General features: G+C 40.0%; 2 protein-coding genes and 1 non-coding gene across 3 annotated transcripts; 2 read left to right on the top strand and 1 right to left on the bottom strand.

Moving 5' to 3' along the window:
* The first annotated feature begins 25,702 nt into the window (after positions 1-25,702).
* TDP1 (tyrosyl-DNA phosphodiesterase 1) lies at positions 25,703-68,058 on the top strand. The gene is made up of 16 exons (XM_009904830.2): positions 25,703-25,752; positions 26,494-27,044; positions 28,518-28,561; positions 29,218-29,273; positions 30,370-30,466; positions 32,227-32,261; positions 34,356-34,448; positions 36,225-36,395; positions 37,984-38,062; positions 39,794-39,979; positions 40,694-40,742; positions 42,218-42,284; positions 46,926-47,033; positions 48,475-48,577; positions 57,242-57,356; positions 67,915-68,058. The coding sequence occupies exons 2-16, from the start codon at positions 26,498-26,500 to the stop codon at positions 67,986-67,988; spliced, it is 1,824 nt and encodes a 607-aa protein (XP_009903132.2). The 5' UTR covers positions 25,703-25,752; positions 26,494-26,497; the 3' UTR covers positions 67,989-68,058.
* Positions 52,962-53,043, bottom strand: TRNAL-AAG (transfer RNA leucine (anticodon AAG)). The gene has a single exon. It is a non-coding gene; the product is annotated as a tRNA-Leu (tRNA).
* Positions 68,059-72,066: 4,008 nt separating the features above from the next.
* On the top strand, positions 72,067-127,494 carry KCNK13 (potassium two pore domain channel subfamily K member 13). Its single transcript, XM_054162219.1, has 2 exons — positions 72,067-72,403; positions 126,127-127,494. The coding sequence occupies exons 1-2, from the start codon at positions 72,067-72,069 to the stop codon at positions 127,017-127,019; spliced, it is 1,230 nt and encodes a 409-aa protein (XP_054018194.1). The 3' UTR covers positions 127,020-127,494.
* Positions 127,495-144,179: the final 16,685 nt, after the last annotated feature.

Genomic DNA, 144,179 nt, shown 5'->3' with positions numbered 1-144,179 from the left:
TAGTTGGCCAGAATCCCAGAAGCAGATCCAGCCGAGAGGGACAGCGAAGGAAGGAAGACTGAGAGAAAGTTCCCAACTCCCCTGGGTCCAATCTCTCCTCCCACAATCCTACCAATGAAATTCGTTTAGAAAACCAAAATATTTTACAAACATTTAGCCAGTGTGCCCCTTCCTTAAAGGCACAGCGTCAAACGGCCACATACTGCTATCAACCTTGGCCAGTAATGATGTTTATTATTTAACTAGAAGTCAAGATTTCGTATTAATATATTAGGTTACGTTACAAAAGCATTAATCTTAACACTACTAAAATGCAATAGGAATTTCACATATTAAAATCTTCATTCACATCCAGCACACATAAAAGAAACTGCTTCAGGGTCTACATTTTTCTTAGGTATTGTGCACAACTGCTGCTACTGCAGTAGTAGTATTGGCTGGCAACCATAAAAAAAGAAACCAGATATAGAGCAGGTAGGTGCTTCTATTTAAAGAAAGTCTCTTCACTGACAGAATTTTCAAACCTCTTACATCGTTGCACATATCTATCATGTTCATTTTAATGAGCTCTACAAAAAGGTTACATTTTTGACCTTTGGAGCTCAAAGATCAAGTTATCACAGTTTTACTTCTCATTAAAAACCTCTGGAATCTATTCATATCATGGGCACTATATGACCAATTGTTTTAATGAAAATTGGGCAAATACTGAAGTATGAGTCAAACTGATGTGATGCCTACAGCCTCAGTGCCCATAATTGATTCGTTTTTAAGTAATTACCTTATCACCTATAACCCTGACAATGCATGTTTTAAGACTTAGGACTCCCTGGAGAGCATCGTGTTTTATTACTAATTGGTGCTGAGAAGAGAAGACGGAAGGAGAAGGAGGTGAGCTTGAACTCTACTTCTTCTTCAATGTAAGCATAACAAGCAGGTAATTACTGCTTTTTATTCTCGTCTTTGGTGTTTGTGTGTTTGTTTGGTGCTCACCTATATGTAACTAGGTAGCAAATCTAACAGCAAGATTGTACCAGGTCTCCAATGACAAAACTACAAACTCTGCCTAATTCTAGCAGCTATGATGCATGAATTTCAGTTTGTGCTTTGCTTTGCTTTCTTAGCAGAGCTAATGGTGAGGAACACACAGAAGCTAAGGTAAAAATAAGAAACATGAATTATTTCAGAAAGATGGCAATAGACATCTCTGAATTTGTTTTCTTTTACAAAGGTACATAGACCCAGGAACTTCAGTAATAGAACTATGACACTGAATGTCTTCTTCACAATATTAGAAAATGGAAGATAAAATGGCTGCAATAGGAATGGCTGGGGGCAAAAAAGACCTGTCCAAGGAAAGGAAAACAACTTTGGGATCACGATATGTGCCTACACTCCTAAAATCTATATGTGTTTTGTTTCTGTTTCACCTACAGACTTTTTGTGTTACCTTCTGTATGTCTCGTATCTCTGACTTCGGCTTTCCATCTGTCAAATGAGAACTGAATCCCATATTTATTTTACTTCCCCTTTCCCTAAGCTCTGATGTAATTCCATTTGAGAATATAGCAATGTGAAGGTCCTGGATATATTGTCTCATAGAATTATACAACATTTTGGGTTGGAAAGGACCTTTAAAGGTCATCTAGTCCAAGCCCCCTGCAGGAAGCAGGGATATGTATCATCAAGCAGGTCAGGTTGCTCAGAGCCCTGTCCAACCTGACATCAAATGTTTTCAGGGATGGAGCATCTACTACCTCTCTGGGCAAGTAAGTTCTGCCCTTCTCTTCTGGTCCAGCAGTCACTCTCTTACTGCCTTTTCACCATCATTCTTTCTTAAGTGGCCCATCTTGGTGTCATCAACCTATGCTACCAGCACTGACAAATCTCAAAAGTATTAAACAAAATTAAGTCATCTGTGCATGTATGTCACAAAATGAACTGCAAAACCCAGAAGTAAACACCTCAATTCAATGATAACTTTCAAGCAACTTTCTGAAATCTGTTCAGTCAGCTCTTGGTCCATATTAGCACATGCATAATCACAGAATCATTTAGGTTAGAAAAGACCTTTAAGAGCATGAAGTCCAACAGTTGACCTAACACTGCCAAGTATACTGCTAAACCAGGTCCCTAAATGACTCATCTACACATCTTTTAAGTACCCTCAAGGGATGGTGACTCAACCATTTCCCTGGGCAGCCTGTTCAAGTGCCTCACAACTCCTTCAGTGAACAAACTTTTCCTAATATCCAATCAAAGCCTCCTCTGGTGCAACTTGAGGCCATTTTCTCTCATCCTATTAGGTTTCCCTTGGGAGAAGAGGCCAACATGTACTTTGCTACAGCCTCCTTTCAGGTAGTTGTAGAGAGCATTTCCCCAATTCTGTCTTGCTGGGGGCAGTAATAGAAAACGAATGAAGAGTGTGTCACACCTATTCAGTTGTCCTGTTAAATGGGGCTCTACAAGGCACAGCAAACTCATATAGCTTAGAAAATCAATGCTAACAAAAGTTCTTTAGCTTGTGTACATGAGCTGTATGCACATTATAGTGAAAAGCACATTTAACTCACCCTTAAAAGCAGTATTTCTCTGAGACACTACAATAAAAGACTACTGATATAAAATATTCAAAAATAGTAGATTCAAATATGACAGCATGAGTTTCTACATAGTAGCATTTTCATAAAGATAATTACAGTAGATCTCTCCAGTTCTGGGCCCCTCACTTTAGGAAGGACATTGAGACACTTGAATGTGTCCAGAGAAGGGCAACAAGGCTGGTGAGAGGCCTTGAGCACAAGCCCTATGAGGAGAGGCTGAGGGAGCTGGGATTGTTTAGCCTGGAGAAGGATCAGGAGTGACCTCATTGCTCTCTACAACTACCTGAAAGGTGGTTGTAGACAGGAAGGGGTTGGTCTCTTCTCTCTAGCAACCAGCACCAGAACAAGGGGACACAGTCTCAAGCTGTGCCAGGGGAGGTGGGCTTGAGGTGGGGAGAAAGTTCTTCACGGAGAGAGTCATTCGTCATTGGAATGGGCTGCCCAGGGAGGTGATGGAGTCACCGCCCCTGGAGGTGTTCAAGAGGGGATTGGACATGGCACTTGGTGCCATGGTCTGGTCATGAGGTCTGTGGTGACAGGTTGGACTCGATGATCTTTGAGGTCTCTTCCAGCCTTGGTGATACTGTGATACTGTGATCTAGTAGCTCTCTGGAACCTTACATAATTTTAAATTCTTTTTTTTTAATTACCTGTTTTATTAGGAATGAAAACTATCAGACCATTTTTGTTATTATATTTATGGGATATCATTGAACATTATGCTTCTAAACTCATTTTACCATTTCTTCTGTACATGTCCAGCTGCAAGCCTTTCACTTCTAAACAATACATTCACAGCATAATTTTTCAGACTGCAAAAGGAAAATACTATGTAAAAAAAGCAAAAATCCATTATTCCTTTCCAGAATCCATTCTGTGTCTAGTGGAGGCAGAAAAATAGGCCTTTTAACACTAATGAGAAAAATGTGGTTGTGAGAGGAGCAACACTGCTAAGTAAGTGAAGTACATAAACAGTAAAAAGAGCAAAAATAGTACTCTAAGTGTAAAGCATACTATTGATTTTGGGGTAACAAAGGGGATCAGTTAAAATTGGAAATAGTTTGTAAAATTATAAATAAATGAAGTGGGTATTTTGCAAGGGAAAGCCACTCTGCATGAAGACCTGGACGGGCTGGCAAGGTGGACTAACAAGAAGTTGAAGTTCCAAAAAGACAAGTGTAAGGTCTTGCACTTGAGAAAGCAAAATCCAGGAGTGTAGCAGAGACTGGGAAGCAGCTCTGTGGAAAGGAACATGAGAGTCCTGGTGGACAACAAGTGCAATATTAGTGAACAGCGTGCTGCAGCAGCAAAGAAAGCCAACAGGATGCTGGCCTTCATCAACAAGGGCATCACCAGGAGAGATAAAGAAGTCATTACTCTTCTCTGCTCAGTACTTGTCAGGCCACACCTGGAATATTGCATTCGGTTTTGATCCCCACTACACAAAGATGTGAACGGATGTGAAACCTGCTGAGGGTGCACTCTATCCCATCATCAATAAAGATATCAAATAGAGCTGGCCCAAATACCAAGCCCTGTGGGACACAGTTTGTGACCTAACCCAAATCCTGGATCACAGCTTGTGATCTTATCCTAACACCAAACCATATTTATTTAGATAGCTTAAAAAAATATTTTCATAGATTCCAAATAATATTTGAAGACAATTCGGTAAAAACATGTACTAAAAGGAGTTTGGTCTAAGTATTAGAAAATTAAGCTTTAAAAGCAGCCACATGAACACATTCTTTTGAGAAGTGATTCTGAGGCATGAACTGTGGGCAAATTGGTTCTAAAAGAGAATGGTAGTATTTCAAACATTTGTTTTCTAAGTAATGGGAAGAATTAAAATCTGTGTTAATTCTATGTCACAAAATAAACTTTCATTATACATTCAATTTATTATTTTGTGGGGGTTTGAAAACGTTTTTCTTTATGGTGAATTCACATTTTACAACTTATGTTTCTTTAGGAAAAGCTACATTATTATTAGGGTATTATTACAGAGGAAGCTGCTTATTTTTTTTCTAGCTAATGTTATTCTACAAAGAATAAAAAAGTTTCAATATTTCTCTTCACATTTTTTAATATTTTTTCCCTACATCTTCACTTTTTGCATCCTTTTGGTATCCTGGTTATTATGCCATACCATGCCATACACATGCCTCTTTCCTTTAATTACTTTTTGTACTTGTTCATCCACACTTTTACTGCCTGTTGCTAAGCAACATGCATAACATTAGGACATACATACATTTATCTTTGAACATGTTCTACTTTCTATTTGTGTCATTCTTTTCCAATACTTTATGCCATTCAGTGGTTCTGTTGATTTCCACATTTCTTCCCACCTTATTCAGAGCAACTTGCCTAAAACCATCAAATGCTAAAAACAATTCCTAAAGTCAACATAGTTTTAATACTCAATGTGGGTGCTCTTCCCCCCACACACCATTTTTATCTATATTTAAAAAAAAATAATAATAAAGATGATACAGAAAATATTCTGCATGAAGAAACTTACCTTTTAACTTGGGCAGAGGTATGAAGTCAATAATGGAAGAGAGGGAGAGAGAAAGGCTACTGAAAAATAGACTTTCAGTAAGGGCAAAAGATAACATCTTAGATGCACCTTGTTTCAGAAATGCAGTCAGGCCTTGGAGGTAAAGTGTTAATTTGATGTAGTTAAAAATGCAAGAGCAAATGTACGAGTTGGATAAACCAGTTACTTCAGCAATTTGGAAATGGAAGGCTTTGGGTCTGTGTGCTTCTCGAAGACTACATGCAAACAGGGTAATTTTAGTAACCTTTCTTTGGAAGACTTCTAAGACTTAGTGTATAGACATCTGGATGGATTCCTGTGCAGCCTGATCTAGGCAAAACTTCTTTAGCAGGGAGGCTGGACTAGATGATCTCCAGAGGCTCCTCCCAACCCATACATTTCTGTGATTCTGTGACATCACAGGTACCTACTTTTAAGGGTTCATGTTAACATTAAAAATTGAAAAAGCTTGGTTATAAACTACTACAGACTTTCAAAAAAACCCATCCACCTGCCATCCTTCACCCTCCTCTAACTATTATCTTTTGTTCTCTTACAATCTTTCAGAGTCATGGAATATTTTAATAACTTCTCTTGGATAAGCCAGACAGGGTTATGACATGGTAGAAAGGGGTTAATAATATCCTTGTCAAATTACAGATGCTGTCAGCATCAATCCAATTTTCTCTTTCAGAAAAAAATTACTTAGAGGAGCAGAAACAAGATGTTTAATGATTAGAAAAATAATGAATCTAGTCTTCTTTAGATTTGCTTCATCTACCTACCACAATACTCTTAATCCTCAGTGACTTCTCACTTTACCAGACTTCAAATTCTCTTTATGGTTCACACGCTTTTCCTTGTTGTTTGGCTGAGTAACAGGCAGTGTATGTCACAACTGACCAAAAATGTATGTATGTTTATGTATGTTTAAAATCTACATTATATGTTAAGAAATGAGTAAATACAAGCTTAACAGATAACCTGCTTCTATTTCTCAGAATTAATAAATAGTGTGTTTTCTGCCACAGCTGGAAAACAACACATACTGCTGAAATGTTAAGTTCCAGATTTCTGTCTCCAGTTTGGGTGAAAATGGTCAATGTATTAAAAATAATTAAGGCAAGATAGAAAGTATGAATGCATAAGATTTACTTTCCCAGAAATCCAGAATAGCATATGATGAAAAAAAAAAACATTAATAGAGGTAGTATTGATCAAAAGTCACCATCTAGAATGAAAAGTCAAGATTTCTTCCTACTCCAGTGTAGGCAGCATGTTGTAACACACATCAGCTACCCATTCTTAAGTCTTTCTTCTATGTATCAGCACGTACATGATCCCCTGAGAAGACCTCTAACTTTGCACTGAACTATACAGTAAAGACTGACCTCATAAATCAAAACCACATTCAATCATTGACACAAGTATTCTGTATCCATCTGTGAAGTATGGCAAATGGCCCCATTAGCAAGCAATGCACATTTCCTACATGGCAGTTATAGGGTATGTCAGTCTTGAACCATACTTTCGACGCCAAGGAGGAAGTTTTATTTGTTGGAACTTTATCCTCATCTAGTTTTCCCATTTACTACAAAAATCATATTCCATTTTATATATATCTTCACAGGACTAAGAAACATTAAAAGGGGAGAGGAGGAAGGGGTTAGAAAGCAACAGTTACATCAATATAACAATTTCACCTAAGGTTTTCATTAATATATGATATTGTTCATACACACATATGATTCAGTCCACGTCCTACTGATTGCCCTTCTCTCCCTAAGTTTTCAGTGAATCTATAATGTCAACAAACTATAAATAAAAGGATTCTGCTTTTCCTGTCTTACAAGTTAGGCTTCTTACTAAAAAAACATAGATGCAAGAGGCATTTTTTACTTATTTCACTGCAATCTGTTGGAATAGAAATCTCTTAGTTTGCACTATTATTCATTGTGTCACTTTGGCTTTTGCCAACTTCTCCCTTCTGCTGTGTTTGAGGCTGGTATCTCAAACAAAACAAATGTGCACTTTTCTTTATTGTTACTCCCTGAAAAGCAAGCCCTGTGTATAATGGCAAACAAACTCTTCTTAGATCATCAGGAACCATTGGCAGCATCAGCCTTAGCAAACAAGCCAACCAAATTGAGATCCCCTATCTCTCTGCTCATCAAAGGTAAATCACAGCTCTTCCTGGTTGTGACTGGGTATCTGCCATCATGCTGGATTTTCATGAAGTTTCAAAGTGTCAAGCCAATTTAACTTGAATGACCCTAAAGACTATCAAGAATGCTTCACAATCCCCCATTAAAGCTGTGCTTCCTTTAACATTTAAGAACAAGAGGACACAGTCTCAAGCTGCACCGGGGTGGTTTAGGGGGGAGGTTAGGAAGAAGTTCTACACAGAGAGAGTGATTGGCCATTGGAATGGGCTGCCCAGGGAGGTGGTGGAGTCACCATCATTGGAGGTGTTCAGGAGGAGACTTGACAGGATGCTTGGTTGCATGGTTTAGTTGATTAGGTGGTGTTGGGTGATAGGTTGGACGCGATGATCTTGAAGGTCTTTTCCAACCTGGTTTATTCTATTTTCTATTCTATTCTATTCTATTCTATTCTATATAATTTTTAATTTTTTTTTTCACTATAGAATATAAGGAAACTTGTATTTGCTACCAAGGTTGTGGTTTAGATGTGAAAGACAAACATATTAGTATTTTTTAGCTGAAGCAAGAGACACTGTCAGCTACAGTATGCAAGACAAATCAAAACTATCTGTCAAAAAACATGAGTTTCTCATTCACTCATTTCCTAAAGTTATTTTCTTCCAAATGAGATTAACAGTATGGGAAGTTTATGATCAGGGGACAAAGATGCACACACAGAACACAGCAGTAGTGTTAAAAAGTTAATAGAAATCCTTGCAAAGCTGAAACACAAACATTTGTATAAAATCTGTGCAATTCAGGAATATAAGGATTGCTAAGAGCATATGCATCATTTCAACACTACTAATAATACTCTATTCTTAAACAAAATACCAAAGGCAAAGTAAAAGGACACTGTGCAGCTATATCATAAACAGTGCAGGCTGCCAATGAACTTGAGAGCATTTTTAAAATCAAGTAATAACTTCATCTGGCACGTTAAAAGCAAGCACTTTCATCAGGTGTTTCTTTAAACTAGCTAATAATTTAAGTTTTGTTAAGATGTAATATTAGATCCTAATTACAATATGTTACATTATCTCTTGTTACATCCTACATTACAATATCTTTTCCATTGTGTTGCAGTTCTGATGCTGATTAGAATCTCAAAATGATTTCTCAAAATGCAGCAGAGATTGTAAGAAAAAAGAACTAAATCCAAACCCAAAGAGAACTGGCTAACAATTTGACAGCAGGCTGCTCTTTTATTATGCTGCAGACAGGCTCATTTTTATTTTTGTCACAGTTTTCCTCTACTAGACTTTGCAAATACTTTTTTTTTGCTACTGTGAAGTTACTGCTATTCATATTATCTACTATTCATACTGTATTATTCTACTATATTCAATATGTTTTTTTCGACTTAGCTTTATTAATTCTCATGAACTTTGGGCTGCCTGGTCCCCTGAGCTGGAGGACCACAAGTGTGGGCACAGTGACTTTCCTTTTGTGGATGTTGAAATTGTAAGACACCAGCTCTGTGAGCTAAATGTTTGCAAGTCTGTGGGGCCTAATGGGGTTAATCCCAGAGTTCTGAAGGAGCTAATGGATATTATGGCAATACTCTTCTTCATTATTTACCACAGGTCTTCAGAGTCTGTGGAGGTTCCGGATGACTGGAAGCTGGCCAATGTTATTCCAATGTACAAAAGAGGCGTGAAGGAAGACCCAGGTCAAAATGGGTTCACAGAGGGAAAGTCCTATTTAACTAATTTGATATCATTCTTTGTTAAGGTCACCCACCTGGTGGATGAAAGAAAGGCAATGGATGTCTGCATTTTAGTAAGGCTTTTGATACTGTCCCTCACAGCGTCCTTCTGGACAAGTTGTCCAACTGTGTGATGAGCAGTTTTGTGGTGTGCTGGGTGAAGAACTGGCTGTATGGCAGAGCTTAAAGGGTTGTAGTGAATTAGGTTACACCTGGCTGGCAACTGGTCACAAGTGGTGTTCTTCAAGGCTCAATTCTAAGGCCAGTTCTGTTCAAATTATTTACAAATTATGTGGATGCAGGAGTTGAATGGACCATTAGCAGGTTTGCTGATGAGCAGCATCTAAGGACTTTGAACTTGTCTAGTTTGGAGGAAACGAGGCTGAGAGTGTAACCTCATTGTTTTCTACAGCTTCCTGAGCAGTGGAGAGGGAGATGTGGATCTATTTTTCCTGGGATCCTGTGACAGGATGCATGGGAATGGGTCAAAGCTGCACCTGGTTTAAACTGAATATTAGGAAGCATTTCTTTACCAAGAGGGTGATCCAACACTAGGCAAGCTCTCTAGAGAGGTGGTCAACGGCCCAACCCTGCCAGTGTTTCAGATGCATTTGGACAATCTTCAAAGGCCTGTTGTATGCTTTAACTTTTGGTCAGCTCTGGTCAGGCAGTAGGACTAGATGACCACTGTGGGTCCCTTCTAATGGAAATATTTTAGTCTAGTCTATTAATTAAAGTAAAAAACCCCAAAATGTATCTGGTTTTCAGTCTATCAGATAACACCATGCATTACACTTTAAATAAAATAAGTTTATATTGCAAAAAGTCTTTTATTAACACAGGAGAAAATTCAGCTGCTAGTAAAAAGTGTGCTCTCAAAGAGTGTAAGAAACATTTTCTCCTCCAGGTTCTTCTTTGGATGACTATGAGCAAGAGCTGATGTCATCTACTGGCTGCTTAATAGTTTATTTGAAAAGATTTTGGTGGGGTCAGTCTTTTTCCAGTTTCTATCATCCAATGCAATTAAAAAAGAATCAATGTCTGTGTGGGCAGTTTTTGTAAAGCGACCACCAAACTGAATAAGATACTACTAAAATAACTGACTCACATTTGAGACATGTTGACAGGTGGGAAAAAACATTATCTGTGCTGCTATTATCCCAGATGTTATTCATAACAAAAAAGTATTCACATTTGATGTTGTGAATTTGCCCTATTTTACAGCTGCCACAATCTAATACTTTTAATTACACAGATCTATCCTATCTAAAAGAAACTGTCTTTAAGAGGGAGCCCTGGAGATACGATCAGTGTTATGCTTATTGTGACATGAAGACATTTTAGGAAGTTGTATCACAATGGATGCATTATGGTAACTGACCACATGCATATCTGGGCTCCACAGCAATGCAAAATAAAGCAGATTCATGTGAACTAAGAACGATTTAAGTAAAAACAATCTACTGTGCACTTCAAGGGCCAATAAAAGAAGGCCAGTTTGAATGATATGAGTGATACCCAAGAGGCACAAATAAGCATCTCTTCAAAAACAGAAAAAGTAGACATTTTTAATTTAAAAATCAAGTTAATTAAAATTAACTTCAAAAAATGTTGAGATTTAGTTCATGCAGCATTTTTTCCCCAAACAGGAGAAAAGTATTTTGAACTTTTTAGAAGGAATGAACATGTACATGTGCAGCATATTGTGTAACATTCACAGACTAGGTTTTTCTCACAAATCCTCAAAAATTGGTATGTGTGCTAGTGTCAAATTGTTTTAGCAGTTCCTTTCTCTTCAGGTAAAGTAATACTCAAAAGAGTTCAACACTTTAATTTTCTGTAGGATTGGGAAAATAGATAGATCTGGGTAGTATCTGCTAGAATTCCTATTCTAAAGTTTTCTTAGGATGACTTGATGTCAGACTTGTTTAGATGTGAAATAGACACATAATGGTTTACTGCTCCATGGGAACAGTATGTCCAGCTCCTGCAGGATTTAGTTAGTGATGTTTTTTATTAGATAAGTGTTAGTACAATTAATAATTTGAATTGACAGTACCATAAATGTCTGGCTGGGGTGGAATTAATTTCCTTCACAGCAGTGGGAATGGTGCTGTGTTTCAGATCTGTGACTAGAACAGTGTTGATAACACACCAGTGTTTTGGCTACTGCTGAGCAGTGCTTGCACAGCCTCCAGACTCTCTTTTTCCCACTCTATACAGCTAATAAGTAGGTTGGAAGTGAACCAGAAGTTAGAAGGAGACACAGCTGGGACAGATTATACAGAATGACCAAAGAGATGTTCCATACCATATGAAATTTGTTGCTCATGCTGTAAAGAGACTTTATGGTATCACCTACTGTTGTGGTAAAAGAAAGTTTGAGAAAGTTGAGGCCATTCAGCCTGGACAAGGGATGGCTGCAGGGAGAACTTTTTGTGGCCTTGCAATAGTTAAGGGGGTTTATAAGAGAAATAGACATTTCACCAAGGTCAGCAGAGACACAGAAGGGCAACAGTCTTAAAATGAAAGAGGGTAGAGTTAGATTGGCTGTAAGGAAGAAATATTTTACAGCGTGGCTGGTGAGACACTGGAATAGGTTGTCCAAAGTTGTGGATGTCCCATCACTGGAAGTGCTCAAGGTCAGGTTGGATATGGCTTTGAAGAACCTGATCCATTTAGCGATGTCCCCGGTCATGATGGTGGGGGGGTGGACTAGAAGACCTTTAAAACATCCTTTCCAACCCAAGCCATTCTATGATTCTATGGCATCATGCTCAGCAATAAAAGCTTACAGAAAGCACAAAAAAGGAGAGGGGGTTTGTGATTATGGTGTTTATCTTCCCAAGTGACCATTATGTGCGCTGCTTTCCATGAAGCAGCTGAACATCTGCCTGCTGAAGAGAAGCAGTGAATAAATTCCATATTCCTCATTGCTTGCATGCACAGCTTTGCTTCACTCATTGAAGTGTCCTTAGCCCGTGAATTTTCTTACTCTTGCTCTTCTGATGCTCTCCCCTATCCCACCATGGGTGCAGTTAGTAAGTGACTGAGTGCGTGTTAAATTGCTGGCTGGGGTCAACCCACCAAAAGAAGCAAAGTATGCTCTTAAGTAATTGGATTACAAAATTGGTAATGGGGATACAGATAGGAAACCCAATCTAAAACTCATTAATAGTACCCAAAACATACATCTATAGTTAGGTGTTAACTCAGGGTTCCCCACAAAATGTTGTCAACCATACATGTTTTCTCACAAAGTATCAGCCCACTTAGTCAGAACCTGGGACACATTCAGCCTTAATTGTGTATCAGTTCCCTGTGCAATGAATCACAAAATAGGTGCTGCTCTGAAAAAGAACTTGCATTAGGGTACAGCTTCTCAGTGTAAAAAAAACCAGTTTGACTCTTGTCCTCCTGAACACCATTAATACTTTTTTAGATTAATTACAATCCCTGCCCCAGTTCCTCTCATTTCTTATCTTACAAGGATGAAACATAGTGGCTATTAGAAGGCAGCTGTTGGATTTTTGTCCACCTTAAAATTCCACCTAAGGACAGGTAGGATAATCTGCTGGATTATTTTTACTTTCTTTTGGAGTGACATACTGGTTACCTTCTTAAATCCATTTCCTGACAGAAGATAGTAAATAAAGATGATGGGCCAGGTTGTTTATGCTTTGATGTTCAGTCTGTGTTACCGTTTTCTTTTACCAGTTTTAGGGCAATAGTATATATTTGTGGGCATGGGATAAGCTTTTAACCCACAATTTGAAAAGAAAAGCACATATACTATTATGCACAGGTAGACAAAAAAAGGAGGATGTTTTCTATTAGAGATGGTTCTCAAGAGATAAGGAAAAAGACTTGTATAGGTGATGAAATGTGATAACATCAAAAGCTGCAAGACAGTTGCTTAAGAAACAAGAACAACAAAGGAATAAACTACTGCAGGCATCAACCAGAGCTGTAGTGTGTACTACGTTTCCATGGCAACTAGCTATAAGAAGATGAATGTCTCATATTCACTGTGCTCTGCAGTACATGTCTATAAATCAAACTTGCATAAAAGAGCTAAGATTTCTTCCATGGGGTGGCTCTGAAAACCAGGTTATTTTCTCATTACTAGATAATTACATGAAAGAAATACAAGACAATTAGGTCATTGTTTTGTATTCAAAGTACCAATACATACAAAAGTACAATTATACCTTTAGTGTGTGATCCTATCAATCTGAAGGCACAGCAGCATAAAATGCAGACTATGAATACCTTCTTTTCTTCCTTAAGATCCAATTTATGCTTGCTAGCTCTAAAAACTGTATGAGACTTTTCTGTCCACCTTTGGTTTGTAAGACATTTTTCATCATTTATAGGTTCACTCACATTCACATGTGATTGGTTTTCAGCTTAGTTCTGTCACTATTTTCATTATCATGGTCTAAGGATTTAGCATACAAATAACCTACTTTTCTAACCAAATGGTACAGCTCAGACAAATATTTTCTCAGCAGCAGTAATTAATAATATTGTAGAATGTGAATTTATTTGTGGTCACAACAACAGAGGAAAACAGTACTTGAAATATATTTTAAAGAATTTGAATTCCACTTTAAAAATCACCATGTTCACTTCCAGATAGCCATTTTTCACAAATTATTATTGTGAAAGACTTGTCATGTTTCATATCCACGTACCTACATGCAGAACAGCAGCACTATTATACAGAAATTCTTGTGTGTACTACCCATTACAACAAGCCTCATCATGAAAGAACACATCATCACACCATTTGCCTTAGCAGGTATTTCTGTAACTCCTCTGTCAAGAATTTTTATGGTAGAGTGGTATTTTAATCAGGTGCACACCAGGTGCATGATAAGCGCTTGAGCATTTTGTTCAATGCAATTGCACTATTAGCTCAGAAACAATACCTGTTATGCTACTGTTCAGGCAAGGTTATGGTCAGTTAATACAATCAAATATAAACTCAAAATTCACCCACATGTTGCAAACTTATCAAAAGCCAAGTGCAGTAACTACTGACATTTTAAAGAAAACAGCCTTTCAGGAGGAAGAATGTCTACATTAAATATTATGTTATCAGTATGAGATGAAAATATATTTCTGTTTGGTTCTTTTTCAATAGAATTAATAAAAACAACCCCCAAACCAACGAACCACCCACTTCCTATACTCAGAAATACTACTGGATGAGGTGTCCTTGTTCTTTCATAAAATAGTCATTAACACTAACACTCCATCCTGAAGCTCTGTTACCAATTCAAATTAATTCAGTACATCTTTACACATTTATAAAAGAATATACAACGTTTACTTAAGTAGAGATATTAATTGTATGTTTCACAGCCCTGTACTCCAGTAAATACAGTACTGCCATTGCTAATAACAGGCCGCAAACTCTGTGCTGAGTTTGAGGGCTGAGGCTTGAGGCTTGAGGCTGTCAGCCTTTACCTGAACTCACCTCATCTTCCTGGAGATTTCACTTACTTATCTGTTAACATTACTTCTTTTAAGAACCAGGTGACTGTGTCTAATGTGGTTTTCTTACCTTTACACATCTTTTTACAAATAGGAGTAACAAGGGCTGATTTACAGAACACCTGGTCTGCTGGCAATAGGCAGGATCTGCCACTTTGAACTTCTGGTGGGCAGACACTGGCCTGTTTCAGAGAGTGGTGGACTCTACATTTTTATTATTATGGTATACCAGTGGCTTGAAAGATGTACAGACCAACTCCTGCTCTGCTGTAATGCTTTATACTGTGACTCCAGATAACTGCAAAAAGAGTTACAACCCACGATCCAACCCCACCTTTTAAAAATGGTGCTCAGCAAACTATCTGATGCCATGTCTTCAAAAGTGAAGGACTTCTGTCAATGACTGAGTTACTTACAAACAAATCAATCACATCACAAAAAGAAAGTTTTACACTTTGCAATGCAATTTTTTTCCAAAGCATTTTTTAAATGATGTTTCCTGTCAGAAGCAAAGGTAAGATCAATTTTTTATCATCTGCAAATTACTCTCAAAATTTTATCCTTTCACTTCTGAGGCAATCTCAGCTTGCAAGAAATCTCTACCCACTACTGCCTTGCAATATGCACTACAGTTTAACTGAATTTTTCAAGGGACAGCTCTTGAATGCAGATTTCCTGATTACAGGAGGAAAATGTAGAAGTAAATAATTTTAGGCTTCTTAAGAAACAGTACAGGCAACAAATTACTTTCTGTATCTGGTAATAGTTCTTATTTTAATTATAGTTATAATTTTGTTATTTCTGTTTATGCAATTTATATTATTTTTGTTTATACAATGTATGTATTCTATCATTTAACATATTGTTTACCTTTATGATATTTATTATTAAGGGCACTGGAACAGTAACGTGCTGAAGCTTTTATCTTTGGCTGCATGACAGAATCTAGTAATTCCAATTAACTGAAATATATACAGCAAAAAGCCTGCTATCTACGAATAAGGATCTCTTTAATCTTACCTGGGGCTTCAACTGTTATTTTTTCAGATTAACTTAGAAGAAATAAAATTGAAGGTTCTCCTCAAGTCTTCAAAGGTCAAAATCTTCTGTCTTCTAAATCAAGATTAGGCAAGAGAAAAACAATATAAATGACAGGCTTTTTAAAACTACTTCATACAATTATGTTTGTATGTAAGCTGCTCAGTTCGCTCATACACTCTTTGAGTTACTGTATTTGCAATATACTTTAGGATAGCTACATTATATAGACAAGCAGTCAAAGAAAGACATTATACTGACATTTTCTCTTTGCCACTGTGAATCCTGTTCAAAAGTACTGTGCTTACAACATCTACAACTCCCTTAAATATTTAAGTTCTAATTTTAAAAGTATTGAATGGGAAATTTCAGATTTGTAAAACCTTGACAATATGGACTCCAAAATGTGTGAAATTAGATTTCAAATCTATAATTTTCTTTAACATGTTGGGTACACTGTCCCATTCAGTTTAATCCTGATGCAGACTACAGGTCCTGATTACACTATATCAGAGAAAAATCAACTGACCGATTACTTAGGTTATGAGCTCATTTCCTGATCCAACTGGAAAATAAAGCATCTCGAAAAGGGCTATTGCAGATTGTGTGCAGCAGATCATAAGACAACAGCACAGTGGTTGAAACAGTTAAGTCGTAGAATCATAGAATCAATAAGGTTGGAAAAGACGTGAGAGATCATCAAGTCCAACCTGTCACCCAACATCTTATGACTAACTAAGCCATGGCTTAAGTCCTTTGAAGTAATTCACTAACACTCCAAAAGATACTTTTCTTTCATGGCAAAAAGCTGAGTGCATGCTTTTCTTATCATTCCAACATCTCATTTGCCATATATTTTACTTTCCCTCTTTTCAAAGACCATAGTCCTATCTTAGACCATCCAAATGTCCATCAGCTCAAAGGCTCCTGATGAAGTATTCTTTTCCTCAGACTGGTGATGGGACATGCTCTGATGTATAGCAGCAATGAAAAAGATTCACCTCATCTACTTCCCAAGAAGAACAAGAAAAGATTCCTTGCTGCTTTCATTTCCTTTCCTTGGTCTAACATGGCAAGTAGAAAAGACCTATAGCCATGACACGACAAAAATCTGTAAAATATGTGTCATAAATGAGTGGAGATATATGAGTAACAGAAATAGTGAGGGGCACGAACAGCTGGAGGAGCTCATAGTACAACAGACAACCCAGAACTACCACCTAGAACACCACAGCCTACCAACCCTAACTTTATTTATGGTACTATCATCTTGATCTTTATTAGTCTGGTATTCTTTTATTTAAATTTGCTGCATCCAGGACATCTCCACTTCGTTGTATCTCCTTCAGGTGCTCTGTTTTGATTAACTGGTATAGAATTAAATTAATACTCAAAATATTTAGGAGAAAAAAAAAATTAAATTGCACTCCAAAAGCTGTAACTATTTGCCATGTTTTATTCCTGTCGAACTGTGCAACCCTCTTTGCACTTGCAAGATTTAAAACTTTTCAAAGAATAGACTTAGAAAAATGAAAACTGTAAATAAATCTCCCTGCAAAACAGTCAGGTTTATTTTTCTCCTTAAAAATACGTATGACTATGGTCTGCAAATTATGAATAATTTCAATTGTATAAAATCCCCACAAAAATGAAACTGAAACAATAGCCTTCAAAGTTAGTTCACAATCATGCAAATATTTCAGTATTGTTGAAATATTCTCACTTATTGTCTATACTTAAGTATCGTGCTGCGGTTTACTTCTACTTATTGTTTTCATGTTTCTTTGCACTGGAGAGAAACATGGACTTTTCTAACTCAGTAGCACTTGCATACCATGGATAAAGGTCCATACTGCATAAACATTCTGGCATCATTCCCAGAAGTGAGAGAACTCTGAAGTAATCCATAACCTCAGATAGAGAGTTCTTTGAAAGTCATAACAAAACTGAATGTAAAATGGGATTGGTGATTCCTCCTGTATACTACAACAAAGTCTTCACTTGTACATTTGTGTTATCTTTTTAACGAAGTGAAAATGAAAGACATTTAAATGAAAACCTGATTTTTAAGTTCTTAATTGACTGTTTCTTTTAAAAGCAAAGTAAAATATAAAAAACAAGTAACAAATACCTACTTCAGGCCTCCCCATGAAACATGGAAAAATCTTGATGTAAAAATTCTGCAGATAGAAATTTTTTTTGGCAAAACTAATCCCACTTCAGCTCCATATGTAAAGACAAGTATTATGTTTTCATAACTCTCTAATATATGGCTTTATCCTAATTTTAAGCAATTTAGTTTTCTTTAGAAGGCAACATGATTGTATACTGCAGGAATTGTTCTTTATCAAGCAACACACAAAAGCATTTGTCTTTTTGATTCATTCATATCCTACTCTTTTTGCAGTGGTTCAAAACCACAACTCATTCAGCTCCACCTGCTGTCTCAATTCCAATCTTAAACTACAAGCTTAAAGATTTCCAGTGTTTCTTTCCTTATTTGTCCTTGAAAAAAATCATACCTTAAGAAGTGTTACAGTCTCAGTTTCCAGAATTACAAAGTCTTGCTGCTTTCAACTGCTAGGTTCTGTACATGCACGATTTCTTTAATAACAGAGGTTGCCTAAACATACTGAACTTGCCTGCATGAACAGCTTTCCATTCAATTGGATAACTATAGAAGTGAAACCATAAAAAGCAATATGAGCCTTCCATCCATTTATTTTTTCTCTTCAGAGTAACATGAGCCCAGAAAATTATAGTATACAATTTTCCTTTTATAGAATGACTCCTATAATAGAGTGCTGCCTATTCATTGATCTTGAGAGCTGGCAATTTATGTGCTGCTAGAAGAGGCTGTAAAGCTATCTCAACATACAAAAAGGTCATCTTAAAAAAAAAATAAATTCAAGTCAATTAGGTATTAACAAATCCATAACCAATCTTTGTATCCTAGTTCACTATTTTTGGTTCAGGCATTGATTAAGTGTTTTTTCTCCTACACATAAAAAAATCTGAAAAAAAAATATTTATTTTGTATTTATTGCCCACATTAAAGATTTATAAGTAAGGGTGTGGTTTAATGATCATGGCTTTTGGCACCAATGCTAGAAACAACAGAACCAGCCTTCACAGTGCCCTCCGTTGAATGTATACAAATACTCGTGGGGCCATGTGGTGAAAGAGATGAAAGAATTTATTGATAAAAGCAAGCACATTTTTTTGGCCACTTCATTCTCTGTATGCACCATTTCTCCAGTAAGGCTTGCCACATTACTCCACAAGAAAAAAAACATTTAAAAAATGTGTAGGTATAATTGATAGGGTCAAGGTCAAGAAAAAACAAACAAGCAGAACTATAAAAATGGGAGTGTTGTTAAAGTGGTGTAAGGCTCTGGGATGTGCCTAAGTAAACAGTGGAACAATATCAAAAATATGGTTTAACCTTTTTTGTCACTTATCACCCTGAACACTAAAAATTACTAATTTGTTTTCCTCATCACTAATCTACATAATGTTGCTATTAAGAAATGCCACTTTGAGAAGTAAGAACAAGCTAAATGTAATGTACAAGCACTAAGAATATTACAAAGCTAAATTAAACCATATGATCATCTTTAATAGCCATGGTCAACTCATCTATAAAATCACAGAGTTATTAAGGTTGAAAAAGACCTTTAAGATCCTTGAGTCCAACCATCATCCTAACACTGCCAAGTCCATTGTTAAACTATGTATCTAAGCACCACATCTATACATCTTTGCAATAGGCACAGGAATGGTGACTCCACCACTTCCCTGATCAGTTTGCTCCAGTGCTTCACAACCTTGCAATGAATTTTTTTTTCCTACTATCCAGTCTAAACCTCCCCTGGTACGGCCTCAAACCATTTCCTCTTCTCCTATTGCTTGTTACTTAGGAGAAAAGATAGATACTTGCCTTGCTACAATCTCCTTTCAGGTAGTTCTAGAGAGCAATAAGGAATCCTGTCAGCCTCCTTTTGGATAGGCTAAACAACCCCAGTTTTCTCAGTGGCCCCTAATAAGAACTGATCTCCAGACTGTTCACCAGCTTTGGTGCTCTTCTTTGGACATGCTTGTGGTGTTTTGGCCCTGGCTGGAGGCCAGATGCCCCCCAAACTGCTCTGTCACTCCCATTCTTAGATGGACAAGGGAGAGGGAAAATATAACCAAAGGTCTATGAATCACAATAGAAGCAATTTAGTAGGATGAAAATCAAAAGCAAAGGCCACACATGGAAGCAAGAGCAAAGCTATTATCTACTTCCCATTAGCAGATGATGTCAGGTTGTTCCCTGACTCCAACGTGCATAGGGGTTGCTCTGGAGGACAGACACCATCAATGAACATCCCACACACTTCACTTTTTCACTTAGCTTTTTTATCTGAGCTGATGTCATATGGTATGGAATACACCTTTGATCAGTTTGGGTCAGCTACCCTGGCTGTGTCCCCTACCAAGACCTTGCTCATCCCTCAACCTACTGTTGGGCGAAAATGTTGGAAAAGTACAGCACTGGTCCTTGGCTCAGCAGTAACAATACACTTGTGTGTCATCAACACCCAGCTACATCACTGCAAAACAGCACTATGACAGATGCTCTGGGGGGAATTAACTCCATCTCCACCAAACACAATACAATGCTCCAGCACCTGAGTGTATTTCCTGTAGTGAGAAGCCCAACCCTGAACACAGTACACATATCATCACCAGGTTCAAGTACAGGGGGACAATCACCTCTCTAGTCCTGCTGGTCACACTATTCCTAATGCAAGCCACAACATTGTTGGCCTTCTTGGCCACCTGAGCATACTGCTGGCTCATATTCAGCAAGCCATTGACCAACACTTCCAGGTCCTTTCTGCCAGGCAGCTTTACAGCCACTCATCCCCAAGCCTGTAGTACTGTATGGTGCTGTAACCAAAGCGCAGGAATCGACATTTCACCTTGTTGCATCTCACATATCTCAAAATTATCATTAAGCTACATCAGGTTCTTCAAAACTCTTGAGGGTCTAAACTTCAGATTTCTTACATTTATAAATGAAAAAGGAGTAGAAATCTTTGGTGGCTATGTGTTTGCATATTGCCTGAACTTTGTGGTTTCACAGAAGACATTACTGAATTCACCTCCACCTGGATCACAGAACATATGCCAAGGTGGTTTTCTACAGAAGTGCTAAATATAAACTCCTTTATGATTTCCATTTGATATCAACAGTACATGATTTTACTAAATATTTACCACTTAACAGTATATATTATACAATAGTAATATCTATGGCATGTAAGAAAATATTTTCCTCTAATTCAAATAAATCCACCTGCTTTTCATTCATCGAAGTATGTATGCAGCCTTAACAAAAAAAAGATCCTAATCAGTACCTGAATCTTAAACTAAGTATGCTTAAACAAACATGCTTAACTTTATGCAGATTGGAGATCAAATACACACAAAGAACTGCAATATTCAAAACTGACATTTGGTGAGTCAACCTGCCAATCTGTTATCTCCTTTAAGTAATGAAATAACTTTCTGTTTCAATATTCAGATTCAAGACAAAATATTTCCTGAAACCTTGTTTGGTCAAAAATTATTTGTTAGATCTGTGTAAAATACAAACTTTCATAGAAACATAGAGCATAAAAGTTTAGAAAGAAATTAAAAAATCTGTTTGCATCCTCCAGCTTCTACAACTACCCTGAAAGCAATCCACTACTGCCTCTTTCTATGTACAATGCATCGCCTTTCATTCTTTCAACAGGATCTTATCTTGGAATTTTATCTGATAGGAACACAGGAGAGACATATGTTGTTGATTACCGTGCTATCAAGATTCACTTAATAATATTAGTGTATTACCAAGATTCATTATTGGTACCAAACCAAAAATCTAAACAGCATGACGAAAACAAAACACCAGAAAAGCCACGGAGTTTTCAGAACAGAAGTCGGAGATGACAAGAGATCACTGTGAAAGATCTGTGAAGAATGCACGTAACAGAAAGGGACTGTAGAATAGAATAGAATAGAATAAACCAGGTTGGAAGAGACCTTCAAGATCATCGTGTCCAACCTATCATGATGTATGATGAATGATGTATACCCAAGGAAGCACAGAAGTCCATTTTGGACTGTGTTTCTACCGGGTTTTAGCATGACTGAGTGCTTATGAGTCCAAACTCTTGCATCTCTCTTACTAGAATGCAAGACTGTACATAGCTGCAGCACTGAGACAACTCTTAACAGAGGAGTTGATGTGCTAGCAGCTTCTAATGCAACCCAAGTGTACTTCATTCTGGCTGACAGGCCAAACATGTCATGAGCAGGTAGCCTAAGACAATATGCTCCTTTTGGCCTGCAACACTTTCCACATAGATGGCTGGGCAATACAAATAGACTAGGGAGTCCTTTTCAGAAAGCTTTGATAACATGCACCAGAAAAGCAGATGGAAGTTGTAAGCAGCCCTGAGTTCAGACTGCTTTTCTATACTCTGGATGTCAGGGTGTCTTGCTGTTGGCATCCTGTTCAGCAGCAGACCAACCCATTGATCTCCTGATGTGAAAGTACAGAGTTGGGCCAGGGAAAACATTGGACATTTTTGGGTCCTGGCCTCTTAGGCACAGTGTAGAGCATGCATGCTTTTAGTTAGATCCAAATGAAACTTCATCTGGGGAAACAACACATTTCCATAGCTACTATTCCTGCAGTACCCTTTTCACCAGAATGTGCAATAAGCTATCTGAATAGTTGTTGAAATATTTAGATCACCTTGGATAATTTTGGGGAAAAGAAGATCACTGAAACAAGCCTTCAGAGAAATAAAGTACAAGACCCACAAACTGAATTCTCATGATGCTGCTAGTTCCCAGAAATTATAATTTTTATATGTGAATAAATGTACCAACTATACATAATTAGTCTGACAATTAGAATTGTTACAGCAAATCCTTTTGAAAAAGTAAAGGCAGACGTGTGATTCAAATTCTTAGGTCACATCGCCTCCAATCACAAATTTCTCAATGACATCTAGTGGGTAAAGTTAGTATTACTTTGAATTTTACAGAATAAAGAAAACCTGACCAAAAAATACAGATGCAAAACCAATTTACTAAAAAATGCAGTTGCTTGACTGCAGTTGATGATGCTAAGTAATTGCTGTTTCAACGGGGAAAAAAAATGTTAGTATATAGTATAGTTGAGAAATCAGTTTCACTCTAACTTAAGAAATAACATGTACACCATTTCTCATTTCTTGGAAGTACTCTCCTTGCCAGGGCTGTTCTTAGTGACTTCAAAGAAATACTTCAGTTGTTTCAACAACAAAGTAAAACATGCAATAATGCTCAGGAACTGGACCCTAACAATCAACTTTCAGGATCTTAACTTCTACATTTGGTTCCTATCTGGTGCACAGAGAAAGCTGTGTTTCTTGTAACTACATTAAAAACTACCCAAATGTTGAAAGGAACACTCAGAAAGCCTAGCCATCAGCAAAGGCAAAGGGTGTGCCTGTGCCATAAACCACAGTTAATGCACGCTGGCAAACGACACACAAAAAAGTGTCTACTCAGGGACCTTTTAGTACTGCATAGTGAGCAGTCATTGGGTAAAGAGTAAGAGTCACTGGCATTTGGGCCACTGAAGGAGCTGGCAAAACCACGAGATGACAGAATCAGCCTCACAACAAACATTTTTAATTAATTTTTGTGCATCTGCAGAGACAAAATGGTCTACAACCAGGTGGTCATGGCACTGCCAAGAGACACAGCAGGTGTGAGTTGGCAACTTTTCAGAAAGAATAACTGAACTTTCACCTCCTACCTTCCCTGGCCTCCACGTTTATTCTCTTTCCAAGAAGGGGACATCAGTGACTTGTGCACAGAACCTGCTCTTGTTTGAATGCCTGAAGCATATTTCAAGTATTCCTTCCTTCCGGAAGAAACATTCAAGGAATTTAACATAACAGCTAATTTTTACCTGAAGGTAGAAACACATAAAAGATAGATAAGGAGAAGATAAACATTCATAATTCATCCATTCAGACTCCAGAAATCTAACCTATTATTAGACCTGGGCCTAGCTCACAGCAGAAATGTATCAGGGATGACTACTTTCAGAGTGTAATGAAACATTTATGTGGTTTATATTTAAATGGTAATCAACCTTCTTTTTTCTTTCTTTATCTCATTAAGACTAGTTTCCTAAAATACAGATTTAAGTAAAAAAACCCAAACAAACAAAAAACTAGCCACAAGTGGTCGTTGGGGAAGCCAATTGCACAAACTGGAGAACAAAAAATGAATCATAATTTCTGTGCTAAATATATTTTACAGTATATTGGTCAAACTTGTATCAACATGTGATAAGAAAGACACTCACAAACACTTGTATTCTAAGATCTCACAGGTGTTCTTTCATATTCTTTTTTGAGATTACTTGTAGTACTAGAGCAGAAACATAACTTCCAGAACTGCATCAAGCCGTACAATTTATCCTCTACTGTCCTGTGAATATGCAACATGGGATTTCCCTCAATATTCTCTTGTTAAGATTTTTGTACAGATTTGTAGTAGAGGCATCCAGACTAAAACTGCCCAGCTGTTACTTGAAACCAAAAATAGCTGTATTTCTTAGAATATAGTATTACAATGTGGTAGTTTCAGATCTACTGAAACCAGTGACTAAAGAAATAGAGCATACTACCAAAACCAGTGTCAGTTATTTCACACATCTTGTGCACATGTGAAATACAATGCATCCTTCTGCTCATCATAGTCTGTGGCAGAAAAGGCAGGGGGTTGATTATTTTCTTTTGTAATAAGTAACCCTGGATAAGAACACAACTTTGAGAATCTGTAGAATTTCTGTTCACCAAGCCTACATATTTTCTTTTGTAATAAATATCTCTGAATAAGAAAATTACTTCTAGAATCTGGAGGCACTTCTGTTCACCAAGCCTACAGAAATCCACTCCAATCAGTGTGGACCAGCCAGTTGTCCTGATTTGAGTTAGAACAGAACTAATTCTGTTCAGTGATGTTACTCCATCTGCTGCTGAGACCTTGATTTTTTTTAGCTTGAGAAATTCCAGACATCTAATTTTCAGTTAAGTCACTACACAGACTGGAACTAGGAGGAGAAACTTGAATGCAGGCATAGACAGAAGTCACTGAATTTTCTGAAGTAATTTTAGAAACCAAATACAGTTGCCAGAGTCTTTACTTGGACAAGAGATTATGCACATAATAAACAAACTCACGGAACTTTCCCAAGAGTGTTTCCCACAGAAGACCTTCAGTAAGGGCTGATAATACAACATTCAATCTCATAGTACTGAGACTATATCCAGAGATTGCTTCATGAAGCAGCACTATACACAACCCTGCAGAAAAGTATTTAAAAACTAGAGGTTGAAATCTCTTTTTTTTTGGTGGTGGTGTTGGGTTTTTTTATTGTTTGGTGGGTTTTTTTGTTTGTTTGTTCTAGCTTGCTGATTTAATTGCATGCCAATATAAAGAGACATTACTTGTTAACTACAGTCTCAGGCTTGTAATTGAATAACAAGAACCAAACCCTAGTACAATACAGGCAGACAGAGAAAGCTTTGAAGTAGTCCATGCTCTTCCTTTGATGAATTTTACACCTGTTTTATCCTCCCACTCCCACCTTGAAGCCGTCACACAGTTAGTTTATTAACGGAGCACTTCAGACACAGTAATTGTCAGCGAGCTGAACAAACGTTATGCCAATATCGCACCTGCCCTAAACCTCCATTAATGTCAGATAAAGGCTTACTTGAGTAATTCTGGTCACTAAGACGTGACTGTCTTTACGGTTTAGCTGCTTCGAGAAACATGCCTGAGCTGCTTGCGCGCCTGTCACAAGCAACCAGAGCAGCCCTTCAGACGACACGGACACCCAACCGCCTGGCCCAACTCTCCACCCGCGCTCTCCTCACAGCACAGCCACAGAGGCTTCCCACACCGCGGGGAGCGACAGCCGCCCGGAAAGCCCGCGGCGGGATTGGCTAAGCTCAGACGCGCGCCATTGGCTCGGAGGGCAGGGGCGGGGCAAAGGCGGGCCTTAGCTATCTCCACTTCGGGCGTGCTGCCGCGGTGCTAGGCCTGGGGGTAAGCAGCTGCACTGCTCGGGCGGGAAAAGACGGCCGCTGTTGGCGGGGCCGAGCGGCGCTGCTCGCCACGCTTTGGCGTAAGCGGCCGCAGCCGCCCAGCGACGGTTGGGGTTGTTAGCACCGTGGCCCGTGCGCCGCTTCGTGCCCACTGCGGCGCCGCTGTGTATTGGCGGGTCGGTGGCGACTGCCGGTAGCCCCGCCCCGGTGCCTCCCTCCCCGGTGCCTCCCTCCCGCCGCAGGTTCCGCTGTCCTGGCGGGACCGCCGCACCTGGGCCTCCTGCCGCCCTCGGTTTAGCGGCGTGGCTGAGGGGCCTTGGCCGAGGCGTCGCGAGATGTGGTAGCTTCAGACTGTGGCAGGAAGAACCGTCCTCACTGTGCCCCTGCTGGAGCACGGCCGGTAGGAGAAATGTCTATATGATGCAAATGACTCTTGACTTTTGAAACGCTTTCTTGTACGTAACCTTACCCGAGCCCGTTTTCCCTGTGCAGATTTCCACGTTAGCTGCTTCCCACTTGATGGTTGCCCCCGTTGCACGTGTTTCTTTGTTTCCCGGACACAGAAATAATCCTTGTACACTACGAGATTTTTTTCCCGAGTCAGAAGCTGTATGGTTATTCTGACAAATAACCAAAAGCAAAGTTCTTTAGTAATAAGCAGACTGAAACTAGGAAGTGAAATAGACTGAAGTGTAGCCGAAAAGCATAATTTTTGTTTGGTGTTGTGTTTCTTAATCTCTAGGACCATGCTTCAGGAAGCTGCACACGGAAAATGGACAGTATCTAGCAGTGATGAAAGCGCTGAGGAAAATTCTGACAGTGAAAAACCATCTACATCTTCACTATTGGATGCTGCACATGACAGAGCGAGTGGTCCACAATATCCATGCTCTGAAGCTAGGAAAGCTGCTCACAAGAGAAAAGCTTCTCCCATGAAGTTCAATGATAAAAGTTTTTCTGCAGACGTACCTCCCACAGGAAAACAAAGAACTAGCCAGGAAGGCTTAGGCTGGTGTCTTTCTAGTAGTGACGAAGAGCCTGAAGATCAGGAAAAGCATCCTCACAAGGAAACACTGAAAGAGGAAAAATGTAATGTAGCCAAGGAAGATCATCTGAATCTTTGCAAAGATGAGAAACTGTCAGAGAATCAGAAAGCAGAGAAGTATAATGAAACACCTAGTGAAGCCAAAGATACCTGGGATTTGTTGAGTGGGGAGAACCCTTTCAGGTTCTTTCTCACCAAAGTCAGAGGCATTGAACAACAGTATAATTCTGGAGCCCTGCATATAAAAGGTGAACAAGTGGCTTCTATAGAAGTGGGCTTTTGAGAGACTTGTTTGCAAGATAATGCTTATGTTTAGTTCATGGGTATTGTTAATACATATATATTCATTGGTGTAGCTGATGCTTCATATTCTAAATGTGCAAGTTGTAGGAATTGGTTCTGTTATCTTTGCTTTTCTCTTTTAGATGTACAGTGTATAAAGCCTTAATTTGCCGATACTGTTTCTATTGTAACTTCTGAATTATGCTGCGCAAATCTAGTGTGCATTTAGCCAAGGCAATCATATGGTGCTTATTGCTGCTTTTCCTGTGATTTAATCTGGGAAAACTGATTGCAGTTGTGACTCTTAAGGAGATGCATTCCTTGTGTGCCTAACCACCCTTCCTGAGTAGTTACTTGCACTTATCTTTATGCTGCCAAGTGGTTTGGAGCTGGTGATCCACTATAAATTGATGCAGTGCAAGGTAGCTGTTAGGAAGTTTTGTGGCTGGGATTCATGAGCCCACTCCAGTCCCATTAGAAGCGAGTGCAAGTCGAGATGGAGTTAATTCTTCTTTGCATCATACTGATGCTGTGCAATTGTAGTTTGACATGAGGGGGAACACTTCTGTGCAGCTGAAAACATGATCTTATTCAGAAATTAAATCTCATGACAAGACAGAAAGAAACATTAGTAAGAGATTTATGCAGAGAAATACAGAAAAATTAGGCAGGAACGATTTGTAGTATGTTGAAGGTGAGCAAATGACTGTAGATCTACACAGGCTGTAACTTTTCCTTACGTTTTATGCTGTGCTCCTTATGAGCACTCGTGATTGATCTCAGCCTGGTGTCAGAGACCTCAATTGCTTCACTGCTGTATGTCCTTATCTGCTTTGTGAATTCATTGAGGCTTTCAGCCACTCTCTTAGGAGTAGCTGTCCTGCTGAGTGATTAGTTGAGCTGGTGCAGGGTCTGAGTTTTTTGTTTGTTTAGCCTGCAAACCCAGATTTCTGTAGATAGTGCATGAATACTGTAGAATGTGTTTTCAAGTTTCTGCTCTGCTTCAGTTCCTGAGGGTATGAATCAGTCGAGTTAGCTTTTTAGCTTGCCATGAATGAACTCAAGATATATGTATTTTAACAGTTAGTGTGCAACAGATTAAGTCTTTAAGCATTGACTATATACCCTGTTACCGTCCCTCTCTGTAAGGGAGAGAGCAGTGTGATGCTCCTACGTCTGTGTGATATTGCTGTTTCTCTTACTGAATTTCTAAGATTTGTTTTCTACTTTGGGAGAACTAATTGTTTTCATAAAAATAAGACCGTAAGGGTTTCACAAGAGAGCTGGTGACTTTGAAAAGTAGTAAAACTAGTAAACTTAGTAGTAAATCTCTTTGTTATGCTGTCTGGCACTCGTGTTGTGGTAGCTATCGAACTGTTCAAGATGTGAAATGTATACTTGAACTTTTTTACTCATGTATGCTTTAATGTTTTAAATAGATATTTTGTCTCCTCTTTTTGGGACTCTTGTGTCCTCTGCTCAGGTGAGTTTCCTGTGCCATGTTGACTTCACTTGTTTATTTCACTTTATTAACTTTAAACTTCATCATCCATGCTTGTGCAATGCAGCTGATATTAGTAGAGAACTTTGTTAAGATACAGAGAGCACTCCAAATATTTCTAGCTATACAACGGTTTATTGAAATAATCATCCCATGTTCTGTTTAGAATTCAGGCAGATATTCCTGTTTGGGGGGAATGTTTAACTGAAAAATGCATGTTTATGTTAATTATTTTCTTATACATATATATATTTATATTTAAGGGAAAAAAACCCTGCAATCTAGTAATGATATTTTTATTACTGGCTTTTGCTGCCATTTGTGGTATAGGCACATGGCAAAGAGATTGTTCGTGAACCAAAGCTTTTTTATTATGTGTATGGTGCTTTTCTCTGCATGTTTGATTTTCGTGAGCACTAACACATGTTTTTGAATAATTTAAATTAATCCCTGACTTGTTAAGAGGCGTGTAAGAAAGCTTATGAAATTGAAAAACACGCCTGGTTTTGAACCATTGTGTGTATGATGTAAGTGATACTAAACGATGACTTTCTGTAGGAAGCTTTTTTGTTGTGTGTCATTCATTGTTCTGACAAACTCCTTTTTCTTTTTAATGAGTCTGTTTTCTTATGTACCAGTTTAACTACTGTATAGATGTGGGATGGCTTGTAAAGCAGTATCCGCCGGAATTCAGGTATGCTTGCCTTACAAAGATGAAATGATAAATTGTTCAAACTTACTGTGTTCATGCAAATTTCTGGTAGAAGTGAATCACAAACACTTGTTTGCAGTTGCACATTATTGCAACCAATTGTGTATGTGTAGACTATTGCTTTTTCTTGTATGCTTATTCCACAGTTGAAAAGAGACGAGAAATCAATAATACAAAACAGTTAAACGGTCAGAGTTCAGTATGATTGATTTCAGATTTTCATTAATGCTTAATATTGTTATTTCATGCTTTATATATATAAACTGACATATTTGGAGGTCCCACTGTGGGCCATGATGTAATGCAGCTGGTAACTTGTAGAGATGGAAGAAGCTTTTTGTTGTACAGTTTACTGAGCCAAGAGCAACGTAATGCAAGAGAATGGAAGGACTGGAGGAAGGGCAGAGAAAAGCTAAGCAAAAATGATCAGCAAGATATGTCATGAGCATGATATTGCTGGAGTTGCTGGATATTCTCATTAAATCAATTTTTACTTTTTTTCTTAAATCCTTTCCTGACAGTTGCAACCTCCTGCATGTGAAGTGAGCAAATGGAATAGTTTTCTTTTTTCCTTTTTTTTTTTTTTTGTATCTCCATTTTACTGGAAAATCAGTAGAACAGAGTATTAGGAAGTGAACATAAAACTGCTGTTAGAATAGACCTAGTCCTCTCCTCTTCCTTCACATTACTTCCATCTTCTCTGCAAGGTAGCAATGTTTAAATTGCCTTAGATCCACACTATGTATTTTAGTACTTTTGAGAGCTTTTATTTGTGTGTTGTCAGCTATACAGATGAGTTCCTTACAAGATCATGTGTTATTAGCTTCTCTTTTGCTGTCCAATTTACTCCTCTTTTTTTTGGTTGTTTTCCTTTTTTAAATACAATTTTCTCGTGTCTTTCTCTTAGAGGTTCTATCATTACTGCTTTTTTGAGCTAGTTATGGCATATAGATTTTATTGCTGCCTTCCTGTCACTATTAAATTTAAATCCCAGAAGTCCTAGCTATATGAAGGAGTGGTTCAGACTGATTACTAATTCACTTGCTATTTTAATGCTAGTCTCCTTTTTTGTTTTAAGGAAGAAGCCATTGTTAATAGTTCATGGCGAAAAGAGGGAATCCAAAGCTGAACTGCTTGCGCAAGCACGGCCTTATGAGAACATTAGCTTTTGTCAGGTAAAGAACATGACATCATCCTTTTGTTGAAATTAAGTGATCTGTTGTCCTCAAAATCTTGTTATGGATGGAAAGAGACATACATTTTATGGCAAATTAAAAACATTGTTAAGTTTTGAAGAGCATGCTTACCAGGAATGTGGTAACTGTGTTCCTGGTCTTCTGTGATTTTGGTAGATTTTCACCCACGATAGATATACACAGAGCTGCTGTTCAATATGGGACTTGTGGAAGAGCTGTGCACCTCCAGTCATATGTTACACCCGCAGTCTTGGCTGAAAAGGAAGCTTTGTGTAAAGTCCAGAACTTTGTCCTAGTGTTACTGTAATCTCAAGTCTCATCAAATTCTTATTAATCCAAATATGTTTTACACAAGACTGTGCTGTTGCAGGTAGTCTCCATAATTTTGTTAAAACTGCTAGCAGTGCCTGGCACATGCCACTTTATAACTTTGTTATGCCCACTCTTTTGCTGCCCATGAGTTGTGAAGTCATTGGCTTTAACCTCAGGGAGAGATGTCAGTGTCATTAATAGCACGTAGCAGGGGAAAATGGCAGTTGTGATAGTTTTCCTATTTGAGTGTACTGCTTCAGATTTTTCTAGTAGTCTGCATGCATTCTGTTATGTTTTTATTCTGAAATGAAGTGCAAACATTTTTATCTTATGCTCCATGCCCATAATAACTAGGCACGACGTTGGAGCCATCACTGGCTTAATGTATTTTCTTAACACCTACAACTCATGTTTTGTTTTCTCCCTAGAAACAGTGCTGCAAATGTGCTTTTTATCAGTGCTTTCCTATTATTAAAAACATTTCTCTCTGGCTTCTGTCATTTTCTTTGCAACATTAGCCATTAAGCTAGTTGTAACAGTTACTGTCTGCTTCAGAATCACAGAGGAATTAAGTTTAGGACCTCTGGAGGTTACCTAGTCCAGCTCTCCTGCTCAAGCAGGGTCACTTGTAACCAGTTGTCCAGGATAATATCCAAACAGGTTTTGAATATTTCCAAGGAGGGAGATTTCCACAACTTCTTTGGACAACCCATGCCTGTGTTCATTTACCCACACAGGAAAAATGTGTTTCATGATGTTTGTACCTCTGATCTTGTCACTGGACACCACTGAAAAAGTGCCTGGCTCCCCTTTCCTTATATCCTTCCTTCAGGTATTTATACACCCTGATCAGATCTCCTCCGAGACTTTTCCTTCTCCAGGCTGAATAGTCCCAGCTCCCTCAGCCTTTCCTCAAAGGAGAGCCAATCCAAATCATCCTAGTTTTCTTTTATTAGTCTCTGCACTATGTCCATGTCTCCTACAAAAATGGACTCTGTACTGCACATCTGGCCCCACCAGTATAGAACAGAGAGGAAGGATCACCTCCCTTGACCTGCTGGCAACACTTTGCAGCCCAGGACAGTGAATCTTTGTTGCAAGGGCACATTGCTGGCTTCTCTTCAACTTCGTGTCCAACAGGAACCTCAGGTCCTATTCTGAAAAGCTGACTGTTTCTGAAAATACTGCTTTTAGGAGACCAGAAACCCTGCTGGAGCAGATCCAGCAAGAAGTTGCTGTGACATTTAAAGTTCAACTTTTAGGAATTAGTATGTTTAAAATTGTTGAGGGGGATAAAGAATGTATTTTGTAATCTGCCCACTAGAGTGCAGTGATATGAAGCAAAATAAAGAAGCACCTCTCTTAACTTTCTTACATATAGGAATGCACAGTAGGAATTTTTAATGATCAACTTTTCAATTTTATAGGCTAAATTGGATATTGCATTTGGAACTCACCACACGTAAGTAATGGCTATTAAGCAGAAAACTCCCATTCTAAAGATGTCCATACTGTTGATACGTGCAGTTACCATGCTTGAACTACCAGGTAGTGCTTGGTATTTTAAAGTATTTATAGGATAGGAGGATAGATTATTACTGTTTATGAAAACACAATTCTGAAGCCTAATGTTCACTAATGAAAATAAATTTGTCTTTCAGGTGCTATGTGTATCTATTTTGTTTATCTGCAAGCTATTTTAAAGCTGTAAAAATGGGTTTCATGGAAATTGCTGAGTCTTAAAATAAAAATCCTAATTATTTTGCATTTACAGATAATAGGATTGGTTTAGTTTAAGGCAACAAGTCAGCTATTAGGTAGATGTGAGATGTTCAAGCTAGACAAGTCGGTAAATTGCAGGCCCTGGCTCTTAACTCGTGTTTTAATACTAAAACTATAATGCAGGCTTGATGAGTCATTGGCACTTAAGGCACAACCCTGATTTACTGCTCAGTTGTTGTAGTTAATGTGGAGGGTCTGGAAATAATTACTTAATTTTGGGGTCTTTTGAAAGAAACAAAATTATTTGATAGTACAGAAGCATTACAAAAGGAACTTTGTGGATTGCAAGCTACAGATAAGAACAGATTTATGTCTTATAGCAAAAATCTGTGGGTTTAGGGCACTGCTGGTTTTTGGTGTTTGTTTTTTTTACTCAAGTCTTTCACGACGCTACATTAAAACATCGATCTGAAATGCCCACTTAAGGTACATCTCTGTTTCTGGTAGAAAGTATACAGTCCACAGCCTTTTTGGAGAACAAAATGTAAATAAAGGAAAGAAATCAGCGTCTTAAAAATTATCCTTTCTTCTCTCTGTGAGAGGTATGACAGAAATTAAGGTTTTGTTTCAAACTAATTTTTAAAGCTTTAGCTTATTTTCAATTCAGTTTAACTGGCAGCTCTCATTCTCTGTATGTAGCAGTGTATTTCTGAATGTTCTGCTGCAAATGGAACACAAGTGTGTAGCAGACCAGTAAATTAGATCTCCATGGGTAATGAAGCAATTTCGTCCCAAGAGAAGCTTAACAGATTTCACCCCGTCAAATATAAAGACTTCAATTCATGTAATTCCTGTTGCATGATGTAAAAATTCAGTTACAGGTCAGTGAGTTGTTTGAGGCAGTGGTGTTTTGGTCAGTTATCACTTTTATATAGCACTTTATTTTACTGTGAAATACTTACTCTAAGCACAGGTCATGTTGACAGTAGATAATGGCATAATGCAGATATGGGGAACTATTTTAAAGCTCGAGGGTCTTGCATATTGCATAAACTATACAGTGAGCACAGGAAAACTTGTGAAAGTATTTGAATGCTAGTTGCTGCGCTCTGAAAGCAGAAATTGCTGAATAAATCACTGTCTAAATTTGAGTCTGATATGATTTTTGCATAGCAGTATCTCCTTGGGACAGCACTGAAAATAATCATGTTTTTCCTTGCTTTTCATTCTTGAGCATTGGTTTCTATGGAAACCATCTCATCCTTCAGGGTCACATGGATATACTGTCTTTGTGCATCTATTGAGAACTTGGATATGAAAATATAAACACCTGTGCTATGAAAAATATAGACATGTTTTTAATTTAGTTACTAGTTCTAAAACTTGAGTTTGGATTAATGGTAGAAAAATAGCCAAAAAAAATTTTTTTTTGCCATCCTAATGGTTAGTTACCTGCATACCTTATCTTATCTTAGAAGTTGTCAGTTTAAGAGAAAAGAACTATCTTTTAATATATTCAGCACTAAGTAAACTCCCTTAGGTGTTTATTATTTTTACTAAAGAACATAGCAAGTATAGAAAGTGTTCTCCAAGTGTTCCTTTTTGCTTTGGGAAATTGTTTGCATGAGATGTTAAGCTGTACTTAAATATACTGTACAGTGGCTGCTGACAAAATATATGGGGCTAGTCTAGTAACTGCCATGTGAGTTTGTGGTGCGTATGGATTGAAGTCTAACACAGAACAAGTCTTTTGAAACTAACTATCTTGGAACATTTCAATGAATTATTTCCTATTCTGTACTTGAAAAAGATTAATTATTATATCTTTTTCAAGGAAAATGATGTTGTTGCAATATGAAGAAGGTCTTCGAGTTGTGATACATACATCCAATCTTATTGCTGAAGACTGGCACCAGAAAACTCAGGGGTAGGTAACAACCTCTAGCAGGAGTATATCTGCTTTAATATTTTACACAAATATCTGCTACTGCTGGAGACAATTTACTAGGTGGGATGATCCAGTGCTACAAGCCTTACAGTCCTAAGACAGTGCTATCCTGCAACAAATAGTAATAAATTCAAACCCGGAACAGTGGTAGCTGTTGAAGTCTTTTCTTGCTTTCTGCTCTAAATTATGTGCTGAGTTGAATTAGCATCTTTTATTATGCCATACTGTCTGGAAAAACTGCATAGCTATTAAGTATTCTATGCAAATCTGTAGCAGCTATTTTAAACTTACTTTAATACTTCAAGCATAGTGTGAGTGTAAAAATGTTCTGCTTCTGCTGTGACTGTATCGAGAATGTAACCCGATAAATGCTGGGCACCATTGGTTCCTTAATACAGTAGATGAGCATTATTCACCCAGTGTCCTTTCTCTGTACAAAATTTTCTTCCTGTCTTTAAGGTTGACACCCAGCTTGGGACATGGTTTTGCTGAGAGCACAGAAAACAGGACTAAGTGACATGTTAATATAAGGCCCATCAATTTCTTATTTTCTATGCTAACTTTGAGAGCATTTTTAGCTAGATCCCCACAGTAACTCAAAGTATAAGATTTCTTTGAAACTTATTTGAATATTTACTTGCCATTTTCAATCAGTTAATTTCTTTTCAGAAATTGCCATCAGTTTTGCTACCAGTAAATGTAACCAGGTTTTGAGGCTTTTCACTTGTCTGAGGCAACCTGTTGTAAGGGGTTTTGAGTGGCAAAAGCATAACTAGTGTTTGAATCTTTTACTGCTCAAAATCTGTGAACAATTTTAAAGGCATAGGCAAAAACTACCACAGGTAGTTAGCTTCTCAGAAGGCCATTAAAGGAATATTTGCCCTACTTGTCAAACATAGAAAATATTTTTCTTTCTAGCTTTAGCACACTGCAGTAATACACAGTATCACCAATATGATGATTCACTGAGTCCTCTTTTTTATAAACTTCTGAATTCCAAAAGATAGTGGCAACATGTTGTAAAGTTGATAAGGTAGAGCCTTTTGTTTCAATGGCCACAATAATGCCTGACCAGAAAGAAATGCTAGATGTTTTCCATGTGCAGCACCCACCCTATTTTATTTTGATGTAAGTTCTAGAGAAGTAAGTTATTTTGGGCTACTCACAGAATCACAGAATTATTGAGGCTGGAATAGACCTCTGAGATCATCAAGTCCAGCCTATGACCTAACACCACCACATCTACCAAACCATGTCACTGAGTGTCACATTTAATCTTTCCTTAAACACCTTCAGGGATAGCAACTCCACCACCTCCCTGGGCAGTCCATTCCAGTGTCTAATTACCCTTTCCATTAGGAAGTGATTCCTAACATCCAGAATATTCACACATTCCTAATTGCTTACCTATATAATTTTTTCTGTATCAGTAGCTTAGCAAAATGTGTTGCAGTGTTCTAGTCATATATAAAATCATGATAGGACTACTGGATGGTGAAGCCTGAGCCTGTTTAGTAGTGATGAAAGCTGTATACACCTGCTTGGATGCGTGTTGAGACTTTTCATTTGCAAGTATTAGTTTTATGGTAGTGAGTATAAATGTGATGATTCTGTAAGGGAAAGGCAGGTTGCTTTATACCTAATATCACTGTAAGTCTTTCTAGTATTCTTTTAGGATCCTCAGATGAGCTTTAATCGCTTACTGAAACCATGTTTTAATGTGTGGTGTCCTTGCTTTTGTGGGTTTGTTTTTAGAATATGGCTAAGCCCTTTATATCCAAGGCTACCTCAAGGATCAACTGCTTCTGCTGGTGAATCTGAAACCAATTTTAAGTCTGACTTAATAAATTATTTGATGGCTTACAATTCTCCTACACTCAAGGAATGGATAGATCTGCTTCAAGAACATGATTTGTCAGAGACAAGGTATATGTTGCTTGCATGGGGGTTTGTGGTGGGCTTTTTTTCATGTTTGCTTGTATTTTGTTTAAAAAAAAAAATGAACACTTCTGTTAGGATGTATTGGACCATGGGCTTGTTTTGTAGGCTTGCTTTGTAAGCTTGCTTTGTTTCAGATGCAAGTCTTCAAACAGGAGTCCAACTCCAGGCAGCTTCTTAAATCTATCTCTTGCAGACTATGTTGAATTGACTAACTTCTAGTTTTATGAACATTTTAAAGGAATGACAAAAGGTGCATCAAGTAATTTGACAGAAGGTAGCTGTAAATAATAGGGACTTAGGAGTTTCATTTAAGTCAGTCTTGCTTAAATGTTTGTTTCAATACAATTACCTATGGGAAAAACTGCATTGGATTGGGATTGTCATGTAAGAGGGCTCATATAAGCAAAGGTTATTGCAACCAAGATTGTCAAGAACAGGATTTTGTACATAAAAGGCAAAGTTCAATCCATGTACATATGTAGAACATTTTGCCCATTACAGGCATGACTTTTGTCTGGTAGGTGATGTTATGCTTAGTAATAATAGGCTTTGTCTTGAAACAGTTTTCTCTGATACCACATCACTGCTGTTACTTAAAATCAAGATGCTTAATTTATTTCTAATAGATACCACATTTCAGTGGAAATGCAGAATGTATTTACTTCACAAAGTGTAAATCTCTTAATTGCTTAATAGCAATTTTATAAGCTGACAAAAATTTGAAAAGAAAAACTGGAAATGTCATAAACTATGGTAGAAATAAAACTGAAACCTTGTCTAGTTTAGTACATAGAAACCATGCTTTTTTCCTTTACATGGAGTCTTACAAGATTGGAGGAGGCTTAAAAAAGAAGTACCTTACAGTCAGGTGAGCTAACAGCCTGAGCTGCTGTTCTTGTTCAGTAGATCAACTGCTAGATCTTGAAGAGGTTGGTTGACCCCTAGTTGATGTGACTTTATGAATGGGTTAGGGAAGACTCACTTGGTTCCTTGCCAGGGGACATTTAATTCATAGATCAAGTTAGGCATGAGATGCTTTAAGAAGCAGTTCCTTACTGCATCCTTCTGTTGTGACTCTGGACAGGTCTCTTCTCTGTTTAAAGGCAAAGTCAAACAGGTTACTAAACCATTATTAGGAGGACAGTTGAGAAAGTTATACTTTGCATTTGAGTGAGTGATGAGGTGCCCAAGTGAAATCTCATACCTGACTCTGATCATTTGGATGTAGCAATAGATTTGCTTTACTCAAAACTGAATGCCCAGTTCTGTGCTAAACAAAGGCCATTTGCATTTAGTGCTAATATTATGTATCTTCTGCATTTTTGTACAAAGCTGCAGTTTTTGCCTATGCTCTTGTCTATGCCTAGTGGTGCATGACAGCCATATAGGATGCTAATAATAAATCATTGGGATGAAAGTCTACTTTTCTTTATATCGTAAATCTGAAGTGTGAAAGGTTAAGTATTGCTGGTTGAATATAGAAGTGCAACCTTGCTGTTAGGTTTTGTTTGAATACTTCACAAAACAGACACTCCAGAGCTGTAAATAACTTGGTGTTATTTTCTTTTTGTAGAGTGTATCTCCTTGGTTCTACCCCTGGACGCTATCAAGGTAGTGATAAAGAAAAGTGGGGTCATCTTAGGCTCAGAAAGGTATGACAACTGTAACCTTTTCTTGATAACATCCTTTTAACTGAAAATACAATTTTGGAGACCATTCTTTATTTCCTTTCATTTATTCCAGGTTTGGACAGCAATCTTTTAACACATTGTTACATCTTAACTTAGCAATAGCATAAGCTTGCAACTTATGACGTACACTTTGCACAGAATATGCCTGGGCATTATTACCATGGTCAGCTTGTATCACAGTATAACTAAGGTTGGAAGAGACCTCAAGAATCAGAGTCCAATCATCTTGGTAGCTCTCCATTGGACTCTCTTGAGTAGATCACTGTCCCTTTTGAACTGGGGAGCCTGAAACTGGATGCAGTATTCCAGGTGGGGCCTCACCAGGGCAGAGTAGAAGGGAAGGAGACCCTCCTTAGATCTGCTGGACACACTCCTCACACTCCAGCATCCCAGTGGCCCTCTTGGCCACAAGGGAACATTGCTAGCCCATAGATAACTTGTTACCCACCTTATTCCATTTACTTAAATGTTACGGGCTGTTCCATTTTTTTCCCTAATGACTTGGCAAAACCCTATCCAATTAAACCAGTTTGCACATAGCTGATGTAATCAATTCAGTCAGGTTTTTAGCTTTGATCTTGATTTTTTTGTTTGTTTTAAATTTTTTTAGTCAACTGAATAATTAGGAACATGGATTTATTATGTTTTCTTATTACCTCTACTCCACACACATTATTTTGATAAGCCATAATGATAAATCTTCATATAAGATTGCATACCTTAGGTTTGTAGTGCCTCTTTTTTTTCAGTATATGTTTGGAATCAGGCAAGGTATTCTATGTCATCTGTTAAATACTCCCATAACTGGGGAATTTTCAACCTTCATCTCAGTCTGAAGTGGCATTATTTTGAATTCCATTGTGAGTTCTAGTGTGGTCTATGGCAAAATTCAGCGACACGCAAAATGTTTATTTATCACACGGCTTTTCAAGACGGGGTTACTCTTTTAGACCTCCCCTTCCCCTTCGTGTTGTCTGCTTGTTTTTTTGCCTAGTAAGACACTGCACGAGGTCAAAGTAAACCAGAAGAATACCATTAAGAATAAAGATGGTCTTGTGGCAATTTTTTCTGTGGTTAAAAAGATTGTTCTTTAGTAACAGGGCAGATAGACCTAGAGACATTGCATTGATGGCTGAAGACATTTAGCTCCCTCTCTAGAGGGAGGAAAAAAGGTAGCAGCTGCGTACAACTTGTGTGCCCATATCCATCTGTTTTTAATGTGACTTTAAATTCCATTCACAGCTAAAGAACTCCTAAAAGGATGATTTCCATTTTCTCTTCAATTGTTCTTTTTGCAGGCTTCTATTGTAGATGGGGCTTTAAGATATTAGAGGAATTTTATGTCCAATAACCACAAAATACAAAAAGATTTAGTTAATTTGTTGTGACTTCTGAAGCAAATGTTTCATCTTTTTTTTAGGAAGTGCTGCTAGCATTCTTTTTACCCATTATTTAATGTTGGCTTCAGTGCTTTTGAATAAAACTTCTGAAGTTCTCTTGAAGGAACAGTGGGTTTATTTGGAGAGTCTGATGACTACTTTTTATTGCAAAGTTAAATAGATGAAAGTTAATCTCATGCATTGTCAGAAGTGAATTCTACAGGATTTATTGTATCAGAAGTGATATCAAACCACTAATCCAAGATCATCTTTGTTTGTTGAAGTCTAACAATGTTTTGATTTCACTCAACAGCTTTTGAAAGAGTGTGCTTCCTCAATACCAGCAGGGGAATCCTGGCCTGTTGTTGGACAGTTCTCAAGCATTGGTTCAATGGGAGTTGATGGGTCCAAATGGTTGTGCTCAGAGTTCCAAGAGAGCCTGGTGGCTGCAGGCAGCAGTGTGACAACTCTCCTGAAATGTGATGTTCCAATGCATTTGGTATGTCTTTTAGATGCTGGTGACCTTTACTTAATGTCTGTTCATTTGTTGTTTAAATCTTCGTCACTGGTTTGATTTTTACCTTTTGGAAGACATTAATGTGATTTTCATCCTGAGGTCATAAAGGTGCCACTTAGTGCCACTTGTGTATGGCATACTACAAAAAATTATGCTTTCATCCTGTTGCTTGTCTTCTATTGATTTTTTTTGTAGATGCAGCTGTTTCTGCTACTGCAGTGTAAACGAACCCCAAGTGATTAATACCTAAACCAAATTATCTTCTACCCTGGTTATTTGTTTATTGGCACAATTAAGGGGAGGAGCAGAAGCAAGTTTGTGGCAGAAGCTTATTAAATCAAGGAGAAAATACTGTCAAACTGTGCCCTTACTGTGTGCTAATTGCCCATGTAAACTCATAATGGAGATTAGTCTACAGTCTCATAAAGTAATGTTAAGAGCTTACTGTAATCATTGTGGAATTGGTTGAAGCAGGATTATTTGTGTAAGCTCTGCAAGAGTGGTAAAAACATGAAAGACTGTTGCTTGCACACAACTAGTTTGATGCTGCAGTGTAACTGATTCTGAGAAATGAAGGTTTTAATTTTTTTTCCCTAAAGTAAGTTTTCTTTAAGGTGATATTTGTTTTAAAATTGACAGTTTGTTTATTTAGAGCTGCATTATTGAAGCTTCTTTTTGTATTCCTCTTTCATGAAGGTTTATCCTACAGTGAATAATGTGAGGCAAAGTCTGGAAGGCTATCCTGGTAAGCAGATGACCCCTCATTTATTTGCTTTTTGTGGTCCATGTCCTGTGAAATTGCTTCCATGGTTTCAAAACATAGGATGGACAAGAAGCTGATTGGGAATAATCAGCATGGAATTACCAAGGAGAAATTGATGTCCTTCTACAATGAGATGACTGGCTTGATGAATGAGAGGAGTGCACTAGATATTGTTTAACTTGAATAGGGCTTTTGAAACTGTCTCCTGCAACATTGTTACGGAAAACCTACTGAAGTACAGGCTGGACGAGTGGACAGTGAGTTATATGGATAACTGGCTGAACTGCAAGGCCTCAATGGTTGTGACCAATAGCATGAAGGGCAGATGGAGGTCAGCCACTAGTGGTGGTGTTGATACTGGGGCCCTGCATCTAATATCTTCATTAATGACCTGGATGGCAAGGCAGAGTTTGCCCTCAATGAGTTGGCAAATGATACAAAATTCAAGAGGAGTGGTTGATACATATTAGATGGTTTGTGTTGCTAGTCAATGGGACTGTAGAGGCTGGAGAAGTGGATTGACAGGAACCTCAAAAAGCTCAACCAAGGGCAATGCAAAATACTGTGCTGGGACAAGAGCAACCCCAGGTATGGGTATATGCTGGAGGTTGACCAGGAGAAAGCAGTTGTGCAGAGAAAGACCTGGGAGTGCTGTTGGTTACTAAGCTGAAGATGAGTAAGGAAGGCCAGCAGCATCCTGGGCTGCATTAGGAAGCATGTCAGGAGGTGACCCATCCCCTCTTTAGCACTGGTGAGGTGATATCTGGAGAGCTGTGTCCAGTTATTGCTTCACAGTACAAGGCAGATGTGGACATACTGAACCAAGTTCAGCAAAAGGCCATGAAGATGAATAAGGGATTGGAGCATCTGCCATACAAGAAGAAGCAGAGTGATGGTTAATTTTTCAACCTGGAGAAGTGAACATTCTTGAGAGAACTTGTCAGTGTGTATAAATACCTGATAGAAGGAGGCAAAGTAAGAATAATGGTCAATGGCTTCATATTTGAGTAGAGACAAGTTATGAGTGGGTGTTCCTCAGAGGCTGGGACTGATGCTATGCTACATCTTTATTGGTGACATGGACAGTGGGATTGAGTGTGCCCTCTAAGTTTGCCAATGACACCAAACTGTGTGGTGCAATTGACATGCTGGAGGAAAGGAATGCCATCCAGAGGGACTTTGACAGGCTTCATGAGGTTGGCATTGGCTCTTCTTGAGTTCAGTTAAGCCAAGTGCAAGGTCCCACATACAAATATAGGCTGTTTAGGAATTTGCTGAATTCTAAGAACGAAAAGAAAACCAACTCAATTGTATACTGTTTTATACTACTGGAACATGGAACCATTTTCTGAACATAAGTCACAAGGATAGTATAGATAGCAAACATCTTGGGGAATAAGCTGCTTTTAGAATGTATTTTAAAAAACAAATGTACATGTTCTATTTTTTCCCTTAAGCTGGTGGCTCGCTTCCATACAGTATACAGACAGCACAAAAACAGCTGTGGTTGCATTCCTATTTTCAGTAAGTACTATTCATATTTTCAGTAAGTAGAACTCAATTCATCGGGGTCATTTGGGGTTTTGGGTTCTGGTTTTGTGTTTTGTTGTTGTTGTAGGGTTGGGTTTTTTTCTTCGATGTTTTTCTTCAGACTGTATGTTTAATGCTGTGATGTTTGAGTGTTAAAAAAAAGGGGAGGGAAGTGGTCAAAAGCATGATAATCTTAATCTCTTTAAAGTAAAGAGATTACTCTTCATAGCCCCTTATCTGCTAGTCTTACTTCCAAAACATCATCAAAACTTACCCATAGGAATGATCAGGACACCGTTGGTAATGGAGGACAGTACCAGACCTTGGATTCTGTACACTTCAGTTTAAGCCTTCCTGTTCTCACCTGGAATAACATTATTTCCCTTCCTTTTTTTTTTTTTCCCCCTCCTTATTTTCCTCCTCCTTTTTTAAAATTTATAATTCTATTTCACTTTTCCAATTGTGCCACAATATGAACAGGATTTCAAGTGAGCCACAACAGGGTTAGGAAGGCTTTTTGGGTTTTTTTGAGTGCAGCAGTCCTGCTGCAAAACTTCAGTCTCATAAACTAATAATTTTTGTTAAGGGTGCCTGACTTTCTGTTACGAACTTCTATTTTCACGTGCTACTAATTTTACCAAATTCTAACAGTCTGACACATTCCATGCCAGATATCTCCCTCAGGCTGAATCTTTAAAAACCTCACATGTTGTTTTCCACAGGAAAACACAAAACCAACTAAATAAAAATTAAATCTGGTGACTTGTTACAAGACTACTTCTCTCCATTCCTTTCACCAGAGATTTTTAACTCTTCTAGATGGAAATTGCTCCAGTAAGATGCTTTACCCAGATTCAGTTAAGAGTGCATAAAGTTGTGTGTGTTCAGAGGGCTGAATTGCTAGTTGTGGAGAGCTCCCTCCATTCTGGAGTGAATATGGTTGCTACTGTGAGCCTTGCTGGTCAATGTCCAAGGAATGGCACTAGAACAGAAAGCACATGAGGCTTTGTCTCTCTTGCCTTTGAAGTGTGCCCTATAAATATATGTGGCAAAGAATGCTAAAAACACCTTCAGGACTTCAGGATTGTTCAATCATGGATCAAAACGTGGGCACATCATAAAACTAGGGGTGCTTGCAGACTTAATTCAGTTTCTTTAAGTGTATGCCTCATGAAAACCATATTGGAAGAAAAATGTAACTTTTTTAGTTAATGTTTTATTAGTGCACAGAGTGTTACTTGATAATGAGATCACTCATTGTTTATTGCTGTTCAATGAGAAAGCACTCACAAACCTGTATCATTGGATGTAGTAGGGTCCTACTCTAGCAACAAAAAGGCTTTCAAATGCATCTTGAACTGATTGCAGATGACAAGTGACCCTGCTTTAATTACCCTGTAGTGACTACCCATATGCAGATTCTTATGCTGCAGTAATGAGACAGGGCCCTTTGCTTAGAGCCTGCATGTAAGGTGTTGCCACAGAGCAGATTAATGTATAGCAGCAGCTTTTCTCTGATAATCTGAGACAGAGAAAGAAGTAGGTGCTATCTCAGTAGAATTAAATATAAAATGAATTAAGGACATTTAGTGTAAGATCTTAAGTATAAGATTAGCTAATATGAGACTTCATAACGCAAAGCTTTGGGTAGTAGAGGGATTAGAGTCTTCATCTCATTGGAAAACCAGTAAGAAAGCAGGAGTCCCACCAGAGCTGAAAGAGAAATACTTCTATGCTTACAGAAAAGGAAAATGAATAGCTCTTGTTTAGAAGCAGGGAGAGATTAGCAGAGTTAGAAAATATTGTTGTGTACTCTCACCCAAAGAAGTAGAATCTCTGCCTCAGTGTCGTGGTTCAGGCCCAGCTGGCAGTCAAGCCCCACGTGGCTCTCGCACCACTGCCCCCAACCCCAGTGGAATGAGAAGAACTGGCAGAAAGTAGCAAAGCCACATGGGTTGAGACAGAGATTTAATAGAACAGTACAAAGAGATACTGCAGCTCATCTGGCCCTGTCCAGTTGTGAAGTTGTAATGTCAGTAACCTACTCAAAGCACCTGTGTTTGCCAGGCCAGCCTTACCCTTACACAGCAGATAGGATGTCAGTATGGTATCAAAAACTCAAGGCTGGTTCTGTTGACTGTCCTAGCTATAGCCACTCCCAGCTTCTTGTGAAGGGTGAAAAAACAAACAAACAAAACCCACCCACAACAAAACAAACTTAATCTGTCCTGGCTGAACCCTGGACATAATTATTGTGGGCTGCTTTTCTATCACTTCTGCCAGATGAGTGTATTAACTAATCTGTAATGCAGCTTTGAATTGTGATTTCTCAAGAGAGTAAGGTGACTAAACTTAATACTGACTTTACTTTTCTGATTATAGGAAATTACTATTGGACAGCTTTGTTAGCTACTGTGTGAATGGTGTTCTATTGAAATACACTCTCTTCCTTTCTGTACAAAGAACTGCTCTTGTACTTTAGATTTTTTATGTAATCTCTTTGGGGGTTTCGTGTGTGGTTGGTGGTTTTTGGTTTGTTTGGTTTTTTTTCTCCTTAAATAAGCCAGGAAGGTTCCATGGTGAAGTTGAAATTTAGCTTTATTAAGGACAGATTAAATGAGAGTCAGTACCTGTCTGAAACCCTGTCCATTTTTTTGGTTTATCATTCCATTATGCACTGTGGAGAGAAGATGACCTGTAGGCTGTGGAGAAGGCATTCCTTAACCATTATTTTGCTAATAATGCTTTTACTAAAAGCATCATTTTTTTCAATGAGGTAATTACAAAACCCAAACCCTCTCAAACCAAAAAAAGGCAAACCAAACATCAACAACAAAAAACCCAACCAGTGAAACCCACAAAAAATCCAAACAAAAGAAACACCAAAAAAGCAAAACAAAAAAAGCTGACCACAAACAAAACCCCCAACCAACCACACCTCATCAGAACAGAATCACTTTATTTCTTTCCCTTTTTGTTCATAGATACTTGTCCTGGCCTACTAAAGAACATATGGCTAAAATATATGTTCCTCTTCCCAGTTTTAAGCTCTGGAATACCAGTTTCAATCATGTCTAATTGCATTTAATTTCAGTTACATTACTATAGCTAGTAAATAGAAGTGGTAGTACTCTTGCTAAAATGCAGTGCTTAATTGTATCTGTTGATGATAAGGAGGCAGTAGATAGTATCTCCAAATTATTGCAGTTAATAGTGAAGGCTGAACTTTGTTCTCCAGTAAGGCAGTGAGATAGACCTAAAGAAAAATCTGAGTTCAACTTCTGATTTTACTGTTTTTCATGTTTTTTCATTCCTACTATGCTATTGGAGTTACCTAACTTAATGCTTGCCTAACATGGCAGTTATGAGATAAAGCTATGAACAAGAGTTGCTGAGTTACAGTACAGTTTTACAATCTGTATGTGTGTGAAGGGTGGAGGTCTGTAGGGGAACGTGAGTTCAGTTAGCAGTTTCTGTATCGCAGATCTTAGTCTGTCCTTCAGAAAGACTTCAGTGTGGCTTGAATTTTGTTTGGTCCAAATGTGCATACAGTGTTTCAGCTTTTGCCCTTTTAGGAATACAGGCCCAGTTCTCAGAAAGTTTTCTTTGTCAGAGGCTAGGGTTGTTAATCTAATTAGGTCTTGATGAACTGCGGAGCCTCTTGTCTTAACTCACATGAAGGTTAATCCTGAAAGTTAACTTAAGTAATTCATTCCATCCCTTCCACTTCAGTCCTCCTAACCTTTCAAATGAATATCGTTCACTTAAGAGGTTTTTCAGAGCTCATTGGTTCTTTTTGAGTTGCCTTTTACAAGAGAATGCTAAATTAGGGAAACAAGATTGACTACCAAACTCAAAGCCTATTATATTCCAAAGTGAGGAAACCCCTCTGGGTGGAGGAAAGTGTATTTTGAAGCCTTATTCCTGATTTTGAGTGAGGACTAACAACTGTGAGTGCAAAATGCTTCTGAATACCATAATTGCATACCTTCAGTTATGTATGTATATATATTCACTGCTTGCTTATGGTTTGGTTCTGTAACATTCATTACACCAGCAGTGGCTTGTTTTAAACTATTTTTCATATGCACACACAGATATGACTTCTATTCTCTTAAGCCCTCAAATTACTCAGTGAAGCACAGAAAACAGAAGAGGAAGGGTGGTATCAGCTATCTATCAGTTGTTCCTTGCCTCTGCTTCTTGCTTAACAAATTGTAATAAGCTTGGAGAATTTTGTGAGGTTTAATATGGTGGCAAGCTCCTTTGCTTAAAGACATAACCATTGACAGTCTTCAAAGGAAAACTATTGGCTGGAAGTTTGAACTTAGTTCCTTGAGTTTTTCTTTCAAATGGAGGAACAAAAAAAACTTGCTAGAAGAGTCAGATACACTTAGAAAAATATCTTTCTGCTTTTGTTAAGTAAGAAATCCCCTGCCCTTCTGACTACTAGAAGGATTGTATTATAAGATTAAAATAGTTAAAGTATTTTCAGCCTTTATGTGAAGGCAACAAGTATTAAATGTGACCAGTATATAGTAGTATTGTTGAATGTCTGGCACTGCAGAATATTGACTGTTTTTTAGACCTTAAAATAAAACCAGATATGAAAAGAATTCCTTTTCTTTTTTCCAGCAAATGGTCAGCAGAAGTCTCGGGTCGAAGCCGTGCTATTCCTCACATTAAGACATACATGAGATCCTCTCCTGACTTCCGGAAGATTGCATGGTTCTTGGTTACCAGGTAAACAACTAACCAGACACCTCTCACTTTAAAATAAAAAAAGGTAACATATAAAGTTCTTGTCAGTTGCAGGCCTAGGTAAGTTACTGCCATAATCCTCACAATACCATAAGTAGTGATAGGAATTTTTGTCCATACTTAGTGTTTCTTGCACCAAAATCTTGAGCTGTAACCGCTGGTTTCAGAGTTCAACATCAGCTGAAGCAATAGGAACTTGTAAACCCTAGGCTATGTTTCTTTAGCACATGCTGCTCTGTGTTTTGGGGTTCTAAAAAAATAAATACAGGTGAAGATGATTCTTGTGCTGCCTTACTATGAAACATGCAGACACCTGATGTTTCAAATCTGATCTTTTGTCAGAGAAGTTAAGCAGTCTAGCTTGAGGCGTAGCTTTGCATTTCTATCATTTGGCTTTTAAAGACAAAAAGGGAGCAGGAAATTTCTTGACATGAGGGGATAATGTCTCCTTGTGAATGACAAACACAGATATGTTTCAGTTTTCCAAAAAATTATTTTGTTGTGCACCCCTATATACTATAGGTTGTCTTTTTATCCTTTTTCTGAAATGCTCAGTTACCACAGTATTTTGTCCTCTTTCTATTCTGGCTCTTTAAATTTCATGACCCATCAATACTGTTGCCTACTATAGTAGCAGTGATTAAGGAGTTGGGGTTTTTAAAGGATTTAAGTCATTCAAATATGATACCAAATCCAGTAGATACAGAAATTGATGGTTCCTCTTATTCTTTTTCCTCACATTTCTTCTATTCCACCACTTGCTACTATCAAAAAGCATCCAATGTGTCTGTGAGTTAAAATGTAGAGTTCAAACGTTGTATTTTGCTATAGAAGTAGGTATTGACCATAGAATTGCATTTATATTTTGACTCCCACTTCATCTGCTTCATAGCTGATACTGATGAAGCTACAGCATGGTGCTGAATAGCTTATTAAAACTGAAATATCCATTTGATAAAAACTTGCTTACATAAATACATCAAACAACAAAATGCCATGAACAAAGGATACCAATTAATTCTTGGAAAACTGCCCTGCACTAAGTTCATTATAATGTAACTAGTCATTATTGAACTAGCCTTTAATCTTCCTAAATCATCAAACTGAAGCTATTTATCAATACCAAGTTCTTTCCTGAAATGTGCAGAGAAGATTCAAAAGACTGAATGTCTTGTAGATCTGAATGACACAAGTAGGCTTGTATAATTATCTGTGTTGTATGAATGCCCATCTGTATATTGTCTCTGCTGCTCCCACTGTGCTGCAAAAATAGCAATAAGGAATAACACCCAGATCACTTTTCATGAAAAGACTAAGATTCTGATTAAACTCTCCTGCTAGAAGTGTTGCTGCAATTGTTGTACTTATGTGTTTTCTGCTGTGAAGATTATGCTTCACTGAAATGCTTTGTCTCTCTTTGCAGTGCCAATCTATCTAAAGCAGCATGGGGAGCTCTGGAGAAAAATGGCACCCAACTGATGATCCGTTCATATGAACTTGGAGTTCTTTTCTTGCCTTCAGCATTTGTAAGTACATTGTTCAGGTACCATCCTGGGATATTGTGAGAATCTGAAAACATTGATGAATACAGATGCCAATAATCTGTATTCTTTGTTTGCTTCTTTGTTTGCAAGCTAGAATGCTGATAGCAAGTAGAGTTTTGTGTACAAGTTATTCCTAAATAGAAAGTACACAGCAAGTGTGAATTTGTCTGTAACACAGAAGTCACATCAATACCAATCTCAGACGTCCTCCAGCATGGTTTATGTGGAGGAAAACTTAGAAAATGCATTGATCAGCGACTGAAAGAAGAAAAATTGTACACTTCCCTATAGTAGGGAATACTGGGTTTGATAACACTGCACTCTAGAAAAAGCAAACATCACTTGTGTAAGCAGATTTAGAGATCAATTGCACTCCAAGTATGAGTACTCTACTAGTAAATAACAACATAAAGAACTTTTCTGGTGAATACTCTTTGGTAAACAGTTCCTAATGAAGCCTAAGCCTTGTGGTCATCAGGGTGAGAGGCAAAAAACACATTGCTTGGGTCTGCTTGCATGAGACAAATACTGCAAAATTTTGACCTGTTTTCTCCCTGTTTCGCCAAACCTGTTTAGGGACTAGGGATAATTCTGCTTGGCATGAGAGGGTGGCTGAATTGCTTTTGAATCTTACAGGCTTTTCAGCAATTTTTGCTGCATTCTGCATTCATATGCATGATGTAAATGTGTTGACTTTTGGCATTCTAATTTTTCCTTTTGATGAGCCTTCTAGAAAAAGCACTGTGTTCCTGTTCCAATCCCCACTATCTTCAGTAAAAGATCAAATTCATCTATTGCTATCTATTTTTGTGTTGACATTAGTTGAAACAACAAGCAGTGTGAAAACTTCATGTAGTGCAGAAGTGTCACTACTGAAAATTTTTCATCCTCTTACTTAATAATCAAATGTTTTTGTGCTTAATGTAGCAAAAAGAAGGGGGAGCTATTAAATTTCTTATATTGAGAGCCCAAACTCCAATCTTGTGTAGTATACTTGAAAGGTAATATCAGATTAATTAAAGAAGCAAGATCTGTCCTCTACCAATCCACTCCACTGCTCCCTCCTATCTGATTGTTGTGACTCATCCTTTGAAAAAATATTTCAGGCTTTAAGACTGTGATAGTGTTACTGTGCTGTCTTATCTAACACCTGTGTAACTGTCAACCTTATAGCAACAATGAAGCTCTAGTTTTCATCTTGCGTGTGTTCACCTTGTCTCTTAATAAGGAAAAAGTAATGAAAAAACACAGTTTCTGTGCTGCTTTATTTCTTTTTAACATTTAATATATATTTAATATAGTCAGTGTAAAATGAAAAAGCTATGGGCCAGTGTTTTCACTTGTACTTCTAATATGCTTGTAGAAGTTTAAGTAAGGTGCATTGGAAAGATTAAAGTGTGGTTCTTCGAGAGCTAAATGGCTTTTCAGAGAGTTCAGAAACATACATGTCAGGGAGTATGAGTCACTTCCAATGAGTACTGCTGGAAAGAAATGTTAACTGTAGGCATCTCAGATTTGAATGGCTGATGGGTTTTTTTATTGCAGTGTGAATTTATGCTTATGATAATGTAATCTTATCTGAAAACCAAAACTTGTGTAATGCACAGAAGGTGTTTGTTTCTTGAGAATTACCAGTTTACTGAACTATCCTGCTATTCCTGTCAAATTGGCAAAACTCTTCAAGAACTGGAGCTGGTGCAGAGCCATGGTAGGTTTCATGTCCACATTAGTTCAAGGCTTCTTCAGGCACAGCTGTACAAGCTGCTGTCATTACAGTGACACACCTCATCGATTCAATACATTTGTAGTGTTTTAGTAGACAACAATGCTTTTGGCCGAGTTTTTGCTTTATACAGCTTTAGGGAGCAGTATTCCAAGAAGACAGCTGCGCATACCTTTCAATGAGATTTCATTTAGCATTGAAAACTTGCTTGAAGGCTACATTTCAGTCAAATGGATACTCTACTTTTCTAGTGATAGGATCTGACCCTTGGGATCTCAGTCTGTCAAAAATCATTCATTTCAAAAGTGTCATTAGCATTTAGAGATGAGAATTTTGTCTTATGAGTCATTCTTTGTTATTAGTCTCTGGAAATCTTTCACCTATACTCAGTATAAAAGGAGCCTTCAGTAGGAACTGAAGTAGGCAATTGCTTGGAGTAAATTTAATCCAATTTCTATGCATACAGTGGATCATAACAAAAGTTGGCCAAGGTCTTGATCTCTCATTGTACTTCCAGGGCATATTCAGATTTGCAAAAAGGATGCTGACAGTGTTGTGATTGTGGCAATCAGTTTTGTTTGTTCAAGACCCCTCTCCCTTAAACCTATAAGTGCTGCAGGCTTAATCTCTCATCCTAGGAAGAATGTGTAGTGAAGCTTTGCTGCAGCTCATGATCATGTTCTGGTAACAAGTAAGTTGTTGTACCTGTTTAGCTCAGCAGATCAGTCTATTTGGGAATTAACTATGCAATAATGTAGGTTGCAATCTGGCTTCTCAAACTTGTAAAAGCCTTAGATTAGCATAGCATGTGAAACTATATCAGTTGGCCCTACCTGTCTGTGACTGTGTTCACTTCCTTAGTTGTACTGGCACTGGCGTTCAGTGGATTCCTTGTGCTTTAAACCAGCACAAACTGGTCAAAACCAAATTGCCCTGGTTTTCAAAGTGTTGTTCCATAAACCAGCTCAGCATGATCAGGTAGAAGTAGGAAGGGCAAGTTCGAGGAGGCAGAGAGTAAGGAGGTGAGTGTAGCATCACATTGAGAGAAGCTTCTTTTGGCCTGATTTTTGTAACTGGAGACTATGGAAATGACTGAACAGTTAAGTTTTTGATCAAAATAGGTGTAAATGGCTAGCACTTGGCTGAGAAAACCATTGTGCACTACAAGTGGCAGTGTCCAGCCCTGAGTTCTCTCCCTTTTTGTCACTCTGGATAATTTAATGAGGCCAGTGTTGGGTGAGAAGACTTTTGCTATGTCAGAGGAACATCTCAAAACTCTGTGGCCAAAAGCAGATCTTGTGGAAAAGTACAATGGTGAGACCTGAATGTAGTAGTCTGTCCCTTGAGGCTTTTTGAATTAGAGGCTGCAGCCTCTTCTGTGAACATCTTGTCTTCTTGTAAATGCCTGCAAGCTTCTAGCATTCTCAGTTCTGCAATATCACATGAAAATTAGTTCTGAAATGTTCTCAAAAAATTAGTTTTGTTTGATGGTTTTCCTCTTTTTCACTGAAAGATGCCATAACCACATGATCTTAATCCACCTTTTCCATACCACTTTTTCTGTAGACTTTATTGCTTTCTAGGCTGAAGAGTCCTTAGCCTCCTCAGTTACTCCTAGGATGGAGATTTAGGAGATTTTTCTTACAGAAGAAAAAAAAAAGCAGAATCGTTTGGGTTGGGAGGGTCGCAAATGGAGAGACAAAGATGTGCAAGTACAATGCTTTCTCTACCTCACAATGCTTTCTCAGCCCTCACAACTCTTACTTGTGCTGCTCTACAGATGGCTGTGCTAAAATCTGCCAGTGTGCTTCAGTCTTATGTTTGAGTTCAAAACTCTCAGAAAACAATCTATTTGAAGCGCATGGAAAACTTGCAGGCCACAAACATTTAGTACATATTTTAGAAGAGAATACTTAGTTCTTTTCCTTGGTTTCCTAAATAGAGATGCTTAATTGAGAAGAGTGGCACAAAAAGGTCACCTTTCAGTAGTCACATAAAACAGTGTGTGTGTGCAGAATGGGGAGACTGCAGCTATTGTTGCTGCTTTTACGGGGAAGTGCCTGCAGAGATACCTGATAAAAAGGAGGTAGTCAGAGACTAATATTAAAACTTCCTTTATGGGCATGTACTCATCAGACATTCAAGTTGCAATGTCTAGCCTGTGAATCAGCCTTATGTGTATGCCTTGCAGTATGCCAGCTCTGCATAAAAAAAGTTGCTTCTTTGATAACTTAGTCTAGTTGCCAAGATTTTCCTTGGTTCAGTGTGATTTTAACATACTATGTAGAAGAGTAGTCTCAGGTGAATGGAATACTAATGGAATAATAGAGAATAAGGGATAAGAGAATAAGCATTTTTAGAAACTGAATTTTCCAGGTTTTTTGCAAGTGAAAATATACAGAATACAAAGTAGATGAAGTGCTTAGAAATATAACTGAGTGTTCCTTGGCCATGAGAGTGAACTCAAGCTCTTGGAATGCCAGGTTAATAGTGCTGATTTCTAAGGTCTGTTTCTTTGTGTTTCTCCCCACGGTTTGATCACAGAGTTAATAACACTATTCTGGTGGAAGTTAAGACTTGGAATGCTTTAAGTTGGAAAAGACCTCTAATTAAGATCGTAAAGACTGACAGTTAAAGTTATTGTGGCAGCGGTGGGATTCGAACCCACGCCCCCGAAGAGACTGGAGCCTTAATCCAGCGCCTTAGACCGCTCGGCCACGCTACCCTTGTGGTTTTAAATAGTACCCATTTAAATTCCTGAGCTGAAACCCACAATAGCCCTGTGGTTTGTGTTGACTGTTCTCTGCTGAATACAAACTTGGAAGTAGATCATTCCTCACTTGCCATCTGTTGACTGACAGTTCTTCTCTGGTTTTTTAAATGCTTCCAGAATTTATGCTTTGAGGTTGGGTCTTGGCCTGGTATGCTAATGCACACTCTCAGAAATATTGAATGGTTTTTCTCAACATAGCAGCAGCTGTCATCATTTACAGTTTTAGTATTTAGGGGAAAATCAGCTGATGCTGACATTAGATCATAAGCTTCTTTTTGATTAAGAAGTAATGTTTGTAAAAAAAGTGTGTCCTGTGTTTGAACTGCATTTCCCTTTCAATCTCCATTTCTTTTTCACCTCCTACATCTTCACTCTTGTTCATGTTCAGCTTGCTCTTTCAGCTGCTGGGGATTCCTTTCCAGAGGCTGAAATAAACTGCATCTTTAATGTCTAAAACATGTTGAGGAAACACCACCACCAAACAGCGTGGATTTCTGGGAAGCCTGTTGCAGCAATTTTAGTTAAAGCAAAACCAAAAAGCAACCTGGCGGTCTCTAATGGAAAGCTTTCTAAATAAATAGTTTCTCCTCAGAGCTTCCATCTCTAAGGTTTTAAGATAAACTGACCTTGACTTGTAAAATGATATAAAAGTTTATGGAATACTTAAATCTTCTAAAAGGCCTGCCGAAGAATATGGTACTAGCTAGTCAGCTGTTGGAAATACAAACTCAGAAATACAGTAGTTGCTGTTGAACTGAGAACTTACTCATGATTGCTTACTTAGTGTTATCAAATGCCACAATTATGTGTAGATAATCAGTCACAGACAATTAACAATAGTGTCTCTGAGTAAAATACTTCTATAGTTGTCTGTATGGATGGGTGTATGAGCTGAATCTGGATTAGAAAGCAGCCAGCAGTTGTGTGTGATCATCAGAACTGAACAGTTTGCATTTTTGCTGAGTCCAAATAACTGAACCAAGCACCTTCAGTCATAGCTCAGCTTGGATCAGAACCAACATGAATTAGGCTGTGCTCTGACTGTGTAGCCTTAACTTCCAAAGTCATGTAGTTCCTTGTTCTTCGATTTCTCTAGTTTCTGGTGAAATTCTGTCCTCTGTGGAATAGAGTGGAGGAGTGGGAAAATAAGTACAATAACCCAAAATTCTATGTATGTCTGGTTAAACCTCATGACAAGGTTTCCAAACTTCAGTGGTAAGGACACCCAGAAACACCTTTTCCAAGCCAAGGAACTCTGGGTTTAGATACCTGAATTTGTCACTGTGGCTTCTTATTAAAAAAGGGTTCTGATACAGTTGAGTAAAGCTCTATTTTGAATAAATATGCATCATTGTTGAGGAAGGATTATATTGTACGTTTCACTCATCTGAGTAGCATGGTCACTGCAAAGTTTTGTGGGCATCCTTAATTCTTTACTACCCAAGCTAGACAGTTTTTAAACATTTGTGTTAAAGAGTGGGATTTTTCTGTTTACTGGCATGGGAGAGTCCCATAATCATCCAGTGGAACAATCTTCTACAGGAGAGAGATGGTATTTGGTAGTATCAAAATACTGTAACGATATGGGTGTTAGTCCCCACACAGGTGGACAGCAACTCTTAACCTCTGCCTTGTGATGGTGTTTCGTAAACTATAATCTGCCTTGTGTTTGGGGCAAAGAAGGGTGGGAAGCAGAATTTTAAAAGCTCTTCTGCTTCATCTTCCTATTCTTGCTCCCAGTGCCTACTTTTAAAAATGTATGATGCTAAAGCACTACTAGAACCCACAACAACAGCTAAAGTTCCATAAGTTTGGTGTTTTTTAAAAAAAAGCTTTCCCAACACAGAAATGTAGCTTTTAACACTTCAAAATGTATTGCTGTGAGCAGCAATACAAAGAACAAAATGCAGCTGCAGAGGGAAAAAATCTGAAAGAATAGGTTATGATTGAGGAAAATTTACAAGGCAGGCAGAATTATTTTTTTAGGCAAGGTCTTGGTGGTTTGTTTTTTTGGACACAGTAATGAGAGCTGTCAAGATCCAGGAAATGCCGAACCAGACAAAATGTGTGACTTATTTCAATTTCTGTGTGAAGATAGACATGAGTTATTTTTAAAAGCATGTGAATCTCCTCAGAGAGCCTGGTTGAATAATGTATTCCATAACCTAGAGTGTTACTCCAGGATGTTTTGAGGGAAAAGGAAATATCTTTATTTGGATTAGTATTACTGTAATGGAGGATCTCCACAGGTTAAATTCTGACAGACAAATACAACAATTTTGGGATAAACTGTTGGAGAAGGATTGGAGGGCAGCATCACAGAAAAAATAAGACTTGGAGGAAAGGAAAATAGAACTGGTGACTACTGAAGAAGGAAGAGGAAAGTAAAGATGTAGAACCAGAGAAGGAGGGAAAATACCTGAAAAGAAACACACTGAAATAACTGACAATTCAGCCCGCATGTATGTTTGAATAAAACAAAATTATTTAGTGGTAATTAAGAAGCTTGCTTGTGATACCACCAAAAGTAATCCAGTAGGACTTGGACTGATGGATCCTACAGCTTGAATAAATTACAAGTTTGGACATGAGCCAACAATGTGTGCTCCTCGTCCATAAGGCCAACCATATGTTAGGCTACATCAGTGTGGCCAGAAGGTCAAAGGAGGTGACTGCCAATCTATTCTGCTCTGATGAGACCCCACCTGGAGTGCTGTGTTCAGCACAAGAAGGAAATGGAACTGTGGCAGGTCCAGAGGAGGGCCACAAAAATGATCCGAGGGCTGAAGCCCTTCTGTGAGGAAAGTGAAGCAATTGGAGGTGTTCAGCCTGGAGAAGGTCCAGGGAGACCTTATTGCAGTCTTTCAGAATTTGAAGGAGGCTTACAAGAAAGATGGGAACAGACTTTCTATTAGGGATTGTAGTGATAGGGCGAAGAGTAATGGGTTTAAATTAAAACAGGGTGGAGTCAGACTAGATATAAGGGAAGAATTTATTTTATTTTTTTTTACAGTGAGGGTGATGAAACACTGGCACAGGTTGGGCAGAGCTCTTGAGCAACCTGACCTAGTTGCAAGATGTTCCTGCTCATTGCAGGGGTGTTGGACCAGATGACCATTAAAGGTCCCTTCTGACCCAAACTACCCCAAGATTTTTAGGAAAAAACCCTCTAGTTGTTCAGTAATGTCTTAGAAATAAGTGATAAAAGCTTTAAACTTTTAATCTGTTCTAATCAAATTGTTCTTGGCTGACAATAGGCTATTGGAAATCTTAGAGACTTACTTTTTTGTCACTCATTACAATTGATGAATGGGATCGAATTTCTTCTCTTTAGGAGTAGCTAAGCAGTATCATCTGCCAGAGTTACCTGAATTCCATTAAATCTGCCCTTATATTGCATTATAGTTTTTATATCTATATTCCTTAACCTTGTTTAAAGTCCACTGTCACTCTAATATGATGTAGTCTTTGAAACCGTTATGCAAGCAGTTTCAAATGGTCATTAATTATTTTTTTTTAGCATATATGGATAGCATTATCCAAGATACAAAAAACAAGTCTTCAAGCCTCCTATTTGCAGGTATCACAAGTTGAATTTTAATTCAGGTCATGAAGCACACTAAACATCTAATATCAGGATAAAATTAAGCATGAAGAGAAAAATTTTAAAGCTTTTCTCATTAGTTAAACACCAAAAGTCTTAATGTTTTGTTGAATTTTTACAGTTTATTCCAATGTCCATAAGTGTTTATGTGAAAGAAGCAACATCTTGTACTGAGGTGTGCTGTTACATGGTACTAGCAGAGACCTTAGGCAGTTTGAATAGAATTGCTCACACAAGCAAGACCACCAGCAGTTTTACCTAGTGAATGTGGGAATAGATCAGTGTATGTGTAAGGGACTGAGAAGGTGGAGTATATAGAATGTGGGTCCACCTGCAGGGCCAAACAAATGAATATAAAAGAAAGAGAAGTAATAAGAGAAGCTGAGTTCTTAAGAATGGAACATGCATTAGGAAGTACCAAATCTCAATAATGGAGGCAAAATATTTTATTAAATTTTATGTGAGAGAACCCTCTGTGGGTTAGGTTTGTCTTTTTCCCCAAAAAACTGATGAGGCAATCTCCTGTATGTTCATCTTCCTTCACAGGGACTGGACAAGGGTTACTTTCATGTGAGAGGGAAAATGCTTTCAGGAAGTAATAATTCAGCAACACATTTTCCTGTACCTTATGACCTGCCACCAGAACAATATGGAAACAAAGGTAAGGTGTGACTTCAGAAGAAAAGTAGGTATATCATATATGGAGCAAACTAATCTGAGTAACTTTTGAGTCATTTGAGCACTACTGTGTTCCAAAGCTTGCTTTTAACTTTTTTGTGGTACGACTGCACTTGAGATATTATCAATCTCACATTCTGGGTGCAACTTGAAAACAAGCAATCATAGTCTTACAAGTCTTTTTTTCTTTTTAACTTTTATTTATTGAGGTTGGATCAAGAACCTAAATATCTAATTACTATTTTTTTCATTCCTCTTCTGGGATTCTTCTGTGTGTTAAGAAAATAGATATTAATTTTTTTTGCAGAATCAAAATGTCTTTCTGAAGAACTAATGGGGAAAGCAGTGTTAAAAGAGGAATGTTTGTAAGAGAAAAACAATCCTCTGGAATTGAGACATGCAAGAAATTCCATAGAGCAAATGTGAAAGAATTGCTGCAAATCACAAGAAAGAGAAGTGCCTTTTAGTCCATTCTATGTTTCATAGTTTTAGACTTTATTTTCCTGATCTGTGCTAGAATCCTCTTTGGAGGGGTGAGGTGGATGTATCTCATAACACTTGAAGAGATTTACAAAATCTCAACCCTACCTACTTCTGAGACTCTATCTAGAATACACAAGTCAGGAAAGTGATAAGTGCTGTTATGAGGTGATGATGGCTCAAAAAACCTAAAAATACATTGATGATAATACTGAAGTGCAACCTGCAGTATGTGGGAAGAGTAAATTTTTATATTGCTGCTCTTCAACATGAGAAGTTTTGCAGCTACTTTGTTTTTTTTTGAGAAGCTATGATCTCAAAAGGACATAGTCTGCCACAGAGCGTGAACTAATAAAGAGTTCAGGAAAGGTAGCATCTGGAGCAACTCAAATCTTTCTGCAGATTTTTGAACTAACAAATGATGTGGTGAGAGACTGTTGAAAAGCGAAGAAGTGAATAGATTTATGGAGTCTTATAAATGAAAGTAAAGACACGTGGTTTCAGGGTGATTGAAGTTCCCCGGCAGGATCAGAGCCTGCTAGCATGATGCTTCCTGTAGTTGGCAGCAGCATCCTTCTGACTGGGCGGGCTGTCATAAACACCAACTGTGAGGTCTCCTTTGTTGGCTTGACCTCTGATTTTTTTTCACCCAATAAGCTCTCAGCCTGTTTTTCAAACAGAGCTCTGTGCAGTCAATATACTTCCTTTTGCACAGACTACAAACACTCCTCCTTTCTTCCTTGCTTCCCCTTTCTGAACAGTTTATAGCCATTAATTGCAGTGCTCCATAGTGTGATTCATCCCACCAAGTTTCAGTGGTAGTAACTAGATGTAGCAGGGAAGAGTTAATTGGAGTTTGATTAGAAGTATCCATCTGCCAAGGGCTGCCTGGGAATAATTGGTGTTTGTGCCTGGGAATGCTTGGTGTTTAAAAAAAAAAATAGAATAGAATTAACCAAATTGGAAAAGACCTTCAAGATCAAGTCCAACCTATCACCCAACACCATCTAATCAACTAAACCATGGCACCAAGTGCCCCATCCAGTCTCCTCTTAAACACCTCCAGCGATGGTGACACCACCACCTACCTGGGCACCCCATTCCAATAGCCAATAACTCTTTCTGTGAAGAACTTCTTCCTAACATCCAGCCTAAACCTTCACTGGCACAGCTTGAGGCTGTGTCCTCTTGTTCTGGTGCTGGTTGCCTGGGAGAAGAGACCAACCCCCACCTGGCTACAACCTCCCTTCAGGTAGTTGTAGACAGCAATAAGGTCTCCCCTGAGCCTCCTCTTCTCCAGGCTAAGTAACCCCAGCTCCCTCAGCCTCTCCTCATAGGGGTTGTGCTCTAACCCCCTCACCAACTTTGTTGCCCTTCTCTGGACATGTTCAAACAACTCAACATCTTTCTTAAACTGAGGGGCCCAGAACTGGACACAGTACTCAAGGTGTGGCCTAACCAGTGCTGAGTACAGGGGCAGAATGACTTGCTTGCTTCTCCTGGCCACACTATTCCTGATACAGGCCAGCAGGCCATTGGCTGTTTTGGCCACCTGGGCACACTGCTGGCTCATGTCCAGCCTACTGTCAACCAGTACCCCTAGGTCCCTTTCTGCCTGGCCATTCTCCAGCCACTCTGACCCCAGCCTGTAGCGCTGCATGGGGTTGTTTTTACCAGTGTGTAGAACTCGGCACTTAAATGTGTTGAATCTCATGCCATTGGACTCTGCCTGTCTGTCCAGGCTGTCAAGGTCCGTCTGGAGAGCCCTTCAACCCTCTAACAAACCAACACCTGCTCCCAGCTTGGTGTCATCTGCAAGCTTACTAATGGTGGACTTGATCCCCTTGTCCAGATCATCAATAAAGATACTGAACAGGATGGGGCCCAGCACTGATCCCTGGGGGACACCACTAGTGACTGGCTGCCAGCTGGATGTGGCACCATTCACCACCACTCTCTGGGCTCGGCCCTCCAGCCAGTTCCTAACCCAGGGCACACTGCACCTGTCCAAGCCACGGGCTGACAGTTTGGCTAGTTGTTTGCTATGGGGGATGGTGTCAAAGGCCTTGCTGAGGTTCAGGTAGACTACATCCACAGCCTTCCCCACATCCGCCAGGTGGGTCATGTGATCATAGAAGGAGATCAGGTTGGTGAGGCAGGACCTGCCCTTCCTAAATCCATGCTGACTGGGTTTGATCAGAAGCTCCCAGGTGCATGATAAGAGTAAGAAATAACACATATCTGTGGGTTCCTCTGTATATAAAACTAAGTGGAGATGGGAATGTATTGAATGTGTTGACATCCTCACCTAACTGCCAAAGTCCTTCAAACCCCTTGTTTGACCTGAGGAAGATGAAGATGAGGAAGGCTGTTGCTGGGCAGGGGGTGTGCAACCCCTGAGTGGGCTGTATGCATGAGCAGTGGATAAGGAGTTACATAACATTGTGAAGTATGGGAGGGGCTTTGGCCCAGCCTCCTTTGATGTCTTGGCCTGACATCATGGGAGGCGGGACCCTTAAAAAACTGAAGATTGCTGCTGGTGCAGGCTGCTGCTTCTCTGATCTGACAACAGCACCTGGTTTTGTGGGGACGCCTGCCCCCATGGGAGATGGCCAGCTCCGCCATGTCGCGATCCTCAGTACTGCCATGTTTCTTACAGAGTGTTTAGGGTAAGTTAGTTGTGCTTTACTGGGGATCAGGCTCTGCTTTTAGGTTGTGCCTTGGTCTCAGGTTTCATGCCTTACAGCGCTCCGGCGCAACACGGTCCACCTTTATAATAAATAAAGCCGTACCTATCGGCACCTGTGGTACATGTAACTAACTAATTCCTCATCCAAAAGAACTCACTAAAACAGTGAGTTCTAGCTGCACAGTGGCTTCCAGCTCCTGTTTGTTTTCCATACGCTCTGCATTGGTATGGAGACACTTCAGGTATCGCCTTTTGAGAAGAACAAGCCCCAATTCCTTTTCAGCTTTTCATGGGTATTTCCCTGTTGGTCCCCAATGCATCTCAACCCCTGGCTCTTCTGTGTTGCTCAAAACTCCATCCCTTTCCACCACGAAGTCTAGCTTAAAGTCCTACTTAGAAGTTGGGCCAGCTCATTGGCAAAGAGGCTCTAACCCTACTTGGTTAGGTGAATCCCATCATCTAACAAACCTGATTTCTTACTGGTACATCCACAATCATGGAAGCCAAAACCTCGAGTATGGCACCAACTACACAGCCAGGCATTCACCTATTCAATATGATGTATGTTACTTTTGTTAACTTGCAAAGATGATTTTTCTACTTTAAAAGCTTACTACCTATCCAAAAAACCTTAAATGGTATTTCAGGTTTCCCAGAGAAAAAATACTGTCTCAGTGTAGAAATTACAATGCAATGTATTATACTGTCCTACATAAAACCTGCTGTCCATTTAAGTGTTGTTAGTGTTTTGGGAAGTGGTGGCAGGGATTGTGCCTGAGTTAATAGTTAACTGAAGCGGAAGAATGTATTATGACTGTTGTGCTATGGGACATGTATGCTCTGCCTGCTACCTGATGCTCAAACTGGTGAGTTTGGGGAGATTTTTCTAAAAGGTCATACTTAATTTTTTTCTTTTTTCTTTTTTTTTAATTTTAAAAGAAAAAAATTATATTTAGAATCTGTGTGTGTTCTCAAAATGTTACATACCCTGTCTTCTTCCTGCAAAAACTAACTGTATCATTAATATTGTTCTTTTAGTTGCTACATTTAACCTATGGTGTCAGTGAGTTTTATGCATATTTCAACTAAATGTAAAGGTGGTTTGTTTTTGGTTTTTTTTTAATAGAAAGCTTATTTCTATAGTGAAGTTGTTTGTCTGTAGTTCAGCTTTCTCCCTTGATACGAACAGATGCCAGAATTCACATTTTAGAGGTTTTGGCAATGGAAGGAATGTCAACTGCTTGTGCCTTTTCACATCTCTTTCCTGAATGTTCTGTTTCAGTCTTCAGCCTCCTGGTTTAAAGAATTCCCATGCTATGGGGTAGAGTTGTAAAATAATCTGTCCTTAACAATAAAGTTATCAGAGTCTCTGGAGGGTTATATAAATAGATTTATTTTAATAAAGTCTTTAGAAGCAGAAATGAAAGTAATTATACTTTCCCTAAAGAAACCTTATTGACTGATCCTTATAACTGAAGGAGAAAAGGCTCTGGGGACTTTTCCACAAATTCACATTCTTAGACCATGGGAAAACAAAGTACACATCACTTTCATATAATCAGAAAAATCCTGTCAAAAGCCAGAGAGACGAGAAGCAGGGAGAATAATGAACAGATGGTCAGGAGCAAAGCAAAGTAGAAAATAGGCATCTCAAAATACGTTATTTTTTTCTTCTACTTGTGCAAATTTGAATCTTGGATCAGACATACTGAATGTTACAGAATTATTAATATAATGTAACCAAGTGCAGGAAACCCAGTTCCTTGAAATAATGTAATGGCAGAAATTTCATGTTATTCTGGCACATCTTTCTGTCATATTAATTTGGACTAGACTTCCAGCATGAAAACTGCAGTGAAGTAACTGCATCTTGAAAAGCAGGTCATAAAATGATAAACTCACCAGTAAATGATGTAAATAATCTGTCGCGTTTCAGCTGTAGGAATTCATGAGGTTGATAGGCAGTCTCTTTAAACCCATTAAGTTTAATAATAATGAAATTATTTGGCCCCTGTGCTACTTTTCTCTCACCTCATACCACAGGGAGGAAAACAAAAGATTTGTCCAACTTGTCTGGTTTGCTTCATTTGTCAGTGAGTTTCATGCTAAAACTCAAGTTTAGCCAAATCAGAAAAAGGTTCTCTTGGAGAAACAATCATGAAGATTTTCTTCCTCTTTTTTCTTCCAAAGATTTCTGAAGAATTGTGTAAGACACAGAACTTCTTGCTTTTGCCTCTTTTTTTTTTTTTTTCTCTCCCAGAGAGGTGGATTATGCTTCGCTGAAAGGCAATCATAGGCTCGGCTGTAGTCACTGAAGCATACATCAATGCACTTTAAGATGTCCATGGTAGGGTAATGTTACAGAGAGCTCCAAACCCCCTTTCCCCCACCTCCATCAGCGGAGGTTTGATGGAGGAAGATAAAGGCGCGAAATTGCCTTCCCCTCCCCCTGGGGGACAGGTAACAAGGCGCCATTCTTCCCGCCGGGAGCTGAAGCCCCTCACGTGTGTTCACCCGTGTGGGGAGGCCCGCGCTGGGATTTGGAACTGTGACTGCCTGGGTTCCTCCCGTCCAGTATATAGTGGCACTGGACACATTGTCTAGGAAAAGCTTAGCGTGACCAGAAAGCGCTCTGGGCTCTCATGTTTGCTCTCATTTTTGGATCAGTTTTGGCGCTCATTTTTGGGCTTGCTCTGCTCTCGCTCTGCATTCGTGGCGAAATTGGAGAGATCGGCACTCGGACCTGGCTTCTCCCCGGCTCTGCCTACCCTGGGGTCCTGCTCCCTGCCTGCTGCTGGAGTGACCCTGCCTGCCGTAGAACTGCGGCTGTTGGCTGGAACAGGCTGGCAGTGAGGCTTCCCTTGCACTGCTCGGACAGTGCTGCTCCGCGAGTCTTGCCTCGTGGCAGCCGTGTCCAAGGACACTTTGATTTTGGCGGGTGCCTTTTCCTTTGGATTTGTGCCGCCTTATCCACGCATTGGATTATAAGCTTACGGTTGTGGAGCCTGCCGCTGAAGAGAGACCTAGGGACTATCTCCAAATTCCTGCTCCGCCCTCGTGAGTACAACCGGCATTCTCTTCGGCTTTCCCTAAGGTCCCGGCTGGCTTCTGATTTTGTAAGTGGGAGGAAGCTATTTTGTGGCTTAGCCTTTTCCATCTTCTGAGTTCTCTAAATTGTACTAAAGTTGCCCGTAAGCATCCTGGTAGAATTCGCGAGCGAATAGAACCTGTAAATAAGTGCAGTCAGTTTTGTACATAATTTTGGGGCAGGGGGTTTGGGAAAATCAAGATGACTATTTTTATATTTCCCGCCTCGTTAATTTAATCCCAATCAAACCCGGTAATTATGATTTAGCGCCCCTGTGACACATAGTTAAAATCTTCCCATTGCTTTCATTAAATTTTCATTTGTGTTTTGACTTGGTACAAAGCCACATTTTACACTACATGGACAGGTAACCTACCATCTGCTTGTGCCAGCCAGAGTCACTTGATCTTCCCGAGGGGAGCAATGAATAAATTTGAACTGGATCTTAAACCACTATGCTGGTAGCAGCATAGTCACTTCAAATTGAGATGAGGAGTTTGTACAATTCTTTTCTGTGAGAAAAAACACGTAAGACTTATTTTCATGTCAAGTACTTCATTCTAACTGCATAGGATGGCTTTAAAAAAACACCCAAGAACGACAAATCACAAACAAAAAGGAACCCCACAACTAACCAACCATACAAAAAAGCCACTAACAAGCACACTATAATGCTTGAAAAAATATTTTTGGGGCCTAAAAACAGAAAGTAATGATTTTGTGGTTAATTAAATCAATCAGTGAAATTATGGCTTTTCTTCCTACTGAGTTGTCCTTAATTTTCTTACTACATTTAAGTGTGATTAGGTTTCTGCTTAATTTGTTCTGGTTTCTGCTTTTTTTAGGGAGACTTCATTAGGCAAAACATTTCCCTGCATTATTGTTTTGACAGATTTAGGGTTTATTAATGTCATGCGTTTGTTACAGAACTCTGTTTCAGTGCTACTGAACAGGGGATGAGCTCAAAATATATTTTTCAGCAGTTCTTTGAGTTGTGACTGGGTTACAAGGCAGGAATTTATATAAGCTTTTTCTGAGCTCTTAATTCAAAATGCTTAAATCCTGTGCAAGAGAAGCCCATAAAGTAGGGGGATGAAGTAATTTCTAATAAACAGATTATTTCTTGGGTTTTCTCTTCAATGTATGCATTTAAGTCAAGGAAAGAAATTAGCTGTTCAGTTGACTAAATATATATATGTATACACAAGACAATGAGGCAGGTTCCATCTCAGTTCAGATGAGAGTCAAACTGCATTCATCTCTCTCTGTATGCCAATTATATGAATTACATGAGTTCTTGGTTGTTTTGCTCTTTGTTAAAGATTTCTTTCCTGAGCTTTTATAGCAATTTGTAAAAATCTATGAAAAGGTATTAAAAGTATTTCATTACTTTTGAGTGGGAAAATCTATTTTACTATTGATAACTGGGGGCCAAACCAGTCAAATCTCATGCTATGAGAGCCTGGAAGAACAGTGGGGAAATAAGATTGAAGTTTACTTTAGTGTAAGTCGAAGCAGTGTTTGATATTCAATTGCCATACTGAAGTGGAAGAGCAAATTGACCTTTTCCTTGTAACTTCAGATATTTGGTGCTTGATATTTTGCCTAGTTTTTAATGACTGGGAATTGGGACTATGGTGAAATTACATTTGGTAAATATTTGTAGTGATTTCAGGGAACTAGTAAGGCTCCTTTCATCTATTACACATATACTACTGCTGTGTTGGATAAAGACAAGAAATTACATATTTGCTTCCAGCTCTGGTAGTTTCAGATAGCTACATGGAGCCTTTCTAGAGTTTGAAATAACTTGACTGGCAGCATTCTATATGAATCTTTGAAGGAATTCATGCTCTCTCATCATGCTTAATATGGTTGAAACTCTTAAGAGAATACCCTTTCTTCTGAGAATATAGCAACTGAAAGCTTTCTATTTGTGTAAGCAGCAGCTATACATTGTCATTGTAGCGCATATACTGGTGCAGGTGACAGAAGGCAGGGGTTGGAACCCATCTCTGCCTGTGTTGACCCCTATGTCCTTCCTAAGTGGAACCAAAAGCCGTTAAGTCTGAAATGTGAGATTGAAGCTGTTTTAAGACAGTGTGACATCAGGTGCTTTCTCAGATGGGCTCCCAGAGTGCAAGTGTAACATTTGCATACATGGCAGAACCGTTTTTTCTTCCAGCTTTTTATAATAACTGTAAAGAAATTAGCACTTTGTGTGAGAGGAAACTTGAGTTGCAGAGTCCACATTTAGTTTGACTACTTCTATGTATTGTTTTGCTAGGATTACAGACTTGAAGACCAGAAGGAGCCACAAGATTGTGTGATTTGATTCAGCACACTATTTGAGCTCAAAGCTTGATTGGCTAGGTGGGATCTTGCAAAATATGCTTCAGATTATTAGTTGAGAGCATATTCATGAGTGGAAATTCACTAGTTGGTCAGTATTTTGCTTCAATAGTTGGTCAACCCAAGAATTTAAAAAATTGTGTCTCTCTCTTTTAAGGGTAGAAATATGATGTGCAGTACAGTTTTTGAACTTTATATAATATTTGATCCATCTTGTTTGGAGGGTAAGATCTGTAATTGAAGCCTGAGAAAATGTAATAGTGTGTCATCCTAACAGGTCAGAGGTAAAAGTGCACAAAGAATTTTTATTTGGGCATTTTTCCTTCAGACTACTTCTTCCCAGCTGTTTTAAGTTGCCAGCACAAACTAGTTTTATTATGCATGATATACATGGCTTGCATCTTCCTGTTGCTGCAGGGAATAACTTGTACATTTTACATCTGGCAGTTTTAAAATAAGGATTGACATCATTCCTACTCTGAAATGACAAAGGACCTAATTAATTTTTAGCAGATAACATTTGTCATATGCAACATGTACATTATTAATTCTTTGCAAATTGCTATTTTGAGAAATTGTGATTGTTCAATAGCTGAACAGCCGAAGGTCATTTGTGGGCAGCAGATGCATCGTCAGGGAAAAACATGTACATTTTTAAAAAGAAAATTATCTGGTAGCTGATAGTACTACTTAATATCTTGGCAGATAAACTATATAGATACAACAATCTCATTAAATTCTCTATTGTTAACCAACAGATGCAGGTGGTCATAACAAGAAAGACTATGATAAAGCTCAATGTATTGATGATACTAAGATAAAAGAAACCTATAGACCAGCAATATGCATTGAGAGTTCCTTGGAAGGAATACAGAAAATTATCCAGTCTGGTATTTAGGAAGCTTGAACATAACAGCCAATCATCCCCAGAAGGATATCTTTATAAATATAATTTCTTTGTGTCTTTGATAATTATTTCCCTCTAGAATCTTTCAGATGAGTACTGCTGTTTTGTTGTATAAAATTATCTTGCCATTGAGCTCCACTGTCACATGTCAGTTGCAATATTGCTGTTACCTCTCTGACCAAGACAAGTTGACCTGATCCACAAATAAAAGCACAGCATTTCATTTAGAGCTTGATTTCTGATTCACCTCATCAAGTTTATTACAGAAGACTTATATTACACTAAGGGATCCAGCCTCAAGATTTTTGGTTTCTTTTGCTTGGGAAAACATACAAGATGCTTGTGGTAGTTGAGGAATATAGTATTTGTGATTTAGTTGTGATACAGTCTACTTACTGAGGAAACTATCTGCTTTATGGGAGGAACTGGATACTTCAATACATGAGTACATCAAGGGGGCTTTTTTAGAGCCATTTTAGAGCCTCAGAAAAATGCAAAGAACTTTTTTTTTCTCATCACATCAACACTTTTAGAAACAAAGTAATTCCCTCTTTTAAGCTGTAGTACTGGTATTTGGCTTTCTTCTGTCCCTCTAAAGTGGTCATTGTCCTGACCTTCAGGATTTATTCCCTTGTTTGTGAATATAGAGCCCCCATCTGTCTTTCCCTCTCCTTGAGATCTTTCAGGTATGGTTTTTGCATTGAGAGGAAGAGGAGTTTCTTTTTAAATGCCATGTTCACCCAAAGGCAGGGGAGAAAAGAGATTGAAGTACAGCATTTACCTTCTGCAAATTCTGAAAGGCAGACTTTTCCAGCAGTGAGTGAGTTTGCCACCTTAGAACGTGTATGTAGGATGGCTTGAAGAATTCTGATTATTTGTGACTAACCTTTCTGCACATGGTGCTATGTGTAAATCAGTAGGAATTTCGACTTTCTTCTTCCTCCAAAGAGAGGGAAGGAAAAGGATCGAAGTTCTACATTTAATAACTGAATTTCTCATTAGCATGTTTGTGTTTTGGATTACAGATCAGCCGTGGATTTGGAATATTCCTTACACAGATGCCCCTGATACACATGGAAATATGTGGGTTCCGTCGTGAACATTCTTGTGATATTTCACTTGCTGACACTGAGCCTACCACACTACTTGCAAGACTGCTTAGTTCTTTTTTTTTTTTTTTTTTTTAGCCATAATGTCTGCTCTAATGGCTAACTTATAGTTGAAAGAAACATTTAAGAAACTGACAATAGGGATATTCTTGGAGAATCTCTAACTGCACTATTACAAATAAACCTGCATTTTTTAAATACTTTTTTTATGCCTTTTCCTTACTGTGGTTCCTAATGTGCTTTTCAAGATTAAAACAAGTGTAGACTATTCTCAGAGATTCTCTCTGCATCTTTAATTGTAATAAGTCATAAAGTTTGTTTTGTGAGACTATCAGTTGACCTCAGTCTCTGGAGTAAAAGTTATTGTATGTAAAATCTAAATAAAGTCAACCTTGTTTATATATCCTTCGCTCCATCTTTTTTCAACTATATACATTTAAAACTGGATTGAAACTTTGCTTTGCAAATTATCACTTCTAATACAAGCTCTAACATTTGCTGTTTGGGCTTCTTTTCAGTTATTTCCTAATCTTCTTTCCCCACTCCCAGTCTTTGCAGACACCCACGTACTGTCCAAAACTCTAAACTGAAGTGGATGGGCTTGGGTGTGGGCATCTTCTAAAGTGCTGTGGGATGTATGAGCAACTGGTCCTGCAGCCTGGGGATCTTTCAGTATAGTGTGGTACTCCCTCTGGATCCCATATAATCTGACTGGGTAGATGTTCAAGTGCTTCCTCGTTTATTCTGCAGTCTTTTCCCAAACTGGTTTGCAGTACACTGAGAGTGCACTACTTGCTAACATTTATCTAATGTCAATCCCTGTTTTCATTCCAAAATTGCCATAGAAAATGTGTGTCCAGGAGATGGTCGCACAAGAAGTTTTCTTTCTTTTTCCTATGCCATCATAGACCAAGCCACAGAGAACGTCAATGAGGTACTTTTCTTTTTCTGTCTTCCCTGCCCTTTCCCTGTTCTACCCTTTCTAGTTGCATTCAGGTTCTCCGATGCAGTTATCAGATGATCGTTGTAATCAAAAAGGTTATGACTATGTTAAGGAAATTATTGTATGGTCTCTAAATAAAAGGGTAAATGGAGCTAGATAGTGGAATAGCCTTGCTTGTAACAGAGGCATTTTACACTCACCTTTCACAGCAAATTATGGGAACTTAGGTGTTTAGGTTGCTCATTTCTTAGCTTGTGTTGGCAATTCAAATGTCCAGTAGCCATTACTGCTGCTTTATCTGGTTTTGAGAACTTTCCAAATAAAGTGAGCCAAGTACAGTTCAGAGTGCTGCTGGAATGTTCCCAGAATAAGCTTGCTGCTTTCACCTTCTCTCAGTTCTGTATGCAGAATCATTTTTAATGCTACACACAGAAACTGTTTTGATTCTGCCACTGCTGAGCCTGAAAAGACAGGGATCAGGGAACATAACAAGAAAGTGGAGTGGTGCACTTTAAAAACTGAGATAACAACTTGATAGCCATTGTTATACTTCCTTTTTAACAGAGTATTATAATTTCAATTCTTTTATTTCTGTGAGAATTTAAGACGTTCTAAGTAGGAAATTATCTCCCTGTGAGAAAAGCTCTAAGATTTCTAGAAAGTTGGCTAGCAATTAATGAGCATTTATTCTTTATGAAGAATGCCATTTACTGATGTTGCATATGAGTTTTTCTTGTTTGGTCATAGAGTAGTTTGACTAGCTGTGAAGAATTTATGGTTAAATTCCAGTGGCATTTTTTAAGTTCCCAAGAACATGGCATGATTTAACTTTCAGTTCCCTAGATTAATGCAGCGTCAGAAGCACCTTCATCAGTAGGAACAAATAAACCCAGTGATCAGTTCTGCCAGGAAAACTCAAGGAAATCGTTGTAACCCAAAGCAATTTGAACTGTGGTATAAGCATGGAAGTGAGGCACTGTAAAGTGGCAGAGGTGGAGGAAAGAGCTTCGGGGTTTGTTTTGCTGGACAATTATGAGGTGTGAGGCAAACTAATGATTCAAAGAAAGACTGAATTTGGTTGAAACAGATACACATGTAGCTCTGTTTAAACAATGCTTTCCACAACAGCAAGAAAATCTTGTTTTGAAGAAACTATCTGAATATAACTAAAACTCCAGGGTAGAAACAGTCTTTTGCAATCCGTCCTATGCAACCCAAACACAGGAGAGCTTTGTGACATGATGGAGCTGCATGGAAGGCTCTTGACAAAAACATTGGCCAGAAAATACTGTTTAATAACCATTCTCTAGATGTACAGTCTCTGTCTGTGCTAGGATAGACTTAAGTATACTTCACTGTCCAGCTATAATACAATTTTTCTTGTGCAGAGTATTTTGAGATTCCATTTTTCATACCACCCTAATAATTTTTTTGCTAATTTTTTTGTCAGGGCCTGAATATTTGTAAAAGTGGAACTATGAATGAAGAGAAGGAGAAAACAAACAAATGAGTCAAACCCAGAGCAGAATGTCTGACTTTATGTAGCTGGATTTGATTCTCAGATCTTTGATTAGTGTGATACTTAGGTCTGAGACCTGTATTCTTCTCCTTTATTTTGAAAAGGTAGTTTGAACTGGAAAAAAACAACAACAACAAAAACCAAACAACAAAACAGGCAATAGTATTGTCTGTAGAAGCAATTTTAGTCTGCACATCTCTTTTACTGCTGAGGGGTAGGGCAAATGCAGCCGATTCCCTGATAATGATGTCACCAAGTGACTACTGAGGTCCTTACAGCTACTGCTACAGTACGAGCTAGTTTAATAATACCTCATTAACCTGCTCGCTAAAATAAAATAAATGTAACTTCTCTTTCACTGGAAAAGAAGAGTGTTTATACAGTAACATGTTTTGCAGTGCTGAATTCTAGCCCTCAGTTATTTTAAGAGAATTTAGCAGTGTAGTAATCGCCAGATATTGTCGAGTTTAGTTTATTGTTACTATAAAAAGAAAAAAATTTTTCCAGAAAGCCTGGATCGAGAGCTCTTTGGCCCTGAAGATAACGCTTTTTTAAACCACAACCGCAGTTGGAAAGCTGCCTCTTGTCCTCCACAGTTTCCCTTTGAGTGCACAGTACGGGAGGATGGAAACGAAATAACTTGTGGGAGGACAATCAGTAGCCAGACCTGCAGAGAAAGATATGCTTTCTTTCAGCAAAGGGGAGTATTTGTCTTGCTTTGATAGCAGGGACATCTGATCAGCTGCTCAGTTTTACTCGGAGTCTCTGTCGGGCCCCCGTTATCCCGGGCGGCAGGGCGCACCGCAGCCCCTTGGCCCGGGGCCAGGCCAAGGACCGGGCGGACGGAGGGCGGCAGCCCCACCGGCGCCACGCGGGGGCAGTCCCACAACCCTCTGAGGGGTAGGGGTCGCGGGGCAGCCACCCTCAGCGGCCGGTCCAGGGTAGGTGCCGCCCCGCCTTGTCCGGCCCGTAGCACCGGGGAGACCCTCGAGCATAGTGGCTTCGGTTCGAGCGGCAGTCGCGCACCAGCTGAGGTTTCCCGGGGCCCATGGAGCGGAGGGCCCAGGGTCGGGGGCAGCCGTCCCCAGTGGACCGGCACGGAGGTGCCCCGCGGCGGCGGGGGAGGGCGGCGGGGCGAGCTGTTGCCACTCCCGCCTCGCCCCCCCCCCCAGCAGGCAGGAGGCGCCTGGCGGTGCCTGTCCCTGCGCCCCGCTCCGACGTGCTCGGGGCGGGGGGAAGGAAGGGGATATGAAACTGGCAGAGACGGGAGCCCGGTCCGGGGCCAGGACGCGGCGGGGCTGAGAGGTTCTCCGGGACAGGGCGAGACGGGACAGGACGGGTTGTTCCCTTGCCCACAGGATGCACCGCAGCCCCGAGCCCGTCCGCCGCGGTGCCGTGCGGTGGGCGGCGGGGCAGCGCCCTGCCCCCGGGGCGGAGGTGTCGGTCGGCTCCCGGGAGCGTTGCTCGCGGCCGCCGGGCTCCGCGGTCCCCTGATCTCTGTGGCCCCGGTGCCTCGTACTCCTGGCGGGCGGCGCCGTGATGCCCGGCGGCGGGAAGGCCCCGACGTAGCGTGGCGGCGCGGTAGCCGGGTCCCGCGGGGCGGAGGATGGCGTGTCGCGGCGGCTGCTGCTCCAGCGCGGGTCGCCTGAACGCGGACAACGCGCGGTTCCTCCTGCTGGCGGTGCTGATTGTGTTGTACATGCTGTGCGGCGCCGCCGTCTTCTCGGCCATCGAACTGCCCACGGAGCGAGAGGCCAAGGAGCGCTGGGAGGAGCGGCTGGAGAACTTCACCCGGCGCCACAACCTCAGCCGCACCGAGCTCCGGCACTTCCTCCGGGAGTACGAGGAGGCTAGCGTGGCCGGCATCCGCGTCGATGACATCCGGCCCCGATGGGATTTCACCGGTGCTTTCTACTTCGTGGGCACCGTTGTTTCCACTATCGGTGAGCGGAGGGTCGGGCGGGAGCCGGGGCGGCGGCAGGGCGAGGGCTGCCGGCGGGGGCGCGCAGCGCTCTCTTTCCTCCCCATCTCCCTGGGCTTAAAGCGGGCATCGTGACGGTGCTGGTCATGGTCCTGTTTCCTCACTGCTGTTTTTTCCCCCCTCATTCTGTCAAAAAGGTGCTGCCACGGGAAGCACCTCGCTTGCGGGGAGCGCTCCCTTGACAAGTGCCCCCGGCGCTATGCTCGGGGCAAGCGGGCGGGCGGGCGGGCAGGCAGGCAGGCAGCGACTGTCGGGGTTTCCCGCGGCAGTGTCGTTTGCCTGCGCTGAGCAACTTGTCCTCGGCGTGCGGTGGCAGACTATGGGACAGCAGTCCCTCCCAGAGCCGAGAGCTTTAACTAAACGCTGTACGACTACAAATCTCGGAAATCTTATTATAGCTAATCTTAGATCTGGAAGTAGGTGGCTTCATAGGCTGTAAACTCAGAAACGACCTTTTTGCGGATCTGGTGTGCTCTTAACGAGAGCTATAAAACAGGTTTTGTACTGTCCAGCTGCAAAGTGTAGAGCCTGGAAAGGTTGGGTTGCAAACCACTCGGCTTTCACCTCTTCTGGCTTTCAGAGGCAGAAGCAACAAGCTGGTGAGACCTGCTTATTTCGTTTGTGAATAAACCGAAGTTTATTCAGTTTGAAGGGGCCTCGGGGAACGTCATACTGAGTTTGAAATTCTGAAGGGGCTGCCGATAGTACAAAAATAATGTAAAAGGGACAGCACCAAGAACTGATATGAGAACCCCAGGGAGTCCATGGGTGTCGACAGAAAGCCTTCAGGCAGCTGTGGACAGCTGACAGCCGTGGAGAAAAAGAGCTTGCCTTAAGGACAGGCAATCTTGTGTGCGTTTACCGCTGTGACAAATGGGGTCACTAAATCTTAGTAATGGTATCTCCAATTCCCATCAGTCTTGCTCTGAGTGTGAAACACACTGAGGAATGATTGTTTAATTAACAACAGCAATTCTTCAGGAAATCTCCATTAGCACTTGTCCCCGAAAGAGGAGTTTTGAGATGCCTTGCTTTATGTCAGTTATTTGTAAATTTGAACTGTCCTGTAGGTTGTAGAATACCTGATGCTTTCTCTACCTAATGCTGGGTTTCTTAGCTCTGGAGTTAATTTTGTTGTGAAAGTTACCTCCTACATTTTGCTGGATTTTGCTTAGTGTGATCCAGCACTAAAGTTACCTATACACTAAGTGGAAATGTAAAAAAGTTAGGAGGTAATCTGAAATACCTGGCCAACTGGGAGACTACCTAGACTGACCAGGAGGTTATCCTCAGGAATAAGATGTGATTGAAGCCTCACCCTCCCATGAGACAGGTGCCTGAGTCTAATCTACAGGAATCTGCCCACATATGCAGTGGGCTGCTCTGTAAGCTCACTTTGGTTTCCTATCAGCCCTTTGTCTTTCTTGCCTAGAAATCAGGTGATAGCAGTACCGTCTCAAGATGTGAGAGCTCAGAGCAACTTATTTCTCAGGAAGGACTTGAAGGAACACCCCCATGTCTCAGCAGGGTCCCCTGAACACCAGTCTGGGAAAAAAAGATGTGACTCAGTGATTTCTGTTTAAATACTTCAGTTTTGCATAAACTAATACATTTTTCGAGTGTTCAGCAGCATTAAACTGTAGTGTTGCAGTCATCAGCAAGCACTTTGAGACCTAGGGACACCTGTGGTACCCTAGGGCAGTAGTGCCTCCAGGAGGTAGGGAGCTGCTGCCCAGGTGCCTGAAGATCTGTGCATTGGTTCACCGCTTTTATTTTGTGACAGACACTTGGGAACATAGTTTCACTGGAAATAGGTAGACACTACTACCCTAGAGCAAAACAGAGGGTTAGCATACTGTGGTATCTGCAACATCTAGGTCCTCCTCTGCTCTTTGAAACAGTTGGGAAAAAATAATAAATTCAGTTGCATCGAATTAACGATTTATCAGTGCATCAAAACACCCATTTCTCATGTACATGTATGGAAGAGATCTTAAAGTTAATCCAGCCCTCTGACTGTTACCCATTGCTGGTAATCCAAGCTGGCGGTGATGAGCTTGATAAGGAGGGCACCAGGACAGTCAGAAAGGAATTCAAGGTCCTCGGACAATTGATTGATGGGGCAGGAGCTCAAGTGGTGTTCTGCTCAGTTCTCTTAGTGGCAAGGGGGTACACTGAGCGGAACAGGAGAACCCATGCCATCAACAAATGGCTCAAGGGATGGTGGCAGCAGTGAAATTTTGGGTTCTTTGATCAAGAGGCAACTTTTAGCTCACCTGATCTGCTGGACCTAGATGGGGTGAATCTGTCTAGAAAGGGCAAGAGGGCTTTACACAAGAGTTGGCAGGGCTCATTGAGAGGGCTTTAAACTAGGTTTGAAGGGGGTGGGTGGTGAAACCAGTCTCTCTGGAGGGGAGAGAGAAGGACAGAAACTAGAGTTAGATGAGAAATCAGCAGCCCAGCTGAAGTGCATGTACACCAGTGCATGCAGTATGGGTAACAAACAAGAGGAACTGGAAGTCTTGGTTCACCAGGAAAACTATGATGTAGTTGCCATTACAGAAACATGGTGGGACGATTCACACAATTGGAGTACTGCACTGGATGGTTACAAGCTCTTTAGGCAAGACAGGTGAGGCAGAAGAGGAGGGGTGGCTCTGTATATTAGGGAATCTCTTGATGCCTTAGAACTTGAGGTAGAGGATGAAAGGATTGAGTGCCTGTGGGTTAAAATCAGAGGGATGGCTAACAAAAACTGACATCCTGGTTGGAGTCTGTTATAGACCACCCAACCAGCATGAAGTGGTTGATGAATTACTATAAGCAGCTGGAGGCCATCTCAAGATCTTGTCCTTGTGGGTGACTTCAACCTGCCAGACATCTGCTGGTAACTTAACCCAGCAGAGAGGAGGCAGTCCAGAAGGTTCACAGAGTGAACAGCTTCTTGATGCAGCTGTTGTGTGAGCCTACTAGGGGTCAGGCCCTGCTTGACCTGCTGTTCTCAAATAGAGAAAGGCTGATGGAAGATGTGATGACAGGAGGCTGTCTAGGGTGCAGCAACCATGAGATAGTGGAGTTTTAAATATGCAGGGAAATAAGGAGGAGCAATAACAGAACCCTTACTTTGGTCTTCCAGAGGGAAGACTTCAGCTTATTTAAGCAACTAATTCAGAGAGTACCCTGGGTAGCAGCCCTTAAGAACAAAGGGGTCCAGGACAATTGGACCTACTTCAAACAGGAGCTCTTGAAGGCACAGGAACAGGCTGTGCCCATGTGCCGAAAGATGAGCTGCAGGGGAAGGCTCTGGGCCTGGATGGGCAAGCAGCGCTTGAAGGAATTAAGGGAAAAATAGAGGATGTATTGCCTTTGAAAAGGGGAGAAGCAACTTGTGATATGTTTAAGGATAGCATTAGATCATGTAGGAGAAAAATTAGGGAGGCAAAAGCACAGTTAGAACTTAAACTGGCCACTTCTGTGAAAGGCAATAAAAAGCATTTTTATAAATTAATGGTAAAAAGAGGGGCAAGAAGAACCTCCACTCTTTATTGGACTTGGAGGGGAATGATGAATGAGGAAAGGGCTGAGGTGCTAAACACCTTCTTTGCCTCCATTTTCAACATTAAGTCAGAAGGACTTCAGGATAACTGGCCTCCTGAATTGGTAGATGGGGGCAGGGAGCAGTATAATCCCCTTGAAATCCATGAAGAAGTAGAGACTGGCTGAGCCACTTGGATACTCACAAGTCCATGGGACCAGATGGGATCCATCCTAGGGTGCTGAGAGAGCTGGCAGATGAGCTGGCCATTTACCACCAGTCCTGGCTCACCTGAGAGGTCCCAGATGACTGGAAACTGGCCAATGTGATGCCCATCCACAAGAGGGCCAGATGGATGAACCTGCAAACTCCAGGCCTGTCAGCCTGACCTCAGTGCCAGGAAAGATTATGGAGCAGATCATCCTGGGGACAATCACAGCACAGTGGATCAGTGCTGGGCCCCATCCTGTTCAATATCTTTATTGATGATCTGGACAAGGGGATCAAGTCCACCATTAGTAAGTTTGCAGATGACACCAAGCTGGGAGCAGGTGTTGATCTGTTTCAGGGTAGAAGAACTTTCCAGTGGGACCTCGACAGGCTGGACAGATGGGCAGAGTCCAACAAGAGGCATTTAACAAGTCCAAGTGCCGGGTGCTGCACTTCAGCCACAACAACCCTGTGCAACACTGCAGGCTGGGGTCATAGTGGCTGGAGAGCAACCAGGCAGAAAGGGACCTGGGGGTGCTGGTTGATAGTAGGCTGAACATGAGCCATCAGTGTGCCCAGGTGGCCAAGAAGGCCAATGGCATCCTGGCTTGCATCAGAAATAGTGTGGCCAGCAGGAGCAGGGAGGTCATTCTGCCCCTGTACTCAGCACTGGTTAGGCCACACCTTGAGTACTGTGTCCAGATCTGAGCCCCTTAATTTAAGAAGGACATTGAGATGCTGGAATGAGTCCAGAGAAGGGCAACGAGGCTGGTAAGAGGTCTTGAGCACAGGCCCTATGAGGAGAGGCTGAGGGAGCTGGGGTTGTTTAGCCTGGAGAAGAGGAAGCTCAGGTGAGACCTTCTTGCTCTCTACAACTACCTTAAGGGAGGTTGTAGACAGGTGGGGGTTGGTCTCTTCTCCCAGGCAACCAGCACCAGAACAAGAGGATACAGTCTCAAGGTGCACCAGGGGAAGTTCAGGCTCAAGGTGAGGAGAAAGTTCTTCACAGAAAGAGGGATTGGCCATTGGAATGGGCTGCCCAGGGAGGTGGTGGAGACACTGTCCCTGGAGGTGTTCAAAAAGGGATTGGACATGGCACTTGAAGCCATGTTTTAGTTAGTCATGAGGTGTTAGGTAATAGGTTGGACTTGATCTCTGAAGTCTTTTCCAACCTTATTGATTCTATGATTCTATGATTCTATGATTAAAGATCAACCCCCCCTGGCATTAGCTGGGACACCTGCCACTAAGCCAGGCCTCATCCAGCCTGGCCTTCAACACCTACAGGGAGGAGGCATCCACAACCTTTGAATAACTTCACAAAATTGACAGTACTTTCTTTCCTTTTTCTTTTTTAAAAAGACACCTGTCTCCACCTCAGTCAATATTATGGTCTTGATTAAAACTTGTTTATTTTAACTGTAAATGGAATAAAATGTGTCTTGTCATCATGACATAACCTGAAGCAAGTCCACAAAGCAGTGTATGATATGACTGCCCTTTGCACAGGCTGGTGGAATTTGGAGATCTCTGGAGATTATCTAGTCCAACACCTGCGCTCCAAGCAGGGTCAGCTACAACCAGCCACCTAGGCTTGTGTCCTGTTGGGATTTGGATGTCTTCACAGATGGAGACTTGATAAGCTCTCAGGACAACATGTACCAGTGTTTGACCACCCTCACAGTAAAACAATTTTTTTTCTCTCCTGTTCAAATGGAATTTCCTATACTTCAGTTTGTGCCTGTTGCCCCTTGTCTTTCTGTGTGAACTGTTTATAAACAGCAAGGCAAAGGAGGAAATTGCATCATCTTCACAAAATGAGGTACATTTTCTGGAGAATTTGTCAAAATTTGCATCCTTTCTCTCTGCAAGAAGCTGCAGCATGCTGGGTTGGAGGTGTAAAGTCTTGGTGCCAGGTGAGAAAAGAGAATTGTTTGCCAATGCATTACCTGAAGTGCAAGAGGTAAAATTTTGTCGAGCGAAGGGTGAGACTTTTACTGTAGAGAGTGATGAGCCACCACACAGCACATTGTACAGGAGGGGTAGAAGGAGTCACAGCATCTTCTTTAAGCAGCCCAGAGAGGGTTGCTGATAGAAGCTTCATTTACTACCAGGGAAATCTGCATTGGGTGAGATGACCACACTGTCCATGTTACAGCAGTCTGTGGTGGAGTGAAGGAGGGAGTGCTGATCAGTGCCTGCTTCCTCATTTTCACCTCTGTAACTGCGGTACCTCCTAGAGAGCAGAGTTACAGCTGTGCCAAAAAGAAGTGTGTGAGAGGGATAATACCCATCAAACCACCAAGCTCATTTGAACCACAATGCTGGGCTACTGTTTGTAACCTTGAGATTACCTTGTCTTTGCCATATGTAGAGTGAAAAAAAAAGTGGCAACTGCATGAAATGCATTCCCTGGGTACAGGGGCCAGGCTTACTCCTGGTGTCACAGAGATCAAAGGATGTGCTGCTGCCTAACCATACCATGTCTGAACTATTTTAACTTGTACAACACAAGGTGTGTTGTTCTCCTAGGTAACATTTTTCTTCTTAAGTATTGTTTATGCTATAAGCAGATGTAGTAATTCAAAACAACCTGCTTTAGCCACTGATCCACAAACAGGGCTTCATAATCCCATGTGAGGTGATGAGATAAGCTCACAGGAGCTGGCATTGTCATTTTCTAAGATTCAGTCAGTTTCTGGAGTTTTCTAGTAATAGATTCTGGCCTTCTCTTTCTTCTTGAGTGAGCCACTTCATGAAAGTTGGGCATATATGGCAAGTGTGTCCTGTCATTTACAGGAAAGCAATACAGGTCTGTGCTTTTAGTTATGCTCCCTATCTGTGCCCCTCATTCATTAACAAAGTGGAAGGGTTGTCTCTCTGCTTCGCTTTACCTACTGAGAACAGAACTGTTCTTTGACACAGAGAGGCTGAATTATTTTTATGCCCATACAGCATATTGTCATTCTTGTCTCTGAATCTCAGTTGCCTCATTGGGAACTTCAGAAGACACCATCAGACCCTGAATCCTGCCCCAAATGCAACCATCTGTATGTTTTATTTTAACAATGTCCCTCTTTTCTGTAAAACCAGTGGCCTACAGCTGTGGAATAAAAGCATAGTGATTGAAGTTCTGCCACAAGAAGGAGAAGCTGGGTTTTGGTTCCCTGCTCTGACCACAGCTCTCACATTTTGGCTGTTCTTGATGAAAGCCACATTTAGTGGAGAGCAGTGTGCACATAATTTTCAGTTTTATGGGTCCTTTACTGATTCTAAGACACTTTTCACCAAGGCTGCTCTCAGTGATGGAGGCATTCCTATGAAGAACTCCTGAGGAAAGAAGAGCATGGGGGCTGCTTCAGATACCCTTCCGAGGTGCTTACCTTCATTCTGGTATGATACACAAAACCTGAGCATGCAAGGAAGAGGCTATATTCTTGGAGTCACTAAGTCTCTGACTCCTTTCCTGGATACAAAATACTTTGTGTCATCCTGCCCTACTCATCAGGAGAAACACAAAGGTTGCACCAGGCTCTTCAGATTCTCATTCAGATAAATAATTAGAAATAAAGCATTTAGTCTCAGCAAGTTAGGTTGAAGGTAATGTATTGATGGTTTCCCTAATTTCTTCTATTGTAGAGTGACCAGAAGGATAGGAATACCCCAAGTATCAGTGTGGGTCATGATGACTTGAGTTGGACATCCATTCTCTTTCCCTTTGAATCTACCACATCCTGCAGTGTGATTTGACAAGCATATGCCACTTGTACTCTGAAAAGGTGGAATACAGGTTACTAAATACCGTATCTGCTCTCTTTTCCCTTTTGGCATATTTTAAAACGTGATAGTTAGTTTCCACTGACAAATTATTCAAAGATCTCATAGTTTCAAGGCAGAAAACTAGGAATTCTGATGGGCAGAAATAGTATACAGGAAACAGTTTAATGAAAATGTCATTGTAATAATGACAACTGTATGGTGGTAGTTTAAACGTCTGAATAACATCAAACAAGGGGACAAAATATAGAAGGGAAGATTTTGTTTTGAAATCTACAAAAACAAAATGAAAAAAAAAAAAAGCAATAAAATTGTTACACCAATTGCTTTGGAAGCTGTTTTTGTTTGTTTGGGTGTGAGGTTTGTTTTGGTTTTGTTTTGTTTTTTTCTTGAAAACATTGAAACAGTCCTGCTGGCCTTCATCGTGTAAATAGAACAGAACAGAGTTTATTTTCTTCTAGATAAGTAGCATATACATTATGAGGACTGAAATGAGGATTTTAATTAAAGATAAAAAAAAAAAACTCACTTGATAGATGGCCTAAAAGTGGAGCTACAAAAGGAAAGAGGAACAAGGCTTGCTCCATGCCCACGAGAGGAAACAGATACCAGCCAAAACCCATCAAATTAGAGGCAGTGAAGAAGGAGTCTTATTTAACATGCAGGGAGCTGGCAGAGTGGAGGGGGGGGAAATTAAATATTAACATTTCTTCTCTCATTTTGATACTTTGAGAAGTTTTGTCTTGCATTAGTTATCTTTGAAGATGCATTACAGTACTCCTGCATTGATAGAACGAGTGTGGGACTAATTCCCTTCTCTTTGGCTTGTGGGGGTGCTTCAGGAGAAGCATCTCTAGAGCAAGATGCTCTTCAGTTTTCATTCTTATCCATCATTTCGTTCCACATGCCCCCCCCCCCCCCCCCTTTCCCCCTCCCTTTGTTCTGTATTGGTCAATAAGGGAAGTTTAGGCTGATGCTTTAGGGAAGCTGCACGTACAGAGGCTACCGAGTAGTTGTCTGCTCTCTTAACTTGCAATTGCTACCAGCCTGGGACTGCATCTGTTAATAAATGAGAATATTCCTCACCATGCTTAAGTGGATGATCCACTACAACTTTTACTGAAAGCTTCCTGTAATACATGACAGATCTGTAGGGAAAAACATGAAAAGGAGAGCAGTGGTTATAATGACAGAATAGCCACCTCTCTCTGCTATACGCAGAACAAAGCAGAAATCCTCGGACAAAGCAAACCTCGTAATAGAAAGGAAGTATAAAATTCAATCAACCTGGAAACCCTTTTCCAAGCAAGATCTTAAAAAGGTATAGGCATGATAGCCTAGTATGTTGTCTCTTGGACACTGGTTAAAACTGGTGAAGAAAAAAAAAAAGTTAGGGGAAAGGCCAGGTCAGTTCTCCTGTGTACATTTTGTTGCATCTGTTATTCCTAGAGTCTTTAAGCGATCTTCAAGGCATCCAGTTTTACAGAAGATATTTTAATGAATTAATGTCCTGATATGTCTGTTCCTCTTCCCTGATTGGAAGAAAACCAGCTGAGGTGCCAAGTACAAAAATACATATTTATACTACTGGGATTGAAATTCAGGTGAAATGAATCTCGCCCTAGCAGTCTAAAGATGGACACACAGGTGGTAGCAGAACCAAATCAGCACACCGCTGTTGGCAGCTCTGACTAGAACTTCTCTGTGACATATTCTCTCTCTCTTAAACAAGATCAGTAAGTAGTTAAAAGTACTCTGAAGTCAATAGAAGAAATAATTTTATCAGTTGCACCCTCTTAAGAAGAATTGGATTAGGTGTTTTAGAGGATCTGGTAAGATTCTCCAGGGCATGACTTGATCATGATAGGTGATTAATTTATTTACAGGTAGGTGCATGTGCTGTGAGATGAGCACAAGTTCTCTGTCAAGTATTTGAAACATAGAAGCAACTTAAGAGGAAACCTTTTTGGATTTGACTGGTCTAGTTGCAGTGTGAGGAGGTTAGGAGGAAGTTTTACACAGAGAGAGTGATTGCCCACTGGAATGGGCTGCTTGAGGAGGTGGTGGGGTCGCCGTCGCTGGGGGTGTTCAGGGTGAGGCTTGACAGGATGCTTGGTTGTATGGTTTAGTTGATTAGGTGGTGTTGGATGATAGGTTGGACATGATGATCTCGAAGGTCTCTTCCAACCTGGTTAATTCTATTCTATTCTATTCTATTCTATTCTATTCTATTCTATTCTATTCTATTCTATTCTATTCTATTCTATTCTCTGACCACAGAGTGGCAGAGTTCATTAGTCTTTAGAGGAGAAGGAGGAAGAACAGGAACCCAGGGAATTTCAAGAGGAAAACTTTTAATTAGCTCAGGGATGTGCAGTGTGCAGACTCAGAGGAACCAAAGCTAAAATGAAAATTAGTTAAGGCCAGCAGTTTCTTGGCAAAAGATACGAATGATGCTGGCTCAAGTGGTCTAAATATAGAAAGAGGAGAGGAACTGTAAGAAACCAACAATTTAGATCAACATGTCTGAATTTGTAGTTACTGATTTCAGTGGCAAGAAGGAAGCACAAAGAAAATGGATAGAAGTGAAGACAAATAAAAGGAATCATATGGAAATACAGGAACGAAAGTGCAGCCTCTCAAAATGTGATGATGTTAATAAGGGGTATCGCAGGTGATGTGAACTTATTCATCAGTGTGATTCTGATGAGAAAGACTAAGAAAAAACATTGGTCTGCTGTATAGAAAAGAGGAAGAGTTCTCAGCAAATGATTCCAAGAAGGCTGGAACGTTTAATGCCTTTTTCTGCATCGATCTCCTGGAAAGGTCATATCTGACTTTATGTGTGGTACAATTAACAATTGTGATTAAAGGGGAAGTAAAAGAATGGGTTAGGATCCCTAAATCTGTCAGATCTTTTCAAACCATTTAAGCCATTAAGCATTCTAGAGTATTCAGAGAAATTACTAGAGAAACAAGGAGCCCTTTGACAACACGTGGGTGGAGCTGAGATTCTAGGCAACCTATAATGGCAAACATTTTGCCAGTCTTTAAAAATGACAGGAAGGAATTAAAAAGAAAATTACAGAGCAAACAGCTTAACCTTAATTTAATGAAAATTGTTTGGATGGGTAATCAGATCAACTATATGTAAACATCAAAATGGGAACAAGGAGTCAGTAATGCTCAGCATAAAATTACCAAAAATTGATCTTGCCAAGTTTAAATTATTTTGTTATATGACAAGACAATTAGTTCTTTGGATAAGAAATAAGCAACTAATATCTGATATCCGTGGTGGGTAGGTTGGAGTAGATGATCTTTAAGGTCCCTTCCAACCTAAGCCATTCTGTGATCTTGACTTCAGCATGACTTTTGTCATTGCCTCACATTTAATAAGCAACCTGAGGAAATGTGGTTATAATAATGGGACCAGTTGGAAATTGTATTCATGGACTGGTTTTAACTGTCAGAATAGAAGGATGTCTCAAATGGAGTTCTGCAGGGGCCTGCTGCCTGTCTCTGTTGCTATGCACTTGTAAAAAAACCACAAGTTTAAAAGTTACATTGAAATGTATGAGGAAGATTCTAGTGTAATATTTCCACTATATGCTGTACTGGGAAGCAGTATATCTGGAATACAGTTTTCAGATTTGGGCTGCTTTACTTACAGAAGCAGGGTCTAGAATGAAATGATTGGTATGATCAGACATCTAGAAAATAGAACTTAATCAAAAATTGGAAGAAATCAAGGAACTTGCACAGCTGAAAGAAGGGAGTTAGTGGAGAACATAATATATGAAAATATGGTGCAGGAAGGATTGAAAACTGTAAGAGTATGTCAGCTAGGACATAGGTTGGAGGACTTAAATTGCAACATAGAAGAATCCAGTTGTACAGAAGAAAAAGTTTCCTAGCACTAAGTGAAGCAGTTGTGCTCTCTCTGGGAATGCTGTGGGGACTTCATCACCAGAGTCCTTTACAGGCAGGTTAAACAGACACCCTGCAAGAATGACACTGGAGTCTTTAATTCTATCATTGGACAGTGAATGGATGAGATGACCTTTTAATGCCTCTGCCAGAGCTTTTTTGCCCCCAGGTTCTACAGTAGTATGTACTCATGATCCCTATTTTCCTAAATTTAAAAAAAAAAAAAGAAGAATTAAAAACCCAAACCAAACAGACAAAACACACCAAAAAGCAGTGTTTGGCACATTGCATATAGGATCTTGATCTTTGGCAAATCTTCACTTGTATTTTTAGAATGCAGATAAAAAAGAACTTTATGACAAATCTACATGGAACTGCAGAAATTTCATTTTTTTTTACACCTTCACAAAATCAACAACATTTTAATATTAGGATGAAGCAGCTTTTGACATGTGCAATTATGTTACCCTCCTTACTATACATCTCAAATTAAATAAACTTTAAAACAGCCTAAAATTAAACCAGCCATGTACTGAGACGCACTTGTTCAATCAAAGCAGTGAAATCAGATGTAGCAATATGTTTACTGCTGCTGGAATGGGGAAAAAAATACCTGAATGGAAAAAGAGTCATCAAAACCCAACTAAAAATAAACAGATCTTTTCTTTGAAGGACTTAGTCCTGCAAGGTGCTAAGTACTTTGCTGGAAGTGTCTATATTGGCAGCTTGTAGTTAATTGTACCTTCTGCTACTGTTACATACACTGGTATAACTTGGAGACAGCATGAGGAAAGTTAGGGTTTTTTTCTGAAGTTGTTGCTATAAAAATACGAATAGGATATTGCTGTTAGGCTAGAACTTTAAAGGCAACTTTTCTTTCATATTGCAGATCAATTCCTTTTTGTTGTTGTTGTTGTTGTTATTCCTTCTCTTTGTATTCTCCCTACATCACCTCTTTTCCATTCCCTGTATACTGTTCTTTGGTACTGTGGTGCTGTTTGTTGTAAGAAAAACAGTGGTTTGTAATGGCCAGTTTCTCTTTTTTCTAAGTAGGAGTTAATTTTGTTATACAGACTGCCCTTCTTCCTTTCATCTTTTATGTATAATACATTAAATAGGAATTTTCATCTGCCCAAAGAACTAGAGTGTTCATCATCTGTCTCAGGCAGCAGTATTCCTAGTTTAGTGGGTACACAGGTACCAGCTTCTTTTGTGGCTTAAAGAGAAAGTTCTTACGACTGTCCTACATGCTGCAGGGAGCAGTACTGGGCAGTCCTTTCTCTGAAGTGCTACTCGCCCACAAATTCTAACATTGTGAGCTGAAAGAGACACTGCATTCCCAATGATCTGTAAACCAAAGCCCCTTGTCATTACAACTATTCTGGCACCCTCTGTAAGACTTTAGCTTTGCCTGTATTTTCGTTTGGATGCTCCTGGTACATGTACATGAAAGGCGTTCTTCCCACGTTTTCGGATCAGCATTGTGTTCTGGCTGGTCTCTGATGCCTCATGGGGTTTTGTCGGTTGTTGCATTACAGCTTTGCTTCATGGTAGGACTACTATAGTTCAGTACTGGTGACAAGACAGCTCTACATAATCTTTAAAAAATTATTTTGTAAGATGTGTTTCAGAAGTTGTTAGTATTGAAGTGTGGCAAAGGAAGAAAACGTTTACTCTTGAGTACCTTAACTTACTCTTGAGGACCATTAGTGACAATTTCAAACATTCCCTATATTTGTTTGTTGCAATTTCTTAGCTTGAAGTCTGCAAGAGCAGAGGGATAGGAGGTAGCACGTGACAGGCCTGTCATAACTAGATACTAAATGTTTTGTAATTTTTGCAGCAAGAGCTGGTTACTGCTTTGCAAATTGCCCTTCTGCAAGGAGAAGTGTCCCTCTTAGGAGTATTTTTAATCTGTTGTTCCTGCAGAATGACTTATCTCTTGCTTCAAGAGGTGATTGAGGAGGGTACTGAAAATAGAAATTAGCTGGATGAGGGTTTAATGCAGAAACTTTGGAACTGTTTTCCAGATGTGTTTAAAGTTGAGCATGTAAATGACAAGGTGGGTGAGTTCATAGTTGGTTTAAAAGTCATCTTTCACCGTGTACTTCTATGTAGGTCACAAAGTGTTTTCCTATGCAATTGAAGGACAAAATACTGTTGTTTTATTAAATAGAATTTTACTTAGTGCACAAGTCTTTGTAATATCTTGCACAGAAGGGCAGATAATTTAAAGAGCATTTTTTTATCTCAGGAGTATGCAAGGGTCTAAATGCAGTGTTTAACACACATTTTCTGTGGATCCTTTTCACCCTAAACAAAGCATTGGCTTGACTCAAAATACACACAGAACAGTTCTCCTTTGTTTACTAGGAGGTACTGTAGTCATGTTTCAATGCAAATTTGCACCTTCAAAATCAAGTTTTGCTCCCTTTGAATAAAAATATCAAGTCTCATCCATTAGTGTAGTTTATGTATTTGCTCTTCCTTGCTCAAACTGAAATGGCCCAGCTGTCTTTGAGTGTCACTGAATATTATGCAGATGTCTGGCTAAAAACATGTTGAAGAAGCTTCTTTTGACTTGCATGTTCCTGTACTGTTTGTTTTAATGAGTCCTAAGAGATTTTGTCCTTATAAAAATGGCAATTACAACATCACACAGGTTCCTGCAATATTTCATTTCTTCATTGAGAACTTAGAGCTTGAGGCTTTGTTGCTACCTGACAAATCTGTAGTTCATGTAGAGGAAAGACCTTTAACATAATGAAAGGATCCATTCATTAGTGACGTCCATCCATTTATTTCACACAGGGAGTACCTGTTTTTCTTCTCTCCACTTCAGTGGGAGGCATTTTAATCCATTAGAGCATTTGTAGAAAATACAGTCACTTGAAGTCGGTATGGTTGGTGTTTTCTTTCACCTGTGGCAAAGGCTTAAAATTTGCATCATCTCATCCTAATCAAGAGCACAGAACTTAAAAACATCATCTATATGTAAGGATAAGGATGGGACACATCCTATGACCGTTGTAATAATTTCCTGAACAAGGAACTAATGTGAACCAGGAACCTAATTAGAGTAAAAGCCATCTCTTTCTATACATCACATCCCTCTCTCTCAGCTTCAGACTGGCAGTCCTGCTCAGAACTTTCTCAGTGTGCTGGGAACCTTCCTAAGGATTTTTTTAAAATTTTCAGATTTCTGCACAATTCTTACTGCAGAGATGTACAGAATCATAGAATAGTTTGGGTTGGAAGGGACCTTAAAGGTGGTCTAGTTCCACAGGGGCATCTTCCACTAGACCAGGTTGCTCAAGGCCTCATCCAACCTGGCCCTGAACACTTCCAGGGAAGGGGCATCTAGGTCTAGGTCACACCACTATAGCTGTGCCACGAGTCCTGCTTGATGGCACCTACATTGGTGTCAGAATTTTCTCCTGCAGGTTAAATACCAGTCAGACTGATATTTAAGCAGTCACCAAAGTTGATGAGGAAAGGTCTTAGGTTTCTTGTCACTGGTTCTGTATAATTTTGAGGCATCCTTTCTGAGAGTTTCTTGTGCAGTCATGGATGGAAATCAGAAGTGCTCTGATTTGGCAAGGTCCCTGGAGTGATCCTGCTGCCATTCACACACCCCACACACACCCACACCCTAGCTGCTCAGGAGAAAATTCTGTTGCAGGAGAGCAATCTTTCTGACGATCTGGGGCTTAACTGCTCACACTAGGATAAATGCTGGCTACAATAAATGACTTAAATGAGTGTTTCTTCATCTCTGATTTTTGTTGTTGTTTTGTGTTTGTTTGTTTGTTCTCTTTTTTTTCCCCTTAGAGCAATTTTTTATATCAGCAGCACTTCTGGTTGCAAACAGATTTTTTTCATGGCAGAACATGTTGCATATGAAGGAAGTAATAGGGAGTAGTCCAAATCAAGCATGAAAATGAGCAGCTCAGGAGCATACAAAAATACCAGCTGTTTATTTGCTCCTAGAGCTGTGAGGTACAGCAGTCTCCTACCTAGAATTGCCTCCCCAGCATATTAAAGCATATTAAAGGGAACGCTGGCAAGTGTTTGCAATTCTGACAAAATCATGTCAACTCCTGAAATAATAATAATAACATTTTAAAAACCATGTGTGAAACATATTGAAGTCTTAGTTTAAGGTATCTTAATGTTGACACACAATCAGCACCTGAGGAAAATCAAAGCAATGATATAAGTGAGAAGTGCTGCTCTGACTTCTGTAAGCACTTCCCAGCACTTGGTTCTTGTACAGACCAGCAGTCTGAGGTACAGCTGTCTGCAGTGAGGAGGCTGCAGGGGTCAGAAGCCAGCTTTTGCATTGCTGTGGTATTAGAAAGGCCTAATGACTAGCTGTGGAAGAAAGAAAGAGGCTTGTTGGATTGGGCTGAAACAGAATTGTGTCATTTATTTACTTCTCATCTCAATTAGTATCTTGGTTGCAAATGCAGTCCTCTTTTCTCCCCCCCACTGTTGTGCCTGTTAGCCTGTTAACTGGAGCCATGCCCAAATTATGTAACTGGAAAAACTGAACCCTCCTGCCTTGATTGATGCCTCCAATCTGTGAGGACAGATCTCAGCAAAGCAGTGTGTAGAAGCATTTATCCAATACTGTCTGCTGCAGGAGTCCCCTGTGACCAGGGATGCAGGATCTGTCTTACTGTCCCACAGTATCCAGTCCACTATTCCACCACTGCCAGGGGATTATGCCTTATGTAGCTGAGGAAGGACTTGTTTCTGGCAAAAATATTTTCTTGCTTATTGTTCCATTCTTGTTCTGCAAGTCTGTTTTCCATGTAATGCTTAGTGGGCCCTGCTCTGTATCCTACTGCAATGCCAAAGTCATGGAGTGCAGATAACCAGCTACAAAGAGGTGGATATTAAAGGGACGATCTCCTTCTACCTCCAGATGAATTTCAACTTCTGAACTGGAATAATTACTCCTCTTTGTCTGAGCTTTTGTAAATCCAAACATTTGGTCGTCATTGTATCTACCACTTAATGGTAAGTTGGGCTGCAGTATCTCTGTGACTTCATTTCTTCAGCATTGCTGTATAATTTGGAACTACAGATCAAGTTATAAAGTGCAAAATGTGTTTCTTACAGAACTGTTTGCAAAACAGATGCTCAACTTTATTAAGAAAGCAGCTGGCACTAGGTAATTGGCCCACTAAACCCTTGAACTATTCCAGGACAGTGTTAGTGCTTACTTAGAGGACAGTTGGTAGGACAGTGTTGCAAAAGCAGCGTGTTCAAAGGAGTTAGGGGTAGGAGGTGACCTGGTGGAGCTAGTTCAGGCCCAAGATGCTATTTGCACAGACTCCAAAAGATTCTACAGATCATACATAAAAAGTTGTCTACAGGAATGATTCTCCCCCCACCCCCCATTTTTCAAAGCAACATGGACCTGCCAGATACATAATGTCAGATTCTACAATGCTGCCAAGTGCACCAAGGACTCCCACTTGCCGCATCTAAAAAGGAGAGTGGTTTCTGTATAGTTGGGAGACTTTTTCACAGCACAAAGGTAGTTTCTCCCCATGCTGAAGGGAGCCTGAGGAGCACCGTGCATCCAACAGCCACCAGCACAGCTAGGTTGTCTTGAACCTCTGGCTCTGTGACTGATTGTTTTGGGGTTACAAGTTACTTGTCACTGGACAACCCACAGAGTGGGTCTGTCTGCTTTAGCAGACCACTAAGGAAGGTGACTCCTTGATTGTCAGAACCCTGTTTGTGTTTTGGGGAAAATATGTCAGAGCCAAAATGTTTCTGTGAACCACTTGGTTTGATGCTTTGTTATTTCCTTATGACAAAATGTTTTGCTGGAAAATTCCTAGTTAATTCCACTATGCAGAAACAATTAGAATGTAACTAATTGTCTTTGTTTGTTCCCTTATTGTTTCCCATTTTAAAAAAAGTTATTCTATTTTTAGAACTAGAAACGAATCAAGCATCTGGCAGCATGGGCATTTCTTCATGTCAAGTAACTATTATGAGACTTGGTAAGAAGTCAGTGTGTTCTGGCTGGTGAAGTTCATCTATGGTGGCCAACAGAGTTTTAATTGAATCAAAAGAAAACAAACTGGGTTTGTTCCATAGAGAATGTCAGCAACCTCTCCTTAACCACAGAGCCATATTCAAATTCTCTTTAGCAAAAAACCCAACAGTGTTGATGGACATGAGCATAAGAAAGTGAAGTTGGCTTTCTCCAACATTTCTGATGCTTGTGCTCTTGCAGGGCTCTGACTCAGAGATCAGGTAATTCAAATTAGTGATAAAATATGGATTTAGCCTTGCAAGAAGTGTGTAGCTCCCTGTCACTGCTTTAATGAAACTTTGTCCATAGCAAAACAACAGAATCCTAACACGTTTTCAGTCTCTTGTAGACTTAAAGCATCCTGAGAGACAAGACTTATACAGACACTTCAGCTCTTCATATGTAACTGACACTTAATTAAAAGGTTAAAATAGAATAACTTTACTGCTTAATGCTCCTAGCACTAGAAAGGCAGAAAATTTAAAGGCTACAAAATTGTGTTAGCATGCAAGAAAGGAAAGTTAAGTGGGTATGACAAACTTTAACAATATACTGTGGGTTAGATGTAAATATAATTGGGTGTCATAACTTCATTAACTAGGAGATGAGCAAAAGACCTGTAGATAGAAGCAAAAGCCTCAAGTACATCAAATAAGTACCTAGAATAACAGCCACTTCAAAAGAATGGACAAAAACTTTTGAAGAATATGACTGCTGATTTTCTAGCATTGTGCACTTGCCTTTTCAGGAAAATTAAATCTATGGAAGATCTCATAAAGCTAAGCAATGTAAAAGAACAAGATACTCAGCAGAGAAGATGCATAATTAAACACTGCACAATTAATGCTGTAAGATTTCTCAGATGCTAGAATATGATAAACTGGTTAGGTTTTATTTTCTCAAGCCATTAATTCAGTTTTGGTCAAATAGAAGCCGTAGCAGTAGTGGGTTTGGAAGTTTGTTTTTTTAATGGAAATTGCAGTGTTCTGCTAATGCAGTCCTGTGCCTATGGTGATACCAGTTTATGAAGATGAATTTGCCACTGTCATGTTCTTCTGGTTGTCATGTTCTTCTGGTTTCCATGTTGAAATGCAAACCATCCTAAGACTTCTGTCCTCACTTCAGGAGCCATATAGCTCTGCTATTAGGAAAAAAAATGGTGATTGCACGTTTTGCAATGCTAATGTTGTTGCTCAGCGCACTGAGAGATGAAACTTGCTGTTAATGGTGATTTTAGGTCCTCATTGATAGAGGCTGTGCCACTGATTATTGCTGGGAACTGAATGTACTTTGAGCCACAGGTTTGCTGTCTCGGATTAGGGCCTGATGGTTATTATCTAAGTTCAGAAAGTCCTGAATTTGGAAGCTCAGCAACACTTACTTCTTGGTAGTCAGTTCATAATAGTGAAGAAAGAAAGGAGAAGGAAGTGATGTCAGTTTCTCGCCTGTACAAGTTTGGATTATGTATTTTTTTCTTTATTCTAAACTCTCTATTACAAGATATATTCCTTGGGAAGTGGTGAATTGATCTTAAAAATGAGTGTGTGATCCAGGAGAGAAATGTCATTAAGGAATGGATAATTTTATGGTTTTATGTTGATGCATCCACTTTTATTAGTTGTAGTAATTTGCATTTAATCCTGGAATTGTAACATTGGAATGGTAAATGTGCCCCAAAAAAGCAGCAAGCTGTGCATGCCAGGTAGTGCTTTAAGGTGTGACTTGTCTGAGACCTTTACAATACTACACTGTCATCTTGCAAAGGTGCCTCCCTTAACAAGGTATTTAAAGTATACATTTAGAGTAAGATTGTCCTTTTGGACTGTATGGATTTGCTTACCTCATTGCAAGAGATTAGTTAGTTAGTTTTCACACTTGGGCAGATGTGGTAGCCAAGATGTTGCTGCCAATTTGTTACAGATGGTCTTCAAAATTGAAGTGAACTATACTATGGTCTGAGTTTCAGAGATCTCAAAGTTCCCATTTGTATAAAGTCTGGGATGATTTGCAAGGTACTGAAAAGTGGTGTTTAGTTGGCTCTTTGGAGATGTTCTCCTCCAGATCTGTCTCTCTTTCCAAATCTGGTCTCATAATGTGATGATATTTGAGGCCTCCCCTTCTCAGAGTGAACGGGATCCATGCCTCAACATATGAGAAGCTAGGAAGGTGGGTGTATGGTTAGGACTGCAGGACTTCCTCACACTTTTTAAATGCTTTGGAATCTTTACAATCCCACCTCCACAGCAACCATGCACAAATAAAAGAAACACTGGCTTAATGTCTCAGCATGAGAAGAAGCATTTTTCACCTTTTTGGCCTTACATAAACAGTGCTCACCTTTCCTTGCAGTTTGCCTAAAGATCTCTTTGCAAAGAGCTGACAGTCCTGTTTACCTGCATCATATAGGAAAGTTGTGCTAGTGCTACCTCAAACCCAAGATTTTCTGACACATTTTTCTTCTTGTATGTCAGCTGAATAGCACAGTTAAATCTTGCAAGAGAAGCTTGTACTCCCTATCACAGATATCACACTACATTGTCCTTTGCATGACTGCCTTGTTTAAAGATTGCCAGATTACACCCTTGTTATTAAGAGTATATTTATTTGGTGGTATTTCAAACTGCATTGCACAAAAAGGTGAGCCTGTCATATGGTATCAGCTCAGAAATTGCTGTCTTTGCTAGAGTATAATGTCAGATGGCCATGCCACAGAGATCTTTCATGCTGCACTGCACAATTTGTCCCTATCTATGTGATCAGAAAAAGGAAAGAAAATTTAATTTGTTCCATGCAACAATATTGTTGAAAAGGGCTAAGTTTAGCTTATATTTCGTGGGCTGACATGCAGCTGAATAAATCTGAGTTTATTAGCAAAGTAATCCTTCCATTACAAATTGTGACTGAGCCAGAATGTTCAATAATTATATCCTGTTTATACTACTGAAACAAAATTTTCAGAGCAAAATCTGGCTACCGTGGGATCCCAAAGGGTTAAGTAAACTAGGGAGAAGAAAGTACAAAGTACACTGCCAGAGGGAGGCAAAAATGAGCATGCAAAAGATAGCAGAAATTCAAGCAGACATAAAAGGTGTTTCACTAGCAGTGAAAACCAGAAGCCATTCTCAGATTGAGTGGGGAATTTTTGTGCATATCTCTGACCATCATCACCACAGTACTGTAGTGGCCATCTGAACTTGGGGAGTTGTGTTAGTCTCCTAGAAGTGACAGGACAGCTGTGGCTGAACTGCACGTGGGACAGCAATTCCCACTTACTAGTCCCAGTCCAGTTCCATAGAGGGCCAAGACCTGAGCACACTTCAGATGTTACTCCAAATGGTCAGAGTATCAGAGCATATCTTTTCTGAATCAGCCAAGTACATAATGGAAATAAAAAGAAAAATGCTTACATGCTTTTAAGATATAATATGTAGGCTTTTACTGCAATAGGAATAATGATCTACTGGAGTTATCTTTATCTGCTTCCCTAGGAAGCACTCTAACCAAAACCAAATAATTTGTGATATTCTGACAGGATACAAAGCAATCAGGAGAAAATTGCCAGTCTTCATGAGGTTGTCGTCACACACCTTCCCATGCAGTGAAGAAGCATTTTCCTTCATAGTAGGCCATTAAAGGACAAGTAGGAAAAGAAAATGGAACTTTTGGAGGTTTGTGGCTTAAAGATATTTATCCCTCTTGTGACTGCTTTTCTGCCTTCTTTGTATGACATAGCCACTTATTCACTTGGTACCTATAGACGGTAAGAAAGAGAATAAAAGAACTAGAAGTTACCTGTTGGAAATCATGGAATCACAGAATTGTTTTAGTTGGAAAAGACCTTTAAGATCATTTGAGTCTGTTATCTAACTTTATCAAGTCTGATGCTGTGCTGGTGAGGTCAGAGTGACAGGTCTGTAGTTTCCCGAGTTCTTCTTTTGTCCCTTCTTGTAGATGGGCATCACATTTTCTAACCTCCAGTCAACTTGGGACCTCCCTAGTTAGCAAGGACTGCTGATAAATGATGGAAAGTGGCTTGGTGAGCACCTGTGTCACCTCCAGCCCATCAGCCCATCCAGCCCCATAGACTTGTGAGACAGTGATTGATGTAGCAGGTCTGCTAACCATTTCTTCTTGGATTGTAGGGGTTTCATTCTGTTCCCTGTCCCTGTTTTCCAGCTCAGGGAGCTGAGTACCTGGAAAACAACTGGTTCTACTACTGAAAACTGAGGGGGGAAAATACATTAAGTATCTCAGCCTTTTCCTCATCTTTAGTCAGTATGTTTCGCCTGCACCCAATAAAGCCAATAAAGGAACGAGATTCTCCTTAGTCTTCCTTTTGTGGCTAATATATTTGTCGAAGCTTTTCTTATTAATAGCTGAAGCCAGATTAATTTCTAGTTGGGCTATGGCTCATAACATAGCCTCATAACATCCTCATAGTCCTCCTGAGTGGTGGGAAGACAGACATCTTGCTAGAAAAAGGAAACAGAAGGCCCCCCTCTGTGGCACTTACTTGAGTACTTCTCCGTTCTGGCCACTGTCCTTCTGAAAAAAAAAGTGGAGCAAAGCTGGAGAAGGTTCACAGGAAATGTCTGAGAACTACCAGAGCCTTAAAAGATGGTTTATTAATAATACCTAAAGTTCGTGCTGAAGAAAGCAAATGGAAAGAAAATGGGATAAGAATCTCCCACTACATGGAAGGAACCTCCAAAAGCAGAGGGAAGAGTGTGCTCTCTGTCCAGTGAGCAGGGAGAGATGTGCTAGGAGTCCTGAGAAAGATTCAGACTAGATGTAAGCAGAAATGTATTTCAGTGCATTTTGGATCTTATGTAGCAATTAGACAACCTAATAAGAGTAAGAGGTGACCCTTTGCCTTTATTCATATTTAGATTGCAGTAGTGTAGAAGTTCTTACACCTGCTTCTGGGTTGCGTTGTGCAAGCACGTGATGAATTGCAACCCATGTCTCTGGTGATTTCTATAATGTTCAAATGTTTTCTTCATCAGCAGCTGTATTTAAACAACCACCCTCTTGTGCTTGGTTTAGAAAACATAAGCAAGAGTGCTTCCCCTTCTTTACACCATCAAATGTAATTTTTTTAATCTTCCCTTCATATTTAACAGCCAGGGCCTTCTCAAACTCTCAAATTCAGCAGTTATCCCCTGCTATTTATCATTATTGTTGTTCCCCCAAATCCTCTTTCTCCTGCAATGACAGAAGCCCACAGCTAAAGATAATAGTGGCAATGAGATCATCCCAGTGATGTGGACTAGGGCTTTGTGGTTCTGCACACTCAGACCACCAAATCCAGCAATTTACATAAGTGCTTCAGTAACTTCAGTTACACACATAGTACCTTAACCTGCATCGTACTTTAACTAAGTCTTATCTCCTGTTTTATGTTCTGGGAGTTGTTAGCTATTTCAGTTGTTAGTCAGCTCTCTGTCTTTTTAATGATGAGTTTGGTGCAGCCAATCAGGATCTGTTTTAATTGTGGAAGACTGTGCCCTTTCTTGTAATTCATAGAATACATAGAATAAACCAGGTTGGAAGAGACCTTCAAGATCATCGCGTCCAACCCATCAACCAATCCAACACCACCCAAACATCTAACCCACGGCACCAAGCACCCCATCAAGTCTTCTCCTGAAAACCTCCAATGATGGCGACTCCACCACCTCCCCAGGCAGCCCATTCCAATGGGCAATCACTCTTTCTGTATAGAACTTTTTCCTAACATCCAGCCTGAACCTCCCCTGGCGCAGCCTGAGACTGTGTCCTCTTGTCCTGGTACTGGCCGCCTGGGAGAAAAGGCCAACATCCGTCTGTCTACAACCTCCCTTCAGGTAGTTGTAGAGAGTAATAAGGTCACCCCTGAGTCTCCTCTTCTCCAGGCTAAGCAACCCCAGCTCCCTCAGCCTCTCCTTGTAGGGCTTATGTTCCAAACCCCTCACCAACTTTGTTGCTCTTCTCTGGACTCGTTCCAGCAAGTCAACATCCTTCCTAAACTGAGGGGATTCCTTCCAGAGTTATGCATTTGATTAATGTAGACAGGTTCATATCAGACTAATTTAGTTCATTAATCATTCTTTGCTTATTTTGCTTTATGCTTTATGCCTCTTCTTCTGTATTTTCTTTTCTTTCCTTTTTTTTTTTTTTTTCCCCTGAAGTCTGATGAGGTTTTGTGTTTCTTTGGGGGAATTCTTTACTGAACCACTCTCTCACCAAAATTCAAGGCCCAATATTGGTCTCCCTAGCTGACGGTGTAATCGGGAAGAGGGCCAGTGCATGCACCCAGTTTTAGACAGGATCAGATCCAGATGCTGTGTTGAAGCTGTCATGAAAGCCTCAGAGCTGTGATTGACATGCAAGGACATGGGCTGACAGTGGTTTTGCATGAGGTGAAAGCCAAGGGAGAATGTAGAAGTGATTTGTATGTGAAAAATGGGTTTAAGTGTCTTTGAGATGGTTTGTTGTTACAGAACTGGGAGAGGATAACAGCATGAGAACTCTCAGCACTGCAAAATCCTGCCTTAAATAATGAGAATGCTTTCACACTTACCATAGTAACAGCAAAATTGCTAGTAGTAAAATTAACTTAGCTTCTCTGTACTTGTATTACAGCCATTTTAACTCATGGTATGCTTTATAGCTTTGCCCATGGCCAGGATATATAATGAAATCAGAAAGGCTACAGTCTGTTAAAGTAGCCCATGATAGGGGTTGTAACACATGCATGTGAATGGTGGGTTTAAATCAATGCTTGGAAATAAAATTGGAATTCAAAGCCTGTCTTCACCAGAGAAAAACTGAAAAAAATGCTATTTAATCTTAGGCAAAGGACACTGTGAGGGATTTACTGCCAACTGTACCTTGTCTAGCTTGAGGCTGCCTTTGGATTTCAGAGAGGCACCACAAGCTTTAACAGGGACCTACATACAGACTTTTCTCTAAAGTGCTCTGAGTTACTGTGCTAATAGATCGTTCTTCAGAACACCAGCATTAGTGGAAATTGAGTTTCAGAGCAAATGGCTGCATTAGGCTGCAGACAGCATGAGTTTCTTATATTTATGCAATTGTTACAAGTATGAATGTATCACATACTTGAGTAATTTGGGAAAAAAATGTGATAAATCTATGTAACTTTTACAGATTTTTTAAAATAAGCTCTCCTTTTTCTAAGAAAGTATTCCTGCAAGTGTTTTCTTCAAAACCCAATCCAACATCCAACATGCAGGCATCCTGGCCTGCATCAGGAACAGTGTGGCCAGCAGGAGCAGGGAGGTCATTCTGCCCCTGTACACTGCACTGGTTAGGCCGCACCTCGAGTACTGTGTCCAGTTCTGGGCCTCTCAGTTTAGGAAGGATGTTGACTTGCTGGAACGAGTCCAGAGAAGAGCAACAAAGTTGGTGAGGGGTTTGGAACATAAGCCCTACGAGGAGAGGCTGAGGGAGCTGGGGTTGCTTAGCCTGGAGAAGAGGAGACTCAGGGGTGACCTTATTACTCTCTACAACTACCTGAAGGGAGGTTGTAGACAGACAGATGTTGGTCTCTTCTCCCAGGCGGCCAGTACCAGAACAAGAGGACACAGTCTCAGGCTGCGCCAGGGGAGGTTCAGGCTAGATGTTAGGAAAAAGTGCTATACAGAAAGAGTGACTGCCCATTGGAATGGGCTGCCTGGGGAGGTGGTGGAGTCGCCGTCATTGGAGGTTTTCAGGAGAAGACTTGATGGGGTGCTTGGTGCCATGGGTTAGATGTTTGGGTGGTGTTGGATTGGTTGATGGGTTGGATGCGATGATCTTGAAGGTCTCTTCCAACCTGGTTTATTCTATGTATTCTGTGTAACAGTTCTCTTCGTTTCTGACTCAGGATAATAGCATACATTTCCATTATACTCAGAGGAACCAGAAAGCTTAGTCATTTCATTGAGTTTTGTGGAGGTGATGAGGAACTAGAAGAAAGATGTCCTTCTTGCTCTGAAGATGTCTGCAGTCAGGAGCTTGCCCTAGAGCACTTCTTACACCCTGTTATTTTGGTGGCAGGATAGCACCAGCTCTTGTACTGCCTGTTTAGAACTGAGCCTCTCTAGAAAACCCTCAATCTGATGGTGCCTTATGAAGCCCCCTAGAAACCTCTTTGTGTATTGATGAGCTGCACAGGATTTAGCAGTGGAGCAAACAGGTCAACTGGAACGTGTCCAGAGAAGGGCAACAAAGCTGGTGAGGGGTTTGAAGCACAAACCCTATGAGGAGAGGCTGAGGGAGCTGGGGTTGCTTAACCTGGAGAAAAGGAGGCTCAGAGGAGACCTTATTGCTGTCTACAGCTACCTGAAGGGAGGTTGTAGCCAGGTTGGTCTCTTCTCCTAGGCAGCCAGCACCAGAACAAGAGGACACAGTCTCAAGCTGTGCCAGGGGAGGTTTAGCCTGGATGTTAGGAAGAAGTTCTTCATAGAAAGAGTGATTGGCCATTTAATGGGCTGCCCAGGGAGGTGGTGGAGTCACAATCACTGGAGGTGTTTAGGAAGAGACTTGATGGGGTGCTTGTTGCCATGGTTTAGTTGATTGATAGTGTTGGATGATAGGTTGGACTCGATGATCTCAAAGGTCTTTTCCAACCTGGTTAATTCTAATTCTAAATTCTAAACTGCTACTGTTCTTGTTCACAGCCAGGCAGAGGAGAGGCAAACAGCTGGAGGGTGGCACCAAACTGGGGCAGCTCCTTGCCTGAATCAGTTCCTCCAGACACCTGGAGGGGCACAGGGGAGAATGCTTATAGGATCCTGAAATGCTTCCTTGCAGCTTCATCTGAGTAGACACATAGCTTTTGGGATCTATTTGATTAGTTTTTTTTTCTATTCTGAAGAAATTTTTTACAGAATGAAGGGAATCTAGGGTAGAGCCACACAAATTTCCAACAGGTCAAGGAGCAGATCAGTGCCAGGAGGTTTGAAGAAGGCAAATATAATGGCATGGTATGAGTCAGTTAGGTAAGAGACCACAATATTTGATAGTACAGGATAAACTGGTGACAGCCTGTGAGTATTTGAAAATGTCAGCATGTGAGAGGAGTGGATTTCCTAAGCAAGAAGTTTAATATCAGGGCGAAATGTTAGATGTCAAACTGTGAATTTGAAGTAGCAATGTTCTAGAAGATGCTTGCTGCTAAGTGTTCTAGCTATTTTGTCAATTAAAAGTCATGTGAATCTTTTGTTACTATTTCATTCTAAGTTTGCAGTTGTGCCAAGCTGAGCCTGGGGGTGGACGACAACTGCAAATGCTGAGGGAACTGATATGCTCCGTCACAAGTAGAAGAGGCACCTATGAAATATATGTTCTAGTAAGATGTAGTTCTTACAAAGGAAAATGTTTTCCAATATGAGTCAGTGAGGACTATGTTATTATAAGTTATGTGGATCCTACTACATGATATATTTTAGCCAGTCAAAAGAAGGGTGGCCAGCAGATAGAGAGAGGTGATTCTGGCACTGTGCTCTGGTAAGACCTCATCTGGTGTATTGCATCCAGTTCTGGGGCCCTCAATGTGAGAAGAACATGGACCTGATGGAGAGGGTCCAGAGGAGGACCCCAAAAAATGATCAGAAGGCTGGAGCACCTCTCTGTGAAGACAGGCTGAGAGAGTTGGGGTTGTTCAGCCTGGGGAAGAGAGTCTATAGGGAGACTCTGGGGAAGCCTTCCAGTACCTGAATGGAGCCTATAAGAAAGCTGGGAAGGGACTATTTGCAAGGGCATGTAGCAACAGGACAAGGGGTTTTAATATGGAGGAGGGTAGATTTTGATTGAACATTGGGAAGAAGTTCTTTACTATGGGAGTGGTGAAACACTGCAACAGATTGACTAGGGAGATGGTGGAGGCCCCATACCTGGAGACATTCAAGGTCAGGCTTGATGGTGCTCTGAGCAGGGGATGTCCCTGCTTACTGCAGGGGATTGGACTAGATGACCCTGGAAGGTCCCTTCCTATCCAATGATTCAGTGCATTGAAAGTCTTGATTTAATAAGGTTTCCACTTTAAGTTTTGGAATACTATCAACTTTATTTTAATGGAAAAACTATGCCCAACAGGTAGCTTTCAGAATGCTAAATATTGTCAGTGTTTTTTCTGTGTAACATAAAAGTAATGTAGGTTAAATATTATATAGCTTATTACCCAACAAGGGTATTGAATTTTTAATTTCTTTTTTTTTATGTTGGTCTCCCCCCATTTTTTGTCAGCCCTATCAGATCATATTTATTTTGCTTGGTAGATAATGGAGTCATTTGTGCAAAGTTTTACATCTGTTGTTTACAGCACATTAATATGTCACTGAATTTGCTGTCTTGTGTCTGTTTCATCATTGTGTTTCCCCTGTATAAACAGATTTTTTTGTAATGGAATTACAAAGGCATAAGAAAGGAGTAACACAGCACTAGACCAAACTCTTTGGCTGGTGTAAAGATTTTCTATGTGAATATCTGTGCATGTCTAATGAGAATATACACAAATAGAGACAATTTTTCAGGGTTGGTTGTTGTGGGTTTATTTTGTAAAGTGTGTAAATAGTTATGCTTTGGGAACTAAACTGATCTGTAACTGACACGGACAGAATTAAACTTTCTGTGACCCATTTGTGTTGGAGTCAATGAGCTACAGCCCTTCTCTTTCTAAAGACTGGCTGTCTGGTTCTTTTCAGAGGTGGGATACACTGTCCTGGACACGCAGACATCATAATGCCATATGTAATAATTCCTTGGGAAACCAAATATTAGCACAAGAATGGTGAAGTGAGTGTGATTTTTAAAAGATACTCCTGCCTTTATTTAATGCCATTTGAAATGTTTTCCATCTGTGTAACAGGCAGAATAACTGAACATCAGTGCCTTGGTCTCTTTTAAAATGACAGATGTAATAATGACAGATGTAATTAGGTGCTGCTGACATGGGGAACAGCACACAAAGATGAGGGTGTCCACTGAAACTGGCCTCCAAACCTGGATGGGCAGAAATCTTAACTGTGCTGCAGGGTCAGGGAGTCTGGAAATGTGGGAATATCACATAGGCCAGAAAGATGTGAGGCTATTGCTGTTCATGGCCTTTTGCAGTTCAGCGTTTCTTCCTCAGAAACAATGTACTGAAAATTAAGCCAATAGAAGTGTACATAGAGTCAAAGGTAGAGGTCAGCTCTGTGCTACCACAAGACGCCTTAAGCAAACGTTGACTAATCTGTTAGATAATAAGAGTTGCAGACTCAGTTTGTTGCATTTAGTGCTTGAATATGTTTTCCTGATGAGCATTCACTTTTATGTCCATGGGACAGCTAATTAGTCAAGGAATTAGTGCTGTGAGTTGTTTAAAGAAGTGTGAGACAAAATCTGTTTGAGATTTTGGTGCCAACTGATGGACAGACTTTGCCTCTCCTGTGTCTCAGTTTAAAGACCTGTCAAATTAGGCAAAATTGCAACAAGCTTCAGTCATGTATGACATGGAATGTAATATCTGAGTTTATGAGTTCTTGAAAGTAAAAATAGATAGAAGCCTTGTTAATCATCATTTCCATTATTGAATAGAATAGAATTAACCAGGTTGGAAGAGACCTTTGAGATCATCGAGTCCAACCTATCTTCCAACACTATCTAATCAACTAAACCACGGCACCAAGCACCCCATCCAGTCTCTTCCTAAACAGCTCCATTGATGCTGACTCTACCACACTTCGCTGGGCAGCCCGTTCCAATGGCAAATCACTCTGTGAAGAACTTCTTCCTAACATCCAGCCTAAACCTCCCCTGGCACCTTCTTCAGTTTTCAAGGTGATGCTTTGCCACTGATTCAGCCAAGCCAAGATTTTACTCCCAAGTGAAGGGGATTTTTTCTACATGTAAACCAGTGGAACAGTTTCTTCAGCTTACCCCAAACAGGTTTTCAGTTGCAGCAAAACATTTGGTAAATTCTCTGTCTATTGCCTCAGCTGGTTTGAGACTAAGTAATGCCAGGGCACTGATAGTCATGTGTTAGCACAGACTGTCTTTGAAATCTGGCTTCATTGCTTAGATTTTTTCACTTGATCTAATGTTTCTAATAGGACACCTGAGATACATTAGTAAACTCTTCTCCAGGTTTCTGCACCTTGGTCAAGTCTATGCTTTGTCTTTCTTGCTTCAAATTACATACAAAGAATTGGGAGAGAAGATGAAGTTCTAGGAAAGAATCATGGGGATAGTAGCATATCATGAGTTTATTTTCACTTGCATTCATTCTAATCTATTAAAAAGGAGAGTGTGTGATGCTCTCATGATTGCATAAGGAGCACAAAACTGGGTTTAGAGATATCCAATCTGGCACGTTTATTTGTATGATGTGGCCAGCTCAGGTTTTCAGTGTTTCATTTTAGTTGTTGGAGCTAAGGCACAATTTGTCCATCAGCATGTACAGTTAGAGAGGGATTCTTTCATTCCAAATTCATGAAGAAGGATTTTTTTTTCCTGCTGAAGATTTCATTGCCTTCTCATGACAAGAATTGCCAGCAAGAATATTGATATAACTAGAAGTAAAACAAAAAAAAAAAAGGCAGTAATTTTCTTAATCTAAATAATTTTCTTGCTTTAAATATAATCTTCTATCTTACATATTATGTTCCACTTCAGACACAAACAATTTTTTTTCCCTTTTTTTAGTTGCCACATTTCTGAACTTCAAGTGATACATGAGAAAAAAGAAAGTTACTCCACCCATATTTCTGTGCCTTCTTGACATCAAAATGCATGAAAAGATGAGTGTGGAAGGTGTTTGTTTCCAGGGACAGTCTAAATCATAGAAAGAAAGCTAACATAATGTTTTTTTCTATCTTTTTAATTACTATTCCATATGCTGATGAACACATTATTGTGACAGGCATGCTGTTTGTTTATTATTCTATGGAAATATTTTAAAATCATAACTTTTGTGTATATTGCTGCCTGAGAATCTGCCTGGCTGTAAAAGCAAAACTTGCACCTCTTTTCATTTACTGAAAATAACCATGGCTCCCTCAGAAGAACCACAATTACTGACATGTGTGTGGGGGGGGGTGTTACTGTTGCTGTTGGTTTTCTTACTTTCAGTTAATAATATGAAGAAGAAATACTTGACTTTTGATTATGATTTGAATTGCAGAGACAACATTTATCTCTGGGAGAATCAATAGTGATTTTATCAAAGTATTTAAAAAAGTGCACAGAGCATCAGATTTCTGTATCACTGAAAGAACATTTCAGAGCCATCTGTGGTAACTGAAAGCATGTTAAAAGTCATCAGTGGGTCAAGAAATCATCAGTTCATCATGGCTTCAAGCCTTGAATTTCCTCCCATAGGGGAAGTTCCTGAGGACTGGAAGAGGGCCACTGTCACTTCAGTCTTCAAAAAGGGCAAGAAGGAAGACCAGAGCAATGACAGACCAATCAGCCTCAGCTCCATCCCCTCCAGCTCGTTCTGGAGGCCGTCTCTAACCAGAAGAAAGAAAAGAGGGTTAGCATGGATTCACTAAGGAGAAATCTTGCTTGACTAATCTGATATCCTTCTATGAAGGCAGGACCAAATAGATAGATGAAAGGAGGGCAGTGGATATCTTCTATCATGTGTTCATCAAGGCTTTTGATAACACAAGATGGATTGGTAACTAGCTCAACCAGAGAGTTCTGATCAGCAGCACAGAGTCCAGTTGGAAGCCTGTTGCCAGTGGTGTTCCCCAGTATGTTCATCAGTGACCTGGATGACCTGCTGATGATTCAAAACCGGGGTAGGGGGTGGCTGATATGCTGGAAGGCTGTATGCCATCCAGTGAGATCTGGACAGGCTGGAGTGCTGTGTGAAGGCAAACCTCATGGGGTTCAATAAGGAGAAGTGCAGAGTCCTGAGGAATAACAGCAGGCACCAGTACGGACTGGGGGGGGGTGTCCTGCTGGAAAGAGCTCCATGAAGAAATTCCTTGGAGTCCTAGGGGGCAGCAAGTTATCCATGGGACAGCAACACATCCTTGTGACCAAGATGGCAAATGACATCCTGGTGTGCATTAAGAAAAATGTCCAGCAGGTCTAGGGAGGTACTCTGGCTTGGTGAGACCACACCTGGAATATGCTGTCCAGTCTTGGGCCCCCCTGGTTCAAGAAAGACAGGGACTTGCTGGAGAGAGTCCAATGAAGAGCGAAGAGGATGACTGTGGGACTTGAACATCTCTCCTCTGAAGAGAGACTGAGAGACCTATGGCTGTTTAGTCCTGAGAAGAGAAGGCTGAGAGATCTTCTCAACATCTATAAATATCTGAGAGGTGGGTGTCAAGATGAAGGTGCCAGTCTCTTTTCAGCGGTGCCTAGTGACAGGACAAGGAACAATGGGTGCAAGCAAGAATGCAGGAGGTTCCACCTCAATATGAGGAGACACTTCTTTACAGTGATATACAAAACCAGACACAAAGCTTGCTTCTATCCTCTGAGAAGTAAAAGCCTGAAAAAAATTATATGAAATGAAAAAACTGCTTGCAGATTCCAGGATGAATTCTTGTCTGTATTTGCAATTGATTTCTTGCCTTGGAAACAAATGCCGTAATGTGACTCAAAGCTGCACATGAAAAACATTTCGCTGAATGAGATCCCAGGAGACTTTAGTCTTTTGGGTTTGTGTGATAAAGTGAGTAATTTGCCATATTTGAAAAAAAAAAATTGATTTAGATGAATCACCTTTATATGAAACAGCAGTGGATAGAGTCTATTCTGGACAAGTGTCCAAGTGTCTTCCAAAGGTGCCTAGGTCTATCATGTCCTAGTTCAAACCCCTCCTCCTGAGCTGGCTGGACCTTTGTCAGTGAAGTCTAAGGAAAAGTAACACAGGCAATCAAGGTAGCACTTTATCTTGGATCTGAGAAAGGAAAGGCAGCAGCAACAGGATGACATACCAAATTAAGAAAAATCAATAGTTTGATTGTCCAGGTGGCCTTTGAGATGGGAGTGGTAGTACTACACTCCTGAGCTCCCCTGCACCGGTACCTGAGTTTGAGACCAGGGAGGCAGGGGAAGCAAACTGGAGGATGGAGAAGAAAAGAATGTTATGTCATGGGTTTCCAGCAGCAGCAGCATTGACATTCCTGACGTCTTGCTTTCCCAGTGTTTTCTGGCTCAGTGCTATTTAGACATGGGAAGTTTACCAAAGCTGAGGCATGGTAGCATGCGTGGGAGTTGTCCATCACAGAGTCCTAAACACAATGGCAAAGCAACTGTAGGTGAAAGTCAGCTTTTAAATTCAGGTGTGTAATAGCTGTTTCTGCTACTTTCTGTGCTAATGAAAAGAACTAACATTTTACTTAAATGGAGGGCTGCACAAAAGGTTATCTGCTCTTTTTCTGGACAGCTGAACTGCTCAGATTAGACTGGCTTGTACAAATGCCTGTCAGACACTCTGAAAGTGCCTTTAGAGAAACTAAGCATGAATTTTCTCAGTGGTTCCAAAATAGTCTTTTTAAGTGCCCAGTTAGATGTGAGGAAGGTAGTAAATTGATCACAATGGGCAACTCACCCTCTGCAGATGTCAGCTCCTCGCCGTTCATGAAGGCAGGAAGACAGCAGAGGAGGGTGCAGATCTGGCTGCTTTGCTGAGTCTCTGCACATCTCCATTTGCTTCTCATCCTCTCCCTATCCTCAGAGGAACAGACACCTCTGTGTCTTCATTTTAGGAAGCATGAAAACTCACATCTGCTGCCAGGAGTGATAACTTTAGCCCATTGTTGCATTGGCTGTGATTTTTTTTCCTGGCAGGCTGCTTGAGTTGTTTTATCAGCATTTATACCCACTCTGAGAGCTGTTCCTGCTGGGCTTTTGTTTCTACTTCACCTCCCTGGCTTTCTCTTCCTCTGCCTACATTCTCCTATATACAGTTGCCCATAGCAACACCCATTTGAAAAGGCCCCTGGTGCTACCTCTCCTGTCCGCTGGAGGGGAGCTCTGCCAGTGTCATCAGCAGCACTGGAAGATTCCAGGAAGGAAAGGACAACAGATCCAAAAGCATTTGATGAATCAATAGGAGCTCACTGGGAGCTGGTCTAGTAAAAACACCACATCCCTAACATTGCACATCTTTATTCAGAGGCAGCGCTGTACCCTATAGCCCCAAATCCCTTCCACGGCCAGCACCCAACACCTCCTGCTCTCTCCCACCTACCTGGTTCTTGTGGTGCTGTGCAGTTAGCTGGATCAAGGAACCTATCTTGTTAAAAATACTCTGACAAAAGAGTTCTTTTAAACCTCTCCTCTGGATCGATTGTGTGGCTGCAGACAGTTGCTCTGGCATGACAAAAAAGCAGTGCCTGGGTTAAGTGGGCAAGAGCTGCTTCTGCTGCCATTGCCATTGAGATAAATGCTGATCAAATTTCATTGTAAATTGAGAAAGTTATATTTTCTTAGTCAGTATAGCTGACAGCTTCCATATTTATTCTGGCAGTGCTGCAGTAACTGCAGTGACAGGGCTCAGAAAGAAGTTGATAGGTGGGGGACCCACTTGCCCTGGAGGCCTGCACTCTGCTTTGCTGTCACTTGAAAGTGTACAGGATTTGACGAAAGATGTTCAATGCTGATAAAGAGCCAGGATCTGTCAAGTCTGTGTTGCTGGAGATTCAAGTCCTAGTCTTTCAGTCTTCATGTTTGAATGTTTGGACTTAGATCTAAACTCTCTACAGCAGGTTATTTATCCTTATACCAAGTTCCTTCTGGATCTTTTTTCTTTCCTGACTCCCCAGCACTTGCTAGTTATGTGAAACCATGGATCTGTAGCTTTTCCATGGATCTGTAGTAAATTCCATTTACTCAAATAGCAAAACTGAAACAGCATTTAGTATGGCTTGACACAGTGAGGTCTTTGAGCAAGAGCTGCTGAAGCTGGTGTGTTGTTACACAGAATAGTACTGCAGCTCAAAATGGGGCATTGAAGCTTTAGAGTCCTCCAGCCTGCCCCTTGTCAATGCTAATAATGTCTTCATTTTGTCATTTGGTGTGCATTACACTAAATTAATAGGGGGGAGTTTGCTGTTTCTCTTGTTACACTTACAACTGTTCTCATGTCCAGATGCAAATTAGAAAAAGAGTATATATGGCAGATCTCTAATAAACATGGTGAAATAGAAGCAGATTACAGCTTTTCAATCTGAAAGTGAATTTCTGTTTTTTATGTAAAGCATGTGCTTTAGAGACACTTGGAAAACACATAGTAGGTGTGTAAATCCTGGAGGAGAAGCTTATAGAAACAGCAGTGGGAGCCTAGATTTTCCTTAGTGAATACAGTGGGTAGAAAAGCTCAAATACTCATAGATACCTTCCTACTCAAAGCAGTCAACCCATATTTTAAAATTTTTAATTAGTGCAACCTGCAAAATTGTTTGTGTGCCTGATCCAGGTTCCAGGGACCGGTACGAGCAGCACTGTATGCATCGCATCACACCGGAGCAGGGACTGCTGCAACAAAGGGTTGTGTAAAGTGAGGAATTCAGAAGTTTGTACTGTTATGTACTATCACTTTATAGTACAAAGCAGTAAAAGGTGATTCACTTTAAAGACATCTATACTCTATACCAGTCAGCATCATTACATTGTGGAAGACCTGATCCTTGAGCAGGCTGCTTTAGCACATTCCTGCTTTCACATCACTGGAAAATGTTCTGCACACCTGCTCAGATCATTAAGTTGTGGCTACATTGAATTACTCCCCTAAACTACAACAGTTTAAAAACAACCTGTTTAAAATAGAATTGGAGGATACCATAATAAAGACTCAGAATCTACTAATCTGAGTAGAACAAGTAAATTAATATTTATTTGTAGTGTAAGAAGCAGAACTATACAGTCTGCTTAAAAGGATGAATGTGTACTTTCATAATTTTCTTCCTATGGGGACATACAGAAGGTGGCAGTTTGCTGATTTTTTTTTAATTTGCATTTTGTCATGTACAGAAGTCAGAGCATAGCACAGACATTGATGTTGTCAGTAAATCTGCTGTGAGCAAAGTCCCTGAAAAAATTAGTTACTGTTCTCCAGGCTGAATGAGGTGCAAGGCAAACGGTATCTGTGCCTGAATCATTAGAGGCCTTCTCAGATTCAGTTGTTCCCCAGCTGATCCTGCTTTGGCAGAGCAGTTGGAGTAGATGATCTGTAGAGGTCCCTTCCAACCCTGATTCTGATGAAGGTAAAAATAGCAAAGTCTTCAACCAAGGTTATGAATGTACTGTGGAAAGATGTGGAATGTTCTGTGCAAGAAGGGAACACTGTCATCCTCACAAGCTCCAAGGACTTGGCTGTGGCAAGAGACATGGAATGGAATGAAGCTGGAGGTGGGGAGATTCAGGCTGGACGTGAGGAGGAAGTTCTTCACCATGAGTGGTGAAGCCCTAGAATGGGTTGTCCAGGAAGGTGGTTGAGGCCCCGTGCCAGGAGGTGTTTAAGACCAGGCTGGATGAGGCTCTGGCCAGCCTGATCTAGTGTGAGGTGTCCCTGCCCATGGCAGGGGGGCTGGACCTAGATGATCCTTGTGGTCCCTTCCAACCCTGACTGATACTATACTATGATACATAGGTAGTCATCTACACAGTACTGTGTATTTTCATAATTGAGTTGTGAACAAAAACTGCAATGAGATGTATAGGTCAGAACTGAATGCAGTTCAAGATCTTACACTAAGATTCTTATGTAGCAGCCAAATGATGCCCTCATTGCTATAATTTCAATTTTTAGTGGCTCTTCCCCCCCCCCAAAAAAAAAAAAGTGTTAAATAAATTCTTGAGGATTACTGCACATTGAGCTAATAATTTCAGAGGAATGTCAGGAGGGACTCCAAGATCATCTTTCCATGATGAAATGTCCTGGTCTGAGTCTGGCATTGTATAAGCATGGTTTGGGTTATTTCTCCCTCTCTATGCTTCCCTACATTTTTACACTGATGTTCTTCTGCTGTCTTTCTGCAAACTCACTCCATTCTCTGAAATCCTTCATTGCTGTCAGTGGCATTTGATTATCCAAAAAAACCTGAGGATCTCACAGCCTGGTGTCTTTTCCCTGTCATTTGTGAAGATATTAACTAAACTGGTCTCAATACCAGTTCCTGGGGAATCAGCACATTCAGAAGATCTCCTGTCTGTATCAACATACAGAATCTCTCTTCTACCTTGTTGCTGACAGTGACATAATGATAAAAAGTAAAGAAGTAAGCCAGCTTCACATTGAAGGCTCGGATGGACTCACTGATAACTAGTGAAGAAGGAATATAGGGAAAAAAGTTTGGATGTGAGTCTGAAAAGAAGCATTTTCAAATAGATATTTGATGATTTGGGGGTTTTATAATTTTATTTCCAATCTTCTAATCAGGTGTTCAGCCTCATACTTTATTAAAACAGTTGTGATTTATTCCTTTCCCTATTCTTAGCTCTGAAGTCCATGGAGACACCTGGCATGCCTGGCATAGCACCTTATATTCAAGATATGTTCAGAGGATGTCAGGAGTCTGGTACATTTGACACAGAGCTGTAAAGGTCAGTTTAAATGTGAGTAACATGAGGGGCCAAATTCATATAGAGAAGCCTCCACCAGCACCCACTCACCAGCAAAACCTGTGGAATTTGATTACCAGTTTTTGGAAGAGAAGGCAGCAATGGGCTGCTCAGGCTCGAGCTATACTGAAAAGTTTTCAGACAGAAGGATCTGGAATCTTATGCAGATATCTAGAAAGCAGCTTCTAAAAACCACTGATCACTTTACCTTGATCTGTCAATAATGGCTACCCAGAGAGCAGGAGGAAAGACCACTCCTGGTCTGAACTTGCACTGGGTAAGTGCTTTGGTGGATCTGTCTAATGTTTTGAACCAAGGAAGAAAAATTGCACAGCTAAAAAGCACTTACTCAAAGAGTAGGCAGATAGCGAGTCAGTTTCCAAAGCTTCCACTGGAACCACCAGCATAAACACACTTGAGTGTTTCAGACAAGGAGATTCAGTGCTAAGGAGCTACGTTGGCAAGTCACTGAAGATAGTTTGCACTTTTGAGTGAAATCTTAGATGTTTTCTCTAACTCACTCAGTCCTTAAGTCTGCAAGACAGAAGAGTTGCTGAAGAAGCCTGAAAGTTCTTCAAAGCCTTTTAAGAAGAAGACATATATAGCAAAAATTTTAAACAGGGAACATTTGTTAAGAATTTTTGCTTCATCAATCAGAGAAACAAAACACTAAATCATTTTCTGATCCAGAGCAGCATTTGTTAAGAAGCATTTTGTTGGGATTTGAAGATTTTTGACATGGGTTTTGTCAAACACCTGTCACATGTACTGACATTTCACGACAGATTTTCTGGGAGCAGGGAAAGGGTCTATGAGAACTCTGCCTTGTCTGTAACCTAGTTTCAAAGGCACATCATTTGAGGCTTTTTCCTGTAATCAAAGGTAAGCTTTTAAAAGGTTGTGAACAAATGTTTATGGCTGAACTGAATGATTCTTAAGCAAGAGACTGAAACCTGAATGATGATAAAACTCTCCTTGTTTGTGACTGAAGAGATGAAAATGTTTCAGCTGAGAAGAAAAGGCTATTTAAAAGTGCCTCTTAATTAATTACTTTGATCCAATACATACAACAGTTGTGGAGAAGCCTTTCATCTCTGCATTACTATATTTATGGAAAAAATCCAGAGCTCATAAGGTTGCACTTCAGTCTTGTGATGCTTCTTATACTAATAGTTTAGTATTAGCCATTGAGTTTATTCATTGGAACTATCCAACACCTTCAGTAAAACTGAATACAGATTTAAACTGGTTGTTTCTGTACATAATCAAGTGGCAAGCAGTTACACAGGAATTTTTTTTTACTATCCTACTGCATTGCCTCCCTATCTAAAGAATAAATACATTACCAGATTGTATGCAAAATCTTACAGCAAACTGCATTGCATATGTAAATAAACATAACCCTGGCATGAGTATCATTCAGAAAAGAGCAGAACAGACACATGTCTCTTAGCTTTATCAGCATTACTACAGTGGACTAGGATTTTAAAATCCAATTACTCAAGATCCTAGAAATGGAGACCTATTGCTAAGGAGGTTGGATACATCCCTCACCTGTGATGCCTGGAACCAGCCTGTTTGGAAATATTCAGTGCCTCTTTTCAACATTACAGTGGCAACCAGGTGAAAACCATAATCTTCAAAATGGCTATGAATGTGTTGCTAGATCTAGTTCATGAGTTACATGGTAATGATACACAGCTGTTCAAGCACCTGGACTTGCAGTACAATTCTTGAGGTAGTTCTCTAAGCTAGGTGTCAGATGTTTTGAAAGTTTTGAACATTTGCTAAAACATCTTCAGCTTCAAACATTGTGGTGTCAGTTGTGAGACTTGTAAGTGGATGTTGAAAAGACTTTGATACTCAAAACCACAATATGAGGTCAGAAGGTACAAGGAAGACCATGTGCATCAGCTCTAACATGCATAGGAAACGGATGCCATTGTTAGCCAATGGTTATCAAAATGGATTCCCATCTTCCACCTTATCATCCCTGATACATGAGCAATTCACTCATCCTACACAAAAGGTTTCTTTGAGGTGTGTCATGGTTTAGCCCCAGCTTACAACTAAGCACCATGGAGCTGCTTGCACACTCTCACCTGCCCTGGTGGGATGGGGAGAAGATGAAGTTGATGAAGTTGAGTGCATTGGAATAATTACTAACCTAAAGCTCCTTTTGTTATTTCACAAAATGTTTTTGTTAGATGGTTCTGCTGGACCATCTAACTTGGTTGTTCAGCCTATTAATGTTGGTAGATATTGAAATCATACTCAACTCCTAACAGCCTGGTGTGGGTTTGGGTTTATTTTCCTTGTTTTGCGCTTGTGGGAGTTGGGCAGTTATAGTCTCCCTGTGCTGTTGAGATGGGGTTAATTTTTCTCTGTCTGTATCATCCTTCATTATAGATGTCTAGGATTTTTCTTCAAAGACAACAAGCTTTATCTTTTTTCCTGCTCATTTGTCACTGTCCTTTGGAGAATATAACTTTTTTCTCTCTTGTTAAGAAAGTTGCTATGACTTTGAAACTATTCATTTCTTCAGCTCCTGCCTGGGTGAGAAAAACAGTAATTTATATTTTCCCCTGTGTAGTTCACAAGCCTTGTTTTCAGAAGAAAACAAGTCTAATGGAAGTCTGATAAACTCTCTCAGACTACTTTACTGGCAGGTGGGTTTTTTTATTTTAAAAGACATTCCTCTGTGACACAAGCTTTTGCACCTGTTTTTCAGTGTATGCACTATATACTATATCAAAGCACTACTTCCTTTTCATGTATGGCAAACTGGTTTGGACACAGCTCCCAGGAAGCCATTACAGAGAAACAGAAGACTGCACAAAGTTCTTAGTTCTTTTAATGCAGAAAAGATTTGATAAATGGCCTCAAAATTTTCAGATATGTTTTCAGACAGTTAGCCACTGGTCATTCAGGCATGACACTGGTCATCACAGTCCTGAGAAAACCTGATATTTAATTACATGCTTCTTTTCCAAAGTAAAATTTGCTGTTCTACTGTGGAATAAGCACTGTGAATGATGTGATTAGAAGCATTTAAATCTCACTGGCACAGGTGACATCTGCAGAACTTCTAGAAGAGTTTTGACATTTCATGACATTTTTTTTCCAAGGGTTTTAAAATTAAGCAAGTACTTTGTATTTAGAGTTTTTTTGTGCATTTTTTCATTCCCTGGCAGAATACATTATGAACTAAACAGATGGTAGCTCGGTTCCTGGGATAACCATACATAGTAAAAGCTTTTTCCACTTCACTATTTTCATAAGCAGAATCTGTAAAAGAATTTTCATTAACTAATTAATCAGCATTGAAAGTATCAAGTAAATCACAGCACATCTGTGAAAAAGGTATTTACAAAGGAGAGTGTTGTACACAGGCTGCCAGCAGCTGAACCTCTGCTTCCAGGCTTAACAGCTTCTGAAAGAGCAGGAAAAGCCATCTCCCAAAATAATCTGAAATCTCTAGGATGATTCTTTTGATAAAGTTCTCTGTGCTTTTGAAAATGCCTTTCCTTCATTTAACTCCAATGTTTGAAATTATGGGTCTTGCTTAAGTGATTATTAGCACAAGAGCCAGAACATAGACCTCTGTTAGGGCTTCCAAGGTTCAAGAACATGATGCACAGAGAGCAGGACTGGTCATCATTTAGATAGGTAGATAGTATGTTGTGTTTCTTTTAACATTTGCAATGTAACAATACTTTGACAGCAAGCCAGAGTTGCTATGAAGGATTTAGAGTAATACAGTGTGAGGCCTCCCTGTCCTGTGTCACATATAGGTCTGTTTTTGTGTAAGTGTTTGGACCTGTAAAATGATAGGAGTATTCTGAGACACTAGGCTTGACTTACAGATACATGCCACTAGACCTGTCACTTAAAGAGCGTCTCTGGCTTCAGATGGAGGTGCACATGTATTGCATTTAGGACATCCATGGGTCAGAGACTTAGTCAGTCCTTGCCTTTTGGAAAAGCCTGACATTTTGAACCCAAAGCTATACACCTTGTCATTGTGTGGATAGAAGCCAGCACACTGTTTTGGCAATGACTTACTCTTATCTCCAAGCCAAAATTCACTGTGCTCTCAGCATTGGAACTAGGTGAATCTTTAAGGTCTTTTTCAACCCAAACTTCTGTGATTCCATGATTACTTCACAAACTCAGATTTTATTCCAAAGTCCATCTATCAGACCCCTAGTTTAAGTTTTTGTTCTAAAAATGCCAAAAGGGATGAGACATAACTTTGCCCCCTTTGTAACTCCTAGCTGAAATCTCTGGCAATGTTTGCTCTCATCATTGTGTACCAGTTTTTGTTAATGTCAATCACTGTATTACCATCTGCTTCTACTTTTTTTCAGAGTATTTCAGAACCCTTTACTACATACCAGACCAACAGCCTTTTCTATACTGTGTGACCTTATGTTGCTTGCATTACATTTGCAGTCCTGGCAGCACCTGCTTGTCAGCTGTGACTTTTTGTATTTATTCTTAGCTTTTTGGGATGATCTGTCAGTCTCCAAGGAGCTATAGCAGTGTTTCTGCTGTTTTTTTATGATATGCTCCTTTGATACGTCCTTCAGTTTGACACACCCATACATCAGGCTAACCTGGTTTTCTTGGTGAGGTTTTCTGTTCTTTGGATGTAGCAATGCTGAAGCCCTTGGCACGCAGTGGTGCTGGTAGCAGTGGTTCCCAACTTTCCTTTCTGCCATCAAGATAAGGCTTGAAATTAGTTAAGAAAATGTAATTACACACAGACACACATGCAGATGTAGTAATTCTTCATGTTACCAAAAATTAGGTTTACTTACCTATGTCCAACTTGTAATGCTGGAAATCTCTTCTTTTCTTTACCTTTTTTGAGGTGAATGCTCACAGATGAGGTCTTTGTGCTTCAGCTGAACTACAAGTGACAGTGTTGCATAAAATTGCTCTGATTGTGTTGATATTTAAAGCAGGGAAGAGATTTAATTTTAGAAAATCTCCTTCACTAAAATGCCATTAACAGCATTTCCCCAGGCTCATGTTACCAAGGGGATACAAACAGGCACATCTTCTCACTTGTTTTTTTCCTGCTAGTGGAAACCAAAAAATTGCATCTTTCTTTCCTTAAATTTACCTCTGAATGAGAAGAAACACTGAAGCTTCGTGCCTGAGGAAAGCTGTATGTGCCAAGAATTAAATTCACAGTAGGCAAATTTGAACTAACCCTTGAAAGCTCTTAAAATATAGGCAGATTCATGCTATTTAAAAGGAAAACTTTAGTGTAGGTGATCCTACAGTTTAATTAGTACACATTACATTCTTGTTCCTTAATAGCTGAAGTTATTATGTTTACATAGACTGACTGAAAACAAACCCTTGAAGCAGTGTTAATTACATTCATGATTCAGATAAAGTATTATCCTGTCAAGACAAATTATGGCTTGAAGTTACAGCTTATTGTTAGTTAAGTTAGACTGTTCAACAGAAAAAAAGGTTTATATACATGTATATGTAGCAATCATATGTATACATACTTACCTGATGGAGATAGATAGATCAGTTTTGCATATATATGAATCCATTCATGTCCTTTTATGTTCCTTGTGCTGTAAGAAAATGAGACAAAGAACTATTTTTAGTCCCTGTTTTAGTCACACTTCAAGGTCTTTAGGCCTGGTTTTGATTCTTCACCACATTACAGACTATATATAATATATACCTGTCTTCTGAACATATTTTTATGGGATCAGTAAGAAAAGGCAAATATTTTAAAGCATTTTTTCCTAAAAATACATCTTTATGGAGCCTTCTTTTGGTGCTAAATATTAACTGAACATGCATCACAAATCAGCCTTACTGCAATTCTCAGTGTCCTTAAATCCAAAAGTGTATACCTTTGGATTTCAAATAGTGATTGGATTTCTGTTGTGATTAAAATTTTGATTTGTGTCTAATTGTATGGTGTTTTTTTAACAGGAATTAAAGTGGCAACACTATTGGGTTTTACTGTATTTCATAAACTGCCTCCTCAACCATGGCATTTTCCAGCTATGGAAGGGATCAGTTTGTTGTATCATATTTCCTTATTGTTCCTTTGATAAATACTTGTAAAGATTGGAGTTTAAGATTTTGCAGCTATTGTTAATTTTCAGGAAAACCAGTTCATGTGACATTATTTGCTGACCTACCCGGGGCGGGGAGTCTTGCACTTTGCTGCAGTTTGAACTCAAGTCACAATATATTTACCACTTTTGCCAACCTCTGTGAGGCCTGTAGGCGTCCACCCTGGGAGAGAACTTCTGTGATGCATTGGGTTAGTGGCAGGGTCAGATGAGTCCTCTAGTTTTGGTGCAATCAGGCTGGATGAACAGGTGCATCCTCGGCTTAGGGCAGAGTCTGGGCATCCCTCCAGCACATAGCAACTAATTATTTTTATTTAAACAAGAGAAACTACTGCCTTACCATCCTTCTTTATTGAGGTATCAAACTGAGCTTTTTTCTTTATTTCTTTCTTTATTTCTTTCCTTTTTTAAAAAACAAAATTCTTTAATTTTAAAATGTAGAGCTTTCATATTTCAAAAAGAAACAGTAAAAAGCTGGTTTCCAATAAGCAGCAACCTTAGGGCTGCAGCCTCTGCCAGAGGTCTGAGACAAGGACAGGAGCACTACCAGCACTGAATGGTAATTGATGCTACTTGTCCACAAAACTAACACTCAGAGCTCAAGTACCTTTACATATGACATCCTAAAATTAGTTTTAATTAAATATTAACTACAAATGTTCTGATAACATTTAGATTATTTAATTAGATACCTCTTCTGTCTGTTTTCAGACTAAATAGAAACCATACAAACCTTTAAATGACTGTTCAACAAGTCACAAAAAAGTCTGAAAATAATAGTAAGGTGTCTTCAAAACTGATCCCTGTTCTGTGTAATACAAAAAAGTTGTGTACACTTACAAATCTATGGACAATGGAAAGGCACTGGGCATAGGACCTCAGGCATCAAAAATGACATAAAAATTATAAAGGGAAACCAGAACTTAGGTATGAAATATTTATACGTTGAATTTATGACAGCACAGGAACTGTAACAAGGCTTTGTAAGTCTCTTACACGAGACTTGAAAGAACCTTAAATAAAATATAACCTTAATTATATAAAGCAGAATGGCAGAGTTTCCATTAATTGCCTTATACAAAAAGCTTACAATAATGTAAATTACAGAAGCTGTCTCCCAAAGAGCTATCTATTATTTAAGGCCTTCAGAGACATTATAACAGAGGTATCAATAGACCCATAAAGATGCTCTCTATTAAAATTGAATTTTTATTAAATTTTTCAAACAGTGTTGTCCATTTAGTGCTTCGTTTACTTATGTCTTCTATATTTATTAACATTGGAAGCTTTTCTTAAGCTAAGCTTCTGTTCAAGGCAGAGCACACAGTTTATATATATGAAATGACAGAAGAAGGGCAACGAGGCTGGTGAGAGGCCTTGAGCACAAGCCCTACAAGGAGAGGCTGAGGCAGCTGGGATTGTTTAGCCTGGAGAAAAGGAGGCTCAGGGGAGACCTTATTGCTGTCTACAACTACCTGAAAGGTGGTTCTAGCCAGGAGGGGGTTGGTCTCTTCTCTCAAGCAACCAGCACCAGAACAAGAGGACAGTCTCAAGCTGCACCAGGGGAAGTTTAGGCTCGAGGTGAGGAGAAAGTTCACAATTGGAATGTGCTGCCCAGGGAGGTGGTGGAGTCACCATCCCTGGAGGTGTTCAAGAGGAGATTGGACGTGGCACTTGGTGCCATGGTTTAGTCATGAGGTCTGTGGTGACAGGTTGGACTTGATGATCTTTGAGGTCTCTTCCAACCTTGGTGATTCTGTGATTCTGTGTGATTTTCCAGATAGGTTTTAATAGTGGCTTACTGTGAGCTGAACTTTGCTGTGTTAAATACAGACATTGCCTCACACACACTAACACAAAATCGGCTTTACTTGTGCTCTCCAAAAAAACCCCAAACAAATCATTGAAATCGCCAAGATTTTGCTGTATCTACCTTTAAAGTGTCACACTCTTGGCTTGACACTAACCAACATGTGTTACCCAACTGGATTCTTGGGAGGCTTTTCTCGAGGCAAAGGAATGGTATGCACAATCTTCACAGAGGTCCTGTATCGCCACAGTGGAACAAACAGCACAAGAATTGTGCAGTCCTCAAAACAGTATTTCCCTACCATCTTTCGGCCTCGTTGAAACAGCGGTAAGCATGCTGTCTGCTAGGTTTGATGACTCTCCAAACAAGGTAGAGTGGGGTAAAAAACATCTCAATATATATCAGAAAGTGATGACTGTACTTGGATAACATCCAAATGTCTCATAGTATTCGTTTCAACATCAATATTGCCCTTTAAGATTGGACTTAACCCTGCGAGGAGCTCTGCAGAAGGTTACATCTCTCTCAGCCTGCCTGAGCACAACATTGCAGGTGCAGACTGGCACTGGAGAAAACAGCATCAACAGCACTCCAGGCAGGGTCCCAGGTCTCCAGTCCAGCACAGCAGTGTAGATATGATTTGGGTCTAATAGCTTTGGAGACATTTCCAGCATTTACAGCTCCAGAGCGCTTGGGATGCCCAAGTGGGAGGTGCTGAGCTCATTCAGGAAGGCATATCTGGAAACAGCACTATTGCAGCCCTCCTGGACAGGCTGAGCCCTTCTCTACCACCTCCAATCTGCACAAGAAAATAGTGTTGCCAATGAAATGAATGCTGTCACATCCTAGGCTGTCCCCAATGAAATATTATTTTGTCAGATAATTGTTGCAGTGAAGGAGAGCTTCAGGACATGGCCAGCTCATTCTCCTCTCTTAGTGAGAGAGAAAGTCAAGACGTTGAATGGTTGTTCACAATATGTATGAAGATGTGTCTCACCAACCAGCCACAGAGCTCAGATGCTGAGCTTCCACTGAAGGGAAATTGTAGGGGTGTTGGCATGCATGTGTGCTCTTCTACATTCACTTTGTAAAATGAACCACACTAGGCATATTTTTTTTCACATCAGAAATTGGACCCAAGCCCAAGTTTACTGCTGTCAGGTAGCTGTGACAGTTTCCATGGACATGCCCTCTCATGCAGTGGAAGCCTTCATGGAAATGTGTCCTTTTATTCTCTTCCTGGGAAGAGGGACTTTATATTATCATTCCTTTCCAGAGCAGGGATTTCTTACAAGCTTGCTGACAAGAATGTCATAAGGGAAGCAATGTGACATGATTTGAGGATGTTTTAGCTGTTGCTACGAGAGTTCCTATTGGTGACAGTTACTCTAGCATAAACATTTCCTGTGACTACTTATTCTGCTGAGAGAGCACCAGAGTAGGCTCTCATGGTAGAAGTTAATTTTGCTAAATTATTAGTAGAAGACACTGTCTCAAAAAGGTCTTTAAAGTACAACTTCTCTTAGAGTTCTTTCTTCTGCCTCTGTTTTAGAAGCACAAAATATCATTACATCAGTGCAGAATGTATCTGAGGGAAGGAGAGTCAGTGTCCTTGCAGGTATTAAGACTTTGAATATTTCTTTTTCCTAATTGCTTTTTACTTGTTGATTTTTTCCCCTGCAACTGAAAGTCTTGGTCCTGTTTAGCTTGGTTCACAACTGTTATGATTCTCAATCATTTTCCAGTGGCTGTTCACTGGTGAAATTCATCATGACTGAAGTAGAGATGGTAGAGAAAAAGGAGGAAAAGAATTAATTGAATAAAGACAAAACACATTAGGTATACAGCCACAACATCACAGACAAAGAGCTCTTATCATAGGTTAAACTGGAAAGCTGTTTTGTGATGATATTTATATTCCTAGCATCAAAATGATTCATTATTGTTGCGATAGTGTTACCCCTGTTATTACCCACTTCCTCTTTGTTGAAGAGGCAGGAACAGTGAAATGCACCTATTCAAAAAGGAAATTAAATCTCTCAGAAAAGAGACTTTGCAGAACAATAGTGTCCTGGTTTCAGCTGGAGTACAGTCAATTTTCTTCCTAGTAGATGGTACAGTGCTGTATTTTGGATGTAGTCTGAGAATAACGTTGATTACACCCTGATGTTTTAGTTGTTGCTAAATAGCACTTACCACGAGTCAAGAACTTTGCAGTTTCCCAGGCTCTGCCAGTGAGGAGGTGCACAAGAAACTGAAGGCAACATGGCCAAAATGGCTGACTTGAACTAGGCAAAGGGATATTTTATACTGTAGGACATCATACTCAGTATAAAAACTGAGGGTGTTGGTCAGGACGTCACTGCTCAAGCGTTGGTCAGAGAGTACTGAACAACTGAAAGTCGCTTCACTTGTCATTTCTTGGGATTTATTTATCTTTCTTTGTTGTCTTCCTATGCATTACCTTTTGGGTTGTTGTTTTAGTATTATTGTTAATAATATTATTAGTAATAATAATAATTTAATTTCTTTTATTATTTTAGTTACTAAGTCATTCTTATATCAACCCATGAATTTTACTTCTTTATTTCAGTTCTTCTCCCCATCCCACTAGGAGAGAGGAGGGGTGAGTGACAGTGGGATGCTTAGTCACTGGCAGGGGTTAAACCACAACAAACAGAAAGACCCAACCTAGTGATCCAAAATTAATGATACAATCTATATATCTGTCCTAGTCTTCCTACACACATGTTATATTCAGTGCTCCAGGCTTCATTTATGAGGGACTACAGTAGATGAACTGTTTTTCACACTCTTTCACAGCACAAGGCTTACCAGGAAATGAAACCTGAAGGTTTAATTAAATGTAGCCTGCGTATGTCAGGACATCCAGAATTAAAATGTGCTAAACATGTATCACCAGGCAAAGGGGGATGAGTCTGGGTAATGATCCAGGAGAAATACTTAGAGGAATTGGTAGCACTGGAGTAGTTTACAACAGAGCAGATGAAAGGACCTGATACCGGCCTGGCATAGGCAACTGGGCTCCCTGAGGCTGTGTGTTTTATGTGTGTGACATGCTAGGTCTTGAGTGGCAGAAGTTCCCTGGGCAGTGTCTAGGGAACAGGACCTGTGCAGAGTGAGAATGGCTGAGTGGGACGGCTGCACAGCCTCATCCTGGGGTCTGGCTTTTGGAGGCTGGTGCTTGATTCAATTCAGCTTTTCTAAATTTTCAGGGGCTGGTAAGTTATTTATACAGAAACTAGGAGGTTTCATAGAGTTCATTAATTATAGAAATTTGATGCCTGTTTCCTGTTGTTAGATTTAAATATAAGTATGTTTCTGTTAGATTGTGGTCAATATTTGCTTAATGTTACTCAATATTTACATTCTGTTCAGGATTCCATTTTGAAGAGCTTGGCCCTCAGTTCTTCTTATCAAGCTGACTATCTTCTTTGGTTATACCCTGTACTTGCTTCAGGAAATTGTGTCACATGATTACATTACACTATTGATGTATTTACACTTTTTAATTATTCTTTTGTATAAGTATCCTCTTGGAATATGCACACAATATTAACTGAACACACAGGTGGATGTAAGAGCACTTTGCAGTAACAGTCTTCAGAATAGAAGTTTTGCTACCACAACAAAATCTGAAAAATAGTTTTGCAGAGGAAGTGTGCAGTGCTATAGAAAACTAATTGACTCTACCTAGAGTTTAAATTCCTTCTAGGTTCTGAAAATGTAGCTGTGATGGAGAGAAAAATTCAGAGTTAGCATGAAATTTCAGAAGGAAACAAACAAACAAAAAAAAAACCCAAACCTGAATTATTGCTGAATTATTTTCAAGAATGCAGTATGTGAAAAAACCCGAACCACAATAGTTGAAGGAAAATTGAAGCTTCAAGGAACATAGTTGCTCAGTTCAGATGAGTATTAGGATAGCTAACACCAATTTTTAGTAGTCAATACACCATGGGAGACAGGCAAATCAGTATCATGCTGATTTCAGAACAGAAATCTGAAATTTTTACTAAGAAGAATTTGTTCTTATCTGAGCTGGTAACATTAGGGTTTGTCGTGCACTTCTATCAGTGGTGATAATACAGTCCCGTATCTGCAGATATATCTAACAAATTCATTGAAGCACTCTTCAGTATGGTAAAAAATATTCAGTTTGTCTTAGAAATGTTACCCAACTTGTAAAATAAACTTCAGTGAATTTCATCATCATTATCTCAAGCATTAAAAAAAGTTACAAGCTTTTTTTTTCCTCCTGCAGTTATTTCCTGTTTCTATTTCATCACAAGAAGCAATCTTGCATTTTGAAATAATCTCCAAGTGTCAGCCACTGATTATTTCCTCTTCTATATTATTTCATCGTTTCATTTTGTAGTTGCTTCCCAATCTGCAGTTTAACTTGTTCCTCTTTCACTGCTACGATGGATCAGACTGCTGCTCTAATTGCTTTCCAAGTTATTTTCCTTCTCTATATTTGACTTTTGGTTTCTTCTCTGTTTCTCATATTTGAGTAATCTCTTTCAAACTGCCAGGATTGAAGTTTTTCATGCAGGACTTAACTCAAACGTAACTGCTGCTTAACTAACAGTGCATTATAGCCTAAAGTCAGGTTTGGTGCAAGAAGAAGAAAAGATTAACAAATGTAACAATAACTTATAGAAAAGGCTGCAAAGATGCTTCTGGAAACCGTAGGCCACATTAGGAAAGTGTAAATGAGAATATAATTGGTTGGGACATTCAAAAATGCAATAGACATCTTGCAGAGGGAGGTTGTGTCTCACAAAATTGTAGTGTACCTGGACATTCAAAAACCTTCTTTGCAAATGTCTTCATCAAAGCCTCTAAAGAAATAAAACTCTGAATGGGATGAAAAGTGGAGTTCTACAATTGATATACAACTGTTTCAAAAGAACAGGAGAAAAGTCCAGGTGTCAATATTTGGTTTTCAAAACACAAGTAGATTAACAACAGGGTCCTGCACTTCATTCTCCTTTTCTGTAATGGAAGGAAATAAAGGCATTTTCCAGGCAAAGCAGGGAATCCATTTTTTTTAGTTCCTTGCCCTGTAGAGTATGGGAAGCAAAAGAGAGTGGATAAATGCTATTTCTGATAGTGTCCCATCAATCTTCTGGAAAATATATGGTGAGGCATTAATGCTGTCTCTGGGTGGGGATTTTAGTGCACTTTGCCTCCATATATTCACGTGGAAATGACACCTGGCTCTGTACCAATGGTGTTCCTGTCCTTCCTCACAAAAGAGATGCTGCAAGTCCTGACCAGTCCAGGATGCAGACAGGATGTATGGAGACGGCCAGGACAGACATTGCGGTGCTAAGTGTTGTCTTTGCTTTCAGAGAGAACAAATCATGACTTCTCTGATGCCCAGGTAATGTGTATGAATCCAGCACACGTACAACAGGCTTATTTGGGTGTCCCTAGGTTAGAGTTTTAGTGTGAGAGCTTTCATTGACCTCATGAAGAAACTGATTTATCCATAGATGATCTGTGTTTGTGCAGCATGAGGTCGTTGGTGATATTACTGTAACACGAATGAATCCTACTGACATGACTTTGTGTCCATGAATGAGCTGCATTTTTCCTTACACACATTTAGGGAAAAGAAGATAACATTTTACTTCTGGCTAGTGTTTGCTGGGCTGTCGTATGAAAAGGATTTTTAAAGGAATTAATGTTTTAGTAGAGATCAATGAGCAGTGTGTTTCATATCTGATGGCAGGAAAAATTAAGACAAAAGCTTAACCTGAATTTGTGCTGGAATAGATTTTTTTTAGACCTTTTGGAAGGACAAAAACTAATTAAATTTTCAATATGTTTGATTTTACCATTAGTGAAAGATGGCATTCCATTTTAAGATGATTAAGCCTGTTAAACTCTAAAAGATTTTTTCCAAGATTGTTTCCATTTTTTTTGCTTCAAGTATTTTTAACTAAAAGGTGATTAATACTTCAAAATTGTATTTTCATAAAAATGCCAAAAGAAAATATTTCATTTTATTTCAACTGTTTCAGCCTTTTACCATTCTGCCCTCCTGCATTTCTTGACTGAAACAATTCACCAAATTTACTTGGGTTTGTGAGCATTTCAAACACCCCAGGTGTTTGACTTACTGACAAACAAGTAGTAGGTGTAATATGGTGATGGTCACAGTTAATAATGTGACCCAGAACATGCAAGCCATTTCAAAAACTGAAATTATTTCTGGAACTAAAAGCCTGTAGCTCATTTTTGAGAAGTGGTCTTTAAAGGATAAATAATTTTATGCTGCTTTCAGGTTTTCCATTTTAGTGCTTCTTTGGAAATGCTAGTATTGATTGATACATAATGTTGATACATAATGAGATTTGTAAATTGGAAAATGTACAAAAAATTACATTTACTCCAGAAGGTAAAAAGAATGCCCTCCTGAAAAGGAGGAGCTGGCAAGGAACAGTCACACTCAGATGCTCATTGCCTATCCGGATCAATGTTTTGCATCTTTTGGTATTTATAGCTCACTGTACATTTCCTGTCATGCCTACATGGGTGCTTTTGTAAAGCCTCTGCTAGTGAGTTTTCACCTACTCAGAACTGATCTCAGAGACAAATTCCAGCCATTTAAACAAACGAATTTGAGTTGCTCAGGCTCCGGCTGTGATGCTGTGGTGGGTTGGAAATTCTGCGCCACACTCCCCCCCACCCGACATTAACTTTACCAGACTAATTCAGTTTGGAAGCAAATGAACCCTAAACCACCACAGATGCCAGTGGCAGAATCCTGAGAGGCCTGTGAGGCGTACTGCTACTCTGGAGGTGTGAACCATAACTGTGTCTCTCTTGCCAGGGCGTTTGCTTTATGCTGTGAGAATGCGTAACAATCCCTGGGGCTGTTCGCCCTGTGCCAGAGGCTCTTCAATCTTTCTGCCCAGTCTGAAGCTGCTTTTATTTTTCAACAGCCAAGGTGGGCCAGGGAAGTTCCCACCTCCCTCCCCACAGAATGCTTTGGGAAAATCCCTCCAGTTGCAGAGATTCCTCATGTCCATTGGTCTTTATATGTCTGTCCACAGGGTGGAGGTCATGACTTGCATATAAGTCAGCCTGCACAGAAAATAAGCATCAGAACTAGGATTATAGGAGGATTGAGTCATGGAGCAGAAGGAGAGGTGGAAGTGTGTGGAAGTACCTGTGGGCCAAGGGGAACAACAGCAACAAGTTCTTGTCACGAACATTCTGATTATGTGAATTTTCTCTTGTACTGTTCCAGACACAGAGCTGCAGTCTGGCTCTCTCTGGCACAGAAATTTGATGAGGAGGCTTGAGCCTCCAGCAGTGCCTCTGGATGCTGTGGTTTGGCTATGGGCACAGATGAAGATGCAACGACCCTCTCGAGCCCAGACTTAGGGCTGTTATTCAGAGGGGGTTATGCCAGAGGGCTGCAGGTGACATCTGTCTCTTAACCATGTGAGGCAAAAGCAGTGTTAGAGAAGAATCTGTGCTGGTAGCAGGTTTCCAGTGAAGGGAAGATGAGTGCGGTTCTGCACTGTTGGAAAGATGGTTTCTTCACAGTGCACTTGTCTGTCTTCCAAGCACAAGCATATCACACTGAATGTGATTTCCTTTATTTCCCAGAGCCTAGTGTCTTTAGTTCATAATTAGCATCTCACAATTTAAAGGAGAGGGAGGAAAATAACTGTCTCTCATCCAACATGATTTTTCTGTCCTCTTATTTTGGGTTAATTGATCAGTTGTGTAATCCCTTATTAATCCTAATGAAACAGCAGTAATGTTATTTATCATGAGTATTACTGCAGTTTGCTCAGTGATGTTCTGGACATGCTTTTATTCTTTAGTCTTGTTTTACTAAAGCAAGACTCTCTTATTAATAATTTTAACCAAAATAAAATCATTGTTCTCCTCTGATCTGACAAATCCCTCAACAGGGAATGAGACCAGAAGCAAATCCAGACTTGATGTGGGGAGTAGGAAACAGAGAAATGAGAAAACTTAAGCAATTCTGATTTTAAAAAAGGGCTGATAACGGGTGACAGACACCAGGGCAGATACAAGGCAGTTGTGATGCCTGCTGGGTATCCCTGACAGGTTGCTGACCCTGGCAGAGCCTGTGTCCTAACCTGGGCTTCCTTGACCAGGCTGCAAGGGGTACTGAGTGCAAGCTGACATGCCATTTTCACTTACAGCAGGAACTAAGTGACTCTCAGAAAAATCTCACCTTGTATTAAAAGATCTGGTGGGGACAGACTCCTGCAAGGCAAGAGTCACCTCTGGGTTAGATTTATGGTGTAGAAGAGCATCAGAGAGAAAGAAATGGGTGTAAGAGCCCAGACATTTGGAAGTAATTCAAAGGACAAAGAGGGAGAAAGCCTAGCAGCAAGACCAAAATTCAGACCTTTGCTAAATCCTCTTTTCTTTCCAGTGTACTTCCTTCTGCTTTTTATTTCATTCTGATTCTGGAGGAAATGCTGACAAGAGTTCCCTGCTCTTATTGGTGGAGCACCAGTGGGTAACAGCTGGGGACCGTGTCCTTGCTTTTTTCCAGAGCTGCACTGTACCACAGGGATTTGCTGCCACTTTGTCAGTCTTGCACGTGACAAAGCTCCTGACATGACAACTGCAGGTTTATGTTTTTTAGCTGTTCTGTTTTGTCTTCCAGGGTTCGGCATGACCACCCCAGCCACCGTTGGAGGCAAAATTTTCCTGATATTTTATGGCCTTATAGGATGTGCAGGGACCATTTTGTTCTTTAACCTGTTCCTGGAGCGCTTGATCACTGTCATAGCCTACGTTATGAAGTCCTGCCATGAGCGACAGCTGAGGAGGAAAGGGGTCCTCCCTCACAATGGCCGACGGGGCTCAGGGACCTCTGAGGTGGACAGCCTGGCAGGCTGGAAGCCCTCTGTGTACTATGTCATGCTGATTTTATGTGTAGCATCACTCATTATTTCCTGCTGTGCCTCTGCAATGTACACACCAATTGAAGGGTGGAGTTACTTTGACTCACTTTACTTCTGCTTCGTGGCCTTCAGCACCATCGGTTTTGGTGATCTGGTCAGTAGCCAGAACATCAAGTATGAGAGCCAAGGCCTTTACCGCTTTGGCAATTTTGTCTTCATACTTATGGGAGTGTGCTGCATCTATTCCTTATTTAATGTGATCTCTATTATCATCAAACAATCTATAAACTGGATATTAAAGAAGCTGGACTCTAGGTGCTGCCACAGGTGCCAAAGAAAATTACTTCGTTCACGGCGGAATGTAGTAATGCCAGGAAACGTGCGCAGCAGGAGGAACATCTCCATCGAGACCGATGTCGTCAATGAGAGTGACACAGATGGACGCCGGTTGTCAGGCGAAATGATCTCCATGAAAGACTTCCTGGCCTCCAATAAAGTCTCACTGGCCATCATGCAGAAACAGCTGTCAGAAACTGCTAATGGCTATCCAAGGCAAATGAGCTCTAACTCAAAGCAAAATGGATTCTCTGGTGGAGTTGGAGCCCTAGCAATTATGAATAACAGACTGGTAGAGACAAGTGTGGATAGGTAAAATAATAGCAGTGAAAGAGTGTGAAACACTTCGGCAAGTATAGAAACAACATGAATCAAGCAGAAATAGCAAGGCAGAGAGTGTCTCCAGAGGGTGGGATGGATGTGAACAGCATACCTCCTTTTGGAAGACTTTTTTTTGGGGTTGTCACTTAAAGTCTTTGCTCTTTGAATTGTACCAGTCTCAGCCTTCCTTCCTCCCCTTCCTTCTCTTCCTCAAGCAGGTCACTGTAGGAGAAATGTAATTTATCCTTGAGATCAATCTTCCATGTCCTCTTCTCCCCCAATGTGAAATGAAGATTTCAGGATAAGAAATCTGTGGTATAGGAAGAAGCCAAATGTGTTATTTCAAAGATTGTTCTGAGCTTTCTGTCTTACCCTTGTCATATCTGTTTTCTCAAAGTAGCTTCTCTGAGACCAAAAGAGAGGGATCAGCCTTTCTCTGTGATATTGCAGATCTAATTCAATGGATTGGAAAAAAAACCAAAGTATTTTATTTTATTTTATTTTATTTTATATATCACTTCTTAAAATGTATTTCTGTTGTGAAACAACAAGGCTTAAAAATCCAACTTCTGCTGGCATCTTATCTGTGTAAATCTGGAGTAATTGTATGAAAGTTGGTAGGACTATTCTAGAGGTCTCGTGATACAAATGAGAAGGGAATGTGGCCTTTAAAATTTAATTTAGTCTTCCCTTTAAAAGGATACAATCAAAAGTGATAGAATAAAAATTTATCTTACTTCTGTTCTCTCCGTTTACATGGGGTTTTTTCCTAGGCTACATTTTCTTCTAGAATTGAATCACTGTGGCTTTCTGTTTCAAAAATATCAAATTAAACTGAAAACTGCCATACTGATGAGCTGCATGAATTATTTCACAATAAGAGTCAGGACTTTTCCAAATTTTTGATCAGATTTTGTTGTATTGTGAATGAAGCAATTGAGCATCAGCATTATGTAATGCAGCTAGTTTGCACAACAGACTTCAGTATACAATTAGATTGCTGTGCCAACATTCAATGTATTATTATAAGTGACTGTGATCACAAAATCACTTTGGCAGTGTCCTTTTTACCTTTCATGTAATTCTGTCATTCTTCACCTGTTTTTCTGGATTACAGTGATGATAATGACAGGGTCTTGATTAGGGAAATAGAAAATGTTTAACTCCTCATTTTTCTCAATGAAATGCTCCAAGTGATCATTTTGACTAGAAAGGAGACTTCAATGAAAAGAATAATAACTGTGAGGAGAATGTGAAAACAGGAAAGGAGATGAACTTTAATGACAGCAAAATCATCCTTTATACTAGGCAACTGGAGAAATAAGGGATTAAATTAACATAAAGTCTCGCAAGAATTTAAGGAAGACTGGGCTGAATTTCTGATTCACTTTTAGCCATGTGATACATTAAAGCCAAACAGCATATGAGAGTGCAAATAAACAGGATTGGTCAAAAAGGACCTGATCCAGTTCCCTGTGAGAAGGACTAAATATTTTCTCACAGCTACAAAACCTTGCAGAATACTACAGTTCTAGAGAATTTAAAAACATTTATGCACTTCTTAATACAGAACAATGCAGACAGCCTCTTCAATGTAAATTACATTACATTAGACATTAATATCATATTCTTTTTCTTCATTCTGGCCTAAAGTTACTTTATTTAGTTTCCTGATACTGTAGAAAACCATTTTAATACTCCTTTTAAGCAATATTTGAATTTGAAAACAAAAACATACCTCTTGGAATCTTTTCATATAATAAAGGAAAAAAATATTAAGCAAAGGTACTTAAATCATGAGAAGAATTGCAAGCACTTTTGACATAGCTAAAATTAAATCCTGCTGCCCTTAGTTACAAGGAGAGCTTCAAGTTGAAGCCATTAGTCCAAATTCTGATGTCATCTCATTTCTGCAGCACTGAAATACTCCTCTTTGCATCCATGCAAAATCTGAATTGGCTCCTAAACCCTAACTTGGGTGAGAAAAGAAGTCTGACTTGTTTGGGGCAGGGTATGTACTAGCAAAACTTGCCACTGAGCTATTTTAGATGGTAATATAGTACCTGAGGTCCATTATATTGTTGCACTTTTTTTTTCTTTTTTTCCTGCCAAGACCTTCTTTGTCTCAACCTCATTGAATAAAAATACTTGTATATAAAAAGACAAAACTACTGCCTTGAAGCCTTCTTTCTAAATTCATCCAGCAATGCCTGTGTTCACTGCCTGTAACCGTAAGACCTCATTGTTACAGAAATATTGCCCTCATGCTGAAGCTCACAGAAATATTTAGGATTTGACCGATCGCATCAGCAGGACTCTCAGCCTGGACAGAACAGCCACAGTCTTGAAGCTGACTTTTCAATTTATATCAGTTGTTAACTATAAGTGGCAAACAGCAGGTTTTGCTGAGCATGGAAGACAGGAAAAGTTACTCATAGCTACTTTCTTTTCCATGTGATTGAGGCATTATCATCTTTGACAAGATAACCAAAACAACAACCAAGTTTCTTTAGTTCCTTTATTATTTAGTTTTGTGTCAGTGTTAATGAAAGAGCTAGACTTTCTATAGGATTTTGACTCAAATCCTTGCACATCTAATTAGCTTTCAAAATCTAAAATCTGATTCTGGAAGTCGGGAATATTCATAGCAAATAGGTGAGAAAGCAAATTTAAAAAGGGAAACCATATATTCACTGTTGGAAGCAGATAAAACATTACAGTCTGTATAGTCAATTTAACAAAGATTATTTAGCTTTTAGAATATGACACATCCAAGCAGCAGATCATGAAAATAGTCTTGAGATGATTTCAACTGCTTCCATGAAGTGAGACTGTTATGCTGTTCCTTTCCATTCTTGCAATATTGAGCCTTGGTTACCTGTAACCACAGAGAAGTCTTTACCAGCTATTTTCAATAGATCTGAAAACATCTATGGTTATGAGAGCAAGAGACTAACTTGTAATCTTGATCAAATAGACTGGGTAGGACTGTATGAGACTGGTGTACTCTACCTTCATTTGGTTAGTCCTGACTTTCTGCTCTCTCAAGCACTGTCTCCCTCATGACCCAAGCATGCTAGTTGAAAGGCTTTCTGCAGTGGTTTTGTAATCCAATTTCATGTCCACTGAAGATGAAGATGGAATAAGTGCACTGCTTTTGTCTAATCATCTCTCTTCAGATGAATCGCTGTTTCAGAGATGAAGGATATTCTGTGACTGTGCCATTTTGTATTCTGATGTCATCCTATAGACCTCTGTCATTGAGATTCCCCCTGTAGCAGTCGTGCTGAGTGTTGAATGAGGTAGCTTTACCTAAGAGACCAGTTGAATTCTTAGACAGTATTTGGAATAAATAAAAAGACTTTTGAGATCAGAAAGGGAAATCCCCTTCTCTGGAGACTTTCAAAAGCCACATGGCTGTGTTCCTGCATGACCTGCCCTAGGTCATCCTGCTTAGCAGTGGGGTTGGACTCAATGATCTCTAGAGATGCCTTACAAGCCCTGAGATTCTGTGATTCTGACTTCCAGTACAATGGTTCTATTACAATTGTTTTTTCTAAAGACATTGAATAGAGAAATCCCCAAAAGTAGCATCAGGTTATTAAAGTCATAAAACATGTACAGATACAATCATACATGTGCCCCCCAAAAAGCAGAATTAAGCATAAGAGTGACCAGTGCCCATCTTGTGTGAAAAATTAGTTTTAATAAAAATACAGGCAATATCACATTTCTTGCAGTACTTCTAAAGTACTGATGAGGTACCAAATAGCCAGGGATCTATCTTCAAAGCTGTATAATCTAAATTTTAATGCCATATTGCTTAGCACTAAAATGTCAGTGAATAAGACAAACCTACTTCCAAAATTACTGAGTTTCCCTGTTGCCTGCCATGAATTTGCATGGTGGCTAGTGAGATAAGGGGCAAGGGGTGCAGGGAAAGTGTAATGCAGAAATGTTTCCAAGAAAACCTTGGGTGTACTGAGGCTCTGAATCTGCACTTAACAGGTCAGGAGTGCCACTAAAATCAGTGGGTTAAACTGTAAGTTGCATTTTAGAAGACTGAAACTGAAAGTCATTCCAGAAGTAATCTCTTGGAAGTTGGGCTTAGGGTTATGCTATGCCTTAATATTATTATTGTGCAATATTGTTATTGCACTTTGAAAGGAAAGATTTAGTGCTAATCCATTTTTTAAAAAAAATAAAGGTAGCTCTTAGGGGTTTTTGGCTAGTCTTAGGTTTTGTAAAATTTGTGTATCAGATGCTTTGCTGGGTATATAGATGTCAAAGGAGTTAACATTCGTTTATCACTATGAAGGACACAGCCCTCTGTTTACGAGGACATGAAGAGGCTTTTCAAAGGCATCTAATTCCTGCTGAAAGTCAATTCACTTCCCACCACACACAGACTTTAGTAGAAGTCAGGTACCTGATTCCCTTAGGCAATTGCAGAATCTCAGTCGTGCATTAGGTTTTGAATCTAAACTGACCTGGCAGTGTCCCTGAAAAGTTCAAACACTTGGAGCAAGGTTTCAGTGCTGTGGCACAGTAATACCTGAGTTCATTTACTTAAAAGCCTTTTATGGTGAAAGTTTTGCATCAGCCGCATGGCACAAGCAATGTTTACAGTTTGTTTTCTTTAATCTTGGCCTCTGCCAGCTTTAATTATATTTGACACATTTGTAAATTGAATAACAAAGAGAAGGTTAGACGAGGCATGAAAACCAAACCATCTCCATTTCTCATACTGAATTAGTAAAGAGGAAGAGATCAAGTAGGGGAAAGAGCTCTCTGATTAATAGTATATTTGAATCACGTTCCTCTGGAGGTGGTAGATACTAAGTTCTTTGCATGACACCTCACCAACAACTGTGGAAGTAGAACCATTTGCGATGACCTGCAGATGTCCTTGTTCTGGGAACAGCAGCTCAGTGAGCCTTATGTCACAGAGGCCCCCACAAAACAGACAGCAACAACCACCCAATGCTGTGTTACTCAGCCCTTCTTCTGACAGAATTACAAATTCAGGCATCTGTCAAGAGGAATATACTAGTACATAACCAATTAAGCTTCAACCTTCAGCTTTAAGGAACATTGTACATGCACTCACCCATAAGGGGGAAACCTCCCACTCAAGGATACCCAAAATACACACTCACCAAAAGAGGAGTGAGGAATTGCTCAATCCATGGAAGTATCTGTAGAGGGCATCCCATTCTAAGCGGAGAGGATGCAACTGCCAGGCTGATTGCTCTGTGGAGACCAACTCAAAATCACTTTGTGGTGGGACTCTGTTTATACCCTAAGTCAAAGGTGCACTGTGGTCAGTTCCAGTTAGTAAAAGGGACAAAGCCACAGAACCACACAAAAGCAGAGTAAGAGCCTGGGCCCAGATACACCAAGCCAAGCTGATCTTTATCAACCTATAGCAAGCCTCAGCCATTTGTCTAATGTCTGTCAGACGTTTGTGTTTGTCAGAGCAGTTGTACCTGCCACACCTTACCTTAAAGAATGGTCAGCATTTCAATCAATACACTTTGCACCTTTTATTGTTGTGAGTCAGGTTGCTAGCATATGGCGAATGTTGTAATTTCTCAAACCACTCAAGTAGTAAAGTTATTTTGTCCAAAATCCCGTCAAGCTATGGAGACTCACTAAGTGTCATCTTTCCCCTGCACAGAAAGTGTGAGTTTGCTGGGTGATGCTGCTTTGCATGTAGCACACTCTTTGCAGTGTGTTGAAATACCCTACTCTCATGAAATATGCACCACCACCCTGTACCAAGAGGAAAGCACAACCCTTCCTCTGAAGCTATTGAGTTTGGACAAACACTTAGATCTAAGTTAAACAGTAAAGAGCATCTAGGCATCTGCTTCTCATCCTGATCTATAGCAGATGGGTGTTTTGACCTGCAGGTGTCCTTGGTGGTGGTGGTCTTATTAGAGATGGCAAGGACTGGAAAGGTCAGTCAGGCTGTCAACCCTAGGCTTTTAGGCAGGGAGCAACCCCCCACATCTTGGCTTGGCTCTACATGTCGGACTGGCTCCAGTCTCAGCTCAAGAAATGATTCTGCTCCGCTGGAAGCAGTGGAGACTTTGATACTGGGCTGTTTATCTGGCATTTCCCAGAAGAATTAATTTCCCTTTACAAAATAACTCAAAGAAATGGTGAGTAGCTTTTTGCTTTGCTTTTATCACCAGTTGTGTAAATGCTAATTCTACTCCTGCAATGCTGTGTTCTGCACCAGCTTATTACACAGGGGCCATTATTTGGTCTACAAAATAATCATCTACTTAAAAGGAAGACATTTAAAATTGAAAGTATCCAGATTATTATCTCCTAGAAGTGTTTGGCAGTGACTCATTTCCTCAGCTGGATAACTATGACAAATATTGTGTTTTCCCTGAAACTTCCTGCAGTGCTGCAAGGGCAGGCTTTGCTCTGTGATGAGTGCCTGTGTCAGCTTGTTCTTTCCCTCGACGTTCTTCCCTAAGTCCACACTTGTAAGATCCTCTTCCTTCCTTTTTTTTTTTTTTTAAATTTTTATTTCTGTTCATCTTTGTGTTAGTTAATCAAATCCTTCTCCTAGCCAAATATACCATGGGGTTTGCCTCTGCTGAGCATCGCACTTGAAAGTGGACTCCCTACCAAAAAAAAGTTCTTGTAAAATAAACATCTTTATTCAATATGTACTCAGAGCTATACCTCATCCATTAGAGATAAAGATTTGCTTTTATTATTTTTCATTCCTGCTTCCACTAAGAGTAGCAAGACTGTTTTTAGGAAGTTGGAATGCAAGTATCATGTGCAGTTACCTGGATAGAAAGCAGAAGTAGCTGATGCCTTGATATCTTGTAAGGATTATTCTGCCTCCTTTTGAACATCCAATTGTCCTGCAGTTTACATGGACTCTTACAGTATTGAGTGATGCCTTCAATAGAGGCTGCTGTGTTGATTCAGCCTCATAGAGTCAATATTTATTGCTTTTGGCCTACTGCTTTTTTAATAAATGAATGGGATTGCATTGCTTGGTGAGCACAGTAACAATCAGTAACACTCCAAGCTTCCCCACATAACAGGGAAACAATAGTCTTGACTTTAATTTTCTTTGTGGCTGATGTAAAACACAACCATAGCATAGATGTTAAAGATTTTTATTTCATCAGCTTCTTGGCCAGGATTTCACTGTCATTCAAGTGGAATTTCTTCTACCAGGAACAGAGGCAGTAATAAGATTCTCTTAAAGCATGTTTGCCTGATATCTTCTGGAAATGAAGTGCACAGGATCAGACTGTACATGTATATCTGTGCACTTCTGCTCTGTTTTAAACTTTGGCCAGTTTATTTAAAAACCAAAAAAAAAAAAGCCAAAGGGGGAGAGGTCTTACACAGAATCTATTTCCTGCACCTTTTGATAAATGTTAGTAACCTACCTGAGAATATGTCTGAGGGGCAGGCTTGCAACTTTTTAGATACAAGAAAAAACACACATAGCAGGTCAGGAGGAAAGGAAAGCGATACACAGACAGAATGATGCTCTGAATATCCCAATGGAGTTTACATCTCAGACTTGCAGCACAGATCCAAAGGGAAAACAGCGAGTCTTGCAATATTTTAGCACTGCTAAAAAAATGTTCCTTTTAATCTGCCAGGATTTTAACTTTATAATTCAGTCCTTATCCTGTTACCTTCTTTGGATGTCCAAGGCTTGAAGATCCTGTGCTTAAACATGTCGCCGTGTTTGCAAAACATTTGGTCCTTGTTTGACATCACATAGTAAGTCCATGCAAGAGCAACAATTAGTATTGTCAGAACAAAGTGTGTAATGATACCAAAATGTAGAACTTTGTCATGCAGTTAATGAATTTGCAGTGTTAGAGATTCCACAGTTGTCTCAGGCAACCTATTGCAGAGCATCATAAATTTTACTTTCAAACATTTTGTCAAATGCTTAATGTCACTCTCCATTACTACAGCTCAGGCACATTGTTTGTATCCTAGCCATGCTGAATATGGAGAACAGAATATTTCCTTCTTTTTCCAGAGGAAGGAATTTTTCACAGTATGCCCTCTCAGTCTTCTTTTTTACAATATGTCCTCTCATGCTTCACTGCCCCAGACTAGAAAAATCTTTTTCCATATGTGACTTTTTCTATGATAGCTCTACTGTGCTCCAGTCTGCTTTCTTTCCTCTGTAGTATTGTGCTCCAAATCAGATACAGTGACACAGAAAATATTTTATTAATAGAGCATGAAGCAGCATGATTATTTTTTACATCTTAGATACAACACCCTTTTCATTTAGATTATAGGCTGGTGTTTGCTATTTTAAAACACTCTTGATTCATCTTCAGTTTGTCATGTGTGGTTAATGCCAAATTCTTTCTTTGCAAAGCTGTTACCTAAGCTATACTGCCTCCAGGTTGCACAGGTTATTATTCCTATGCACCACTGTTGTTGAATTGCTTCTATTTTTTCAGATCCCTTACTCATATATATTTCATTTTGAACCCTTGTCCTTCAGTGTCTTTGCCACCTCTGAAGCCTTGGATCATGTTCAGACTTAAAAATTGTGTTCTCTATCCAATCATCCAAGTTATTAATAAAAACATTAACAGAGGGTAACTTTTGCAGAACCCAGTAGATGCCTTCTGTACATACTATTTTGGTATATTGTTTCCCAATCAATTTTGCACTCATTTTTTGTTAGCTTCATCAAGTGTAAGCTGCAATTGCAATGTTTTTATTCCAGATTGTGAAATCTGAGCCAGAAAGAGTTAGGTCTCTGAGTGAATTTGCACAACTGATTAGTTGGAGGAAAAGTAGTTAAGATTTAAAATCAGACAAAAGTAAATCTTCATTTACCAAGACTCCAACACAAAACTCCACTCTGTCCTTTTACAATTATATTTTCTAAAGTAATTGTTTTCCCAGAGCTACAAAAGTAGATGAAACTGCCTGAAATATTGTCTGGAAGAATTCATTCTGAAAAATACAGAAATACTTCGACAATACACAGTAGGACGTGGATTGGGTTTTTTCCTCCTCACTATGTATTTCTGTATTACTGATTAAAATTAATTAAAAAATAAGTCAAACATAAGCATGGAATATTTGTGTGTGTGTGTGTATATATATAAAAGTTAATTCTCAATTTAAATTTGTACATCAAATCCTATTTTAGGTGTGATTATGCTAGACATATTTAACCTGATTAGCTGAAACAGAACAACTCGTGTGTGTGTGTGTGTGTGTGTGAGACAAAAAGGTTTTTCAAGAACAATTTTCCTTTGATGTGCCAGGCTATTGATTATCTTTTGGGAACATTGATTTCTGTGAGGATAGCAGGAATAGAACCATGTAACTAGCAAGTCATAGAAAATTCCTTGCTTCAGTCTATAAACAAACCTTGTGAATTTATAATCATGGAATACTCAGTTGGAAGAGACCTCAAGGATCATCTGGTCCAACCTTTCATGGCAAAGGCATTAGATAAGATGGCCCAGTATCCTGTCCAACCAAATATTAAACTATATAAAGTGAGGGGAATACACCACTTCCCAAGGGAGATTATAATGCTAAATATAAGGGAGTTCATTATTCATTTGTCTAAGACATCTTGGTTTATGAGCCATTAACAAATGCTTATCTAACAGCAGAAATAAAGGTGTAAAATGTACTTTGTGTTCCCATCAGATACCATGGTATCTTGCAGGGAAGATGAATGAATTGATGTTTGCTAGAAGAAAGTTTTGCTTCTCTTTCTCTGAACCCTGTAGAGTTACATGCTATATATACTAAATCTACTTTGCAGAGACTCTCTTGATTTTTATAAACTTTGAATGGACTTGTGAGAGGAGTTCTATTGCAACTGTTTGACAACAGCAATCACTGCAGTAACAGCTCCCAGCACAGAACAGCACAGTACTAAATGTAGCCTCTGGAAGCAAATATAAGTTAGTAAGAGTAGCAAATGACAGAGACCATGTCAAATAGGACCACAGAGAGGAAAGTGAGAAGAACTCACTAAGCATATCCCTCATCTTTCTACCCTTAGGAAATGGCCTTAGATGCTGCTGCTGCTGGTGGGTTATAATCCATGACTTTTAAAAGGGAAGCACTGGTCTCCTTTCAGATCCATGGTAAAGTGGGAAATTTTTAGGGCTGCCCTTTTGAAAGAAGTTGTCCCTAAGTGTGTGCAGCAGGGGAGAATTAATTGGAGTTTGATTAGAAATAGCCAGCTGCCAAGGGCTGCCCGGGAATAATTGGTGTTTGTGCCCAGCTGCTCGAGGGTGTCAGGGAACGGTTAGCGGGAGCCCAGAAGCTCCCAAGTGTATGATAAGGGTAAGGGATAACATGTATCTGTAGGCCCCTTTGTTTATGAAACTGAGGGGGGATGGGAATGTGTTGACATCCTGGGATGACCGCGAAAGACCTTCAAGGTCCCGCTTGACCACTAATAGACCTGAGGGAGATGAAGATGAGGAAGGACCACGGGGCGTGCGACCCCCTGAGGGGCCTGTGCGCATGAGCAGTAGGGTGAGGAGTTATATAACACAATTGTGAAATACAGATGGGGCTTTCGCTCCAAGACCCAGCCTCCTGTGACGCCCTGGCCCGGCGACAAAGGACGCGGGACCCTTAAAAACCCTGACGATTGCTACTGGGCAGCCGCCGCTTCTCCGATCCAACAAGACAAGACTTGGTCTCGCAGGGACGCCTGCCTGGATGGGAGACGGTCAGCTCCGCCACTTCGCGATCTTCGGTACCACTGTGTTTCTTACAGGGTGCACAGGGTAAGTTAGCTGCACTTTGCTGGGGATCGGGCCCTGCTTTTGGCTTTCGTGAGTAACTCACAGGCTTGTGCCTTGCTTTGGGGTTCGCGCCTTGCAGCGCTCCGGCGCAGCCTCATCTGCCTTTTATATCAAATAAAGCCGTACCTATTGGCACGTGTGGTTCATGTAATTAATTCCTCATCGAAATGAGCTCACTGGAACAGTGTGTAAGCAAAGGAACCTGTGGCATGCAGCATCCTGCTCATTCTACTGCTATGGTGAACTGCAGCAGGAGAATATGATAATCAAACTATGTCTGAATTATTATTAGAAGAACAGTGTATTATTCTGAAGGGAAGAGAAAGACTTGAGTACCTTAGACTTGGTTTCTCCCAGATAAAACATCCAACAGATCTAGATTATTTAGGTGCCTGAATCTGAAATTAGAGATATTTTGAGTCAGGTTTCATGAACCACTTTAAAACACCAACTCATTTTGACAGTACCCTTATATGATAGCTCCATAGAAAGTAGGAAATGCAGACGTATCACCCCAAATGTCTATTTTGGCGTGAACATAGCCACTACATGCTTCCTGCTCCCACAGACTGAGCTGGAACCCTTCTGTGCCTGAAGGGTTCAAAGGCACACATGGCCCCATCCCACGACAGCTACTGTATAATGGCAAAAGATTTCCCTGCTCCTGCAATTTGTTCTGATTCTCCCAGGAAGCTGGCTCACCAGCTAGACAGCTACATGTACTGGGGGCATCCCAGGAACTAAATCCCAGTGTGACCACCTGCAACCCTGTGTTCATGCGCTGTGGTAGCAGAAGAGGTTGTGCCTTGAACTCTGCTCAGCTTCCAATGGAAGTTTTGGAGCCCAGTTGGTAGTTTGGGTGCCCAAATCCCCTGCACATTCTTGGTGCAGATGGTCAAAGGGATGAGTGGTTTTGGAAGATCTTTAGGATGAAATTGTATGACTGTTCAGATGTTCCTTAGCTTAAAATGATTCTCTATTAACATAGCTAGCAAAGCTCACCATAATAAAGTTTTCCTGTGAGCAGTGACACTAATAAGGCCTGTTTGTGTAGAAATTTTAGTCTGCTGTCTCCTGGACTTGTTTCTTGCAACAACTGTAACATCCACATATTCCCTATATGACCAGAAAAGCAATTCAGCCCTTTTATTTCTATTCCAAATGCCACACTTAACCTATACCCCACTGGATATTCAAAGTCCAATATTGAGATAATCTCAGCTCCTTCCTGTAGCCACAGCAAGCCCATTATGATATCATATTTTTCACATATTTAATATTCCTGTTCCCTGGCCAGCACATCCTAAGCAGGGCAGGCTGCTAACAGTCTGTATAACATCTTGTCCTTCCCTTCCTTCAGGCACACTTCTCTCCTAGGCACACAACATTTGTAGAAATTTTTTATCTTTCGTATTTCTACCCCTGTGTCAGATGTAGCTGAAAATAACCAAGAGGTTCAAATGCTTTCAGACTCTAAACAGTTGTGTTCGCAGCTCAGTATCAACATAAAGTGTGAGGAGGAGGCTGTAACTATGACACACCTGTAATATTAAATAGGTATTGTGATGGGGGAAAAGAATCTGACTCAGCCCAGCTGCCAGCACAAATACTCCAGTGACTAATTAGAATCAAGATTGTCAAGAAAGGACTATTAAAATACTTAAAGTCAGTGAAGAACCTGAACAAAGGATTCTATTTCATATTCACAGAGCTAGAGATAACTCTGAGGCTCTTCAGAAACGTGTTTTTAGCAGATGTAATACTACAAATCACTTTAGTATATTCTATTTGAAAAGGAAAACATTAAAGTGCACGAGATGGGTAGTGAATTATATTTATAGAGGCAAGTACAAAACACACTGGCTATGTCTGCAAAGGTAGCCAAACGACAACATCTGCTCAAGGTGCAAAGCAAATTAAGAAGAAGTAGCATATTAAACTGTATTAAGATATGTTATTGTGCTGTATGATCAAATATATATATATTATATCCTCATCCTAGTTATTATTGTAGTAGCTTGACAAAAAGATGACTACAAAAGTAAAATAATTAAGCCCAAAAGCAGAGGTCCCTAAATGCTTACTTTCAAGGCACATACATAGGAAAACAGAAAGTCAGGACTATTTGCAAATCTGAGTCATGAAATAAGTATGAGTCTTGCTTATATGGTGACTGGAAAGAAAGCAAAACAAGGGGCGCAGGGCATAACTGAGAAAAGAAGTCCTCCAGCACAAGCACTGCCAGGTGCTCAAGAGGGCATCTATTCCTGCCTGTCCACATACAACAGAAGCCAAGCTCTCAAGTCTCACTCAAGTCCCAGCATGCCCAGCAGAATGACCACTTGCAGAATAAAAGGAACAGCACAAATAAATAGTAGGACCTATTCAGTTATCCCCATTGAAAGCATTAAAAATAATTTAATTGGAATAAAATGTTTAAAAAAAAAAAAAAAAGAAAAGGCAGCCAAATAAAAGGGAAAATCTGCATTTTAAAGATTATAGCAAAATAATAATCATGGGAAAATGTAGTAGAATTTTTTTAATGGATGTCTACATAAATAATATAGAATAATGCTTCATCCTTCCAGGCAGATAATATGACAAAAAAAATTGCTATCTTCTGCCAAACATAATTTTTTTATTACAAGTACATGTGAAGGTTTTCTCTTTAGCAGCTGCCATTAATGACTTGTAGCTAGACAAATAAACCTCTGCAGTTCTTCTAAATACTGTTTCCAATGTTACTAAACTGGTCAGGAAGTACATAAAAAGCAAATTCTTTTTAGAATTGTATCTTGTTGAAAGCAGTATGCATCCTCTAGCAGACTACTTATGGGAAAAGCACAAAATGTATGTTTATATACTGCAACCATATCGTACGTTCAAGGGTTTTCTTCTCTGCTGATGAATGCTCAGGAAAGCAACAGGTTTGTAAAAACAGATAGAAACTACCAAGTCCCTCTTCAGCTTTGGTAAATGCTGTGACCTGCTTAAGAGCGAGGCAGTCACACAAACAGATAGTTAGAGATATTTACACCAAAGAAATATTTGACCTTTAGCACTGTGGAGCTATTTTTTCATTAAAATCATGTACTGTTCTCTCTAAGGCCTTCTGGAGTGCCCATATTTCTGATTCTTGCAGTAGTCATATACTAGAATAAAAGTAGGTGTACAGTGCAGAAGGACATTTACATTTAAAGACCTGCAAGGAAATTAATAGTAGTGTGGCTCTATGAATCTTTTAGGCTGCATTGCAAGTATTGTGTTCCATCACCTTACTTTACTTTAACAGCCATTTACTTTTTGCAGAAGTTGGGAATTGGTATGTAAGCTTAGTATGAAGGATAATCCTAATGTTTCATGAAGATAGGAAACTGTGATAATGTATAATTCAAAACTCACATTTAAGAGATTTGAGTCTTTTAAAGTAATTTTCCCAGTATTTCCTGAATTATCTATTCATTTGATGGCATTTTTTTATTCAGAGATACTTGGTTATCAACTAGCTAACAGAAAGATTGGTGCAGCATGATGAAAGCAATAAGGAGGAATAAGATCTGACCCTGTAACAGCACTACGGTCACTGAGTTTGGGTCCCATAAATGAGAGTATTAATATGATCTATGAGACTATTAATGGCATGCCATCTATTTATTTTCAGAAATAATTTGTAAGATACTTGAAAATCAAGATACTGATATTTTTCTATTTAATAAAAGATAGCAATGCTATCATGCATGCATGGATTTTTACTTTTTTTTCATGTAACACTGACCACAATGATTGCTTCCTTAACACTTCAAACCAGCAGACATTGGGAAACTCAGTTTTGTTGGGGTTTTTGTTGTTTGGTTTTTGCAAACAGTTTCTCAGGGTGTTGTAAAGGCAGGGTGAGTAACACTGCTACAAGACACAGAAACTTGTGGCTGTCAAGATTTCAAGCCGTTCAAGCAAAAGGGCCCTTTGGTGCTCCTGTCATGTGATGAGGATGCAGCCTGGCCCCCACAGCAGCTCCAAAGCAGTGGGCTGCTCTCGGCCCCACATGTAGGCCCTGCTTCTCCTCCCCTCCCTCCCCCTTCACAGCTGCCTGGTGTTTTGGGAAAGCACCAGGCACTGCCCTGACACTCAGCACAAAAGCCAGGGATGAGATGGCTATTCTAGGCAGTGATGTGCCTTGGCCTGTCTCCCACAGGGCTGTGCTCAGTGAGGAGGGCTCAGGATAACACTAAGCATGTGAGACCAGGATAGATCCCTCCTCAAGACCTGCCAAGGGTGAGATGGGCATGCACAAGACACTGCTGAGGGGAACCAGGGTGAAACAGCCCCAGGAGGGCTGGGGCCAGGCCAAGACCAGGCCAGGATGGGAGTTGCCATGCCTAGACAGGGCAGGGCTGTGGGTAGCTGAAGACCAGCCCTTCTGCAGGTTGCTGGTCTATAGGCAGGATGGGAGAGGCTGGTCAGGTCCAATGAGGTCCTCAGTGCCCTGACTCATGTGGGGCTCACTGTGGTGAAGGTGAGAGGTCCATCTTGGACAGCCAGGGCTGCCCCTAGGTACAGGTTCTCAGCTGGTGGAGCTGAGAAGCAGCCATCTTAGGCCAGAACTTCTCAAGGGGCAGCAAGAGGATGATGAGGTTTGTGGCTTGCTTCACCTCAGTTTCAGTTCCCTGGAGACACCCTACTAGCAGTCCCCCCAGATGCCCACTAGCTGTTTGCTCAGCATGGTGCTGCACAATGTGACCAGTTCCTTGCAATGCTGTGAGTTCCCACCACGTCCCAAGACAGGAGGGAGTGCCAGTGTTCACTGCTGAAACAAGACCCTCTCAGTTAAGTGCTCTGTCATTGAATTTCTTTGTCATGGACTTGGGCCATTTTTTATGAGAATGTCTGAAACGTAGTCTTTTAGTATGTTAGATTAGCTTGTCAAAATGCTCTCATGGTATCAGCAAACAGCTGACTATCCCTTCTAATGAGGTGTATCACATCCAGTCAGCCAGCTCCCATGCATGCTGTTTGGTGAAAGGCAGATGTTTCTGTTTATTGAAACTCAGCTGTTAGATTTGACACAATTTTTATGTCTTCAGTTCTATTTCTTTGGAAGCTATTCTTGTTGGTTGCGTTTATGCTCCTGAGAGATTCAGTATCAGTGGTGAGGAGACAACTCAATTTTCCCACAGGGGAAGTAAATGATTATGTTGCTTGCTGGGCATAACCTGGGATTCCTGAAGGCCTTTCTTCCTGCTGTGCTTGGTATAAGGTAACAAATGCTGCAGGAAAATGCATTGGTTTTGCATTAGTGGAGGACAAACATGTAGACTGAAATCCCTGTTGGAAACATCTGATCATACCTGGCTTCTAAAAAAGCAGGCTTCTATATCTCAGTCATGCTGTCATTAAATGCTTTCTTTGGGTTATATCTGACCTAGAAAAATGTTACTACAAGTCTGAAAAGTTTCACAACTAGTAAGTCACCAAAAAGTATTTCAAAGGAAAATTAAGCAGACTAGTGGAGAAAAAGTCTGTTAAGGGGGTTTCCAAATACTTATTTATTTGAAAACTAACCTCTCTGATACTGCTGTGATCATTGCTGAGGCTGAGTCTATCTGGTGGGATAAGAGCTCTCCTTACTGTGTCTCACAGTTCAGGTCACCCTTTGCTACACACAGGCTTTCCAGGAAAGCAGCTCAAATCACCTCCTTGACTTGTGCCACCACTTCCTTTTGCAGGAAACTTGAAGGTAAGTGTGGGTCTCAAGCACATCCACTGATGTATGTCCAGGGAAAGGTTGAGAACTAGAGCTGCAGTGTAAGTCGTAGAAGAGCTCAGTCCTGTGGCCTCTGCTCAGCATGTTTCACACTTTGTGATCAGCTGTGCAGTTTAGTTGGAGGCCTGTAGCCAGCAGTGTTCCCCAGGGGCCAGTACTAAGTCCAGTTTGTTTGACATCTTCATCAATGACCTGGATGGAGTTTACTCTCAGGAAGTTTGCCAATGATACCAAACTACAAATGCTGGCTGACACACCAGAAGGTTGTGCTGCCATGTAGAAAGACCTGGAAAGGCTGGACTGGTGGAGGGTAACCTAATGAAGTTCAGCGTGGGGAGATGTAGAGTCCTACACCTAGGGAGGAATGACCCATTGCACCAACCAGTGCAGGCAAGAGGCTGATCTGATGGAAAGCAGCTTTGTGGCGAAGGGCGTGGAAGTCCTGGTGGACAATAAGGTAATCAAGAGTCCCTTCCAGCCCAATGCATTCTGTGATTCTGTAATTCCTTGAACCAGCAACATGCTCTTGTGGCCACAAAGTCCAACAGCATCCAGGAGTACATTAAGAAGAATGTAACCA

This window comes from Dryobates pubescens, chromosome 5, assembly GCF_014839835.1.
Source record: "Dryobates pubescens isolate bDryPub1 chromosome 5, bDryPub1.pri, whole genome shotgun sequence".
Lineage (NCBI taxonomy): Eukaryota > Metazoa > Chordata > Aves > Piciformes > Picidae > Dryobates > Dryobates pubescens.
This window is presented reverse-complemented; position numbering and strand designations above follow the sequence as displayed.

Coding starts and splice junctions, on each gene's coding strand:
- TDP1 (XM_009904830.2), top strand. CDS start 26,498: ATGCTTCAGGAAGCTGCACACGGAAAATGGACAGTATCTAGCAGTGAT. Junction 38,063..39,793: donor GTCATCTTAGGCTCAGAAAG/GTATGACAACTG, acceptor TTCACTCAACAG/CTTTTGAAAGAGTGTGCTTC. Junction 48,578..57,241: donor TTTTCTTGCCTTCAGCATTT/GTAAGTACATTG, acceptor CTTCCTTCACAG/GGACTGGACAAGGGTTACTT.
- KCNK13 (XM_054162219.1), top strand. CDS start 72,067: ATGGCGTGTCGCGGCGGCTGCTGCTCCAGCGCGGGTCGCCTGAACGCG. Junction 72,404..126,126: donor CACCGTTGTTTCCACTATCG/GTGAGCGGAGGG, acceptor TTTGTCTTCCAG/GGTTCGGCATGACCACCCCA.